Source organism: Amphiura filiformis, chromosome 2 (assembly GCF_039555335.1).
Source record: "Amphiura filiformis chromosome 2, Afil_fr2py, whole genome shotgun sequence".
In the NCBI taxonomy this organism is placed as follows: Eukaryota; Metazoa; Echinodermata; class Ophiuroidea; order Amphilepidida; family Amphiuridae; genus Amphiura; species Amphiura filiformis.
Window position 1 is genome coordinate 14,748,276 of NC_092629.1, and position 144,179 is coordinate 14,892,454.

Below are 144,179 nucleotides of genomic sequence, written 5' to 3' on the forward strand. Positions count from 1 at the left end.
GGAACATGATTGAATTCCTTTCAACAACAACTAAAGCTAAAGATCGTCTAATTCACATGATTATTTCATGAGGAATGTCAGTTAGTCATTGTCACTCAACCTTGCATATTAAATCTCTCTTTATTATTGTTATTAAGAAGAGCTGCGATTTCTCTGTTTATATCAGCAATAAAACTACAGAATATAACGGCAAAGTTTAGCTGCTATCTCCAACTGAATTCAACATGTAAAACACACAAGTTCCAGGCATGGCAAATTTTACGCGTATGCATGCTTCCGTTAACTTGCATTCGCGAATACGCTTCTGGGAAAGGGTGGATTCATCACAGATAAGAAGAATTGTGTCAGTCGGCAGGTGCCATTCACTGGAAGCCAATAACCAGGCGTAGTTGATTTATAACAGCAGTGGTGACAAGTTACACCAAAACAAAAATGCATTTCTTCCATTTCAATTTTCTGTACTGATTGATGTAGTGCAACATGGGTCAATAGTGACAAAAAAGTACATCAATGAACAGAGCATATCCAGATCTTGCAAAATCTTATTTCTTGACTCTCACCCCATGTTAGCCAGTCTGTTCTCCACATGAAAACAAAAGGAACCTGTACAAAGTTATAGGAGTGGCATTTAATTTAATGAGGTGATGCGTCATGTTACAAAGGATTCTGGGATGGGTTAGATATCTTCTCTGATATCACCTGTGGCATCATACACTCATTGAGTATAGGTGTACACCAGAGGATGTTTAAAGACATTCCCACAACCCAATGGGGTTTCTGACCTTGTATGTCTGGCTTTTGTACACTTTTGGTACAGTTGATCATACCTTGCATTGGGATTGTGTGCAAATATCTGGTGTTTTCATCCTATTATTTAACATTCAAAACATCAAGACTTAGGAATAAAATTAATGCAGTAGGACAATATGAATGTTTCCTGTAGGAAAATCAAATATCAGTCATAAGTCTCACCTATTAGCCCGTTGGCTACAGTTTTAGAATTACCATTTTGTGTGTGTGGCAATGGGGACTTTGCCTTTAAAATTAGGTTATATTGATCAGATTTCCCAATCATAGTGCATTGTAGGAATGCCTTTAAGCCTCCTCTGGGTGTACACTATCATAACAATCATTATAGTTAGGGGAAAAAAGTTCACTTTGGTGACCACTCTCTGGCTAGTAAGGTTTGACGATTGATTAGACTTCTATGGACCATTTAGAAAAAAATAGCCACCATGTCCCTCATGAAAATCCGGCATTTTTTAAGCTAGAGCGTAAATCAAAATGGCGGCCACCACCATTTTGAAAATTTAAGTTTTGAACCAGAGCACCCATAATCATGCACAAAGACACTTTTTCGGATATGTAAAGTACAAGGATTCGATTCTGACATTAGTTTGACATTACGGCATCATTTTCACCCAGAAATCCAAGATGGTGGCGGCACCATCTTGAAAAATTTAGTTTTGAACAAGAGGACCTTAAATGGTGTACAAAGACACTTTTTTGGATAAGTCGACCACAAGGATTTCAAATTTGACATTACTTTGACATTACTGAACTCATATTTACCCAGAAATCCAAGATGGTGGCCGCTTGGTATCATCTTGAAAAAAATAAGTTTTGAACAGATTACCTAAAATGGTGTACAAAGACACTTTTTTTTTTTTTTTTACCCCAAGAAATCCGAATCTGACATTAATTTGACGTTACAAAATAATTTTTGCCCAGAAATCCAAGATGGCCCCCATTTGGTAGGCGTAAATGTGATTTTTGAATGAGAGCAGAAGCATAAGTGTGTCATTTCCGCCTTATCTGGGGTTCATGTCTCTTATATGGGGTTTCAACTGCCTTATCTTGGGTTTACATCCCTTATCTAGGGATAAGGCGCCTTATCTGTGGTTTAGACGGCCTTATCCTGGGTTTACGTTCCTTACCTGTGGCTAAGATGCCTTAACCTTAGCATATCGCAGTCTAAACCCAGATAAGGCATATAAACCCCGCTAATGCGACGTAACCCCAGATAAGCGTCGTAGCCCCAGATAAAGCAGTCTAAACCCCAAATAAGGCGCCTTAACCCTAAATAAGGAACATAAACCCCAGAAAAGGCATCTAAACCCCACATAAGGTGCCTTAACTCTAGATAAGGGTTGTTAACCCCAGATAAAGGTCGTAAACCTCAGATAAGGCATCTAAACCCACGATAAGGCGCCTTAACCCCAGATAAGAGACGTAAACTCAGATATGGCAGTCTAAACCCCAGATAAGGTGCCGTCTGGGGTTTACTTCTCTTATATTAGGTTTATGTTGCTTATTTATGGTTAAGGCGCCTTATTTGGGGTTGGGACTGGTTTATCTGAGGTGTACGTCCCTTATCTGGGGTTACGGCGCCTTATCGGGGTTTAAACTGTCATATCTGAGTTTACGTCTCTTATCTGGGGTTAAGGCGCCTTTATCTTGGGCTTAGATGTCTTATCTGAGGTTTATGACCCTTATCTGGGGTTAACGACCCGTATCTAGAGTTTGGGCACCTTATGTGGGGTTTAGATGCCTTATCTTAGGTTTATGTTCCTCATTTAGGGTTAAAGCGCCTTATTTGGGGGTTGGACTGCTTTATCGACGGTCTACGTCTCTTATCTGGGGTACGGCGCATTATCTGGGGTTTAGATGCCTTATCTGGGTTTAGACTGCGATATGCTAAGGTTAAGGCATCTTAGCCACAGGTAAGGAACGTAAACCCAGGATAAGGCCGTCTAAACCACAGGTAAGCGCCTTATCCCTAGATAAGGGATGTAAACCCAAGATAAGGCAGTTTAAACCCCATATAAGGGACATGAACCCCAGATAAGGTGGAAATGACACATTTATGCTTCTGCTTTCATTCAAAAATCACATTTACGCTCTACCAAATGGGGGCCATCTTGGATTTCTGGGCAAAAATTATTTTGTAACGTCAAATTAATGTCAGATTCGGATTTCTTGGGGTCGACTTATCGGAAAAAGTGTCTTTGTACACGATTTTAGGTAATCTGGTTCAAAACTTATTTTTTCAAGATGGCCAAGCGCCACCATCTTGGATTTCTGGGTAAATATGAGTTCAAGTAATGTCAAAGTAATGTCAAATTTGAAATCCTTGTGGTCGACTTATCCAAAAAAAATTCTTTGTACACGATTTAAGGTCCTCTTGTTCAAAACTAAATTTTTCAAGATGGTGCCGGCCACCATCTTGGATTTCTGGGTGAAAATGATGTCGTAATGTCAAACTAATGTCAGAATCGGATTTCTTGTACTCGACATATCCGAAAAAGTGTCTTTGTGCATGATTATAGGTGCTCTGGTTCAAAACTTAAATTTTCAAAATGGTGGTGGCGCCATTTTGGATTTTAACCTCTAGCGAAAAATGCCGGATTTTCATGCGAGGGACATGGTGGCTATTTTTTCTAAATGGTCCATAGAAGTCGAATCAATCGTCAAACCTTACTAGCCAGAGAGTGGTCACCAAAGTGAACTTTTTCCCCTAACTATTATATTTATTCCATAAGCTTACATGTCACGGTTGGCATATAATAAAAGATTACTCAAATTGTAGCCAAAGCATATTAAATGTAAGGCCATGTGTCTTATATTGGGACCCTAACAGGGTGGCAGCATGAGATTTTTTTTGAAAAATGAAATGATGATGACATCAAAATGAAGATGAATACTTACACCCTTAATATTGGTCTTGTTTTAAAGCTTAGTTCTTTTAGGATTTTTCATTGATGCTAATTAATGCAAAACAGTCAATTTTCAGAATTAGTCTAAAAGTGGCAAACAAAGAGATTTTATATTCTTTCTGGTTTGGAATGATTATTTATGACTGAAAGCAGTTATTTTAAAGTATTTAATCAGCTAATTAGCACTAATTAAACCTTTTGAATAATTAATTAGTAGATAAAATTTTTATCACCCAGTATACATAGAAGCAAGCATCGCTTGACGCTACCTATATAAAGTATATATTTTCTGATCGGCCTTTTCAAGCGCTGTTTGAATTTGTACAATCAGAGATTGAGAAAATACTCCTGAAAAGAAATAGGCACTCCAAAACTATACCATATGTTCATTAAAAAGTTCTTTGTTATACCTTGCACCATCTTCTGAATATCGCCCTGAGGTTTGGATCATTATAATCGTATGTTCTTTAAATGCTTTCCAGCAATGCATACTTTTACATACCTAATTGGGACATAAAAAGGCATAACCATTGATCTCAAAATTTATGTTTTCAGCTATGAAAACAGTATGTCACAAAAGTGGGTCCCAGCATGACTATAAGAGTTAACATATTGCTTTCAAGCCTTGAAATAAGTGGGCGCAGGGAGCAAATTTGCCCTCGTAAAGCCACCAATTGCTCCTGGTCCTTGCATAATTCACAAGAACCAGGAGCAATTTTCTAAAACAAATTGCTCCTGGTTCCAGTTTTGCACTTAATGCAGAATTGCTGGCATGCAGAAAAGGATTTGCTATTTGAAAATTGCTCTTGTTTCTTCAGAAATTGCTACCGGTTCTTGTAAATTCCAGTGAACCGGAGCAATGTTCAAAAATTGCTCCTGGTTCCAGTCCACTTATTTCAAGGCTTGATTGCTTTACAAGTAAGTTATTTGTATTGAAATAAACATATGTGAATTCAACATGTAAAAAATTTATTCTACCATGTTATTTTTTGTGTGTGAAATTTCTAAATTCCAAGGTTATGATTAAGTGTTTTATATTCAAGAAATGAAAAACGTAAATAATGGGCGAGGCGCAGAAATCAAGAAATCATACAAGGTTGGTCTTGAGGTAAACTTTGGAGTCAGTTTATACAATATTTATTGCAAATTTTATACCTTTTCAAGACCTTCAGTGAAAAATTGAGATACTAATTCCAGAACCTGTTTTCTACTTATCCTTTAGAACTTCTGTCCTGTCAGTATTTAGTTAGTTAGTATTTAGTCAAAAACACAAAAATCCAGGATGCCCTCTTCTTCTCCTCAGCTTCTACGTGTTGTTGGTATTCCATAAAAATACAGAATTTTTTGGAGTGAAAAAAATATTACACACATGACAAATGAGGACACACCTCCGACTGTGGAGCGTCCTTGATCTGCTGGATTTAACCAGGACATCGCAAATGATGTTAAACAGGTCCACCTACAGGGGGTTATAGGGTGGGCCACAGCTGGTGTGTGTGTGTGAGGTCCACGGTGTGTCGATTAAGAACGGGTTTGTGAGTCCTCGGTTAGATGGTATTAACACATGTATGCAGAATGAGGTCCTCGTTTGGAGGTATTTACAAGTAGGGGTGGGGGTGTGTGTGTGTGGGGGGGGGGTGCATTCGCAGGAACTCCTTTTATAAACACAAAGAAAAACACAAAAGCAAGTAGTTTTAACATCTCTCTGAATTTATTTAATATCCAAAATCTTGTCATTATTATAGTGAAAGACAACACTATCAAACACTATGAACATGTGACAATGATAATGCTATCACAGATTGAACCCATTGATTCATTTTATTTATAATCGCTTCAAAAGGAAGACTTTGTGAATTGGAAGTTGTTGAAATATGTTTTGGGTCTTTGCTCTCAACCTTTGGAGTGTGTAATCATTAATTCCAGACTCTTTTATTTGATCAAAAACTCTTTTTAAAGTTTAAGATAAGTTAGCTCAAAATAACATCGAAACTGAAAATCAACCTTTACATAAATGAATTTCACTAATTTATGTACAGCATTTCTGTGTCAAACATTTAAAACATACATCAAACACGCTATATGTAGATTCCGATATTGTACACATTACCAGCGTATATAAAATCAATTCCAATAACACCCCATTATTTTATTTTTGCATAGCGTCGTATGTGACTACATAACTATATAAAATGAAACTAGTCTAAAAATAATATTTGCATATCCAAAACATTGACAAAGATACAGATATGAAAGAGTATAGAACTGGTCTCTATTCACTAGGATCCACATGCTCATCTATCAGGGCACAGTTATTTAACCACAATACATTTGTACATTCATTGAATGACCTTTGTAAATACGAGTACAGAAACTCATACTCTGCAACTTTAGGTTAAATTTAGCACTCTGATTGTGTAATTGAGGTTATTGAACTATGCCATTGGTATGAGGCCATTTTGGTCCATAGTGAATTGTATTTCACTACCTGCTAGCTGCTACTCCTGGGAAACTGATCGTTAGAAAAATATATTCAAAAATATGCTTGTTTTTGGTCAAATTTGTAAATACTTCTTGAAATGAAGCAGCAAATGCACATCATAAAATTGTGGTTCACTTACGCAATTGAAGTACAAGTATCAATTCTTTTATTCTTAAGGGATCTAAAATGAGCGTTTATTATGCGTTTTACAGTATTTTTGTGGGACATGAGAGCACCTCAGACCTGTCGAATTGCATTCTGAATCTGAAGCATGTCTTTCTGATATCAAATAATTTTCATTTTTGAAAATCACAATATAATACAAATTTTATGACAAATTATAAAAATTTGATATTTTTCAAATTTTGATATATAACAGTCCTCGAAGTAAATTATATAAATCTAATGATATATTCTTAAAGTGTATGTAGCAGGGAGGAAAAGCCGACGGTCAATTGAAAATTTTGACCTTTCATATTGAAGATATGGATTTTTTCCCAAAAAGACCTAATTTTTTTGGGTGTTTTGGGAAAAAAAATCCATATCTTCAATACTGAAAGGTCAAAATTTTCAATTGATCGTCGACTTTTCATCCCACCTACATACACTTTAAGTATAAATCATCAGATTTATAAATTTTACTTCAAGTACTGTTAAATATCAAAAATATCAATTTTTAATGATTTGCCATAAAATGTGCATTAAATTGCGAATTTCAAAAATCAAAATTATTTGATATCAGAATGACATTCTTCAGATTCAGAATGCAATTCGATATGTCTGATGTGCTCTAATGTCCCAAAATAAATACTGTCCAAACGTTCATACCCCAGCCCTTAAACAAATCGAGCATCGAATTAAGTAAATTTTCTCACAATAATTCTCAGAATTTCATGATTTTACAGCGAAAGAACTTAAAAAAAGGGAAATAAAAAATGAATTTGCCGTTTCCGCTGAAAGGGCAGCGCTAAGAAAAACGAACACATACTGGTGCTTTGAGACATAGCCTTTTTTTTTGCCTGATATGGAGCAACACTATGTGGGTGTGTGAAAATTTGACGAGAATCTGTCTAGCATCCAATCATATCTGTATGGAGTTGTCTGCCCTAAAGGATCACGCTATCTTGCATTGAAGCATATACACGCAAGTCTAACTTAATAGTCTTTTTTTATGAATCCCACCACCAAAATGTAAATATGTTTTTAAAAAAGTACAATATTGTATGTAGTTGAGAACTAAAATTAATATTTATAAAAAATTATATACAAGAGCTTCATGATTTAATTACATTCAATTTCAGTGTGTTATTAATTTTCCATAATATGCTCAATCTGAGGCTATTGACGGATGTGTTGATACTATGCTTTATTCAGCACAGTATGTGTTTTGTTATAGAAGGCCATACTATGGGATGTATGCATTGTAATGTACAAAAATTAGCCTGGGTTCAGAACAGTAACCTCAGATTGTGCACCGTCTATAATTTTCTTTGCTTAATGCTCAACTTCAATGGACTATTCCAGTTGAAATCCATACACCCCATCTGGAAGACACAACCTTAACCTTCCACACAGGGGTGTGAATTTCAAATGGTGTTACCTGAATGGATCTACATGTACACCCCCTGTGTGGAAGATTAAGGTCATGTCTTCCATAGGGGGTTGATGGATTTCAACTGGAATAGCCAGATCTCAGCTTATTAATAAAACAGTTTTGCACAAGTGTTGGGCTTATCATACAATATCAATGCTTAGCTTTTGACAAATTTAATACCTCTATAGAGCTCAAACCTTGATTGGTATTGGATACTGTTAACATTTTTAGAATTGTCAATTCCAGCATTAATTTGCTTAAAAAGCATGAGACTTCAAAAATATGACAAGTAACAAAAAATCCTGAAATCGTAAGTTAGTTTCAGTATTCATTTGTATTTTGTTTGCCAATTTTTGAAATTTTGACTGATTGCAGAGGGTACATGTAACACATTTCTTTGTCTTATTTTTCTGAGTTCTTCCAAACCAATGTCTTGATCAGCATATAGGATACAAACAACTATTTACACATTTTCATTTTTGTTTAGAGATTGCCTACTCACTGTTGTCATTAATGCCTGACCTGTGTGAAGTGTATACACAACAGTATATGGCACATCAGAAATCATGATCAAAGATGATCACATCAAGGAAATCTCCCTCAATTAACTCCATACTGCTTTCTTACAGTGTTCCCGATTGGTTAATTATATGATATAATCATCTCAGTAACCAATCAAAAGAGCTTTTAGATCTCTTAGCAATTTTAAGCTTAATCCCTTTCAGCCATACTGACTTTTCTTACCATATCTCTGATTGGCTCAATACATGATATAGCCCTTTTTGTAACCAATCAAAATAGTTGTATGAGGACGATGACTATAATACCTCTTTGGCAATTGAAATACTGCTGTGCTATTACTTAAATGGATGATGAAAGTTTTTATTACTTTTATTGCAGAATTCAAGGTACTGGGCTATTCCAGTTGAAATCCATACACCCACTGTGGAAGATATGACCTTAATCTACCACCCTGGGGTGTGAATTTCAAATGGGGTTACCTGAATAGGTGGCTCCATTGGAAATCTACATCTCCTGTGTGGGAGATTTAGGTCATGTCCTCCAGAGGGGTGTGTGGGTTTTAATTCGAATAGCTCATCCTACAGTATGGTTCAGATATACTATAATTTATCTTAAATAAGGTACAAACATGTTGATGGTATTTATATTTTTAAAATATTAAGCTTAAATATGATTAGGCTAAAAAATATAATGCTATGTCTCAAAGCGCTTGGCAATTTCAAAAACTGATGCAAAATGCAGGGATTTTTCAAGTGTTCAAAAGTATTCAGTTCATATATACACAATTGAAGTGCAATTGTAACCTAAACAATGCAAGTATCGAATCAAGTAAATTTTCTTCAAAATATTTCTCGGAATTTCATGATTTTACTGCAAAAAAAATGAATTAGCCATTTCAACTGAAATGGATGTGCTAAAAAACTGAATATGCACAAGCACTTTGAGACATAGCTTAAAAATATGATTATGAATGAAAAAGGATTTTAACACAAGTCTCCACATTCATAAATGACAGCCAGTGCTATATTCACTGACCATGCATGATATCTTGTTTGGTTCTATAAATATAAGGTTAGCAAGGAAGACAATGTCATCATGAATACCAAGCCTGCATTTTGTTGCTAGGTTACCAAGTTATGTGGTCTGTAATCATTTGCTGCACCCACTTCTGTAAGGAAAAAAGAGACAAAACAGCAGGCATTATTTAATACTTTTATCTGTTAACCCCATGAAAACTACCTGCCGATTGGGCAAAAAGATGTTTTCATTATCAATTGGACCAATCAGCAACATTAGTAGAATAATTTCACCATGCAAAAAAATTGGGGTTTATTATTTGCAAAGCTCCATTCTGATTGGTGATATCATGTAATTGACCAATCAGAGGCAATGTTAGATCGGCAGGTAGTGCTCAGGGGGTTAATACTTTTATCTGTTAATTTTCTGATTTGTCTGATATTGGTAGGATGAGATCCTGAAAAGATGCCACAGCATGTTGGATCTTGGTGACTCAAACAGCATGATTATAATGAGCACCTCACAATACCACGCTTTGATTTTCACCTGCATTTTAATCCTCTCGCTGTCATTTTATACTGCGCTGTACCTTTTACTACTCATGTACTAAGTGGTGAAGGTGGAAGTTTAGGAAATATTTTCTGTGACCTTCAAGGTCCGATTTTGAATGCTCGCACTGTATTGAAGTTTGCGTCCTGTGCCACCCATCAAATCTTCACCCGAACTGTTTCCACTGAGAACGTTACCGCATATTCATCACTATTGACGGTGAGGTTCACTTGCATCACCCCACATTCACCCTCACCCAATCTGTTTCTACTGGGCTGTGACCGCATATTCCTCTCCGAATTTACTCAAATTCACCGGAAATCGTTTGCTCAGTAGAAATGCACTCAAAGTTCCCTAGGCCAGCAGCTAACTTACTTGGGGCAACTTGTCAGACTCATCATTTTCAACTATATAAAAAGTTAGTATTAGCAATTAAAGTAGCCCAATCTTGTAGGCATGATTTTTTTGGGTGCGACAAGTGATCGTCAAGTAGCCCAATTTGGTGTCTATTCCACTTATTACACTGGGATCCACAACATGATCATCTATCAAGGCACAGTTCTTTAACCCCAATACAATTGCACATTCATACATTCATTGAATGACCTTAGAAAATTTGGGTACAAAAACTCATACTCTGCAACTTGATGTCAAATTTTGCACTATGAGTGTTTAATTGAGGTTATTGAACTATGCCATTGGGAGATGCCATTGTGGTCCAGAGTTGTATACTTACCTCATGGTACACATGGGATTTCATTACCAGCCTCTGTGGTAGGACAGGCACATACACGGCGGTTTCCTGGTGTTGGCAGACATAGACTACTACAACCACCATTGCTGAATTGACATGCATTGGAGCCTGAAAACATCAAGAACATAAGAAGGTAACTTATATATTAATATTCCTTCTTTTGTTCAATATGGTTCTTCTTTTGTTCAATATGGTTTTGTTTAATATAGGCATATGTGACGGACGTGGTATATATCGAAAGGAGATACTTTTGGGTAAGATTGTAAATGGAGAAATAGCAAAAAATCTGGGGGTGATTTTTTCTCAATTTGGGTTTGTTACAGAATTTGTCAAATTTGTGATGTTAATTATAATGTTTTTAGACATTTAAAAAAATATTGTCTGATAGTTTTAGACTGGAATAAACTGACTTCTTGTATTTTTTCAGACATTTTTCAAGGTCATTCCTACTCTCAACATTGTCAATAATATTTTTAAAGGGCGATATCTCAATATCCAATTTTATAATACCATAACTTATTTACTCAATATCTTCGCTTAGGAATGTCTGAATTTCATTGGGGAAAACAGCATTGTGGAGCAAAATATCTTTATATCTAAGATATTAAAACACTCAAAATTGATATCCTGCCCAAAAGTGTCTATTTTTGATATACCCAGAGCTGCCAACTCTCCCTCTTTTTGCAGGAGACTCCCTACTTTTAAACCTTCAGAACCCTTAATTTTTGGTCATCTCCCTGAAAAGGAAATGGTTTCATCCAGTAAGATGTACACATTTTGACAAATTTCCCTGATTGCAACAGGAAATCTCCCTTTTTTCAAGATTCAAATGTTGGCAGCTCTGTATACCACATCACGATTATGTTGATTGTATCAATTTGTATGAAAACAGTTTTTACAAGAGAAGAACTTAAGGCCGCTCCATTTGAATTTCATACACCCTGTAAGAAAGTTAAACCTGAATCTTTCACAGGTGGAGGGTGAGTTTCAAATGGAGCTGCCTAAAGTTTGTTCGGCTTATATAAGGTGGACAAAAATAAGACAGTATATTGATATAGAATGATATATAAATGTCATGCACGCAGTTGGGCGCAATGCTCACGCTAGTTGTGCGTTGCGTAATGCGTGACTGGTGTATGCTTATGTGAATTTACGCGAGTGTGAGTTGGGACTTTATTGACACGCGCAGTAACAAAAGCCGAATAATATCTGCCTTATATAACCCAAACAAACTTTAATGCATTTGAAATTCATTGTCCCCCTGCGGAAGATATTTTCCGAATCTTCCACAGGGGTAGTGTGGATTTTAAGTAGAACAGCCCAAATAGATTATTTTAGGGTCAGTACGTACCTCCAGGGCAGGATGTGACAGCAGTGACTCCATAGACCTTCCCATTGCCTCCTTTAGGTAATTGCAGCGACTCACTCGTTAAACCACCATTCTTGTTAATAGCCTGGATATTGCGACTGGAAAATCAAAATTGTTGAAGGCTTAGTATAAAGTGCACCCATTTCAACAGGAGTAAGTAGTCCTGATGTAATTTCTTTATTATTTCCATGGTCTGTGCTGTGCACCGAGCGTACCCAAGCGTAAATACAGAAGTTATTAAAAATCACACTGATTGGCCCGCTGATCAACTGTCTTGAGAACAAGATGATTAAAGATGATTAGCCCATTGGTCATCTGCGCGTGAAAAGGGAGGAGACCTCACCAATCACCATTTCTATACATACATACATACATACATAAAGGTATTTATATAGCGCCTTTAAAATTTATCAAGGCGCTGAACAAGGAGAGAAAGGATGGGGAAAAAAGAAACACAGTGGAACAAGAAAGAAGCTAACTGAAAAGGTGAGTTTTCAGTTTCTTCCTGAAAACTGGAATTGATGGAGACTCCCTGATGGCTTTAGGGAGTTTGTTCCATTCCCTCGTGCCAGAGACAGAGAAGGTATTTAAACCAGATCCTCTATGTGCCCTAGGCTGACTAAGCAGGGTCTTATCGGAAGAAGATCTCAATTCTCTTCCGGGAGCATAGGCTGAAAGAAGCTCACAAAGATAATAGGGGGCACGGCCCTGAGAGCACTTGAAAACATAAAGCAGGAGTTTAAAAAGAATTCGGTCCTGGATTGGAAGCCAATGCAATTGAATGAGAAGGTCGGAGGTACCAGGTTCTATGCAATTGATTACCAGCGCGTACTCAGATCACGGAAGTGCTAAAAACTACACTGCAAGATTCTCATCTGTGTGACGCCGATGTCACATCAATGTCACTCCATCGGAAACCACACCTCGGTTTTCCATATCGCCGGTCCGAAATAGCCGGGTAGCCAGCCTCCTAGGTTTCTACAGAGTGACTTGGCGCGCGGTGACTTCAGAGGAGAGTCACACCGGTGTGACTACGCGACTGGGCCTGGGTGCTCAGTACCGGGGTTTTGGGTTGCCGGTTTTGCTTTTATTGCCATATTTTTTATATTCTCTTGATTTATTGAATTAATTTTTTTTATTTCTTGCATTTTTTAAGGGATTAGGAAGGGGGAAATTGCAAACTGAACTTCAAAAATAAGGAAAATATTAGATGAATAAAATAAATTTGTTAGTAAAAGAAATAAACATGATAAGTAAACAAAGTATACCGTAATTCAATAAACTAATATGATGAATAAGATACATTTTTCTTAATTGATGGTTATTTGAATAACTAAATAAATAATAAAAAAAAGAAATAAATAAACATGAAGAAACCAATAAACATGCAAAGAATGGAAGAAACAAAGAAACACTTGAAAAAAAACAACTTGAGAAAAATTGCAAATAAAGAAGTTAAAAGTAGGAATATTATAAGAATCATGTAGGCCTATTGATGAATTAAAATGTTAAATGTGTAAAATAAATTAATAATTATAACAATAATATTAATATTTGCGTGATAAAAAATTTCAAACCAACACTGCAATATGCCTATAGGCCTATTGATTAGAATAAATAAAAACAAAATTTAGTGAAATATAATTAAGTGAATATCAAACTCAAGCAACATAAACAAGTTAGCTATTTTTAAAAAGTGCATGCATCAAGTTTACAAAAATACACAGCAAACAAAAGTTTACCTCTGAGTCTCCAGTCGGCGACAATGGCAACAAAATACAAATAAAAAATTCCCGATTTATAGGCATAATTTGATAACGTAAAAAAATCAACGTGAAAAAGGAATCAAACTAATAGGCCTATAAAAACACCATTTTGAAAAACGGAAAAGGAAAATAACACAAGCCAAAGTTTTGCATAATCTTACAGCCGGCAGTAAAAGTATAAATTTGTAGTAGGCCTATATTTAGGAAAGTGGCAAGAAGTAAAACAAAATGCATGCTAGGCCTATAAATCAATTTTAAATATAACAGAAACATTCTTGCTTCAAAATGAGTAAAGTTTTGGCAAATCAAAATGTATAAATTGAAAATGCTAGGCCTATAGGCGAACTTCGGCTGAAAATAAAATAAATATCTCTTTTAAAACATTTAAAAACACAGTTTAATTCAATAAAAAAAAGTGTCAATAGGCCTATATAACGTTATCATGCAAAATATGAAAAAATAGGCCTAATTTGATTGCAAAACATGCCATCTAACCACTGAAGTAAACAAAGCAATGATTATGATATAAGTTTTGTAGGAAAACAAGCAAACAAATGAACAAAATAAAAACGTTTGAAATGAAACAAACAAATAAAGAACAAGAACTGCAAATTAAACACACACTGTTGATGAGATTATTAAACAGACAGCACTAAAAGAATTAAAATTATATAAAAGAGAACATCAAATAAATGAAACAAAATGAATCGGAAGTATATATCACAGTTGAAACATAAATGATTATAAAGAATGCAAAAGCACGATAAAAAAACAAAGACGGCATCGCGGCAGTACGGCCACACACCCATGCACTGCAGTAAAGCATGCATCAATCAATTAATTCTAAAACCAACATCATTCCATTCATACAAGCAGTAAACAAGCATGATACGCGTATTTATCATCACCAGCGCGTATTTTGTAGATATACGCGCGCGTCTCCAGAGTGTTCGAACTCATAACAGGGTTCGGTCAACGACCTTTTGGCAGCGTAGTCACCTTGAAGACTACAAGATGTGGACCACTGTCGGAATCTAGTCAGTGGTGTACATCATATGAGTCGCCGATGCGGCATCGAGCAGGTAACACATCGGAGGCTAGCAGTTGTAGTCACTGCGTGATGACACTGCTGCATAGTACCCTACTGCCTTGTTTCCGATGTAGTCACTCTCCTGTAGTGACTCTGTCGGCCACCATAAGGTAGGTTATTATGGCGTGATGGCGGTGGTGACTGCAGAGATCCAGTGCGATGTAGTCACTCTGCCGCCAGGAATTTTGCAGTGTACTTTAAATAGGTCTAATTGTGTGCTTGTTTTGCAGCTGTGTTAAACAAAACAGGATGGTTTTGTCTGGTTTTGCTGCAAAAACAAGAAACAGCAGGCTAAAAACACATAAAAAAAACATAGTTTGCTGTAGCTTTGAAAGTTTTTTTGCCTTGACCGAATAGAAGTAGGCGCAATTAGAAATTGTTTACATGCAATTAAGCCTGCAAATTGGAAACAAGTATGTTTATATCACCATAATACCAGTAACTAGCTTCAACAGACTGTTCGTTGTTGTTTAAAGTCAGACCAAACCCCTACCCTATGTGGCCACCCACCCCACCCTTGGGAGTTCTCTTACCTATCCCAGTCAGTCCAATAGAGATTGTAGTTATTTGCAGTCAAACCGAATGGATATTCAGATGACTGGAACACTGTGTAGCAAGAAGTCCCTACTTCAGACAACCTACCCCACCCTATTTGGCTACCCACCCCCACCCCGGGGAGTTTCTCTTTATCTATCCCAGTTGATCCAATAGAGATTGTAATTATTGGCAGTCAGATCGACTGGATAATCAGATGATGTGAGATCTGTGACAAGCCTACCTCAAACAACCTACCCCTACTCTATTTGGCTACCCATCCCCACCCTGGGGGTGTTTCTATCCCAGTTGATCCAATAGAGATTGTAGTTATTTGCAGTCAGACCGAATGGATAATTAGAAGATGTGAAAATAGTGTAGCAAGAAGTCCCTATCTCAAACAACCCACCCCTACCCTATTTGGTTACCCATCCACCCCCATCCTGGGGAGTTCTCTTACCTATCCCAATCAGTCCAATAGATATTATTGTTATTTGCAGTCAGACCAAATGGATATTCAGATGATGGGAAGACCGTGTAGCGAGTTGCTGTGTTGCCATTCAGATTCATGCATTCTATCTTCTTTGTACCTGCAATGTAAAAGAGATTGTATGCATTAAGATGTTACTCTTTAATTTTAATAGCAATTAATGGCCCAGGGGAGGCACTTAACACAAATGACCATACAGGTATATTGCTCCCTCAAAAAGATCCCTATTTTGGACATTTCAGCTCCCAAAAGCTCTAAAAGACATCTAGATTGCTCATTTTCCACATTTGGTAATGAATCGGCCCCTTGCCTTGACTTTACTTATTATAAAAGGGTAAGTTCAAGAAATACAAGTCTGTGACAGATAAACAAATGCATATTTAAAACACAAGCATGTTTGTTACAAAAACAAACTTTTGAGAACTTGGTACTTATTTAATACATAAAGGATGTATTGCAGCAAAAAAGTTTGTGCTTATGCTTTTTTTTTGTGTGTAAAATGTATGCAAGTGAAATTATACAAACGTGTTTTGAATATTTCAGATTACTCATATATCAATATTCCTATACACCAATCCGAGAAGTGTTTACGGTATTTGGCCTTCTATTAACGGAACCGCAGATGTACCAGTGCAGGAGATTTAATTTGTTCAATCAATTCATGATTGTGTATTGAAAGTTACTGTTGTGTACAATTCTGTATAGCACACTAACAAGTAAATGATGGAACCCTCGACTTTGGGACACTGCAGTTTTACGTCCGGGACACCGCAGTAATGGTGTTTTCGGATTGGTGTTTATATTTACCTGCATCGGCCCAGCATATCTGCTGTGAGGTATAATCAATTGTTAGTCCATTAGGTAGGCCCAAGTTGTTGTCAATCAAAACTTCACGATTCGTACCATCTAACCAGGACTTCTCAATCTTAGGATTGTTACGATCCCAGTCACTCCAATAGAGCAACCTGTGTACAAATAATACATTCATAAACATTAATATTCATACTAATTAATATTAAACTCATTAGCATTCTTAAACTCAATAATATTCATAATGTGAAAGAAGACTAAAAATGAGCGAGTTATATCTTACCCTCCGATAGGATCTACTGCTATACCACGTGGATTCACCAGATCTGTATCAAACAGTAGCTTCCTGTTACTGCCATCTATTTTAGATACCTCAATTTGGTCAAACCCAGAATCCGTCCAGTACATGTTGCGACTCAGATGATCCACTGCAATACCTTCTGGGCTGCTGAGGCCTAGACAAAAATAATAATAACAATAACAATAACATTAACAATAATAATAATAAATTTATCCATGCAATGCATTCTGGATGGTAACATCCCTCAAAGTGTGCCACGGGTCGATATGCTGCCAAACCACTAGGGGCAGCGCAAGTTGGCCTCAATGCTGAGTGTGACAGACAACATGCCAGGGCTGATCTCCTGCTCTTTACAAAAAGGCCTGTAACTTTTACATGTCCAGATATTGCTCTTCTGGTACATGGGATGGGACTATCATTTTACGTTACTCTCTGAACCACTGCACATCGTGCACCGGCCCGCTGTGGTGTCTGCACATTTCGGGACACAATGAGTGGGATAGAGGAGAAATGAGAAAAATCATTATCTTTACAACCTTCAGACCTATTATAGCTTAGCACACCAATCTACACGACCACCCTCTACCTCTATGAGTATCACTGGTTGTACTGGCTACGGCACTTATAGACAAGAGATGCATGAAAATGGAAATTTGTCAAAACTAAGCAAAAACAGGCTTGTTTATGCTGAAAGTTTAATTAGTGAAATACTGACTGTCTCAAAGCTGTAGTTGCCATCCTTCTACAGAATATTCTCTGTACCCAACAACAAACAATTTCCCAAACCACGCGGATGTCGCCTAGAATGCAGACGACAAGTTTCAATTTTTTAATTCTAAAATTTCTGAATTGTTTTATTGTCCAGATTTGTCCAAATGTTTTTAGCCAAATTTACTCAGGGTTTTTCAAATATTTACCAGTTTTGTCATAAGAGTTCATTCTCATGTCTGTTACACTATGATCAACTCATAATAGGTGAGAATTGTTTGTTTTTTTACTGCACAAGTTCCAACTTACGCCAGCGTGAATTCGCAAAATCCACAGTTGAAATTAACATTCCTAATGAACTTGCTCAAAGAAAACAAAATATTTCTAAATTGAATCTTACCATTGTACACAAGTTGTTGATAGTCGGAACCGTCATACTTGGCACGATTGATAGACCTTGTCGATACATCCGTCCAATAAGCGTATTCATCTTGACAGTCATAGCTTACTCCAACAATCGTCTGTCCGTTGCGCATGATGATCTTGCCACCCTTCACATTAGGATCAAGAGGCATGCGCATAAGATTCATGCCTTGGGCGAACATAAGAAAAGCATCACTTGGTCTTGGTCGAGGAATTTCTGAAAACATAATAATACAAGGGGTGTATGAAGTTCAACTGGAATAGCCCAATTTCATTGTACCAGGGACTGTCTTGGAATTTGCAGGAGAGCATTAAATAGCTCTTCTGGAGCCTTCAAGGAGAGCTGTTTAGTGCATTTACAATAGAATGTAAGGAGAGAATGGTCAACTAAGGAGAGCTAAAATCACTCTCCTATATCAGTTTAAGGAGAGCTGTAGCTCAGTCCCTGTTGCACAGGAGCATTAAAAAAGTGGTGCATAGACAGTTGTCACTCTGTAGGGGTGCTTACTAGGGGAAGGGTGTTAATTAGCATGAAAACATGATCCCCAGGGTAGGGTGTGCTGACAGCCAGGTGTTACCCTGATTGGAACTGGCGGTGAGATCTTTGTCATTCAATGCATCTTCCCCACAGTTCAAATGCAGTAATGGAGAGAGCAGAAAATACATTTTTGATATTTGTCTCCACCGGGGAATTGGACCAGGGACCTCTTGCTCCAGAGTCAAAGACCTTTATTGCTGGACTTATGCATAGGTTTGCTGAAAATTAGTCAAGTTAATGTATTGCTTGCTGTAGTAGTGACCTTGATTGATTCAAGGTTAAAGTAACTTGTTGTAAACCTTTGACTAGAGCGTACTTCCGCAATGTTGACAAGGCGCAACTCACAACGCATACGACACATTTGGCGGCAGAATTAAGCGTAAAGCACACATACTATAATGGTTCAGAGATGCCTTCTTAACATTGTGGAAGTACACTCTCGTCAAAGGTTTGCAGCAAAATACTCAAACAATTGTATTATTGTAAATAACCTGACCAATCAAAGGATTATACATGTAATTAACCATTTCCTTTTAAAGGGAATTTTTATTTGTTTTCTTTTACCTGTGCATGTCCTTCCATCACCAACAAATCCTTGTCCACAATAACAGTTGTAACTTCCTTCTGTGTTGTAACATTCCGCATTTGGGTGACAGGCTACAGCACCACCTTGTTGACACTCATCAATATCTACACACAGACAAACCATGAAAACAGACCGTCATTTGGTGGGGCTAAAATAAAATATTTGCCTGTAGGGCAACAGAAAAAACGGGCCCGACTGACCCAGATTTTGTGTTTTGGGAGAATATTTTTACTTACACAGGTTTCTCATGGGGTGTCCTTAATTGCCAATGGTTACAAATGCACACACAGTGGGTACAGTCCTGCCAAGCTGGGACATCCCCAGTTGGCAGATGTCCCCGGTTGTGCAATTGAAAACACACAAATGTCTTTGATAGTGAGCGAGTTCGAGTGCATGATTGTGACCCCCACACATACACCCCCACACACCCAATTACATATTTTCACCAACAAACATGGACCCTATGAGCATCCTATGTAGTTAACAGCATAACCATGGACCTCTACACATTGACATTTCCCTATTGACAGCATGGACTTTTGTAGTAAGATATGATATTTAACCTCTAAATCGTGGACCTGGTATATTGCACCTACTAAGGGCGTACCCCATATGTATTATGGCATATAGTCCCCTCTTACCACCATGGACGTCCACCGTTGCACTTTATGGGTGAAATATCATAGGTGGGTCCACGATTGTCGGTGAAAACAAACGCACCCCACATATTTATACATTGTACCCATACATACCTCGACATGATCTTCCATCTCCTTCATACCCAGCGTTGCAAACACATCTGAATCCATTAGCCAATGGTATACACTGAGCGTTGCCATCGCAATTATCACATCTGTTTACTGTCTCTCCTGAGAATTAATTAAATAATGATGATGTGTTACAAATGTACCATAGTTTGGCTGGTCTCAAGTTGAGAGTAACGCCATGTGAGATTTTGCAGTGGGAAATTTGAATCAGTGAGTTTACGTTATAATTTTGGTATAAATATTGGTATTTCTTGGTAAATTCTGAGGACATACTGGAAAATACTGTGAATTTCATGTTGAAAGCCACTTTGAAAATGTGAGCTAAATACCCGGGGGCACATCATAAAATTTTGATGGGTATGTTCCCCCGGAATTTTGAGGTGGTAGGTCTTTATGAGGAATGAGCAATTTTTGGGTCTTTTAGAGCTGAAATTATCAAATTCAATCAAGGGTCTTTCGGAGCTCTATTTTGGTCAAATATAGAGGGTCTTTCCGGGGGAACATACCCGTATGGTCATTTGTGTTAAGTGCCCCCCCCCCATTTAAATAATAATAACAAGCGGAAAATACAAGAAAATTGGCATCTTGCAACCAAGTAGGTAAGAATCACTTTAGAAATAGCAGTACGCAATTGTCAAAATTGCCTCCTTGCATGTTAGATTGATTTGATTATTTTATAGTTTATGTATTAATTATTCTTTATAGCTTTATGTGTTATTCTGATGTATTATTCTATATGTAATGAGTGAAAAGATAATAATATTTATATCTATCTATCTAACCAGAGGTGCAAAAGAGAAGATATCTTACACTTCCCACAATGCATTTCTTCATTTCAATTTTCTGTACTGATTTGATATACAGTGCAACATGGGTCGATAGTGACCAGTGGTACCTCAATGAACAGAAAGCATACAGAGCTTGCAAATTATGTTTATTTCATGACTATCGACCCATGTTTAGCCTATCTATTCTCAACATGAAAACAAACAGAACATTTACAAAGTAATAGCAGTGTCATTTGATGAAAGTAGGTGATGCATCATGTTACAAAGGATTCTGGGAAGTGTAAAATATCTTCTCTGGGGTACAATATTACTTACTGGTACATGTATAACCATCTCCTTGGTAAAACTGATTACAGGTGCAGATATAGCCAGCTCTGACAGGGGTACACTGGGCATTAACATCGCATTCATTAGCAGTGCACGGGTCTACTTCTTCTGTATTGGTGCAAGAATGGGGTTAGAATTAAGAATATCATGCAGGAATTGGCTGGATGTTACTATATACAATGGGTGTAGTGTTAGGGTGTCAATTCAGGGGGAAGTGTTCTCCCCACCTTTCGCAAAAAATGGCCCATTTCTTTTCTCTTCAGCCACTTTTTGACAATTCAGGCCGATTGTTCCCCCACATTTCAAGCCGTATTGGCGCTAATGAGTGTTAGCATACATTGGTATACAAATACCACATGCCCCGGACCACATGCAGAAGTCCCGGCGAAGTAGTCAGTCAAAACTACGGGTCCCAAGGTGTTTGATGATTCCGAATTGTATTTATTTTACTATACCTCATAAATTACTTTCACTATCACAGTAAAAGTAAACAAAATTCAAAACACACCCATAGCGGTCAGCGTGCAGGCTGCGGGATGGTTAGCTTGTAAGGGACCGATCGTTATTTACGGCAGGGGGGGTAATGGGCGTTTTGGAAAAATATCGACAAAAAATTTTATGTTCCCCCCTTGCGTCCGCTCAAAATTTTCGGATTCCCCCTTGTTTTCCCGAATTTCTCCATTTAAAACTTAACATTCCCCCCTCTTGGTTCAACGAAAAATTTCGCGTTCCCCGTCAAGACCCAAAACATTTTTCGGATTCCCCCCTCAAAACGCCCATTCCCCCCCCTGTCGTAAATAACGATCACTCCCTAACTGCAGCAGATAACATTTTCATGAGAAGCACATAGACCCAGAATCACCATTGTCTAGCACAATGCTACGTCTGAAGGAATGGTGACGTGCAGGTCAAGACACTGTGTGGTAGTAGGGGTGCAAAAGTTTCTACTACTTCCTCGTGTGCACATAATTGCACAGGCACAGGGAAGTAAGTCAAAATACCATACACAGTGTCGGTTTGCTGGCGTTATCAACCAATAAGATGTCTTGATTACCTAATAAATATTTATGAGGTATAGGAATAGAATCTATGAAATATTCTGAAACATTTGTTTTTGCTGGGGATGATTTACATATCGATTGCTCAGTGCCAGAAGTGGGTAAGTGCAATAGCTGCCATGTGTAGCTGCCATGAGTACATTATATTATGTGTATATTGCCAAATGTTCACAGGGCAGCTATTTAACATGCTTGCTTGATTATTTTCATGCTTGCCAAGACAAAGAGGGGTTGCTAATGGGGAGGGAGCAATTGGGCCTTTTTAGATTACTATTTGTGTAAAATGTCACTTTTGTCCAAACTGATATCTTTATGAACCTGAATTCAGGCCCATATGCAGGAGGCACCGCAAGTCCATTTTTGCCAATAAAAAGGCCGAAAAGAAGGAGGGCAATTGACAAAACATCCACTTTTTGGTGACATGACTTTCAAAAAGTTCTAAAATAGGCTTTGAGTTTTGAGAAGTGTGAGTGTGATCGCACTCTTCCGCACTCCTTAAATGATCACAAGGAGTGCGGTTTGTCGCACTCCTTAATCTGTACGCTTACACCCCCACTTGTATATCATTGTATATCATTTTGTATATCATTTTGACAATCACCCCCACAAAATAGCACTCCTCACAAGTTTGAGGTGTGCTATTTATCACACACCTCAATCTTTTAAAACTCAAAGCCTGCTAAAAGGGCAATTTTTAGGGAGTTTAAAGTCCACTTTCTACAACAACAACAAAAATAGTGTGTGATTTTCAAATGGGGTTACCAGCATGGGTGACTCCATTTGAAATTTACACTTCCTGTGTGGGAGATTAGGGTTATGTCTTTATGGATTTCAAATGGAATAGCCCTATATGCATAACATGAAATATACAGGGTAAAACTTGCAAACTTAGACCCAGATATTGTTGAACTTACGTCTGCAGTCGTAGCCATTTCCTTCATAGCCAGGTTTACACAGACATGTGAATGTGCCACCTTGGAGAGCACGGCAGATAGCATCCTGGTGGCAGTTATTGTTAAGGCATGGATCTGTCACAGATACTATGGAGGAAAACAAAGTGGAAAACAAAATCAGTTTTGAAATTTTTCTGAAACTGGATTTTAAGCCATAAAAGGTGATTTGCTCCAGACCGATGCCCTTAATTTTTCTCAAATTTCTACTTTTTGCATGATTGTAATGCCCAATGGTGCCATCTAAAATACCATGTGAAAGCCTGAAATGCTTTAATTATAGTAAAATTTATGTTTTTATATTAAATCCGGAGACCTCTGGTTTTATTCTGAGTTCACTGATCGAACGATGGCTAGCACACCTCGTGCATTTGAGCTCATGTGAACATATATCATTTAATCAGTGACGTATATTAACTGTGTGCATATCGCTATTCGTCCACTGACTAATACATGACATGTAATATGATTGGCAAGCTAATACACACATTATAGGGACTGGAATGAAGTTAGCAATTTTCTTTGTTTTACCTCATTTGTTTGGCTCTAAATTAAACAGGGACATTGTGATCATTTAAAACTAATTTAAATAAGAATATGCAGATTGGGTGATCCTATAACTTACCTGTTATAACAAACTAATTTTAGAGAAAAGTTATCGAAAGCATTTAAAAAGTTATCGAGCGCCATTTATTTTATGAATGGTGATTATTCGATAAACACCAAATTTTGAGCGACAAACTCTCTAGACAAACTGACACCCAGCCATAAATATGGCAACCTCCAGTTCTCTCTGTCAAGAATTTATAGATATGAATTTATAAATACAAAATATAAGACTGATGAGGTATAAACATTTTGAGTGGATGACTTACGTATACAGGTGAAGCCATTTCCTTCATATCCAGGATTACATGTACATCTGTAACTTGTGTCAGTAGGGTCACAGTAAGCATTAGTATCGCACAGATTCTGTGCACAATTGTCCGCTGGTGGCCGAACTATTTTGACAAAGAAATATCACAGGAGTCAGTATTATGTTATTATTACATGGTGCTAGATAGGTTGAATACGGTATTGTGAAGGGAAGTTGGTAAGGCAAATTGTTGGTCATACACAGGGACAAATGATTTGCTCGAGAAAAAAAGCCAATTGCGTGGAGATTACACAGAAAACACTGTGACATACAAACACAGGAAGAGAAAAAACATGTTAAGATATGAAATTATACACCGTGTCATGTATGGGATATATTTTTTAGCATTTAATGATATCTAAATCACAGAATTTGTGGCAAATTTTGACCATATTTAAGCATTTTGGGGGCCATTTTGAAAAGTGACCTCTATCTGGAGTGTCCCAAAATTTTACAAGGTTGCATACTATACGCTGATGTAATAATTGGATCAACTACCATAGCAATAGGTGAACTTAAATTTTACTGTAGTTCGATACACAGGCGGTGCATAGGAAGTTTAAGGAAGTGTCACCATTATATGGACCATTTTGTCACAGTGCAAGATGTGGGGGGGGATGCAGTCACAAAATTCAAAGACTTGGCATAAGTCTAAGCATTCCAAATTTGGAATATAGGCTATGAGTTTGCTCATATTTTTTTATGTTAATTATTATTATTGGTTATAAAAGATATTAGAAAATGTCATTTCCAAAAATTATCAAGTCTTTAATAGTACAAGAAGTCTTGGGGCTTGATTGCATTGTGTAAAGCACCCTACAATGCATGTTTTGGCCACAAACTGGCCAAATATTACAATTTTACTCATAAAGGAGGATAAGGATTTAGCTATGTTTCATTGGCAAAACAGAATAATATTTTTAATCCCCAAAAATTTGTGCTGTATTTTTCTGGAATCAGGAGTAGGCCTCATACTGTGTTTTTCTTTTAACCTTTTGAGTATTGGCATATCACTCTAAATTCCTGTTTTGATCTTGATTTCTGTATTGGGTAAGATAATATTAAGTAAACAAAATATTATTTTTCATTAAAAAAAAAAGTAGGGCTGTACTTTCTGACATTGGGCATTTAACATGTATCAAATTTATAGTATCTGATAATCCGTCATTTTCAATCAATGTATTATGGATGAATCACTTGGCAAATTCCGGTAAGGCTTAGTATCAAAATATTAAACTAATTTGATACAGAAGTTGAAAATAGGATGTTGGCAGTGTCCTCATGCCCCATGGAGAAACGGTTTGTTTTGAGCTATGGTTTCTTGTAGTTGTTGACTTGTGGTTAATGTTATCCCGGTCAAACCAGGCCGTAAACAGGATTCATTTTGGAGTGTGCGATATTCAAAATATTGGACCATTTTTGGAGGAAAAGTGCACTTGCACAAATGTATGCAAAAAGTTGCCTATAGTTTGATCACCACGCAATAGGCGGGAATTGTTAGACTTTTACCACTACGCCGAAAAGTAGACCCATGTTAAGAGTGATATTATTGACCTGTCTGGTCTATATTGTGCATATTAAATAAAATATAGCCAGAGTATAGGACTTAAATAATAATTTGTGATACTTCTGGCGAGTTGTCATAAGACATTTCTCGAAATAAAATATACTGATAGTAATCCACAATGTTATAAGGCCCGTCGATTACGAGCTGATCAAAATATAAACCCCCTAAAAATTGCCCTTTTTTAAATGTCTCATCACCAATTGTTGTACCTTTTTATTGAACAAAAATAGTAAAAAGTGAACCCTTGTGGATGGGAAGGGATGAATGGATGACTCCATTTGAAATCTATACCCCCGATCCCCTGTGTGGGAAATTAATCACATTTTGTTGACATTTTAGTAAAACCACTCATATTTGTACTAAAAAAATTAAGGCAAAAAAATACACCCACAAAAACAGATGGATGTGCCAAGTACAGGGTTGCTCAATAGGGCTTTTTTATTTTGTTTTAATATTTGTTCCTAACTGATCCTAAAAATCACTGAAAGCATTTTTTTTCTTCAAAAATCGCCATATTTTTTACATACACATTTTGAAAATTTTACATTTTTTTTCATCAAAACATTTCAGTCAAAATCAATAAAGGCCTACTTAGATTATAAAACTGGCAAAGTGGAAATACTCACACAATTATATTTTTACATTTTGCCAATTTTCAACTGTTACTTTCCTTGTTTTTAAATTCACGATTCTAAGTTTCCTTACATTGACTTATACACAAAAGTAGCCCTTCGCATGTTGTTATTTTCATGGTAGCAGCTTGGAAGACGAAAAGCGCAAACATAAAAATAACACACATGAAGCCCACTTTACAGAAAATGAAAGCAATTGCAACCTGTATATTCATACGTAGCATTAAATGTGAATAGAAAGCAGAAGCAAATACTTACTACTATGCTACTCAAATTGGTACACTCACCAGAGCCAGTGGCATAGCTGGGAAGCTGGGGGCTCCCATAGAAATTGTTCAGGGATAAAATTGGATGGGAACTAGTCAAATGTCATTAAAATGACTGAAAACAAACGAGGACATAAATTTGGTTATATACATTATTGCTCTCGATCTAATGGCTGGAATTTGGGCAGGTAGAGAATTCCATAATTGGGCTGTAGATGGTAAAAATGATCTGTCATGGCTGACAAGGTTTGATCCTGGGACTAATCCACTGCTAAGCCATGGGATCTCACAGACCGTTGCAACCTGGGGTTATGGACATGGATGTCTGGCATAATAACTCGGGGGGGGGCTCCTTGTAAAACATACGATGGAAGAGGGTGGCTGCTCCAACTGCCCTGCTGCGGCTCAATGGCTGAATACAATGATCTTCATACTCATTCTTTGTAGATTCATTGTTGCTAGTGATGTTGAGACACCTTCGATGACGTCAAGGGTGTAGATGACACCAAACAAAATATCATAAGGGCACCACGATATCATGTTTGACATCATGTACACCGTTGACGTCATCGAAAGAGTCTCCTCATCACAAGCAACAATAAATCTTCAGAGCAACAACATCTGCTGAAGATGCCGGCTGAGCCAGTGAAAGTGCTCCAAATGAGTATACCAATTTGAGTAGTTTAGAAGCTAGTGACTTGTTATTTATTTGAGTGATTTACCTTGACAGTAGTATCCATTGCCCTCAAAGCCAGAGTTACATTGACACAAATAGCCAATATCTTGGGGAACAACTAGCATTAGCATCACACTGGTTATCAATACAAGCATCCTCAACTGCAAATGGGTTCCAAGCAAGCACAATACACATGCATATGATATAAGCAAAGCAAAAGAAACTGGGAAGCAGCCATGTTAGTTAAGAGTGCAAGGGATATAGAGTGTTTTGTTATTATATTGTTGATACAACCATTCAGTATCATGTGCCCGTTTTCAATAAGAGGGGGTGTGGGTGTAGTCTCCTGACTGCTCAAAAAAACCCTGTGATTTTTAATGACTGGGTGATTTTCCCCCAACTGAACGATAAAAGGGGGAACATGCCCCTGCCCCTCCATCTTTTGCGCCCACCACTGCAATCATTATTGTCCAGTGTCCACTGCAAAAATTTTGGGCAAAAATAACAAGCGAAAGTGTAGTGTACAAAAATCAACATTGGGCAAAACAAGAAACCAACACTTTACACTTGGCTTAAGTTTACCCAATTTTCGGCACATTATAAAAAAATCATTAAATTTTGCCCAGTAAAATAGATTGTGTGACCCAACATAATATGAGAAAAATAATGACGCAAATTTTAAGTGCTACTTATGTACAATGAATTTAACAGGAAAATTGTTATAAAAAATGGTCATCAACATCAATGCCTTTAGCTTGATGGTGACACCAACAAAGTAACTGGCCTGCTGGTATAAATTAACAGACTTCGATGTCTAAATCGTCCATGTACCTTGCACAATACTTTGTTTGTTAATTCATAGCTTGAATCAAGGAAAAAAAAGAGAAAAAACCTCTTCATTGTCACTGTGTCAGTTCAGTGAGATTTTATATATATATAACTCTATGGGATGGAGAAAAAAGTGCAGTGGTTTAGTGCACTGCATACACATGCATAAAACCCCAAAAGCCTCGGCAAGTACAAATGTCCCCATTCTCATTCCCGTCCCCTGCAATGTTGAGGAGACTGAAGTGCCCAATATCAAAAGTGCTTTAATCAATATTGAATTGGCTACAGGGCTGTGATTCTGCCAGTGGCGGTGCCAGAAATTTTTTCCGGGGGCATTGAGGGACAAAGTGAATTTCAGCCGGGGGTGCAAAATCAACAAATCAGTCATTTTAATTACCGCAAAAAAAAGGTGAATTTTGGTAATTTTGGGTTTTCACTGGGGTGGGCAAGAGTTCTGACTGGGGGGACGGCAATGCCTGAGTTAAGATTACATAAGGGAGGACTTTCTTTTTGTGTTGTGTTACTATGATTGGTTTTGATCTGCAAGGGAGATTTGTAAATTTATCTTGTTCTAGCCAGTTCACCTGTATACCGTTGTTGGGCAGGAAAAACCTCCTATGTGTCATTGACCCCTGAACATGTTTAAAGCAAAACCGCCTATGTAACCTGTTGGCAGTATTGTTTGAAACATTGTTCGGTGGCCACAAGCACATAAGAGGTTTTATCTGCCCAACGACGTTACATTTTTGCTTGTTTTTCCTTTTATATACAGTTCATAAATAAAGCTTTAAGCAGGCAACCCAGAGATTTGTTATATACAGCTTACAGAATCCCCAAGCCGATAGCCACAAGTTTTTTATTGGGTGTCTAACTTCTCAGAAAGCGGACATTTTGTGGAGAAAATAATGGACTTCTGCCCTGGGGGCACTCATGTATAAAAGTTGTAAGCATCCGTGTGAATTGACTTTCAAAAATGACCCTAAGCTAGGATGTCAAAAATTTGTCAAACTAACCCTAAACAAGGATTTTACTCAAATAAAAACACCCTTAAGCAAGGAATTTGTTTGAAATTTACCCCTAAACAAGGACAGACAATATAAAAACACCATAAGTGAGGAATTGGTTTGAAATTTGCCCCTATTCATTGGAAGTGTCGGTCGAGTGCCATTCAGTGATAGTGATGATATCGGTAAGCTTAAAATTGGCGCTGTTGAAGTCGGCTCCGATTTTTTTAAAATCTGGTTAGTAAAATTGCTCAGAAACCACTCTTTTGTGCCGAATAACTTGATAAATTATGTCACCACTAATGTCCGTTTATTTGAAAAAACTACCCTAAGCAAGGATCGTCCTTAAAAAAACACCCCTTCTTTTAGTAAAATGAGTGTTTTGAGACCCTATTCATGGATCCGCGGATGCTTTTCAAAACCTCCCTAAATCTGTGTTTTCTTTCACGCGGATGCTTACAACTTTCATATATGAGTGATCCCCCCCGGGCTTCTGCCCTTTAAAACAATGTTAAAAAAAAAGTGGACCATGTGACTTTTCATCATCATCATCATCATCCTAAACGCTTCTCATCAGCAGTTTGACATAGCGCCATCAATAAAGTTTCTCCAAGTAGGTCTCTCTCTCAAAAGTTCAGTCGCTTTCTTTATGGTTAAGTCTTCTTCGATTTCAGCTCTTTTTGAATGCTGATATCCACATAGTTTTTGGCTTAGACGAATATACTAGTACCTACATTCGTCTTAGGTTTTTGGTTTCTTTCTTGTGACTTTTATGGGTACAAAATTGGGTCTTTTTTGGGATATTTTAGCATAAATTATGTCCCACAAAAAGTTGATTGACCTTTTGGTGGATTGCACCCCCTGACTACAGGCTTGAGTATTCCTAATTATTCTTTTGAAAATTGGGCTATTCCAGCTGAAATCCATGCATCCCCAATAAAAGACATGACCTTAATCCCCCACCCGGGGGGTAGAATGTGTAGATTTCAAATGAAGTCACTCATTCAAATATCCCCATTTGAAATTTACACTCCCTGTGTGGAAGATTAAGATCATGTCTTCCATAGGGGGTGTATGGATTTCAACTGGAATAGCCCATTGCTGCCATGACCTGATTGCAAAGAAACATCAAGGCATTACAATTTCCCAAGCATACATTAATGCACAAGTCAATGGTATCACAACACCCCCTTACCTCTACATGTGTATCCATCACCAGCATAGCCATCATTACATACACACTCAAAGGTAGTCTCCAGCGGATAACAGTAGGCATTGATGTCACAGTTGTTGTTGCCACATGGGTCGGAGGCTACATAACAATGAAATAATAAAAAGTGGTTTTAACACAAAACTAAGCATTTTAATTCTGATATCTGATGTGCTGAAGCGATATTGTCCGATTTCTTTCTAAAAAAGAAATTTCCATTAAATTTTACATTTCATTATCAGGTACTGGTATGTTCCTTTGAAATTTTGAGCCAAACTGATGAGGTGAAATGAATGCACATTTTGCTATTTAATTCCAGCGCCTAGATCCTGAATATTTGTATTTAGCCAGTTCTGCTTTAAAATTGCACATTTGTGTGCGTATTTGACTATTGTATGTGATCTCATGTAGTACCCAGCAAACACAAAAATGTTTGTAAAACATTTATTCAAAACGTTTTAATAACATTTAAATGTCAGGTTACATAAAGATCATGAATATGTTTTTAACATGTTATTGTAAAATATTTTGGGCAAACATTTTTGCAAAATATTTTGTCAACAGTTAAATGACATTCGTTAGAATGTTTTGCATCACATTTTCAAAAATGAATGTTATTATAACCCCCGGCATTTAAACCTTTTCTGTAAAATGTCTGCAAGAAGATCATTTAGTCATGTGACCCAAAATTAACCTCCCAGTTTCTGATGTAATTCATGGAAACTAGTCTGCTGGCAAAAAGCCACCATTGCTGAAAAATGATGAGCAAACATGAATCCCACTCAATTTGCTTGATAGAAAAATTAAAATTTCTTGAAATATTATGAATCCTTAACCCTAACATTACCCATTTTTTTGCTATTGGCATATCATAATCAAGCAGAAGCTCACCGACCAGTAGACATGGGGTTTTGCTGGCTCAGTCAGTGATTTCATGGGTATATGTGACCTGCTACCACGAAACCAGCGTAAAGTCGATGAGACTTGATACTCATTTTGTTGAGTTGGTAGTTTCGAGATATTTGGTCTGACGAAGTTGATTTTCTTTGTTTGCCTCCACCTGTACAAACCAGTAGTATTATCCTTCGTGAATGGCCCATTGTGCCCCATTCACAAAGGACATACAGACATACTTAGTGGCTTTAACAGGTGATTGAACACCAACGCAGTAGCCAGGGCGTTTTAAGTGACTAACTCCTTGCGACTTTACGCTGATTTTGTGGTAGCAGGTCACATATATGACTCGGGTGAGTGCGTCATGACTACATGTGGGATACATGCATGCACAGTGGTTTTCTTTGTAAGATTTTTAGCAGTTAGGGGGTACTACACCCCCTGATCAATTTTGTGACTAATTTTGCAATTTTCTCAAAAAATAACTGCACACTAGTAACAAAAGTTATGTATATTATAGGGGCAATGAATCCAATTACTTCACTGAAATTTCAGTGATTCAAGACAAGTGGTTCATTATATATGTTAAGAAATAAGACCTGTATGTTCTAGCTGTACCTCTTTTCTTATCATAAATTACATACCGCTTGTCTTGAGTCACTGAAATTCCAGTGTAGTAACTGGATTCCTTGCCCCTATAATATACATAACTTTTGTTACCAGTGTGTTATTATTTTTGAGAAAAATGCAAAAATAGTGACAAATTTATCAAGGGGTGTATTACCACCTTAAGTACCCTAAATTAAATTTAAACTGTGTTTCTAGTTCTGCCAATGACAAACAATATTGAACAATTGCCAAGTACTGTTTCTCTGAAATTCCAAAAGAGGATATTGGCTTGACAGCTACATGGCTGTCACAATGCATTAATCTGAAAAAAAATTATTAGCAGTGTTACAAAAACAAAACATGATAGACATTCATTTTTTTAAGCCGCATGAAATTAATTTTTTGGTTCACATCCAGATACTTTTAATGGATTAATGAGGGCAGGATTTTTTCAATGCAAAATTGGCATTTCTAGCAGTTGTAATCTTTTTTGATGCTTTCTTTATAACAAATGATGAAGGTTTTTTTATTTTTAAATTTCTGTGAGGTAGAATATTACAGGAAGCTCTGCATGCTAGCCAACATAAAAAGTTCCAAGCTTTGAGATATTTCTCAAAATATCAAAAGCTATCTTAAGAACTACAGAACCAATAATAGGCTTGTTTGTACTCATTGTAATGCGTTTTACATACTGATTCCAAATATGGTCATGCAAATTTACAATTTGAAATTTTTTTTATTAAAAAAAATTGAAACTTGTCATTTGCATTCAACACCCGGTGCATTTAATGTTAAAAGTTGAATCGTTTCCTGTGTAATTTCAGGAGATAAAAGTATCAAACCACATGAATTGTTTTAAAGTGACACGATGTCTGTCATTAGTACTTAGGATTTGAAACAAAAGGAAGGCTCAGGCTATAAAGCATTGTGAAAAGAAATGTAATTCTAATATCTATTTTTTAGTACACTACGCAGTGATCGATTTTCGTATATTTTTTTGTGTAGCAAAGAATGCTACTCACTTTCAGATTTGAGTAGCAATTCCAAAATTGTGAGTAGCATTTTGCAACATGCTAATCCTGAATGTTCCATTTTCAGTTCAAGTCAGTGGCCAGTGATCGATTTTCAGTATATTTTTATGTGTAGCAAAAATGCTACTCACTTTCAGATTTGAGTAGCAATTACAAAATTGTGAGTAGCATTTTGCTACGCTAATCCAGGTAAATCGACAGTCTTGATTGCTCTTTTCGCTGTTTTTTTTCTCTCTATTTGATTCTCTCCACATGGGTGTTGACTGCAGACGACGTTTCAAATTTTAAAAAAAATTAAGAATTGCAAATCAGTATGAAAAATGCATTAAAATGAGTGCAAAAAAGCTTAGTTCGTTCAGTGGTTTTTTTAAATAGCTCTAGATATTTTTGGAAAATATCCTAAAACTTTAAATCCAATGGCTGGCATGCAGAGCATCAACAACAAGAACCACAGTCTCCAAGTGAAAAATTAAGTATCTTGCCTGTATTAAAAGTAATGAAAAAGAAAAGCTCAGAAACTGCAAACAGCTCATTTCAAATTCCGCTGAACAAACCGCATGTCAAACAAGACTGGTTTATGTATTCAAGTAACATATTATGCTGTTTCCTTGGAACTTCAAGGCAAGCTTGTTTTTGAGTGATTGTGATAGACATTGTAGTCAATAACAATTGTTATCATCTGAGGTTAGCAAACATTTCATTTCCTGATACCATTTGTGGGATTGCGGTACTTACTGTCAAAGTCGAAATTTTCGCGATACATTTTTTTTTTTCGCGCTTTTCGCATTCTAAGATGCTACCACAAAAATATCAACTGGTGAATATATTCCTTTTGTGTATTGGTCAATGTAAGGAAAACTTAGAAACACAAATTTAAAAACAAGGGAAACAGTTCATAATTGGCAAAACGTGAACAATTAATTATGCGAAAATTTCCACTTTTAAAGTATTATTTGAGTCACATGAATAGGATCTTATTCAGACTAGTTTTGATGTAAGCCTAAAAAACAAACCCATGTTTGTTTCCTCTAGGGCTAGACTGCACACATTTATCTTAATTAAAAAAAATTTTTTTGGAGCAATTCATGTTTCATGTGTCCCAGTATTATACCCCTGATTTGGACTATTGTATGAGGTCACAACCCAGTGGTGTAACCAGCACTTTTTCAGAGGTTGGACAAAGGGGGAGGGAGGCAAACTTTGATGAAAATGGTCAAAAAAGTACAAATTTAAATATCAGGGCAGTGTCCCACAGGAGAGGAGGTGCAAGACTTCTCAAAGGGGGAAACTGCCCCCTCTCTTCAGCGGTGTAGCCAGGACTTTTTCAGAGGGTGGGCAAAGAGGGGGCAAGCCAACTTTTAAGGGGAACAAACTTTGACCAAAATGTCAAAAATGGGTTAATTCAGGGTGGCCAGCATCCCACAGGGGGGGGCAAGACTTCTCACAGGGTCAGCTTTCTCCTTTGCCCCCTGGCTATGCCACTGCCCCCTTTGAATCCCTCCCCCGGCTTTACCACTGCCGCAACCCAATTTCTTACCTCTGCATTGATAACCATTGCCATCAAATCCATTGTTGCATTTACATCTGAATGTATCTCCCTGTGGTAAACACTGGGCATTACGATCACAGTTGTTGTTTATACATGGGTCAGGTTGACGCTCTGAAATATCAACAAATTATAATCAATGAATCATATCAATTATTGATTACAATATTAACAAGTGCATTTCACTGTCAGTGGCGGTGCTACAGAAGGCAAGGGGACATTTACCCACCCCCCCAATAATTTTCTTGCCCCCCTCAGTTTGCACCCTACTTTTGAGGCAAAAACTCCCAAATTACATAGATGTCCACATTTTGCAGCAATTTTGCTCACAATTTTGCCCCCCCCCCCAAAAAAAAAATTCTCTTTGCACCTCCATGCCCCCCAGCCAAAAAATATTCCTGGTGCTGCCACTGTTCACTGTGGTTACCTTCTTGGCCAGAATTGCTTTTTGGGATGCAAGACTTTCAGTAAAAGTCAGATGCTTGGGCACATTTGTGATGCGATCAAGCAAAATCAGTCGGAAGACGGAAATAATAAATTTTCAGTTTCTTATAGGATAGTAAAAAGCATTTACAAAGCTGTTTTATGCAGAAAACCCTTTTGAAATTGAACAACCAGTTCCAAAGATATGAGAAATTTAAGAGTTTTCAAAACAAGACGAAACAAAAGAAAATATTTCCTTTGTTTGGCTATATCTCAAAATCAATATTTCTGAGTTCCGACTGATTTTGCTTGATTTAACAGTCTTTTTTGTAGATGTGGGAAAAGATATAAACTCTCTGCACAAGTCTCACTTTTTATTATCTCTTTAATAATATTAACATCTTATTTGAATGAAATTGTTCTAGAATGATAATAAAGGTGTTCTTATATCGTATTCAGTGGCGCAGTGTGGGTCATTATATTGGGGGGGGGGCACTATGGGCCCCTATGAGGCTATATGCCACTGTCTTATATCATATTTGGTGTAGAATATGACCGAATGATGTCACTTGTGTTGTAAGAGATATGATAAAATGATTATATTTATGAACAAATTTTAATCTATATAAATCTATAGGTATTAGATAAATACGCAGTTCTGATGCCTTCCGCTAGGAATGCAACAAACATCATTCGAACGTAATACCTTTAGATTTATATCTTCCGCTCTTCTCCAACGTGGCTCTATAGCTCAGTTGGTTAGAGCGTTGTGCTAGTAATACGAAGGTCGCCGGTTCGAATCTGGCCGGATGCACTGGTTTTTTTGTCAACATTTATGTGCACTGGCCTACTCTGGGGAAAGATTGAAATTTGTTCATCCTATTTTTAACCCAGAGAACTAAGTATAATAATTTTCATGATTATATTTATGTTGGTAAGAATTCAGTATCGAAGTTATGTAATGTTACTATGTTAACAGGATCACGTGCTTGAGTAATGAACCATGATCAAAACAATCACCACACAAAGTATATGGCACTCGTAGGCATACTAGAATAGCGTGATCCGCTAACCAAGAGAATTACGTAAACACTTTGATGCTGAATAGTCAGTGTAGGGCTGAAGGGTATCCCGGGGCCACTCATATATAGGAAAGTTGTAAGCATCCGTATGAAAGAAAACATGGATTTAGGGTGGTTTTGAAAAGCAAAACGAGGATCTGCGCGGATCCGCGATTAGGGTATGTTTACCTTCTTCCTGCACTACTTTAGACTGTTGTCTAAACCTCAAGATAGCCTCATTGGATTCAAAGGTGATGAATATGCTAGCGAAGCTGACACGCATAGAGTTGAGTCTTGGATCCTGGTCTGCGTCATCCCCGGTGCATTCTTCAAACTCAATGGTATGGTCTACATTGTAGTTGATCTCTCGGCTACCGTCTGGGAATGTCATCGTCTGTGAACCATAACTATGAACTAAGCCTATATGGAAGATAAATATCGTATATGCAAATAATTTAATATTGTAGCATGGTATTAATATGATGATTACAAACAAGAAAAAATAGCAAAGATTTCTGTGATTTGAAAAATGTAACATGTTATTTGTGTTGAATAACAATGACAAGGACCCAGGATAATCACAAGATATCCCAGATATTAGCATGACAATCACAAGATATCCCAGATATTAGCGTGACAATCATGAAATATCCTGGATATTAGCGTGACAATCATAAGATATCCCAGATATTATTATGACAATCACAAAAACAGTCAGTTTTCAACACACGATATTCAAAATCCCCACGCCGAAATTGTCTAGTGCAATGACGTCATGGTTACTTGTGCTCAATTGTTGCCAGCTTTTCTATTACTTGGACGTCATTGCACTGGACAATTTCGGCGCCCGGGAATTGTTTATATCGCGTGTTAAGAGACGGCTGTATTAATTCGGTCAATATGAGCTTGTTTCAAATAAAACCATGTGATTCGTGCTGGATAATTAATTTTCGATCATATAAGGCATAATGTTGTGATTGCCGAAGACATCCTTTAAAACCCCATGAGAACTACCTGTCGATTGGCCAAAAAGAAGTTTTCATTATCAATTGGACCAATGGGGGACCAATCAGCTACATTGTTAGAATAATTTCATCACACAAAAAAATTTGGGTGAATTATTTGCAAAGCTCCATTCTGATTGGTGATTAAAATAAAGATATCATGTAATTGACCAATCCGAGGCAATGTTAGATCGGCAGATAGGGCTCAGAGGGTTAAGTGCCTTCTCCCCAGATCCCTACTTACCATTTCGTCTCCTTAGGAACACATCTTTATGGTCATCTATCGCTGCTTGGTCCAGCTTGACGCCTCTGGGTATATCAGGGACATTACCATTCAGAGTCATACGTGTGCGAATGTAGCCATCAGAATCTATTCCAAGGAATTCCTGTTCTACAGTCAACTGCTCACCAGTGTCAAAGTTGATATTCATGGTGCTTGTGAAGAGTCCACCTGTTATATGATTTTAAAAAGGCCAAAAAAGCATCTAAGCAGACCACACTATTGCCCCCACACTAGATAGCTTTCCACTTTACCCCACTTGGGGTGTTGGAGAGTATCCAAGCAGAATTAGCAGAAGTTATCAATTAGGCAAAAAAAACCTTTTGGGTCAGATTTTTTTTTCAATCACTTTTTATGAGAAACTTTAAATTTTGACAGTATCAAGGGCATTTTATACTTATCATTCATTCATTTTAATTATTAAATACATATTTGATTAAAAACAAGACGTATTTCCATTGAAATTCAGTCCAAAACCAAAAACACACAATACTTTTACTGTAAAATGATCAAGCATTTGTCAATATTAGTCTTTTCAAAATCGGAAAAATGGAGGAAGATCCCAAGAAAAAAAATATTGACCTCAGTGGCGTAACTAGGGTTGGTAGCGCCCGGGGCAAGAAACAAAATTGGCGCCCCTACCTCCCCCACCTGAGAATATCTTAGATGCGGGCAGTGGCGTAGCTAGGGGTGTTGGCGCCCAGGGCTAAGGATACATAATGGCCTCCTTCCACAAATTCTTGAAACAGGGTGCGAAATTTGGACAAATAAGACCTATCACTAATTAATTTTGGTTACCAGAAGTTGAATATCGGTCTTAAAATGTTCTTTCAATTGATTTTGTGCTGAAATATGTGTGAAGCATACAAAAATTTTGACTTTCATCGCTTGGAGGGGTGCAGAATTGATGCTTATATAGGCTTTTTAGCCTGGCTTGAGCATTTTGTTTGAGCCTGGTCCCATCAGGAGCAAAGCATGTCTCCACACGGAGCGGCCGTTTAAACAAACAGACAAACAAACCAATCAGCCCACCAGGGACAGATTTAAGCGGTGGCCCGGTGGCCCGGGGCCAGTGGATTTTGCGTCGGGCCAGTAAACTTCCAACAATACTGGCCCGGCGGGCCACTAGATTTTTGAGCCTGAACACATTTGAGAGATATAATCAGTGATGGCCATATTAGCAGTTTCTGCTCCATCTGTCATCTGTAATTTATATCTTTATTTTTAAATGATTTTCGATACCGTATTCTTAATTTTGTGTTGCTAGCAAGTTGGAAATATACAGCTGCTTTTTACGTCGATAGTACTAGGCCTACATACTACTTCCAATCTCTTGCCTGCTCTATCTTATGATGATAGCGATACCGCAAAAAACACATATTTCGAGGGTACTCACAAAGGATTCCTTTGTGAGTTAAGGCTTTCTGATTGTCAACCCTCGATTTGAACCTTTGTGAACTTTTTGAACTAAAAAAGGCAGGACTACTGACTGAATTTGTGTTAGTGACTACACTCTCTACATTGAGTACATTCAGTACAAAACAAATTAAAATGTTAAGGTTTGCTTCACTATAAAGGGCTCGGATAGCAAAGTTTCCACATATTTTTTTGAGCACATCAGACATATCGAATTGCATTTTGAAAACGAGGATGTCCTTCTGATATCCTAAAATTTTGATTTTTTGAAATTCGCGATATACACATTTCATGACAAATGATCGAAAATTCATATAGATTTTTTCCCAAAAACACCAAAAAAAAAGGGGGTTTTTGTTTGGGTTTTTTTTGCAGTAGAACATATTGAAAAAGCTGGGCCAGTAAATTTATTGCAGGGCCACTAGATTTGCCATTTCACTGGCCCGGAGGGCCAGTAGAAAACTGAAACCTAAGTCTGTCCCTGCAGCCCACTGATAGGTAACAGACTCTGCAGCGACCTGCCTGACTCACCTGTTTGTGTGAATCCATTAATGCCTTTGCCACTAGGCACAGCAAACATCCAACCAATCAGCTCACTGATAGGTAATAGACTCTGCAGCGACCAACCGATTCTCTCTGGTAGGGGGCTAATAGCTGTATAAGCCAGACCTTCGTTAGTGTTGATGTATGCGTGGAGATTAGCGCTGCTAATCAGGACGTTGTTCACGTTACCGCTGACTTCACCATTCAAGCGCTGAGCTATATCTGGAATGTTAAAACAAATAGTAATGATGATGATGTTTTTACTATTTTCAATTTGATCACCAGTGTTCTCAATTAACATGGACTATTTTGTATACATGATGATCATTCTAAATTACATGAATAAATTTAATTTTTGGGTCAAATGATTGCGATATTGAAAAAATAGGGTTAACCTTTTTATGAAAGTGTACTACAAAATTCAAACATAGGTGAAAGGGCATTCTCCGTCGTCGCGCCAACTTTGTGGAACAAGCTGCCTGCACGCAACCAGAAAGCAGGCAGTCTCACCATCTTCAAGAGACTTTTAAAGACTTATTTGTTTGACAATCCGTTGTAAATATTTTTGCTGCTTTTGTGTATAATTTTCTGTTTTTTAATTGGTAGTTTTTAAGATGTACTTTTAAGGTTGTAATTTTAAGTTTTATCTTTTGTAAAGCGCCCAGAGGCCTTTTGGTGTTGGGCGCTATATAAGTGCGTTGTTGTTGTTGTTGTTGTTGAATATTTGCTAAAAAATATTCTTGAAATAATTGATCGAAATACATTTGTACATATATTGAATGACCTTTGAAAATTTGGGTACAGCTACTCATACTCTGCAACTTGAGGTCAAATTTTGCACTATGATTGTTTAATTGAGGTTATTGAACTATGCCATTAGGATTAGGCCATTGTGGCCCATAGTGATTATCACTTACCAGTCCTGATACAGGTGCGTCCATTGCCATAGTTGCCGTCATGACATACACAGCAATATCCCTCACTGAATTCGCGACAGGTAGAGTTGAAGGCACAGCTTTGACATTCATCAAGATCATACGGATTACCTGGTGGTACTTCAATACCTGCACAAGCAAAAATATTTTCAACTGTAAAACACCAGGCTGAGGCAAAAACAAAAAGGTTGTTTTATTGCCCTCAGTCATCCAACCGACCTGAAAGTGGAAAATCTGGAAAGAAGTTTTTTGGGGGGGGGCTTTACTGTGTAAAAGAATACCGACCCTAATTTTGTAAATTCCAAAAAAAGGTTTTGTGTTGGTTTTTTCCCCAAAAACTTTTGACATCCTAAGATCATAAAGATTACCTGCACTTCAATACCTGCACAAGCAAACACCAGTGGGTTAGGATTTTTTTTTGGGTGGGGGGGCAAAGTGAATTTCAGGTGGTGGGGGCGAAATCAACTAATTTTATGCAAAAATTGCAGAAAAAGTGGAAATCTTAAGTAATTTAGTGTTTTTACTTTGGGAAAGAGTTCTGATTGGAGCAATTCCCCCCCTCCCATTCCCCCCTGGCACTGCCACTGGCAAAAACATTTTGAACTAATAAGCAAATTTTCTAGGTTTACTAAGAATATGTGTAATTCTTAGCAAGCCTGGGCTATTCCATTTGAAATCCAACATCTGTGAAGCCATTCATCCCCTATATGGAAGATCACATCGCTATAATCTTCCACACAGTTAGTATGAATTCAAATGGGGTCACCCATACAGGTAGACCTGTTTGAAATTCACACTGCCTGTGTAGAAGATTAAGGCCATGTCTTCCATGATTTGAACCGGGGATTTGAACTGCAAAAATCCCAATACCAGTTCAGTAGTTCCAATTTTACTTGGACATTTGTGCATGATGAACACAAAAAAATTTCAATTTCAAACTATTTTAGTACAAAATTTTACTATATAAAAAGGGCCAGTGAGTGCGAGCACAAAAATTTTACCCTATTGGCCCAAAACATGATGTATTTCAGGCTAAGAATGAAGATGCATAAGGCAATTTGGGGCCCCTAAATTTTGGGGGCCCATCTGGCCCAATGGTAAATCCAGCCCTCAAAATTATGAAAATGTCTATGATTTTGCCCCCCCCCCCCAAAAAAAGTCACTTCTCCCCCCAAATTCCTGGCACCACTACTGGTAGTAGTTGGAAACTCGCACACACTCATTTACAAAAGCGCACACGAATCACCTTTAGTATAAGGGATGCTTTATTTATAGGAGCAATAGCTATAGGGGACAACTTTATTAAAAATTTAATTAAATTAGTTCACGCAAATGTAAATACAGGAATAAAAAGAAAGGTTTTATACAACTGTGATATAACATGCATGTTAAGGGGAAGAACATAAACTGTGTGTATGTCCCACCATGCTTTGATTGTAGCTCTAATGTGAGACATATACATTATTTTTGTAGCTTTCTCTAATGAGAGATTTAAGATGTTTGCGAGGGTCACAAATAAGCCAATCTTATGACAAAACCTATGTCTGCTTAGAGAAGACATATCTTTTGGTCATTATTAGTTATAAGTTCTAAGATCTCTCGAGGAGCAAAACATTAATATTATTTTTAATATAAAATACAAATAATCAATAATAATAATAGGGGGGAAATTGCATTATTCATGCATACTTTTTTTTTTCATTACATTTCACGTGGAGAGAATTGATCAAAAATTGAATTCCCTCCTGAGGATCGTATCTGTCTATGAGTTGACCAGATCACAAGGATGTCATTATAGCTAGAGGCAGCATATAACACAAATGGGTCAACGTGGTCATTGAGTTATATATAATGACCTTGTGTGGTATTTGGTTCCCAGGAAGTGAGTTTTGCTTGAGGCAATTTGTGGTTAAATGTTGATCCCTCACTACAAAAGTTATTACCGGTGATTTGATTGAAAAAGGAGGTGAGACATGATCAAATCTCTTCAGGTAACAAAACGTAATGTCATATCTTGGGCTTCTGGATTTTTTTTCAAATCTTGGGCTTAATTAATTTACATGTTATTCTTCTATGGAATAAAGTGCAATATTAACATAGTAATAGCATAATGTTAAGGTAAAAAAGAAAAAGAAATTGCTTCAAGGGAAACATTCCAAATAAAGAAGAACAAAATATATGGGCCTAATGTTTGTTCAGCTTATAATTGACGAAAATTATTTTTTTTGTTACTGCTTGTGTCAATATAGTCCCAACTTATGCCGGCGTGAATTCACAAAAGTGGGCAATGGTCACAGATTACATAATGGGCAACTACCGTAAAAATGTATGCATTTGAAAACCTTCCGCGCTTGGTGCGGGAGGGGGTATTCGCACACACCCCTTCAGCGTTTTGCGCCTTGGAGCATGGCCTCATTTTTATGCCCCCATATTAAAAATCTTTCGGAGCCTCTGCATATTTTACACCCGATCGACCTGTTTGGAGTATAATTTTCACGATCATCAAATTTTCTAATTTTTATGCCAATTTAAAGCCGAACAAACTATAGAGACTTACCTTGATATTGAGAGTAGATATCTATATATATATATATATAAATAGAGTAGATATATATAAATAAAACAATACTTGAACAAGTGCATGTATTTGTTTAAAGGAGGATTTCATGATCCTAGCATCCTCTTTTTTTGACATTTCTCAGTAGATATCCACGAAAAAGCTTATTTCCAAAATTTCAGTTGATTCCGATTTTATGCTTATGCGAGTTATGCATGATTATGTGTATTACACTGCTCCATAGACAATGTGTTGTAATTTCGTTCTGGTGCACCAGAACGAAATTCAAATTTAGCGATATTTTTGCTAAACGAATCTGCAAGAAATATTTGGTACATAAACATGTAGCCAGAGGTATCCAGTGGTGTAAAAATCTCAACTTTTTTTGGGAAAAGTGGGGGGATGAGGCTGTGGATCACGAAATGCCCCTTTAATACTTGAACTTGATATTCAAAAGAAAAAGTCAGGAAAGGAAGAAAATAAGAAAGACATAAAAAAAAGGCAAAAAGAAAGAACACAACAAAAAAATGGTAAAGCATGAAAGGAAATAGTCCCAAACAAAAATGTTTGGTAGACTCATAACCGTGCGATCTTACCTTTCCGATGTTGATTAAGATACTTCTTGCATCGATCCCGAGATGCGGAAAAACCAATAGTCATTTTGTCCCACATAAATGAATAAATAACAAAACCCCGATCCCCGGTGGACTCACCCAAAAGGTGACGCCACACCATATGATCGCCCCTTATCCGACTTGGGATCCCCTACTCGGACCAAACTTGTAGGGGGTGGCCGGGGTCCGGGATAATCAACATCGGAAAGGTAAGATCGCACCGGTTATGAGTCTACCAAACATTTTTGTTTGGGACTAGACTCAGTACACCGGTCGATCTTACCGCTTCCGATGTTGATTAAGATACTTCTTGCATCAACATCTGAAAGATCGATCTAGCAAGTAACCGACGGATGGAGGTACAAGATTGGTCAGCATCCGATCAGGGATCGGGAGCGGGTAACGATGGTTTTCGCGAGGTCAGAAAATATTTTCCCCCAACGGTCGGGAAACAAAAAAGACCACGCGATCACAGACATAAACCTCCTTACTTAATAAGTTTGGTGGTTAAGAATAGCGACACTGGTTCTTACCATGCTGAGTATTCTGTATAGTCTGAAAACCTGGTACCCGTACACCACCGTATTATGATCGCCAACAATGTCCCGGTAAACCTCCCGCCCGTCTCTGATTACTAACGTAAACGGAAGTATCGTAGAGAAGGGCGAAGGTGGCTTCCGGGACACCGCCTGCTAGATCTCCTCAAGGGACAACCGAACGGTATACCCAAGATGATGAGATAGCTCGTGTCGAGTGGGTCGTGGGACGCGAAACCTTCGCGATCCCCCGGACCCCACCAACACCTGGACCAGCCATCGCGACAGCGGCTGGACCGAAAGGCTCTGTAAGGGTGATGAATGCGGTCGTGAGTCCCTCGCAAGGCTTGTGTTCGGAAGAAATAGTGCTGCAGCGCCTTATCGGACACCCCAGCCTATCTTTGGCTTCAGCCGAACCTTGCCCAACCCTGGGGATTGGAGAGGGACGAATGTCGGTATGCACCGCGCCCGTTCAGAGTCACGAGAACAGAGCGCCCGAAACAGTGTCGCTCCAGTGTTTGTGAACACGGAAGCTAACCTCGAGACCGTGTGCAACTCAGCACCGCCGTCCGAAGCCAACGCCAAACCGGAAAGCCATCTTGAGAGTTACGTATTTAAGCGGCGCTTTTGACGGAAGGTCAAAAGGGTGACCCTTAAAGTAATCTAAGACTGTGTTGGGATCCCTTAGGAGGATCACTTTCCTTTTTGGTAGACACTCGTTGAACATACCGTCCGAGGCGTGAGACTAATAAGGTAACCATCGGCTATGATAGTCGACCGCCTCGAAACCTCGGTGAATGGAGAGGACAGCTGACTTATAGTTGGCCCCAGTGGCCCGCTGAAGTCTTGCTTGGAACTTTTCTGTCAGAAACTCCGGAACTAGCAGCACAGAGGTTCTAGCGGGAGAGCTATTTGTCTCATTGCCCCAAGCGTAGTATGGAGCCAGACTCTGGCTATACGTCACGGAGGGTAGACTTCCGCTCAGCCCGGCGATGAGAAAAACAGCTTCTGATGAAAAGTATCCCTCCGCTGCGTGTTCCCTGGTAAGGGCCATGCAGCTAACTGCAGGTGCTCTAGTGATAGACTGGGTACCTCCGCTCCGGGCATCCGGAGTAGATCTGGTACTGGGAGTGCCAGCGCCTTGCCGCTAGCAGAATGACAATGCAGTCTTCCCACCCGATCTTGGCCACCACCCTCATGAGTAGTGAGATCGGAGGGACTGCATAAGCTGTCATCCCTCCCCAGTCTATGGACAGAGCGTCCACGGTGAATGCTTGGGGTCCGCGACCCTTGAGCAGTACACCGGCAGTGGATGATTGCGATGAGATGCGAACAGATCTTTCGAGGGTGGTACATCCCCTTGAAGATCGCCTGAGCGACCTGCGGAGCAAGGGACCATTCTGCTGGTCCCGACACCCTTCCTCGTGACAGATTGTGCGCGAGGATGCTGGTGACGCCCGCGATGTGTATCGCTCTCATCGTAATCTGCCTGAACTTGCACCACCCTATCAGGTGTCGTGCATGCAGGCTCAATCGTGGTGGCCCGGAGTCCCCTTGTCTGTTGGGGTAGGCTACCACGGTTGTGTTATCCGTCAGGACAACGGTATGTGATTCCACGATCACCTCCTCGTAAGCGAGGGAGGTTGATGTGAAACTCTGTCTCTATGGCCCCCATAGGCCCGAGACGGAGTCTCCGTGGATGTGGACCCCCAGCCCCGCTTTTGACGCTATGGTCGCTCACTACGTGACATACCGGGGTGCAGGAAACCTGACACCCTGGGTCAAATTGGGCTGATGGGTCCACCACCAGAGTTCCTCTCGCGCGATCTCCGACAACGGAACCGCGAGGGAGATTGGGTGACGACTGGGCCTGCAAGCAGGCTAGAAGGTGGAGTTGGGGAAGCCCTAACGGAGACACGGCAGTACAGTACGAGGTCTACCATACTGGCCATTAGGCCTACCACCTTCATCCATGCCACAGCGGGTTTTGCCCGAGACTCGCCAAGAGTCAGGCACACCGCACCATGTTCGCCACCCGCCGGGTGAGAGCACCGCGAACCCCTCCGTGAGGGTGATCTGGGCCCCTACAAGTGGGGGTGGCTGCGTCGGGACCACGCTGGACTTTTTAAAGCTGATCAAAAAATCCAGGGTCCCGCACCCTACGGACTATCAACCCCATGAGACCCGTAGTCTTCAGTGGAGTGCGACCGTATATGAGCCAAACGTCCAGGTAGCAACTGATGTTGACACCCCTGTGCTTAAGGTACGATGCCACCGCTCTGACCAAGAGTGTTAAACACCCTGGGAGAGATGGACAGGCCGGATGGCTGGTATCAAAACTGGTAATTTTGATCCTGTACCTAGAAGCGCAGATGCCTCCGATCTTGAGAGGCGATTGGCATATGCAGATAGGCGTCCGAGAGATCTAGCGATGCTGTTCCCATGCCCCTGATGGAGCAGGCTAGCACCGAGGCGAGAGTCCCCATTCTGAACCTCTTGGGCCTGAAGAACGTGTTCAACAGCCTGCGGTTCCGGATGGGGCTCCTGTCGCCAGTCTTCCTTGGAGCCAATGGCTCCAAGATCACCCGTAGAACGGGGTAGACCGGGACAATCGCCCGCCTGTGAGAAGCTGTGTGATCCCTGTCAGTAGTGCCCGACGCTGGGGGCCGCCTGACGGCACTACTGTGGACCTCTGAAATGTGCAGACGAATGTGGGAGACTGGGTTGCCAGTCTGTAACCCCCACTCACCACTGACCATACCCATGCGCTCAACAGAGATGGTTTCCCACCTCTGGGTGAAAGCCATAAGCGGTCGTCCACTGGGAGATCCCCCTGTGGAAAAACTGCTGAGCCCCCAGGAATGCTCTGCCTAGCTTCCCTTGTAAGAGCGCTTGCCCTTCTTCGGGGCTTGCCAGCTGTTCCTGTGCTGCCCTTGCGCCTCCCAGAAATGGGTGCTGCAGAGGTAGTGGGCTCGGGTACTGTTGGTGGTGCACGGCCTGCTGAAGTCGGAGCTCCTACCCATGGTAAGGGCAGTTTCCGACCTCTTCAGAGTGCTCCGTTGGTAGCTTCTTTGCACGGTCCTCCACCGTGGCGCAGAAGCATCCAAAGAGAAAAGGACCCTGCCTTTCCATCGCTGAGCGATTGGAGTGGCAGGCCCCTCCCCGGGCGCTGAGTGGACACCCTATGGGCTAGGCCCATGGAGCTCTCAAGTTGAGGCTAGCTGTTAGCACCGCTAATAGGCTCACCTCGCATGAAGAGCTCAGATGTTGTCTGAGCGTGATACGCTTGACGACATCTGGGTCCCTCTCGGATCCCCTCAGGTAGGTCCCGTGGTCCTCCCGCGTTACACGCAGAGGAAGCGTGCAAGCACGCGGCGTCATAGCTCTACTGAGCTCGACAGCCCTACGATATCTACCCGTGAGGTTTGCCGAATGAGAGTGCAGGCGTCCCCAGTGAGGAAGCAGCAGCTGAGCATCCTACTGAAAGGATCCCTGGTCCTCCTCCATGGACTCCCCCTTAGGGGGTGTCCGGAGGAAGATCAGTGCTGTTGCTCCCCTCGCTGGGCAGCGGGGAAGGAGACTGTAGTGATGTCACTACCGTACTCAGCTTCCGACTCCTTTCCCTCGCCCACAGTATCCGTGATCATGCTCCGATGATGACGGTAACTGAGGACGGGCATCTGAAAGCGGGTAAGAAGGCATAACCACTGTGTGGCTCGCCGACTACCTGCCAGCAGAAGAGGGAGTACTCCCGCAAGACCCTGAGGTATCCGCCATGGCACCACTGGGTCCGCGATGCTCTCGCAGCCGTCGTCCTAGCGCTTAGCAGCACGGGCCTACCCTGATCAAGATCTGGGTTAGCCCCATGCCGGCTGGCCTGGTCAACAGCTGATGTTGGTACTGCGTGGCCATCGCTAGGCGACACTTGCCACGGTGCTAGGCCGTGGAAGAAACACCCTGCGGCGGGTACCACGGGCATACCCCGCCGCAGCTGACCCTGAAAGGATCCGCCACCAGGGTAACCCCATGGTACTGCAGTACCAGCACCGCCTCCCCCCCCCTGTTGCCACAGAGACTGTGGCGACTAAGGCGGGTGCTGCGGTACCGGTGCGGTATCAGCGTGGGTGCCCGTGAGGGATCCCAACTGTGGACCGCTGTACCCTCGCCACACTGCGCTCCCTGTTTGGGGATCAAGCTGTGTGCTGGCGTGGTACCGGCGCGGCACTAGCGTAGGTGCCCGTGAGGGCTCCCGGCTGTGTACCACTGTACCCATGCCTCACTGCGTTCCCCCAAGGGGATCAAGCCATACGTATGGGTACCCGCTATACCGGCTGTCCCTTGGCTAGAGGGAGCTTGCCTAGTACCACGGGTAGCTGAGCGTGCATACCCCGATCAATCACCTCGCCACCTGAATAGGCAGCGCCAATCAATGGAGCTATGCCCTGTTGATTTGACAGTGATCGATCAAGAGAGGGTAATTGACCCATTGACGGTAATGGATCACCCACGCTCCGCTGGCTCTCGAGGACATAAGTGGGTTGTTGATCAGCTAGGCTGTTCAAGCTACTCACTGTACCCTCTAGAGCTTCGCCCAAGGTCGCTGTGTGTGGCGGACCACTCACGGCAGCTATGGGCGGGTGCATAGCGGCTACCACTGAAGTCAAGCCGTAGCTCGCCTTTGTAGCTGCCACCGAATGCACCTGGGTCGCTGTCCCGTGAGAGACTGCGAGCCCAACCCCTGAATAATCGCCAGCCAGTCCCTGTGGACAGCCAGCAGCTATTCTAGGGCCCAGGGTATCACTCGGCGGTCCCGCCATGGAACGCTGCCGTGTGACAACCCCAGTTGGTTCTGCTAAGACTACACCCACAGCGTTAGCCGCGGTATCGTCTCTGCTGAACCCATGCATGCTAGGGTTCAACCCAGGCAAGCCCGGGTACCCTTGCATGCTGCCCGTCGCTGGCTACTACTGTGGCTGTTTGAGCCCGTGAGACATGCCTGCAACAGACGGGTGTCCTCCTGCTAAAACCCCGTGAGGATTTTCGCTAGAGGGCTGGTATCCTCCTGCTACAAAACCCGCTTAGGGTTTTCGCTGGTGGTTACCGCTCTGCTGCCTGCTACTTTGCTCCGACGTATAGTCAGTGCTTTCGCTGGCTGCTGAGCCTTTGGACGCGCTAGCAGTCCCGAAGGAACCGCCTGCTTGTCCGGGACCGGAGCCCCTTAAGCAGACCTGCCATGACCCATAGGGGCTGTCACAGCAGAATCTACCGTGATCGACTGGTATCCTCCTGCTGCAAAACCCGCTAGGGTTTTCGCTGGTGGTTACCGCTCTGCTGCCTGCTACTTTGCTCCGACGTATAGTCAGTGCTTTCGCTGGCTGCTGAGCCTTTGGACGCCTTCTTAGCAGTCCCGAAGGAACCGCCTGCTTGTCCGGGGACCGGAGCCCCTAAGCAGACCTGCCATGACCCATAGGGGCTGTCACAGCAGAATCCACCGTGTCGACCTTACCAGTGCCCTTGGTAGATTTCTTCTTCGTCTTATGGCGATGACGGAGCCTATCCCAATCGTCAAGCTGGAACTCGGAGAGTCCTAAGCAAAAGAAAGACATCTAGAAGATCGTGAGCACTCCCTGTGGGTGAAACAGAGCGGGTGTGGGTCCCGCTCCGTCACCAGGGAAGGGCAAGCCCGACAGGGCCGAGGCGAGCGAGGAGAAAAGGGAGGGGGCACTACCCCCCCAACACGCGACTCAAGCCCAGTAAGCAAACCTGAGCACGGAGGCTGGTCGCTAACGTTAGTGGTAAAGTAAGGACTGGCTAACTTTATTACTAAAATGTCAGACGGGTCCCTACCAATCCCCACCGTATGAATATCTGATTAACTCGGCTTTATTGGACGGTAATGAAGACATAACGATAGAGTAATCACCCTAACATAGCAACAATAACCTACCGTACATGAAATACAATGTGTATGTACAAACATCTATTGTAACTTACAGGCTGCAATGGTTGTTTTACGTGGGAAACAAAATGAATGGCGCCAACGAGCGGCCATTTTGAATTGCTCGTGTGTCCCGTATACAAACGGAGGCACGATATGTAGCTAAGTTTTGGATCGTTTTTGTCACTTTTTTCGCCAGAAAATGCCGTCAAAACTATCCTCAGCCGAACAATACCGGTTTGGTTTTACCTAAGGTGTGAAACTACAACCGTATATCTCGCCTCGGTCGAGAAATTGATACACAGTGCTATGAACAATCGATAGGCACGTCTGTGTCAGTCGGAGACCAAGGAGAATAAGGGACGATCATATGGTGTGACGTCACCTTTTGGGTGAGTCCACCGGGGATCGGGGGTTTTGTTATTTATTCATTTATGTGGGACAAAATGACTATTGGTTTTTCCGCATCTCGGGATCGATGCAAGAAGTATCTTAATCAACATCGGAAACGGTAAGATCGACCGGTGTACTGAGTCAGTATATTGCACCAAACATTTTGATTTCTTTGCACCAAAAATATTTTGATTTCTTTGAGTTTATCATGAACTATTGTAGAAACAGTAAAGATATAAGAGTAATTTTTTGTAAAAGTAAGATTCAACTGAACTGACGCATAAAAATGAAGTGTTCCATTCACACCACAGAATGATTGCACAATAGCCATTGTGGACTTGCTATCATATTTGAATGCATAATGTTAAAATTATATCTTTCCAAACTCGATTCAATTATTTACACCTGGTACAACAAACTTTCCCAAGATGGGAATGTCAATTCTAAATGCCAAGCCTAAATTTGGAGTCAGAAATTGCCAACAATTTTGCATGTTTCTATAAAAGCATGACTAGAGTTGTGTGCAGGCCTGTAACCGAAATGTTTTGTGGGGGTGTGTATCATCCAAATACAGGCATTTTCAAGACCAATTCATTCCTAAAGTATACCTTAATCCTCTCTGCAATTGATTTTTTAAACAAATTTCACATAAAGTTCATATTTGGGGTATATTTATCAAAAATGTTGATATTTTCGGTATAATTTTTTCTATTTTTTACAGATCGTCCATTTGCAAATTTATGGGGGGGGGGGTGTTTCCCTCACTGCACAGGCCTGATATGGGCCTGGTTGTGTGCAATAACACAGAAAGCTGTGTGATACATTAACATTTATAGTACCACATTGAAGAGGCATTAGCATCAAAGTAATGAGTAAGAGATGAAGTAAGGAAACTTGCACATATCCACATACGTTTATATCACAATAAACAGGCCCCACTTGGGCCTCTTTGACTATGCCACTGGAAATTCATGTGTTCTTACCAATGTTTCCATCTGGGCCAGTATTGGGGCCAGTATTGCCACCAGTATTGCCGCCTGTATTGCCGCCAGTATTGCCACCTGTATTGCCACCTGTGTTGCCACCAGTATTGCCACCAGTATTGCCACCTGTATTGCCACCAGTATTGCCACCAGTATTACCACCGTTATTGCCACCGGTACCACCTCCATTATCTCCTGGTCCAGGGTTAACGCCACCCCCTGATCCTTCACCTTCCTGGTAGTCTGGCCCTGTTGGGTCGGCGCCATCGATTTGGAAAGCCATCACTCCATTTTGATTAACATTACTGGCTCTGAAAAAAATGTTGGAGAAGATGAATGAAGGTGAGTTCTCAGGAGGGCGGGGGAGGGGTACTCAAATTAAATTTGGACAGGGATGTGCAGCTGGCACTCTGAAGCCCCTACCCATGTTTAGGGATTTTTTTTTACAAAAAACAGCTGATTTAACAGGGTTTTTTTTTTCAAATCAGGACCCATGTTGAGAAATTTTTTTATGCCTAAAAAGGCTGATTTGATAGTGTTTGACCATTTGTTTCAAATTGAGATCCATGTTTAGGGATTTTAACTCAAATCGGGACCCATGTTTAGCGTTTTCTTGCAAAAAAAAAAAAAGACCCTTTAGAGCGGCACATCCCTGTATACTTTATATATGTGAGTCCCCTGCGGGGTGAGTTAACTGGCTGCACTAACGTATGATGAATATGCTGTTGCAGCACCTTGGGAGGATGGGGGAAAATGCTCCCCCAGTCAGAACTCTTGCACCCTCAGTTGCCATCCCAGTAAAAACCCATACTTTTCATTTTGTGTATGCAGCAATTTTGTGCAAAATGTGTTGATTATTTTTTGCCCCCTCCCATATATTTGTATGTGACATGTACCAATTTTTGATACAAACTCTACACACAATGACCCCCTTTTTCATCAGCTTACACCCAATGACCCTCTTTTTTATTAGAAATTTACACCGCATCTCCAAATTTTTGCGCGCTTTGTGCACATTTTTAACAAATTTAAAAGTTCTGTAACCATTTCAGCTTCAAAATTGCACACGGCATTTTTGCCAAGAGAGTTACTTTTGACGATCAGTGACACCCAATTTTAGCGTTCCCACACTGAAGGACCCCATTTTCTTGGAACCTACACTCAACAAAACTCTTACACTGACAAATCCCTAGTGTTGTAGATATTTGAGTGCCCCCCCCCCCCCCACATGAACTTTGTCCACCCCCAGCTTGATCCTTCTTCATTCAGAACAAAAAATCATACACTATTTGGAGCTAAAAATGCACAATTCTTATCCCCCTCACTCTCCTGGTGGTACCACTGGGTGTAGGTATTGGGCTATTCCAGTTGAAATCCTTACACCCCCTATGGAAGACATGACCTTAATCTCCCACACATGGAGTGTAGATTTCAAATGGAGTCACCCATTCAGGTAAGCCCATTTGAAATTCGCACTCCCTGTGTGAGATATTAAGGACATGTATTCAATACGGGGGTGTATGGATTTCAACTGGAATAGCGTGATTGCTACTTACTTTGTTGCATCGTAAACATCTGTGTCTGTTTGTCCTCCTATGATAGACCATTGATAGCCGCCATTCTGATCCAGCCCTGAATTGAACCCAATGATTGGTGCATAAGGGACAGCTCTAGGAGCAGGAAATTTATTGGTATCATCATAAAGGAAGATGACATAGGACTTGGTACCATCGCTAGGGATGATGGCTTGGAAAGTGACAGTCTGTTCGAAAAAAGAAAGGTAAAGAAATTAAATGATGAAAAAATTTGGCATTTCAGACCCTGTCTGGTCCACGTAAAGTGTTTTTCCTGTCAATTATGATCGTGTCATAATTGTGTTATGAAATTAGTATTGCATGTCTGCTCAACAGGGCTTCTGGGAAGCAAGCTAAATTTCCCACAATTTATAGCATATACAAAAAAGACACAATTTCCCTCAAATACCAGAATTTCCCTCCAAACACCAACATTTCCTGGGAATGAGCTTCCCAAATTCCCCACTTTTTCGAGCCATGCTGCTCAATGTCGTTGGAATACTACAATCATGTCATAATTTGTGAATTATGAAAATTTCTACCATTGTGCCGATTCGTAGCATGATTGTGTTGTAAAATTTTGCCGATTGTCACTAGACTGTCACTGGCGTATTGCCTGTGTGGGGAAGATTAAGGTCATGTCTTCCCAAATTCAGAAGCAGATTATTTTGTGATAACTTATTCATCAATATTTCTGAAGATAATGAGGAATATAACAACTGGAATACAATTTAAAATAAATAAGAGCTTGTCTTTTGGACATAGCCGGGGGGTACTCAAGTTTGGTTTTGGTAGGGGTGTGCCACTGAGAATTTGAAAGTGGACCCATCAATATAGGCCCCTACTAATTTTTCAAGAAATTTGTGGACACATTGATATTCCAAAAGTCCGCCGAATTTAACCCAAATTGCTTTAGTTTTACAAATTTTCCCCAAACTTTTAGCGAAATTTCCCAAATTTTGGCTAGATTGAGGCAAAATAGGGCTATTTTTCGAAAAAATTGAGAAAATTTTGAAAGAAGGACCCATCCATATACAAAAATTAGCCTAGAAAAAGGGGTAATTGATATACCAAAAGGCCGAAAATGGTACCCATATTTGTGGCACGTCCCCGTATGGTCATTTGTACCGAGTACCCCCCTTCCCCCTCTGAGTGACATCAAATGAATTATTATGTTCTCTATTTTCGGAGAAAATGGGAAAACCTCAGAGAATTGAATTTGAAAAACATTACCAGTGACTTAATGCTTGTATTCTGGCGTGACTCATGCATATCATGTTTGTTTTGGGTTCTAAATAGAATTTCAATTAAACAGTGTGCTTAATTAATTGTAAGTGCTAAGCATTTAGCCTGGTGACTGAGAGATCGTGTATATTAGCAGTACCACACTTTAGGGAACAACCAGAAGTCTGATAATGTTGTATAAAAGAAAGTCTTTTCATTGGAGAGGGGGAGGGAGTAAAAAAATCTAAAATATCGGTCAAAAGTGCTTTCACGTACATAATGTCATAAAAATTTTGGTTTGTTCCCTTAACAACAGCTAACAACACTTGTTTACATTGCTCAAACAATAATTATTCTCCAAATCAAATTAGTACAATCCTTTCTGCTGGATTATCAAATGTTCTTTTAAGAAAATATCTGAAAGTATTTTCCCTATTTCACTAGGATCCACAACATGCTCATCTATCAGGGCACATTTCTTTAACCCCAATACATTTGTACATTCATTGATTGACCTTTGAAAATTTGGGTACAAAAACTCATACTCTGCAATTTGAGGTCAAATTTTGCACTCTGATTGTTTAATTGAGGCATAGACTCTATGATTGAGGTTATTGAACTATGGTATTGGGATGAGACCATTGTGGTCCATAGTGTTTGGCTTCACAAAGTATGTAAAAACATACAAATAGCCCCAAATGTCTGTTTGAGGGGTTAAAAGGTTTGCCTCACAAGAGCCTGGCTAGAAGCTGTAGCCTGGCTGAATCTTATCCTATCATGCTAAATAACAAAATAGATTAAACTATTGCAAAATGTGCCATTCCAATTGAAATCCATACACCCCCTATGGAAGATTTGGCTTAAGTCTTCCACAGTGTGAGTATGGGTTTCAAATAGCATAGACAATTGGATAACTTCCATTTGAAATACTTGCTCCTGTCGTGGAAAATAGAGTTAAAGACATACAAGGGACAGGCCCGTAACTGGGGGGCAAGACGGCGGACGCCCCCCTAATCGACAAAGTTGAAAAAAAAAGTCCCATTTGCGAGCATGGCGAGCGAAAATAGAGGATTTTATGCCTTTTAGATATTTTTGAATTTTGATAAAAAATACCACTCCTTCAAAATTAGCTCCCTCAAATAAATCCTGGTTTACGGGCCTGCAAGTGGAGTATACTGAGTTTAAAAATAATTAACCCTAGCCAATTCCATTTAAAAACATACTCCCTCTGTAGAAGACTTCTCAAATCTTTTATAGGGGGAATATGGATTTCACATGGAATAGCCCATTTTCTTTTCCATCCCACTGAAACTTGTATCAGGGAAGATCTTACCCTTCCCAGAATCCTTTGCAAACAAGATGCATCACCTCATTGCATCAAATGACACTATTACTTTGAACAGGGATATGAGCAGGTTCCCTTTGTTTTCATCTTGAGAATAGACTGGCTAAACATTGGTCAATAGTCAAGAAATACACATATTTTGCAAGATTTGGATGTGTTGTGTTCATCAAGGTATTTTTTGTCACTATTGACACCCCGGGGATTGACACATTTTGCACTACTTGATAGCCAATCAGTAAAGAAAATTGAAATGGAAGAAATGCATTGTGGGAAGAGCAAGATATCTTCTCTGGGCTTGACTCACCTCTTGGAAACCATCATTTCTGAACATCTGAACATCCTCCCAAGTGACGATTGACACCCCTGTGGCACGAAAATCTCTGCTAGTAGGGTTTGTGATGAAAAATGTTGTGATTAAACGTGTTGCCATGTCTAAATCTTGCACAGATTTGGAATGCCTTGCATAAATTGTGCCAGAATCACTGTGAACAAAGATTTGAGTATGTGTGTTAAATAAAGGGTAACCATTTGAGAATGAATGAATGAAACAAAGAAAATGTGAAAGAAGAAAAGGGGAAATGAAATAATAACATGCCCAAAAGGAAGAAGGACTGCATTAGAAACCTGAAAGTGAAGTACAAAGTAATGAAAGACAAAAATAGGAAAGAAGGGATATAGAGAAAGAAAGAAAGACTGTCAGATGGACAGACGGACAGAAAGAAAGAAGGAAGGAAAGGAGGAAGGGCAGAAGGATGGAAGGAAGGAAAGAAAGAAAGGTTGAAAGAAAGAAAGAATGGTTGAAAGAAAGTAAGAAAGAAAGAAAAATGAGAAGATTAGAAAAATAAAATTAAAAAACTTGAAAAATACTCACAAAAAAGAAGAGGGAAATTAAAAAAGAGGATTGAAGAAAGAGAAGGAAAGAAAATTTGCATATTAATTTTAAACATTTTCGTGCTGTTTCTTAATAATTACCACCGTGCCAAAACAATGTGTCCTATAAAATGATTGTCCTCCCCCCGTTTAATTTGCCAAAACTGCTTGCACCCCCAGTATTTACCACATGAAGTACAGATTGTTTGCATGTCCCCTTGACATTAATGCTCATGCGTGCTTCAACATGAAAAGTCCAAGTTTTGAGATATTTTCTCAAAATATTAAGAGCTATTTTAAGAACCACTGAACCAATACTAGGCCAATTTCAAGTAGTTTGTACTAATTTTAATGAATTGTTCATGCTGATTCCAATTATGGTCATGAAAATTTATAATTCTGAAATTTTTGATTTAGAAAAAAAATCGAAACTTGTCATCTGGAGTCAACACCCTCATGGAGAGAGTTAGCAAACTTACGTTGTATCTAAATCTGCAAGAAACGGAGCAATGAGTTTGGTTTGACTCTGATCCAATGGTGTTCTTAGTTCATATGGTAATGACCCAGGAGCAACAGGGTTAAAGGTCAACACACCATCAGTATTTACCTGAAATGAAATGAAACAAAACAAAACAACATTATTATTGAGTTCACATACATACAGTGATGGTAGGAGGGACATTCCCACATCTTGCAGGGGCGGATCCAGGAATTTTCAATAGTCAGAACATGAAAAGTCACAGAAAATCACACTCTTTGGGTAAAAAATTTCACAATTAAGGTAAACTATAAGTTTTTTTGCCACCCCATGCAGCTGTATCAACTGCCAATCAGGCCTGTACACAGGGGGTGCAACCACCAACCCCAACCCCAAATTAACAAAAGTATAAAAAAATGCCCAATCGGGTTTTATATATTTAAAAAAGGTCCACATTTTGAAATCAGAATGGCTATATCCATTGCATTTGCATACTAGGGAACAAATCAAAACATCAACCAGAGGTCATATAAATGCAACTAGTTCCATTTCATTGCTGACCCCTCCCTCCATGTGGGTCAAAATAACATTGATATTTTTTTCAACCCTCTCCCTTCTAATAAGGAAATCATTTATATCATGACTACTGCTACATCAATGTTTTGAGTTGTCCCCTTAAAGCCATAATTATAGCATTTCTATAAAAAATAGATTAGTATTTATTTTCCATAAAATGTTAGCAGTTACTGTCAGATATGTCCCCCTTTAATTTTGAGCCGAACATCTGAGATAAGGCAAAGAAAATTGGAATTTATACTACATGTACCAGTGCCAATGTGCCTGCTTGGGCAGGTACATGTAGATAAAATAATTAGCAATAAGTTACTCTATGAATGGCCCTAAAGCTCAACATTTAACTTTGCAACACTCTTCTCAATACAGTGCCTTAAGCATATAATTTGTCAAAGTACAAACTAAGTAATAAAGTTTTTGAAGTCCATCCAATCATATGAACTTGAACCTGAACCTTAGCGGTGGATTAACAATAGAGTCTATTCAATAGCCTTTATTGGCTCATTTCCTCAATTTTACTGAAACGACTTAAAGCTTAATTTTTCATGTCAAATCTTGTCTAATGCGTGGAAAAACAGATTGATTTTATTAGGTTAGTTTTGGTGGGTATACTTTTGTACAAAATTTAATTCCCAAGACTGCAACAGACAAACTTAATGTGTGTACTTTTCTGTTGAAAAAGTGAGAAAGTAGGATTTGCCGATCTTGTCTGGAGGATTTTCATAAATTGATAAGGGAGGTTTTTTTTTTCAATGTAAAATTAGCATTGTTAGTAGTTTTCAGTCTTTTCCAACAGTGCTAGGGGGAAACAAGGGAGGCCCTTTTTCTTTTTCTTTTTAAAGTGATCCTTGTTCTCAATTAAACTTATCTGTATGAAGTTAAAGCATTCTTAAGTCTTAAATTGTTTGAAAAATCTGACTGATCCCAGAAATTGAAACGGTAGTTACAATAACAAATTGATTGAACATTTATTGAAGTTCCTTGCATATTTTCAAACATAAAAAATAAAGTTGATCACTTCACTGGCAAACACCTACTCTAATTTCTCTGTTCTTCTTAGTAAAGCATGCTATTGAGTCACTGGAAACTAAGAATTATAATAATGTTGTCTCAATGTTCATCTTAAACATATTCCCACCCCTTTCCCCACCAAACTATGGTGGGAGAAGATATGGTGAAGATGAGCATATTAGGCATGCCAACATTGTACTGGGGTACGGTAGAAAGGACCATTTTTAAAGAAGCCCTTTAACCGGGGCCTTCAAATTTGTTCAAACAAATATTTCCATGATTATAGCTCTGCCCATTGACCAACAGCGTGTTCTAACAATATGTGATTGCATTATTTTTGTCTTATTTAACTTTAGTAGCCCTAAAGCAAATAATACAATGCATACTATTCACCTTTTTGCAGGCAGGTTGCAAGGACATGATCATGCTGATACTGACCATATTTACAAAAGTACTTTATTCAAATAATGTTCCCTTAAGGTATGAGTTAAGTTAAAACTCATATTCTTGTTCCAACACAGTTCAGTCAAGTGTTTTACAAGGTGGTGCCCTTAAAAGTGCTATTTGAAATATCTCCCCTGCAGGTAAAATTATGCGGTAACACACAGAAGGTTGTCAGAAAACAGAAAAAATAAGTATTTTCCAATTCTAGCATCCTCTTTTTATGGTATGTTTGCAGGATATCCACGGAAAAAGCGTATTCCCAAAACTTCAGTTGATTCTGACTTTGCACTTGCAAGTTATGCATGATTTATGTTTGATGAAATGTTTAGAGGGACGAGGGTCGATCCTAATCACATGATTGTACTTTGGGAACAAAGTGGGTAATTCGCCAAATGTATAGCATAGATCGATCGGGGGAGAATAAATCCCTCAATATTTTGCCAGGGGTGTTCCATACAACCACCCCCAATGTTGGCACCTGTATTTGGGGTTCTCGCCAAATTAACCTCATATTTCGCCATTTTAGCCCCCAAAGTGCCCATTTTTGTGCACTTGTGAGGATTTATTCCACATTTGCACCATATTTCACCAATTTCATAGCTTCAACATGGCATAATTTTCATGCGCTTTAAATTGTTCCATAGTTTTGGATATTTATTTACTCTAAATTGTTCCATAGTTTTGGATATTTCTATGTTTTTCGTATTATATTTTCATCGCCCAATGAGATAGCTTCTGACTGGATTCAGGTTCTGTCCGGGACCTGCCGCAGTTATAATTTAGCCTAGACGTTGATCCACAAGCCTCAGGACACTTCACACTTTATAAACCTATCCCAATCTATATTTTGTCAACTGAAAACTGTAACAAAAATAGCTCTCTGTCGTATTATAACATCAGTGGTGATGATTAAAAACAGTAATGTTTTTTTCTTTTACAAAATTGCTGGATAGGCTATTAGACCCGAAGGGCAGACACATTCCTGCACATGAGGTACATGTGCAATGAAGGAAATACTATACTTCACCAAGTTTAAACTTTAAACACTTTATGTATATAAATACATGTAAATATGCTGATGTAATCTTTGAAGGAAATCCTTGTAAATATGCACTTGAAGTCTGCATATTAGCATAGATTTTGTGTTACAAAATCTGTGATATTTAAGCAGGGAGAACTTTGTCTCATATCACTGGTTTAAGACAACATCAATTGCTTTGAGAAAGCCAGAAGGTTTATGGCGATACTGTCAGCAGAAAAACGTAAGTTTTTTGGTCTTGGCAAAGAACTTTGAATAGCTGCTTAATCAACAGACCTGATGAAACCTCTTCAGTCAAGACCAAAAATTGTTCGCTGAAAGTCTTACACAACGGCCTGTGCCTGCAAACGAGCTAGAATTATTCTATGATTAACTAAACATCTCAAAAAAAGTAACTAACCCCCCTTGAATAATGACCATTATTCAAAAACGGGTGAATGTATTACAAATCTGTAAATTGCGTTGGAAGCAGAATTTATATCTGCACATTTTGACACCTCATTTGCAGCAATTGACTAAATATTGACGTCACAGCCTACATTTAAATCTATGTAACCCAAGATTTGAAAGTTGCAGTAAATTGTATTGATTTTGTATTCAGTGTAATGGAAGGAAATCTGTGTAATGATATCTGAGTGTTTTTGTATTGTAAAGAATTGTGTTACCTTGCCACCCTGGACAAGTATACCTTCTCAGGTCCTGTTCCAGTATCAGCGTAGATGTAGATGTAGATGTAAGTGCAACTTTCAAATCTGGACCTCACTACATTAAATTGGCCGGCGTTTTATTGTTTTCTGAGCTATCGTATCCAATGAGGTGTCAAAATGCGCAGAAATAAATTCTGCTTCCAACACATTTTACAGATTTGTAATACAATAGCTCGTTTTTGAATAATGGCCATTATTTAAGGGGGGTTAGTTACTTCTTTTGAGATGTTTATAAGTGTTTCTCATTGACCAAATGGTCCATGGCAAGCTGTAGATACCACAGAATACTTTGAGATCTAAAACAAAATTCACCTACCGACTTTCGAGCTGAAAGGGGAAACAGACCTTTTTTTTTTTTTTTTTTGGCCTCATCATCTATAAGTTCCAGCTACATTTCTCAATCATTCAAAGCAGTGCAATTTATAGACAATCACACATCTTAAAATTTCTGATTCCACTATTTTGCTATTCTTGGAATGAAATAATTGCTGCTAGCAAATTGACCATTTGACCTAGTTTTCATATTAGGTAGAGTAAGTTGATGTTATCAGACATTCCAGGATCTTCAGTAGATCCCATCCTGCAAACATTATACCAAGTTCAAAGCAAGTTCAAAATCATGTTCTTGTTGTTTCAAATTCTTGTAGTTAATGTTGTGATGTGCTTTTAGATAGGGAGGCTAACAAACTGGAGAAGTCAAGATAATATCACTGTTTATAATCATGTTAATCCTCTCGGATGCGGTGTCGGCTGCAGATGACAAGTTTCAATTTTTTTTAATTCAAAAATTTCAGAATTGTAAATTTTCCTGAGCATATTTGGAATCAACATGAAAAATGCATTAAAATGAGTACAAACAAGCCTAGTATTGGGTCAGTGGTTCTTAAGATAGCTCTTGATATTTTGACAACATATCTCAAAACTTGGGACTTTTTATGTTGAAGCCTATGGCTAGCATGCAGAGCATTAATATACAAGGAGAATCCAAGAATCACACATCAGACACCCACAAGATCAATTTTACAATGTAAACATAACATGCATACCACTAGATTAGGCTATTGAAACTTGATGTTGAGTTTAGCGTCCCATTTTTTTCAGCTCATAATGAGGCAACTATTTCATTATTCATTTATTCATTATTCATTATTTTCAAGGTTTCATTATCAGCGGCCTTTTACCAATGCTTATGCGCTTTTGTTCATTCTAATTGGGTATCGCCAGTCGCAATATAATGTCACAAACACACATAAACATTTATAAAAGTATAATTATTTTGCTTTTTGTTTTTCAAGTTTTAAAGCAAACTAAATGTATTCCGAAGTATACCATGCCAGTCTTCTTCACTCCAATTTGTACTAACCTCTCCGTATACATTTGAGGATAGTGGGAAATGGGGGGTGGGATTGACTCATTTATACAAAAATTACAATCATGCAGAACATTATGAAATACATTTTTGGCACCAATTTGTCAAAACTAGGTCTTTCCTAGTTAAATTATTTACAACATAACAATGTCCATCTGGTAAAAAGATTTCTCTTCTAGTCTACCCTGGTATCCCTAAGGTATAATTGAAATAATTGGATAGGGCAAGGGTCAAAAACCTGTATATTTTTAATGCTAAAATATTTAGATGGATTCATCTAAAATAGTTCTCCAGGCTTTCTATAGTTTTTGAAGGGTTCAAAAAAAAAAAAAAGGGTTTAAAAATTTTGCAGAACAAATTTTCTTTCTGGTTTAATAGTAATTTGCAAAATAATGAATTATTTTCAGATTTTACATCTCAAATGCGGCACAAAATTCATAACGCGGGCGGTGGACACTAAACTCAGAATCAAGTTTCAAGTGCCTTACGAGCCAGAGGCTGCCAGATATGCTCCAAACCTGCATGTTCTGGGACTTGAACCCCAGACCCCTCCCCTGACTTGAGGCATATAGGAATCTATACCCCTCCTGATTAGTCTGGTGCTAAATCTTGTTAAAGTAATATTTCTCCAATTATGAGTTTCTTCAAAATGAAAAATATAACATACAGGCTATCCCGAAAGTTCCTATATCATTTTAAATGTTCTAAACTCAGTGACATTTTGCATGAGGTTTTTTTTTTATTGGTGTAATATTGAAATATAATGCATCATGTTTGGTATCCAAATATTATTGCACGAGTTTACTCTCTCCAAATATGTAGCTTGATTTCCCTTCAGGCAATCCTTATGCAATAATGAACTTGTGTTGTTTAATATGGTTACTACATGACAGGTTTACTAGTATGCTAAAACTTGGTTGTTCCATTCATTGAATTTGTGTAATTTACGTTGTCAACCAGTGGTACGTGCATAGATCTCCTACAATTAACTTGTTGGTTGTTTTCATGTAATATTTGACCTTGGAACAAAATGAAACAATTACTATTTGTGGTTGACAAGGATCATTTCACAATATTGTCATCCAAAGATTCCCTGGCCAAGATTCTTACGCTCAATCTGGCAGTTTGTACTATTACACAGAACAATTATTGAAATTATACTGAAGTGTGAACTTGTTGCTGATTTGAGTGGGTTTTTGTTTGTTTTTGTTTTCAGAACACTTTATTGTTGCACTCTGGAAACAATCTGGTGGAGCCCTAGTCAAATGGTAAGATATCACACAACCAAAAGGTTTAAATGGCGGTTATATATGGTATAAAAATGTTTTGATAACATTCATAAAACAGTTTTGAAAATGTGATGCACCTGGGTGATGCAAAACATTCTAACAGAATGTTATTTAACTGTTAACAAAATATTTTGCAAAAATGTTTGCCCAAGATATTTTACAATAACATTTTAAAAACTTAACAGATATTTAAAAAAATGTTTTTGAAACATTTTGAATAATAGACCATGGGACAAGGCTTGCTAAGTGCTTCAGAAAGTAGTTTTCGTTCTCCCTTTCTGGGTAGAGGATGGTTTATACATGAAAATATAGCTATTATATCACTGATCAATAATATAACATTTCCCACTTTCAAAGGTTGCACGTTACTGTGTAATTTAGGAGTTATTTGGGGTTAAAAATGTGTTTTTCGTGATTTTTTCCATTTTTGCCCAAAAATGTCAAATATTAAAATAGCTGTAACTTTAAAAATAAATTGAGTAGAAATTTCATTTCTAAAATAGTATGTTTTTGTTCAATATTTCCAATATTACGCCAAAAATGGTCCTTTATGGCCATTTTAACCAACTTGTTAGTTTTTGGAAAGTGGAACTTCACTTAATAATATGAACATGTAATTGTACTTTAATGTTAAGCTATTTCAAGATCCACTAGTATGCCCACTACCGTGGTAGCAGCAATTTTATCTACTTTCAATGCAGTAAAATGATGACTAAAATGATTTTGCTGCATTGAAAGTAGTAAAATTGACGATATAATTGCTTCTGCCATGGAAACCGAGCTACCAGTGGATCTACAACTAGCTTAAAATGAAAGTACTATAATATATCCATAATATATGTGAAGTTCCCACTTTCCAAACACTGAAAATTTTGTTAAAATTACAAAAAAGTACCATTTTCAGCCTAATATTGAAAAAATTGACAAAAACATGCTATTTTAGTCCATATGTGAATTTGAAAGGGCCATAGATCAAAAACTATAGGTCACAGACATTCACCATCATTAACTTTTTTGTTCAGAATAACATATAATGACATATTTTTTAAATCAAGAAAATATATATTTTTTTTTTTTTCCCATGCAAAATTACATTTTAGGTCAAAATGGCCAAAATAGCACAAAAATATGATTTTTGCCATTTTTGTATATTTTAGAGTTGTGCTATGACATTTTTATTCACCAGTGTTGGAAATCCATATGACATGTAACATCTACAATAGAAATGAAATTTCTACTCAATTTATTTTTAAAGTTACAGCTATTTTAATATTTGACATTTTTGGGCAAAAATTGAAAAAAATCACGAAAAACACATTTTTAACCCCAAATAACTCTTTAATGAGTAAAGTAAAACGTGGGAACTTTTTGGATATTAATTCAGACATATATTTACTCTTGATTTGTTATGTTTTTATGTTCTGCCCAAGAGTGGACTACGGAAGTGAAAGATAAATGCCCATGTCCCATAGTCTATAAACGGTTAAGATCATTTTTGTGTTTGCTGGGTATATGTGCCCAAGAAACTTCGATTAATTTTGTGATCCATAGCCTCATCCCCACTCATTTAAAAATAAAAAGTGAGATTTTTATACCACCCCAAACTTCTGGCTACATAATGTTTTTGTGCAAAGTTTTTTTCATTAATGAAGCAAAAATACCATCAAATTATGTATTTATTTCTATTTTAACAGAACAAAGTTGTACAGCAATGTATATGCAAATGTAAATTTGTGGAATAAAGTCTTTTGGTGAATATGATAATATCTACTCCAACATACCATAAAATAGAGGATGCTAGAATTACTCCTTTAATTTGACAGAAATATTAACAACTATCCGGAGCTCATATTGTCAGGTGTATTTTATCATGTCAACAAACAGGCATTAGAAATATGGAAATAGAACCTGTTCAGTAATGTCATTTCACATAAATTACTCATAACATATACAGCACATGAAAATTTCACTTTTGTACATAAAATGAAGCCCGAAATAGTATAAAATGGAGCAAATAAATTAATAAAGTATTCTGAAAACAAAACAAACAAAAACCCACTCAGAACAGCAACAAGTTCATTTTAAGTTCATATCATTGTCTATAGGTAATCACACCATGACATTTTAGCCACAAATGTAACCACTCAAAATTAACAGTTCCTTAAACTTCCTTCAAAATGACAAAATCAACCCCTCAAAACCACTGAACCAATACTACTATGCATATATCCATGCATTGAATAATATTTAAATATTAAATTTTACTTAAATTTTTTTTTAAAAGTTAATTATTTTTTTTCATTCACATGCAATGATTGATATGGGTTAACATTGGCACCTCTATACTTTAGTGTTCAAAGCAAATACTAGTATGATTGTTATCAAATTGCAATTAGTGTCAAATGTTGAGTAACAAATTTGGTGCTAAAATGTCACTTTCATATCAGTAATTGACATTTTGTCATATTATGAACAAAATAATGATGTGATACAGAGACAAGTTTACAGTGTTCAGATGAGTCACTGAGTACTAATTTCTTGTTTTCTAGAGTTTATACAACTTGCTGTGTTTGAATTTGAAACCAAACTAGTTTGTGGGTTTGTAATAGTTGTAGTTACCATAGTTGTCATACAAACATGCATACATGTATTAAGTTATTTAAAGTTTTTTTAAACAGAATATGATAAAATAATACTATATTTCTTGTATGCTGCATGATTTGAGGTGACTCTTTGTGATTGACCTATTTTGGTTAGTTTAGAATACCGTATGTTAGTAGGGGTTACATCTTAAAAGTTTGTTTTGTTTTTAGCTTCGTTTTGTAGGAGTATATTAACCATATAAAGAATCAGGCTTATGAGACTGTTATTATTACCGGTACTTTTCGGATGCCCATGTTAAAAACAATTTTGTGTCCTCATATCCCAAAGTCTACCCATAAAACTCCAGTAATGTGCGAAATGTTCACAAAATTGCACATAATTTTACTTATTTTAATTTTATGATACAAACAGCTTTAAAGTGAATACTTTATAATTATCAGCATTTCTGCATGTTTATAGTCTATGCACTGGTAGTGGTTGGCTTTTAAGCTGTGGTCTCTGGTTGACTTCAAACCTTTTGACCAGGCAGGCATTCCCCATATTGACCAGGCAGGCTAGCCCTACCATAGGGCCTTTTTGACAGTGGCGGTTCTCGTTTTGAACTTGTAATCATGTGAGATGAGTTGATATGAATTTCCAAAAGGGTCTATGAAGTAGACTACCCCATATTGAATTACATATTCTTGAAACGGAAACCAAATTGAATATTATAGCCATAATCCATTGTTGTGAATGACAAAAGGCCTTTCCATTAAATCAACAAAATCAATTGTCCTGTGTTTAAGTGGAACAAAATTCTTTGTCCAACTTTTTATTTAGTCTGAGTGCAAAAAGTTACATGATCTGTAAGGTAAACATACAAGGTACTCTACCACTATGGTGAACTGACCAATACTGACTTAATGGAGGTGGCCCAATAAAATGGCAAATTATATTACTGTATTGGAAAATGGAAATCTTTAAAACTTATGTATAAACATAAATGTTGTCCCTTTCAAGCATTCATGAAAAAAAGAATATGTAAATGTTCCTTGTACATGTGACTAATTCCTTTTGGAATTACTAACATTTATACAGAGTGATATTGGTATTCTTAATTTAAAAATCATGTAATAAATTGATACCAAATGAAAGATCCTATTTTTCTCATTTAACATATTGAAATTAGGTTCTTTTTTCAACAAAATAATCTTATAACAACACTTGCATGTTCATCATATTCTTTATTGAATAGAATTGCTTTTTTATGGAGGAAAGAGAGCAATGGAGTTGATGATTACTCTTTTTCATTCTCATCATCCCCATCATTATCATCATTTATTCATCACCATTCACCATCATTATCATCATCGTTGTCATTGTAGCCACTACCGATGTTGTCAACATTTTATATCATCATTAGCTAATCATCATCATCATCATCATCATCATGACCATCATCATCGTCATCACCACCACCAGGGACTGTCTTTTGGAATTTGCATGAGAGCATTAATATACATGTAAGTAGCTCTTCTGGAGCCTTCAAGGAGAGCTGTTTAGAATATTTACAATAGAATGTAAGCAGAGAATGGCCAACCATGGAAGTAGTAGTACTCCATGGGTCAACTAAGTAGCACTAAAAATCACTCTCCTAATGTATATCAGATTTAAGGAGAGCAGTAGAGAGTGATATCTCTCTCGGGATCGCTCTTTATCATACCACTAAGGGAAATATCAAAGAACACCGCTAACCTGATATATTTTCGTATCTAGTCAGTGAGTGCGTATTTTACGCTTTATATCTAGTCAGTAAGAGCGTGCCATAAGCCCGATCACGGCGTGTATGGCGAGGTACGCGTATAAAGGCGACTCACGTAAACCGGGCGCGTAAAATGCACGCAATCTGTAATACGCGGAACAGTCATCTATTTTTGAAAAGTTTTCCTATTTAGCAGCAATTAAAATGTTTAAAAACGTACTATTTCCAAATTTAGAATGACTTAGTGGTATGATAAATTCGTTATTAGGTTCAGCGTCGGTATGGTGCAGGGAAATTATCGTGCGCTCAGTGTCATACTGGGTTCAGCCTTCGCTTCACCCAGTATGACACTTCAGCATTTATAATTTCCCTGCACTATACCTCCGCTTCACCTAATAACTAATACTCTCTCTCCACAAAAGACAGTCCAAATTTGGAATGTGGATGTTTTTCATCATGTTCTACTGAAATATGGTCATGAAAATGCTGAAATGCAAAAAAGAAAATTTTATGACGTCACACTTCGGTACTCTATTGACCAGTGTTCATAAATTTCCAATAAATACTTGGTAATAAACTTGGTAGATATTAATGAATGAGTTTATAGTTGTGTTGGTATAGTGTCTATGCTTTGTTGCAATGTGATTCAATTGACACAAGTTTTATCAGGGATATGAGACAATCCCTGGTCGACCTGCACAGTGCTTGCCATACCAGATTACCTTATTAAATTTATATCACTTTATGTCCTCTCTAATTATGAAATTTGATTTCTGTAACTTCTCAAAACAGTTGCTAATTAAAGAGGTGTTGTTCATACTCTCCCCAGGCATCCAGCCACAAGGTTCACCAATGTTATCACAGCCTTTAAAAGAACTGAAACTAAACCAATACTACATTGTATTATTAAGGATATCACATATGCCAATTCTTCGGACACACAGTTCCTGAATCTTAATACAATGTATAAATGTAGACATATGGTAATAAAATCTCATGATCTTTTATGAAGGTCAATTTTAAGATTTCTATGTGGAATGTGCAATGTCATGGAACTATGTAACAAGAAATGAGGCTGAACAAAGGATATTATGCTCTATACTAGCATTTTAAGATTTCAAACAGACTCATCTGCAGGGACACAGTTGCTTAACCCCAATATGTCTGTTCATTCATTGAATGACCCTTCAATGTTTCGGGTACAAAAACTCATACCCAACAACATGAGGTCAAATTTTGAGATCTGATAGGTGGTGTGTATCATTAAACTGTGCCATTGTACATGAGACCATTTTGTCCCATACGGTAGTCTATTGCTGTTATTGAGGTTTTCTCTGATTCAGTGCATTTAAAGGCCAAATCCCTCAGGGAGTTGACACCTTCACAATGTTCAAAGTGTATTTGAAGTTCATATTTTGTGTAATGAGTCCCCAATTTCCTATTTCAATTTATATATCCATTTTTCAATTTTCATGTCAAATCCGAAAGTTTTACTACTTCCCTTAAAGGTAAATGCTATTTAAGTACCGGTACTGCACTTCTAAGTTACATTTACATTTTGAAACATTTTTGTGAATTTTCAAGACCCCTCAACACACACGCATACAGGTAATTGGTAATTTTAGTGCACTGTAGTAATTGTTTTATTTTGTTGTTTCTGTGTGCTCATCATGCTCTCTGTCACCCTGTTGACATCCTTTCTCACACAACAGGGATGCCAAAATTGACTAACCATCAAAATATCGCGCAACAAAAGTTGAACTCATACACTTTGTTTTTACATTTTTCCTTTATACTTTTTATTTTATCTTTCTCTTATTTAAGTTATTTTTTCATGGTTGAATCAATTGCACATTAGGAAACACTGACAAATTAAATATTGCACATTGGAATTTCTGCAGTAAAAATAAAACTCATCAAGTTTTATTTGCTGGTTATCAGACTAAAATACTGTGTCTGCCATGCTATGGTTGAGCCTACTCAAATGCCCCACAAACATGACAAAATGAGGTGGTTATGAACCTATGTTGCATTATGTCACATAAACAGATTGTTTAAAAATATTTAATGCTGGCTAAGCACATTGTGAACTTGAGAGGTATTACATCAGCCCTGGGGTACACCGGTACTGGTACAAGGTACATAGATTATGTCATGAAATTTGTTAACATTATACAATATTATAAAATGACATGTCACCTTTTTTGAGACACCCTGTATCTAAAGTACTATGACATGCCTGCTCCTATTATATAATGTATTATACCTCGTTCTAAAGGAAACGAACAAGGAGTCTTGCAATGCCCATTCTAAAAGGGTTTGCTGATGCTGATTATGATCAGAAGGAACTTGAAAAGGCAGCAACTCTATAGTAAACACTTTAAAAAGCTCTGCATGCTGACCATAGACTTCAACATAAAAAGTCCAAGTTTTAAGATATTTTCTCAAAATATCGAGAGCTATCTCAAGAACCACTGAACCAATACTAGGCTTGATTGTGCTCATTTTAATGCATTTTTCATGCTGATTCCAAATATGGTCATGAAAATGTACAATTCTGACATTTTTGAATTTTGATTTTTTTTTTAAACTTGTGCAGTTGAGACCTGGGTGGAGAGGGATATATCTGACCCTGCAAATGTAAACACTTGGTTTACCATCCTTAAAGTATTTTTTTATTCTTATTTTTATAAACGAAAACCATTGACCATCGAACCGTGAAAAGTATGCATTTTCGTTAAAATTCAAATCCACAAAACTACAATAAAACCTGATATGCCCAGGGAATTAAAACTGAAATGTCTGCAAAAAAAGTTCAACTTTGAGAAAATATTGCTAGAAATGGCAAAAAAAGTTTATAGTTGAATTGAAATGCCTGAAATGACAAAAGACAGGAAATAGCTATGTGTTTGCTTGGATGATCTAAATAAGCACAGGTATCCAGGGCTGGCTCCAATGTGTATGGCAGACCTCTTGTTATCAACGTATGCATCAAAAATACCTGCCTCACTGCCTGTAACCTGTGGAAAAAAACCTGGAATTTGGTAAAAATGTCACCTTATAGGCAAATGTATTATGGTATAGTCCTCGACCTTTCTTATCCAAAGCAAGTTTTATGATCATGAATTTGGTCAAAATGTTTTTATGATCATGAAAACATTTGATATAAAACCAATATTTCAAAATACTTAGAAATTTTGTTTGTAATATTTTTTTTTGCAAACAGTTTTGCAGCAAGTTTTCAAAAAATGTTTTTGAATGTTATACTTTTATAGTCAAACAGCCAATCTACTTCAAAAATGTTGCCAACTTTGACTTTTACCTTAAACCTATAATGACACCCTAATTAATTAAGTTTCAAATTGGTGTCAAATACTCAGGGTAAGTTTTCAGTGCTTTTTTATACGCCATATCTACCAATTTCAAATGTATGCCTCCGCAGCCTAGTTGCGATTTGGTAGTTCACAGCATCTTGCGAATGGTAGTGAGCTTTGGCAAAAATTGCATTGATCATTTCATAGTGAGTGTGTAGAAGAATTCAAATATCACAGATATACTTTTGTAGGTCATGTGGTTCTAGAGTTATGTTGTAAAGAGGGCTGAATCAACAACAGTTTTGTAAAACGTACATAACTCATTAACAACAATAAATCAAGCAAGTTTTCCAAGTATATGATTTGCAGAATAAACCTTTGGAAAACATCAAAGTGTTATTTTTCCATAATATATTGATTTATATAATGAAAATTGATTTTTCTTTCAGGCTGCTTCGACCAACAATACATCGTATACCCTTAAATGGAAACTGATCGCCATGTTGATGGTCAAGTAAAACTTTAAAATACCATGGCAACTATGTTTGCGTATTCAGACCATCTTATGTCTTAACCATGGAATTATGGAAACTTTGGGCGGCATAGATGCTAAAGTGTTGATATTTAGTATAAAGTATACATATACAAGGTGTATCAAATTGATTGGTACCCAGTGAGTATGGACATGACCGCCACATCCAAATGCAGTATAATATGCACCTTATTTGTACATTTATGTTATAAAAGGTCATACAACTATATAAATTGTAATCATTTCAAGAGAAACATATATTGAATTTGGAAGCAGTCGTTAAACAACAAAGCTGATGGGCACCAATCATTTTGATACACCCTGTAGAATGCCAAACAATTGACGAATCCATGGTAAAAAAAATACTTACTTTTGGTGAAAATCCCCCCAATTTTTATTTTACTCAACAGGCAACCAAAAAAACAAAAGAAAGAAAGAAAGAAACAAACCTTCAGTAATTTTATTTTGTGAATTTTTTTCAAACTTAAATATAATTATCTAAACGAACAGGTTTTTTTTTTTTCAATTTTGTGGAGTTGAAATTTGGGTGGAAATTATGCTTTTATGATTTTTTAACAAAATTCAGCATTTTTCAACCATTTTTGGTGAATATTTCCCAAAGTTAAGCAAAATTTAATTCAAAAAAGTTCCTTAGATATATTTATAGTGTTTGCAAATTAATTTAAAAAAATCACTGAAGGATTTTTTTGTTATCTTGTCCAAAAATTGGGTCAAAAATGTTTGGGTATTTTCTCCGAAAACCGATCATTTTAATTTTTTATCTAAATCATAGATTGATTTGTCAAGTAGTGTTTGCCATTCTAAATTAATCACATGTATACTTCTATACATTAGACCAACCTGGCAACGATTTACATGTAGCAGATGAGATCAACCTTAAATGATTTCTATGAGAAACGAAGTCCTACTTAATTTTAAGCCGAAATCATCTTTGTGTCAATTTCAATATTAGCTGGAAACTTGGCATTCAATCATCATAATGTCGTGTAGCGATGTCGTGCAGTGATTGCGTGAGCCTTTCATGGGATATGTTCCAACGAATATGATTCAGAATTTCTAATATAAATTGGATGATATCGAAACAAAATATGTCTTTTCGAAAAACATAGCCACTGTTAAATAACCAAAATCATAACAGTTCTGTGTCAACTGTTAGAAAGGTTCTTTGACTTAAAAAAGGGAAATTCTACGGCTTTTCGCCCTAGCACTTGTTCAGTGCCGAGTCTCTGACATTTCAAACGGTTGCTTTGCCCCCCCACCCGCCCCCTCTAGGAACTGTGCTAGTTGAGTGGGGCAGACTTCCAGGAGGGAGGCGAGGAGGGAGGGGCTAATTTATTGAAATGCATTTATACTTAAAAGGGCATTTCGTGATAATAGTGTAATACACATAATCATGCATAACTCACGAACGCAAAATCGGAATCAACTGAAATTTTGGGAATAGGTTTTTTTCGTGGATATCTAATGAAAATGACATAAAAAGGGGATGCTAGGATCACGAAATACTCCTTTAAGTTATAGAGTTATGATAATATTGTAATTTATGTAATTCAATTAACTCATATTGTAATTTATATAATTCAATTAACTCACCAAATGACGTAAGGCCCCATATTGTAATTTATATTTTATAAACTCCTATACTATGTTAATATTCTTGCTTCATGTATTTCGTATTTCCTTGTTTTATCATTACTTGCAATTTGATGATTGATGAAAATAAAATATGAATGAATGAATGAATTGATTATTTTGACTGACACTTTGCATACTGGTTTACTTATTGGATTTTGATATAGTACAATGTTGTAAAAATAATCTACCTGGAATAACAATGAATGTATACAAATTGAATTAAATATCGATTATCGAAATTTAAGTTATTGATATCGTGACATATTGATCATATAAAATTTAATCCATGCATACATAATATTGTTTCTGCAGCCAACAAACCCCACGTTGTCTCGTCGATCAAGTGGTATATTAAAATATCCCACTTATAAAAAAGAGGTATGCGAATTAATTTTTTGGGTAAAAGGGCATATAGCCTACAAAGGATTTTGATTGCATACATTTTGTAAATCTACCTCTTGAATCTTACATTCTTTCAGGCCCTTGATGCTGAGTGATAGGCATCTCAGTCTGGATTAAGACACTTTTAAATGAAAATAAACAGAAAAGGCTGAACACGATCAATTTTTTCCTATTCATTGAAGCGTTTGTTATAATAATTTTATACGCCACTCCCTTTGCCATTCAGTAAATATTTGTTCGATATAAATTGAATTCATCTGTAAGAACGAATATGACCATCCAGTCAAAATGTATGCATTATAAAGAAAATCATGAGCGATTTGTCTCAAAAAGCTACACGATTAACTGATTTTACTACATTTTTCCGATGCAAAGTTCCAAGTTTATATCGTTGGGGGTATTTATTGTCTAAATTATAATATAAAATAACTCTTATTATAATTCTGAAGTATTGGATATAGTCGATTGTGAAAAATGAAAATTATAATGTGTATTGCACGAGGCCCTATCTATGCACGTTTACTGAATTGAAATAGAAATAAGAAAGTAAATAAGAAAGGGAATAAATAAATCAATAAATAAGTGCATAAGTAACGAAGGAAGGGAAGAAAGAAAATGTCTGTCAAAAATCAAAATCAAATTGATTTCGTCATTATTTTGTTATTCAAACAGGCTGATCCCGGGAGACTGATGCCCAGATTTTAATGGTATATTTATCCATGCAAGGTCTAAAGGTCCGACATGTCAATAACTAATTGATACATTCAATTAAAACCCTCTGACGTAGTAATTATCTTTTCTGACAAGACAAGAGGATTCCCAAAATGTCACACGCGCTCTCTCTAAGCATAAGTTAACTACATTGTAACACAATAATTATACAGGGTAAATTGAACTTTGATCGCAAATCAGAGTTGAATAAACTCAAAATCTGATAAACAAAGATTTTAAAAGCTTTGAAGACCGTGACACAATTATTGTGACAATGTATTGTGATGCAAGCTCCGAGGCTATATACGATTGAAAGAATGGTATTGCTCGAAGTAGGGATCAAATATAAATGGAAATGAAATAGCGCAAACTGACAACTTATTCCCAAAATAATCAAATCAAAATAAATGACAAATTCAGCAAACAACCCGACAATAACAAAAATTATGGCTAAACACACTGCTAGTGCTAAGTAAAACTAGAAATATCCCGGCACACAGCACTACCATACCTTTGCAATTAAAACATATGTTAATTAAACTAAAACCACTATTTTTTTTCTAATGAAATGTATCCGTCTCTTCCGTGCTTTCACGACATACTAGGCTATTATTTCATTTTGTTTATTATCATTAATAATTCAGGAGGAATGCAATTTTGAACTTGAAACGAATAAAAGCAGATAAATATAAGTATTTAACAATTAACAATAAACCAATTAGCCTAGTAATAGTATACAACATAATTAATTGTTACTCACATAGAGGTAATAGTGCTTGTCATTGTAGAATATCAGCGGTGTTTCCAAGCCCAAAGATGTCTGTTTGTAATCCCCGGTATTCAAAATCTTATCATTAAAATCAGAACCATAATCGAAGAATTTATTCCTTGGATAGCATTGCACGACGACCACACAGGCAAGAAGTAAAAGCCAGTTGGAAAATGCCATTTTTTCAGGCAAATATCTGTTTTCCAACTTCGCTATTAGACTTATTGAAAGACGAATGACTGCGTTTTTGCTCGTACGGAATGCCCCTCCGTTCACAAAGTTCAGCGCAGTTAAGTTGTTTCTCGATTATAGACTATACCATTTATCCGCGGGTAACAAAATACCACAACCAAGTCTGTAAGTACTTAACCTTTTTTCTATAAATACCCCATACAGTATTACGCACTCAAAACATTACTGACAGTTGACATTTACTAGGAATATAATATTTGATAATGATATTTTAATAATAATATATACCACATGGTGATGATGTCACCCCTATTTTGACGAGTAAGTCAATCCAACCTTTGTTCCTATTGTTGATCAGCTGTTCGATTTGGAACAAATAAACGCAATTGTGACTTTAAGGATTATCCGTAAGGCAAGGAAAACACACTAAAGACTCAACTACCCTTAACTCCCTCCACGCGGGTGTCGACTGCAGAAAACAAGTTTCAATTTTTTTTAAATAAAAATATATTTTCAGAAATGTAAATTTCCATGACCATATTTGGAATCAGCATGAAAAATGCATTAAATTGAGTACAAACAAGCCCGGTATTGGTTCAGTGGTTCTTTAAGATAGCTTTTGATATTTTGAGGTAGTATCCGCAAAACTCATGCCTATGGCTAACACGCAGAACCAAATAACATTGCTACCACACGGTTACAATGTACAGCGACTAGACCTTACACCACCCTTAAGAAAATAAAATAAATAAAATCCTATCTTAAAATATGTTGAGCCAATACCAGTCATATTTGTACATTTTGTTTGATATATTTTTCAGGGAGAAAGTGAGAGTTAAAATCAGAGTTGATGAAGATCTAAAATAGTGATCCCAGGAATGATGAAACGTCTCAACTTCGGGCTAAATTTCAACTTCACTGTAATGTTCAGAAAGAAATCGATAGAACGTTACAATACTTCCAAAATTTTAAATATCTGTCGACTTTAATTCAGTTTCAAAATAGTTGTTGGGCTAATCCAATACCAGAATTCCAAGGCCTTAGTTTATACAAGGGACAAAATTGTAAATTTTTTTATCATAAATCATAATATTCTGCTGGTCAATATCTCTACTTTAGTGAAAAGGTCGAAGGTCATCGTTCGGGATCCGAAACGTCCTCCGATTTTGATGAAGTTGATGTTCTTAATTTTTTGTCTTGTAATAGCAATAAAAAAGAATAGTATGCACTATCTATGATATTTTGTTACGTAGCATAGTAAAATATGTAATAACCAATAATAGGACCGAATGGGTATGGTCAATGGTGAATCCGAATGGTGAAGTTAAACTGGTTCTTACCGCCAGTCTAAAAAGTATGAATTACAAGCTACATAAAAACCTAAAAATACATTAGTTCGCCCTCCAGTGGTGTAACATTGAAGGGTTGGGCGCCCGAGACCAAGGATCCACGCCCCAGTTGAATTTCGGTCTTAAAGCTGTCTTTCAAACTCACTTCAAATTTATGTTGAAAAGCGTGCGAAAAAGTTCACCGCTCGGATGGAGGAGACACCGTATGGTCGATTCAGTGTTAGCATGGCGCCGCCCATGTCATCCCCCACATCGCCCGCACTAGTACGCCACTGTCGTCCTTTAATTAGTAAATAAATAAATAAATATACGAATAATAAATATGATTAGGCCTCATAATCATCTTCGTCATCACCATCATCGTCACGGTCATCCCCGGGCGGTCATCCCGTGGTGCGGGACATGATTCGCTGCACCACCATACTAAACCAGCACCAACCTCCTTCAGGGATGCAAGTTTTTCTGCTTTTGCAGGAATTCCTGCTTTCACGAAGTCAAAATTCCCGCAATTTCCTTTATTTTCAGCCCGTTTTGGAGGCTTTTGGCCCAGATTCACGCTTTTCAGGCTTTTTCCTTCACTGGTCAGCTTGCATCCCTGTTTCTGGCCTCCTCCTACTCCGTCTACCTGCCAAGTGGTTGGAATGGGGGCTGGCCACGCTACCCCCATCCGAGCCCCCACCCCCACTTTTAACGACATGTGTGGGGATAATTAATTTGCGACAACATTGCCGCTCACCTTAGAAAATCATGACTTGAACCTGCTGGGTACCTGTAAGTCCCAGTCCAATATAGCACACAGCGACCTCGCTAGTCAAAATGTATGAAACTAATTACTAATGTGCATTGAGGGCGTTTGCTCGTACTGACGTACATGTATGCTGTATGCAGACCAGACCATCCATTCACCCCGGGCCATTCACAGGAAGAATATTTGAAATGGGATTGAAAGTCCATGGAAATATACACAATTTCCATGGAAGGTCTTGACAGCCTTACAAACGTATCGATCTTATTTTCAATCCCATTTCAAATTCTTCCTGTGAATGGCCCGGGGTGAATGGATGGGGCAGAAAGTATTATTTTATTTTATTTCAAATTATTTTTTTATGACCCTTTGCAGGAAAGTCAAGTTAGGCCAACCCTCACCTTTATAACAGTCGGAAAACATGCATTGTCTTTAAGTAGGCCTACACGGCTTTAGCACATCTATGACAATGATAAAGGTTCCAAAATCTTAATTTTGATGATTTTTATGATCGCCATGATGAGCAATGAATGGAGTTAACATCTTAAGGGGGTACTACACCCATGGCCAATTTTGTGCCTATTTTTGCATTTTTCTCAAAAATTATAGCGCATTGGTGACAAGTAAGATATGTATATTATAGGGCAAGGACTACAACTACTGCACTGAAAATTCAGCAACTCAAGGCAAGTAGTTATTGATTTATTGATCAAATATTGTTTTTCCCTCATTTTTGACTGTAACTCCACAACTGTTGTCTGTGTTGAAATAAAATTTCCAGTGCAGTAGTTGTAGTCCTTGCCCCTATAATATACATATCTTACTTGTCACCATTGAGCTATAATTTTGAGAAAAATGCAAAAATAGGCACAAAATTGGGCAGGGGTGTAAACCCCTTAAAGAGAGTTTTATTTCATGTTGTTCAGGTGGGTTTGTGGAGTGGAGATAGGCCTACTCGCAACCAAAATTCTTTCTATTATAGTTTTTCCCAGATCAAACTATTACTTTTCCAAGATTGACTTGAGTATTTCTTTCAATTCCCAGCCCGACAATCACCCTTTCTTGCCCTAAACTCCCGATATGTGTTCGTATAGTTTTATCACTCATCTTAATGGCCCTAGAGCCAATGCCACTTGTCCAATACCAATACCAATCCCACTTGATAAGCCTACATATTTCCCAGTAGCTCATTTCCCAGTCAAAGTTAGTCCAGTTCCCACTTAGTCCGACTAAGTGGGAACTGGACTAACTGTGACTGGGAAGAGTTAGTCCAACTTTCACTTGGGCAGTTTCCACTTAGTCCAATTCCACTTGGTCTACGGTCCCACTTGTTCCACATCCCACTTGGGAGCTCTTGGGTCATGTCGTACGTCCCACTAATTTTGGGGCATATCCCGTTTGGACCACATCCCACTTGGTCCAACACATATACTTTTTTACGGGGTGAAAATCCGATCACAAAAAGGTTATTTTTGACCCCGTTGGTTACCTGAGTCAACTACATGCACATACTATAAAGGGTCGAATTTAACCCCTCAAACAAGGTCAACTTTTTGACCCCAAATTGTGGTTGCAATTAACCCCACCGCGGGTTGAAATGACTATATTATAGGTCAAATATATTTGTTTTGGGCCCATTCTCCGTTAAAGCGTCCAAGTTTGGTCTCAGGAATGACAAAATGCCAACCACAAAGAATTCATAAAATTCATTCAGAATCGTAAACTTTAATAGTTTAAGAACACAAAACAATGCATGGGTGATTTTTCAACAATATTTCATTTTTGAGCAATATTACTTGTACGTATTGGGGGTAACGTATCAGTGGTAACGTATCTGTGAAACCCTTTTCCATCTTTGTCTTAATCGTGCAAGTGTAAAAACTGACCGACTTAATACCCATACTTGATCAGTCATTACCCAATGTACTAAAGTCTGGTATGGTATTTGGCTTCATTTATCACAGCCTTTTTTCCGAGGAGAGTAGAATTTAGGTAACGTATCTGTGAAGGCATGAACGTAACGTCAGGACTTTTTGCCATTAATAGACCTGATTTTTTTTACTTTGAAACCATTGTGTTTTGTTCCATATATATAATATAACTATGGAGCCTGCTTGATCCATCACATATGAGAACATTCATCTAGCCAATTATTTTCACAGATTGTTATCCATTAGAAATATGGTAACGTATCTGTGAACAATATTGGCGACATAGTCTGAAAGACCTGGTGGAAAAATTTAATAATCTGTGTTGTGATGATTTATATTAGGGCATGATACCAGCTAATGAAAAGTACTTATAATCCAATATGCGCGCATGTTTAGAGAGCAGGGACACGTTATACTGAACACACCTTGGCTGGCGACATGGAGGAAAACAATGGACATGCATAATCAGCTTTATTGTTTTATACTTTCTAGGCATGTTACAACCTCTAGCCTCACACATTTTAAAAAGCAACTCCTAAGTATAAGTTATATAAATAAAAGTTCTTTCTTTCTGAAGAAACAAGTCTGAATACGACTTGACACTATGGACGACACATATTTGGCATTTTGAACACTTTATCGGAGAATGTGCCTTTTAACCCTTTTGGGGTCAAAAATTACTATGCTTAAGGTGGGGTATGAACGTTTGGACAGTATTTATTTTGGGACATTAGAGCACATCAGACATATCGAATTTTGAAATTGCAATTTAATACACATTTTATGGCAAATCATTAAAAAATTCGAAAAATATCAAATTTTTATAATTTGTCATAAAATTGGTATTATATTGTGATTTTCAAAAAATGAAAATTATTTGATATCAGAAAGACATGCTTCGTATTCAGAATACAATTCGATAGGTCTGAGGTGCTCTCATGTGCCACAAAAAATACTATCGAAACGCAATAAACGCTCATTTTAGATCCCTTAAGGGTAATGCTAAAATGGGGACGATAAAAGAAAATTACCCCTTTTGGGTTTTAAAAAAAAAAGACTACAAAAGTGGGATATTGTTTGGTGATTTGATGTGCAGTTCAGACTGTAAATTTGCAGTAACCATGGTAACCCTGTACTGTTATTGTCAGGGGAAAGGCGATCCAATGAATCGAGTTGCCAAAAAGTCGATCGGTAGTATTGGAACTCATGGGGACATGCATGGACTAACAGGGAATTGGCATATGGACCAAGTGAGTTTGGACTACAAAATGGGATTGGACTAAATGGGCAGGTGGGATTGGACCGAGTGGCATTGTCCGTCATAATTTAGGCCTATGACCAGATGACAAAAGACATGACGCATGCCAATCCGTCAATCACGGCATCGTATTTGGTACCACCTGGGGGTACCACGCGACGACCTGGTGCATGGTGACAGAATCCCCGGTGTGTCCGCTGCAATAAGCTTTTGATTGACAAGCACATGTCATTCATGAATGTTTTAAAAGTGGAATGTTGCAGGCGACACTGAGCACTAGAGTCTATGGTTCAGCCATGCACTTTAAAACTCTCGAGAAAGATTATCGGATTGTATTAAACATGTTAAAATGAACTATTGTATAACTCGATGGACACAATTTGTTTTGTTTATATTGAAAGAAAGGGGGAAAACGCCATGCCTATTTTGCGCGGATCAGTATAACTAATTTCAAAACATTCAGACAAGTAAATACACACACAAATAAGATTTTTTTTCTATAAACATGATAAATGCATATCAATATAATTATTATTATCTGATCATGGTTGCGACATGTTTACACATGACAAATGCAGTTACATAGATGTGGTAAAGATTAAGTTCATGATACATAGGCAAAAAATGCCAGCAAACACAAAGCGTTTTACAGATAACGTTTAAATAGGGTTAGAGAAGAGGATAATGGTTTATAAAGGGTATAAAAACGTTTTAATAACATTTAAAAATAATTTTGCAAACTTGTTACAAAATATTATAATATAGTGTTATTTTAAATGTTGACAATAATATTGTAAGCCCACAAATATTTTAGAATAACATTTTGACAACATTTGTGGGTTTTCATATAAATTTGACAAAACGTTTTGATGACTTTTATATAACCATTTAAAGGTTGGTTCCTTTTATCCTAATTAGTTATGTTTTTGATGTACTGATTGGTAAATCCCTTCTATTACATCTTCTCTAGTAAATCACAAGCAAAAACCTGTTTTCATGACATTGGTGTACAAATGTAGCCCTTTTTACACTAAACAAGAACTGTTTAAAAAAAAGACAACTCCACAGATGAAGATCATGCATGTTTCATAACAATACTCTAACATAATATTAATAACTCTAACGGGTAAAAGACTTTGGCATGTCAGGGGTAACTTAAACAGTTTTTGGAGGACAATTTTTACCAAGTTCAATTCTATACATCTATCAAAAATTGATTTTCTGTCAAGTAAACTGTCTTTTCCAAGAAAATCAATTTCTGATAGATTTATAATTAATTGTAGCGAGTTGAACTTATACAGAGTTGAACTATGACTGAATGAGCAAAAAAGCAAACTAAAACAGTACCAACTGACCAGCAGGGAAACTTTGAATGGATCTCAAAAAGATTCAAGTAGTGTACATAACCAAGGAAAAAAAAAATTAAAAACTGTTTAATATGTACATCAACATCCAAAATTTAGGGTTAAAAGGGTGTCTTTTAACCCTAAATTTTGATGTTGATGTACATATTAAACAGTTTTTAACATTTATGACTGAATGGCCTGCATGCAAAAAACGTGCCAAAATTACCCCTACATGCCAAAGTTTCTCTTATTTGTTATTAAGACAGTTTCCTGTCGAATTAACACCTTATTTACCATTTCACATTGTCTTCGTTCATATGAGGCGTATATCATGAAACGGATATTATATCGTTCATCAGTAATTGACCCACAGTTGCACACAATATCATCTTTGATACAAACTCGACACCTATCATAATTCAATGTCAAACCCATTTTACAAAACATAACCTCGTTTTTTCGAACTTAATCTTATTCGACTGTATTTGTCAAATCACGAATGCACATTTAAAGAAAATACAATAACATTTTGACAATATTTTTTTTAGAAATGTTGTTGTAGTTTTAAAACTAAAAAATGGTTTTAAAAATGTTTTCATGACCTATTATAACCCGACATTTAAATGTTTTAAAACGTCTTAAAAAATCAAAATGTGTTTATAACGTCCATAACGTTTTAAAAACATTTTTGTGTTTGCTGGGTAACCATGGTAACTTCAGCTAGCTGACAACTTGAACAATAATATTTCTATATATTTGTTGTAGATGTATACATATTATGAAGATCATGCAACGACTGCATGGATTCAATACAAACACCCTAAATTATAAATGTAATGATCGATTACACAATAAATTCCCTGAAAGACTGCCTTGTCAAAATAGAAAGATTTCATTCTCTAAAAACCTGTTTTAGAGTAAAGGCCGACATTGTTAGAACACTGGGTAAAAAAAAGGTTTGGTAAGGTTTTATACCCAACAAAATTGTGTCATTAGTTTTTGTCTCATGGGTTGGGTAATATTTTTGACCAAATATTGGGTAAATTTTTACCCAGTATTGGGTAAACTACTGAAAATAACCTGTTGTTGGGAAAAATTTACCCAGTGTCTAACCATGCTAACAGTGTACATGCGTGTAAATAGAGGAGGAATTCAGCTGCATTGCACACACTGTGTATACAGTAACCTGCAGCACACACGTCACGCCATACGAACTGAGTATAATACAGGGTGTATCAAAATAAGTGTTCTCCATCCGAATGAATGACCCTTCCAAACGAACCATTGGATCCAGTTGAAATAACCAGACTTTTAGATATGTTGCATCACAAAGTTTGGTAATTTAAAATAGATCCAATGTTGCGTTTGGAAACAACAGGCATCACAAAAACATTGGACAGTCAATTTGATACAACCTGTATGTAATACAGAGAATCATGCGTAAACTGGTCTTTAATTCAATAATAATAAGTCTTCAAATAAAGGTTTTGGTTGTTTTTCTCCAAAAGTGTGTCTGTACAAAACATGAAAACCCGTTCAACTACTTCACATATTTTATTCAATTATTATTATAATAAATTGCAATCATTATAATAATAAATTTCGATTATTAATATTATAATAATAAATACACACTCATTCTCAAAGACTCTTAACATGATTAAACATAAAGTCTTTTGATGTCATGTCAATTTGCCCTTTGTAGCATAGCATGATAGAACAGCTAGCATGGCTATATAGGGTTGGTTGAATTTACGTTTTGCACATCATCATTGATCATCAGTTCATAAAATATGATTCTCGAAAGACTTGCCCCTTGTATAAAAAATTGATTTCTAACGGCTAGTATACTATGAGAAGAAAATGGAAGACATATATATTAACATTGCCAAATTCTGGCAGAAAATTTGATATCTAAAAATAGCTTACACTATGTAACCATGGTAACACGATCTGATCCAATCAGGCCAAAGAAGACGATTTTGAAAAGTTCATTATCAACTTGCTTTACTAAACAAACGAACAGTTGCTGAAACATTTACAACCCCTATGCGTTGCAAAGTTATGAGTTTAGTGTTTTTTTGCTCTCTAAAGTTTTACCCAAATCTCAGTTACCTTGCCGTCTTTTTATTGTATCAATGGTATCAGATCCTATTTTACTCTTATCAAGACGTAATCAGAAGTCCAACACTATTTTCTTCGTCTTTGGTGGACGGTAAAAAGATAATATAAATAATTTCTATCATACAGTGTATTTACAAATTGAGTTCATCATATAAAAAATGTCCTGCAAAATTTGATCATTGAGAATCCACCTGATGTTGTTGGTTACTTCTCCAAAAGTCTGTAGAAGCACTGAAGTAGGACACAGATGGCACCCTGGATGGTATATTGTCTGTTGTCGTTTCGCATTCTTCTGTTGCACCCACAAACTGGGCTGCCATCGCAGCTGCCATCTCTTGCTGATGATGGTGGTACCTTTCTTGCTCATCAATGAGTTCATCCCAACCTGTTGTGGAAGACACCTGGTTGCTGGTATCATTGGTTCTGCTTCTCAAATGGTTATTCATGATCATGTTATTAGCATTGACAAAGTCCTGATGAGTTGTTGCGGAGTACGCTGGAAATGGCTGGAATGGGAAAGCACCTGGCAACGGCGGGAACGCCGCTGGGAAAGACCCAGTAGGATACATTGCATTATATGGAAAGTACATAGGGTGGTATGGTTGCGGTGGTAGGAGTCCATGACCGGGAGGCATTGCAGTCTGTGTGCCTTCTGGCTGGTTATAAAACATATCTGCTACCTGCATCCATCTTTCCATCTCTCTGTTGACAACAGCAGCTTCGTTAGATATCTCCTCAATGATGTCAACATCGGAATCCCAAACTTCACCGTCAGAGAAACTGGTGTCGGACGGAGAGTCATCAATCTCTTCAGGTTCGAACACGTCGTCGTCTTCCCAGTCGACGCCGGGTAGACCAGCACCGTCACACGCAGCTGGGTTGTGGATCTTACACGGTTTGTAGCACTTCTCCGAAGGACGGGACGCGCAGAGCCATATGTCGTCACAGACTCGCTTTCGCTGGATCAGGTCGTATTTGGTGGCTTTTGATGTGTCTGCCATTTTGGATGGAATCTGGAATGAGACAAAAGAAAGAAATGGAAATTATTATAATGACACAAAGCTAAGAGTGACTTTGTTATTATGTGAAAGACCGAATAAAAAGACTACGTGTAGTTATGGCTCAGCTACACCCCCCTCTGCAAGACATAACCTTAATCTCCCACACAGGAGGTGTATAGCTTTCAAATAGAGTCACCCATTCAGGTAACCCCATTTGAAATTCATACTCACTGTGTGGGAGATTCAGGTCATGTTATCCATAGCATAGGGGTGTATGGGTTCCAACTTGCATAGCCCAAAGTTTCTTTGTTCCCTGTTATTTCCTGCCAAATAATTTGCACGACACAAACTAACTCCAGAAGGCTTCACATTGGTATACTATTGTTTAAGTCGGAATTTCACTTGCTACAGTTCAATCATGAAGACAATGCTAAAAGACTCTGACCTCAAAGTGACTCGATTTGAACTTTTTTCCTTCCTTCTTGAATGTCTATTTACAGTTGACTAAAACATGACTAAGATTTAAAATATTAAATGATATGAGTTTCAAACTATTCAGCATGAATGTCGGATAGAAACTCATCTGAAACGAGTTTCATCGTGGAATGTGGCAATGTGTATTGGCTGGTCGGCCGAAATTAGAAAAAAACTTGCAAAAGGCGTCAACATTTTCATTCATGTGCTTTAGATACATCTTTTGTTCTGAACTCTAAATTTTCAAATTTTGGATTTGTAATCATGGATATGATCGATTAGCAGAGTGCAACAGATATAGGCCCTACTTTTCAACTTGGTAAAAATAACAACTTGGTAAAAGGCTAGTAACAAACGTTTCAAAAACAAATACCATTTAAATTAACCATGTTAATAATACAATACAATACGATAGAATTAAACATGCTTATTCGTTCAATGGTTCTTAGTGCTATAAATCTACAATAGCTGCCCTGTAGACATTTGCCCATTTCTATATTGTACATAAAGGCAGCTATATTACATGTATACGTCCTCTCTGCACTGACCCTTGGATTTCCTTTTGCTATTAGAGTCAGAGGTCGGATCGCCTTTGTCAACCAAAATGACACAGGAAGTTCACTTTTCCAGGTATTATTTTGCATTTATGTTTTTATAAAAGTGAGTGAGAAATAGACAATTGGATTTAACCATATGAGAGGAAGTCTCCGAGTCCTGCAAAGATCAAACCGTGTCCTGGTATAATGTCAAAATCACGTTAACTCTGTTTCTTATGTTTATGAAGGCGGAAAATACAGCAGCAAGTCGGTCAAAAATTATCTAAAAATAGAATATAGGTGTTCAATTGGACCTAAAAACAAAACACAAAATGGGGATCAAGATGGGATATGAAACTGCACGCTACCGCACCCCGCAGTTGCCAGGATTTTAGGGGGAAAACCAAACTTTCGTCTATGTGTCAATTTTTTGTCCCATTTTTAGTCATTTCAAGGATACTTTACTCTTCGCCGTCCCCATTTTCTCTGAAAAATTTCCGGGGGGGGTGGAGCTTGACCCCGACACCGCTACCCCGTGCAATATTCTGTAGTAAAATAGTCGCCCAAGTATAAGGACCGGACGGATTGAGTGTAAGAAATGGAGGCAAAGAAAATTTGCGAACAAGAAAGTAGGATATACGTGACCGTACAGCACGAATGAGCCGTAAATGTCCTCAATTGTATTCCGAGTTACAGTGTAAAATGGGCATGAAGGTCGTATTCATTGGTACCTCAATTTGGTGCTACATGTACCTCATTTAATGAGATACACGTAGCACCAAATTGAAATACCTATGAATATGACCTTCATGCCCATTTTACACTGTAACTCGGAATACAATTGAGGACATTTACGGCTCATTCGTGCTGTACGGTCACATACAGTAAAGCAAATGGATAATAAACAAACAATTTCCCATATTTCTCCCACCCTAAACGTCATATCAATTAGGTAGACGGAATAATGCTCAAACGTGCGAAATCTATTACCGGCAAAGAGTATCAAAGTCGCGTCCGCAACATCCCTATTGTTTAACCTGATAAGATTATAATCGGTCCCATTCACCTGAGTTTACTCACTAAAAGAGACCGCAAATAATCTCAGATCATAAAACACACCTTGTAATTTGCTTATCTAATGCTAATCCCAAATAAGAATAAGTTTTTGGAGGATTCTGCGATGGGAAACTAAACATAAGAGCTTTCTCGTGATTTTGTATAAATTTGTACAAAAATTATGACTTAATGTTTTGTAGGTCATTAGTTTCAAATGGATGGGAATTGAGTACGGTAATTGGCAGTAATTTGGGTGGGAAACAAAAAGCCGACGGACTTCCAAGGGAATTTTGATGGGATAAACTAACAGAAGAATCTTCTCATGGGATGATTGGGAAAAGAAGTGACGTATATTAGCCTGAATCGTTTGGTTTCTTAATTTTGTCGATGAAAACACTTCAAATTATGTTTCTATATTTTTTTTCGTTTAAAATCTCTATACCTGAAAGTTTATTTATTCATTTTAAAATCACGAATTCTTACTAAACATCTAAACTATGAAACAAACATATTATTCACTCCAACAGAGTCCAATTCTGGCCGTTTTGGCGCATAGTGAAGTTGGCAAAAACATTTCCATGAAATGTGAGTCTTAAATAATCTTTACACACATGTAACATTTCCACGAGGAAAGTCCCCGAAAATGTTAATTTATATGCTTGTTGTTTCTTCACGACGTCCAGGAAATGAGATTTTGTAACTTTTCAGGGATTAAGGACTCAAAGCAATGTATCCTGTAAACAGCCATTTCTTTTAAATGTTGACGATCGACAACAGGGCTCGTGTTTGTCCAAATCGTATTTTCTATGTATTTTAGTATTAATTTAATTCTCTTGTTATTTCATTGATATGTAAGAAAGATATCCTTGTTACGATCTTGACTAGTCTCCGGCCAGACTGTGTGTGGTATGTGGCTATCACGAACATTATAGGAACGATGAGCGACCGACACAACCTGACTGTGTAGGAGACTAAATAGTGACACGAACACTAATCTCGTCGATTTCCCTTATGAATCTTATCTACAATTCCAAGAAGAAAAGTGTTGTGCTAGATATTTAGAATCGTCCTTGCTGAAATTTAGCCAGGAAATAACAAAACTGACCAGAGCAGTACGTGGCCTATTATATTATAGTTCGACTGAACTGGGAGGGGGGGGTAATCATGCTGATTGAAGGGCATGCAATACCGTTTTTACCATTTTCAATCGGATGAATGAATGAACAGTGGAAATGAGTGAACCTCTATTAAAATCCTTTTTATAACCTCGTGGGAAACCTAAATCATAGGCACATTATAATCCTGACTCTATAAATCCGAATCCTATATAATAATCCGATATAATCATTGGGCCCTATCCATAATCCTAATCCTAGACATACTAAATCTTAATACCTGTGCACCATGGACACTCAGTTCTTCGGGATTAGAGTTTAATGTACATGGTGTATTTTCCCTATTATTTTTTTAATTTTCATATAAGGAAAATTAAACTGTTTCTAGATACGATGCGTATGAGCCTCTAATTCCCTTGTTTGTGGACCCGATCGTGAAAGGGCATGACACTTTATATAATTTTAATAAACTCTAGCGTCAAACATTCAAGGGAAGTCATCTCTCATGCCATACTGTTTTATTTATATATGCAAAACTGCAGCCGAAGGTTTTATCTACACTCTATCCTGTCATTCTGACCCATAATAAAATACATTGTCCTATTGTCGTTATTGCATCTATCCTATATTGATCATGCTGAATACAAAGAATCAAGACGAGTTGACATTGATATGAACTCATACGAAGGCCACTCACATATTGACCATCGATTATGCTGCTATGGCCTCATAACCAGCCACTTAGTTTGATGAACTTTATTCAACAATCATATCTCAGAATATGACCTTAAGCTGGGGCATATGAGATTTTGTATATCCATTCTAACATTTTATAAGTATTGAAGCAGAAGGTAAAATAAAACCATGTCATAGCAAGCCCTTACCTGGGAGGCGTCAGTGTACTTATTTTAGAAGATAAGGCTTTAGACTCTTAAGTTATTTTAATAATACCTTTGAATTCAAATACAGAAAATTCAGTCAAGCGACCGCTGGACGATACTAGTAATACTATTTAATTGAGGAAATTATTGCCCTTTTACATGTTTTATGTGGAAAATGTCATGTGGCTAAAGTAAAAAATACTGCGTCAAAGGGTTTTCTCTGAACGGAATGAATAGTCCAAAATACGGTCACCGAACACATTGTTTAAGTCCGAAAGGTTTTCACGCGGATTTTCTCTGGAAAATACGTTTCTAGTAGTATACTTGTAGTAAATATGTTTCGTAAAAATTACCCATCCGAAATAATTTTTTTGATCAATAATATTAATAAATATGCCTATCAATTATCATTTATCAGAAATTATATACCGCATATACTAAAATATTACATCTGTGTAATAAACTAATAATTGCATATTGTATATGATTACACATTGTCGCAATTTCTTGTGTCGTATATACTCCCGATCGATCTTATTCAAAGATAGGCATGTAAATACCAAAGTTGGCAATCTTGTATAATTATTCATTGTTTGTAATGCAAGATGTTGATGAGATTCATATAATTCTACTAACACGCTATGACAGGTTTACACAACATTATATAAAAATAGCAGACATAAAAAATCGGGGTTCATGATGTTAATAATAGATGATGTAAAATCCTAAAATGATTGACCTCCGATTTAAGGTTAGATATAGATATTAATTGAGGTTATACTTTATAAATATATAATTTACTAGTCAGAGGCCCCAATATTTGGAAAAATAATACATCGTTTGCGCTGGATTTAACATAGTGTCAAATAATAATAATAATAGTAATAATAATAATATTAATACTAATAAATGATAATACAATAATAATAATAACAACAACAACAACAACAACAACAACAACAACAACAACAACAACAACAACAACAACAACAACAACAACAACAACAATAATAAGTGAAAACATAGGCCTATACATTTGGTGGAATTTAAACCTCGAAAGAACGAGTATAAATCTGAAAATAAACGTAACAAAAATATCCCGAGTTTCGGATTTTGGGTGAGTCAAATTATCCATGTTATTGCAGCTGAACAAAATAACAGTACATATTTTTTGGGCTGTAAAAACCTTGACTGTGCCAAAAAAAAAGTGAACAAGGAGTAAAGTAAATTGCTCTTTATTTTATTATATAGCTTATGATTAACAAAGTAGATAAAGTTCAACTAAACAGGTTATATTGTACCAAAATCGACAAAGGTTTTATTTTTTTCTCGTGTACATGGTAAAATAGGGAAACACTTGTTACATTCATAAAATTAAAAAAACCCGGAATGCTTCAATTCTGATTCACGAGTCTTTGTTAGCAAGCCCCGTTGGTTAAGAGTTGCACGAGTGCACACAATGTAGCTGTATCGCAAATATTGGAAAAGGTGACTTGAAGCATCGACCACAAACAAAAACTGTGACAAGGTCATATTTGTTACCTATTGGAACAAAGACGTAGACCACGTACAACATTATGCAATGAATCCGCAGGTGTAGGCTTGTTGTTGTGTCGAATGTTTCTGATGAAAATATTTTTTTTTTTTTTTAAAGATTTTCGATTTATTATATTAATATTTAATAATTGATATTTAGCCTATATTTTACGCAAAAGTTAAATTTTGGTCACTTTCTTCAGATGTATCTATCATCAGTATTATAATGTAGGCGGTGGCCCTAGTAAGTAGTATTATTATAAAGTTTATTTGAATTTACAGTTTTGGTGCTAAAATAAATGAATAAAATAAAAAATAAGCATAATTTTGAACTTGTCATAACGGTATAAACTGCTAAATTGAAATGATATTGCCGGATCAACACATTCTCCAATATTATAAAATTCTGAAACGGAAAACTTCAATAAAACTTTAAATCTGAGCACCCAAGTATTTAATACAAAGCAAACAAAATACAAATATACTTACGATTTAGATTCAGAGTGAAGCAAAATTTAACACAGCTTTTCCAGTTGGGTGATGATTGTTGAGCAAGATTTAAAACAACAAACGAGTTCAATTTTGCAAGAACTTGGTAAAAAATATTGTATCCATAGACAGCAGCTCGACAAAGATATGTTGTTTGCGACAGGATCAGTAAGATTATGATTGCAGGAAGTTACAGCCAGCTGGTCTTAAAGGTCGTGTACAGGTCACTGCAAACAGGTTATCGAGCGCCCTCACCTAATTTGCATGCGTATTATTGACACTTGTAGTCGCGTGGCAGGTGGATCCGTCCATCAATGACACTGACTCGGATTTGTATGGATTCAAACTGGTTGAAGTGAAAGTACAAAGAAAATAAACAAGGTGCTTGAAAGGTGTTGTTTCAAGAAAACAATAAAATATATGTCAGAGAATATGAACTGATACGCTGGACAAAGTGTTTCATTACAAGTAAACTGAACAAAGAAGATCATGAGATATGTCAGAGGCGAAATAGCCTATAATGCTAAGTTTAAGAGCCAGGCTACAAAAAGAAATATCTCAAAACAAGAGTTGATTTATTTCTGTATTTCTATGTATAAGGAGAAAACTAGTCCGTTGAGACTTTATTTCTAAGGGGTATGTTTTTATCCCGGGTTTTTTTTTATAGAAATCTGGTCCCGCTATTGGGTGTGTCTTTTTGATAAATTGGGTTCCGCTAGGGGTATATTTTTACTCACAAAGTTGTTACAACATCGTTATATCAGTGTAATAACATCATATGTTAACGTTGTCATAACGTTGTTACAACGTCGTTAAGATATAACATCGTCATAAGTTAACGTTGTCGCAACGTTATGGTGGAATAACAAGAACGGAGTTGTGATCCGGGCAGCCTGTGATGCACTTTTATGCAACATGTATATTAAATAACACCAATTCCCGGTTTTATCTGAAAATTTGGGTGGGAGATTGAGAGTCCATATCCAATGAAAACAACATGTGCTCTTTTAATTTGTGGGGATTTTTTCTTGTTTTTGATTACTTGTTTGTATGTTTAAAAAGTCCGGGAGGAAACAATCACACAGATTGCAAACAGGGAGTGCTATAATTCTAATGTCCCTGGTACAAACTATTACTAGTTCCGTGAATCACAAATTATTTACAATCATGATCATAGCAAAACTACAATGCTTTTCATAAAAAATATTTAAAAAAACCGACTTGTTGTTTAGGCCTACAGATTTTAAATAAAATTGAAATAAGAATATATGTAATATTGATAAAGAGTGATTCATAGGTTGACATATTTGCGTGTGTATTATTATGCATACATGTCATGTGGTCAATACATTTTTTGATACTTTAAAAAAAAGTATCAATACGAAACGACTAGGCAATTTGGGTATTTTGCTTTGTTTGTGTATGTCAGTTTTGTTAGAGTTTTTTTTTTCGTTTTCACTTTTTCTTAATCACCCGTAGGCCTACTTGGGGCTGGGGGGGCATAAAAAGACATTCAGTCAAAAATACAACTCGAGCCAAAGATGAAGATTCCAATTCAAAATCTTAATTTTTAAAACCAGGCACTGAGCAGGTTGAGTTTAAAGACCCACTGAAATAAGACATTGAGAGTCTTGACCCGATCCGAATAATATCTTGGCCTTTACCATGTTTACATAACCACCAGCCCCCTGCAGATACAATGTTTCATATAAAAATTCAAAGCGATGATTTTTAATAATATAACAAACCCATCCACACACCCCATCCCACCCAAAAGACACGCCCACAACAACAAAGACAAGACAAGGACAGGACAAGACAAAACATCCACCCAAAAGATAAGTTATGCAAAACAATGATGTCAACAAAAGTTTTGTTATAAAGTTTCTCGACGGCTTGCAAGTAATGCTCTGTGCTATTCATGTGCTTGAACGTAAAAATTCCAAAAAGTTTTGAGATATTGAAGATTAAGATCCAGGGAAACGATGCTAGGCTTGTTTGTACTCTTTATAATTCATTTTTCATGGTGATTCCAAATATGGTCATGAAAATTTACAATTCTGAAATTTGTGAATGAAAAAAATGAAACTTGTCGTCTGCAGTCGACAAGGGTTACGAACCAACACCATTTGCCTATATAGGCATATGTGACCCATCACATGACTAAAGGACTGCTTTTAAGCTTTAAAATGACACCTCTTTCATTGACGTCGCATGTAGAATGGTGATTTTATATGACAAATAGAATTCAAATTCCTTATTATTTTCTTTACTTTTCGGGGTACATTTTCTTCATTATCTTTAAATGTGGGTTTCCGACAACTGCCGTGTTTCGATGTGATGGGTCACATATTTCTTTGAAGCAATTTGATTATTTTGCTTTGTTTGGTTAGTGCTTTTCGATGGTTTGCAATACATGTCATGGTTCAGGTTTATACCTTTCCAAGGATGTCATAGGTCTTCAAAGGCAAATTTGCATTTCTTATTCATATCTTACAACCTTGAGTGTTTTTTTTTCTGCATCTGTATACAGATGTTTTTTTCTACTTTGTAATTTGTATTATTATTAAATATTTTATGTATTCTGTGAAGTGAGATGAAACCAAATAAATTTGAATTGAATTGAATTGGGTAAAATCACGATCTCGGATAAAATTTACCGACATCCCGGTGATCAAAGATGGTAATTAACTTAATGATGACAATTTTCGGCGGCTTTGTCGTTATATGATACAAGGATGTGTACAACTTCCAGGGCGGAAATGATGAAGGTGATGTACAAATTACAATAATTGTTTTCGTCAATTAGTTTGTTTTCTTTAGAATCTTAAATGGATTAGTTTTGATTTTAAATGATGAAAATAATGATGTCACAAATCGCTGTTTCGGTTGACTATAGACAAGAATTGTATCAAATCTACCATATCTGCTTTGTTCAATTATTATTATAGTTTCTGTATTGCTTCTGTAAATATTATGATACGAGCATTTCAAGATAATGATACATGGCATTCTCTAAACATGAAAAGCATCAGCTTCTTTGAAAAGGTAAAAGTAAATTAATAAAAATTCCCTTTAAAAGGGAAGGCCAGCGTCAATGCAGAAGAGGTCTTGTAAATAGTTTGGGTCACCGTGAAAGGCATTTTTAGGATCACGCTTACATCCATGTTACATGACAGTTCACCAAACCATCAATGGTGAGAACATGCACACTGAAACAGCAAAACACATTAACTCCTATAACTCCTGTCAACTCTTTAATTCATTACTCCAAATTGTTCTGTATTTTTGTCTTTACTGCTTTTTACCCATGCTTATTATAAAAATCAAGAAATACACTGCAGTTGTTAGTTAATTCGCTATGTTAACTCCACTTACATGCACATTTTATTTTAAAATAATTTTATATTATTTCGCAATGTATAGTTTACTATAAAGTAGATAGTGGCAAGCACATGATAAAGGACTGATCATTCACTACAATCTTCACTTTTAAACTGTATTTTTTGAATGTGTTGATTGTTAGTCCGAAACTCCTGCAAAGCTATGGACATGGCATCTTACCTACTCCATTCTGTAGTCTGCATTGTGTGTTTTCTCAGTCTTCAATCATTTTGTTGAATGTAATTTTATGAATCAAATAAAAAAGATAGAAATTGGCCTCACTTTAGTTATGTGTCATTTTACAGTATTTATCATTTATAAAGTAAGACAATAATTTATTTATTTTCTATAAGTGCATGTCAAAATATGGGATATATTGTTCAATATTATAGCTAGCCCTAAAAACTTAATTTTCAATCGGATTTTTCCCGTTGAAAAGACAAAACTGATGTTAAAGATAGCAATAATATCATCAATAACATTTTGAGTCAATTTTATCCATAAAACGATACAGGATAGGATAGATAATTACTTTGACTTCAATGTGGTCCATATAATGAAGAATTTGATTCCACAACATTATTAGATCTGTTATCAACATATCAATTATGCACTCACAGGCAACCAAACATCATGCTATGCTCAGTATAGTCCACTGATATGACCTCGTGATCATTCCCCCGCTTTGACCATGTCATTTTTTTGATATGCTGATTGCTGAACAAGTTTATGTTTATATGTGTAGGCCTAACCTATGATAACTTTTTAAGTCATAATTAATTCAAACATAACTTTGGCAATACTCAATCGTTTTCGTTCGTTGAAACGGCAAAACATACTTTCTTTTCCTTGCGAATCGAATTAGCAGACATCAAAAACATTTCCACCACGAGAAGTAAAAAAAATAATTCATACCAATAGAAGAAGGCTATAATCTTAGCTAATCTTTAGTGTACACAAACCCCATCATATGAAGATGTAATAAAAATTCCCTTTAAAAGGGAAAGCCAGCCTCAATGTAGAAGAGGTCTTGTAATTAGTTTTGGTCAATGTGAAAGGCATTTTTAGGATCACGCTTACATCTACATGACAGTCCACCAAACCATCAACGATGAGAACATGCATACTGAAACAGCAGAAAACATTAATTCCTAATCTCATGTCAACTCTTTTAATTCATTACATGTACTCCAAATTGTTCTGGTCTGTTTGTTTTGTTGTTGTTGTTGTTGTTGTTGTCGTTGGTTTTTTTTGTCTTTTCAGCTTTTTACCCACGATATCTCAATTTCCAATTTTGTAATACCAGAACTTACGAACTCAATATCTTCGCTTAGGAATGTCCGATTTCACTGCTTTCGATATATACACTGCCGGTTTGAGTTAACTTACATGTACATTTTATTTTAAAATAACTTAATTAATTCGCAATGTATAGTTTAAGCCTACTATATTATAATAGATAGTGGCCAGCACATTTATAAAGGACTGGTTACTCACTACAATCTTCACTCTTAAACTGTGTTTTTCTGAATGTGCTGATCATGTTGATTGCTAGTCGGAAACTCCTGCGAAGCTATGGACATGGCATCTTACATACTCCATTCTATAACAGTCTGCCTAGTGCCTTGTGTGTTTTCTCTTCAATCATTTTGTTGAATGTAATTTTATGAATCAAATAGTTATGTGTCATTTTATTTATAATAAAGAAGTTATTAAATTAATAAAGTAAGACAATTTATTTATCTATAAGTGCATGTCAAATGGGGTACATTGTTCAATACTATATGCATAAATTATGCCCATATTATAGCTAGGCCCTAAAAACTTTATTTTGCATCGGATTTTTCCCGTTGAAAAGACAAAACTGATGTTTATGATAGCAACCATTTCATCAATAACATTTTGAGTCATTTTTATCCATAAAACGACACAGGATATGATAGATAACTACTTTCACATCAATATGGTCCATATGATCACAGATTGTTGAGAATCTGTGATATGATCCGGGGATATGATGAAGATTTTGATTCTATAGATCTGTTATCAACATGATATCACGCTGTTCAGTGGTCAAGGAGTAAGGACCCCCGGTCAAGGACACTGATATGAAATAAGAGGTGATGTAAGCTGTTCTTCTGCTGACCAGCTGATGCTATATATATTAACTATTATTGTTACATTTAGGCCTTTAAACTTTTAAAGTCATAATTAATTAGTTCAAACATAACTTTGGTAATACTCACTCGTTTTCGTTCGTTGAAACGGCAAAACATACTTACTTTTCCTAACAAATCGAATTAAAATATTTAAAAAAAAATTTAACCACAAAAAGTAAAAAAAAAAACATCATTCCAATACCACTAAAATATAATCTCTTGAGTAAACTGACCCCAAACCTGAAACAGGTACCAGCCCCGAATGGGCTGGCGAAAAGGGGAAAAGTTGTTCCAACAGCAGTGTCTCTTATGTCACATATACAGGCCTATATCAAAAATGATTGACATGGTACATGAGTTTCCAGTGCAGCCGTTTCCAATAAGCTTCCAGTGTAGACTGTCCCACAGTCTCGGTTCGGTCCGGCCTGGATAATGGACCGATACATAATTACATAATAGCCTATCAAAATATGCCATAGTCCTTCACCCCCCCACCCACCCCGATTCTAAATACACAGCGACCAAAACCACTTCCCAGCGCCCAAAACCAATTCCTCTTTCTACAAAATTGATGCCACTACACTAATTACACCTCCTACATTGAACGCTAAAATTCAGTGACCGCTCCCCACGCCGTATTGGGTTGATTTTTAATGCTATGTAATCTACATTACCAGTCGTTCTCCACGGACCCGAGGGAGGGTCTACTTCCAGTGATGATCATGGTGTTAATGGACATCACCAAATTTAATATGTGACTGTCACATTAAAATGCAATATTGTTGTTTCATGTCACAAACAGTCATGTGGTCATTTCAAGAGGACCATGTGTTGCATTGTGGAAGAAATAGGCTGCAATAGGCCTAACCATTAAAACTGCTGCAGTGGCGTAGCGTCATAGAGCCACGGGGGCAATCGATTGCAAAATATAGAAAATCCTATCAGACCCGGTTCCCCCATATGGTCAGTTCCCCCATCCCCGCAAATATGATGACCCACGCTACGCCACTGAAACTGATTGAATCATTTTGATAAATAAAATTACTGTTTCTTTGAGTTTCTTTCTTTCTGGACATGCCGCCGGAAACCAACATCTCGGAGATGAAATTATCATAAATTAGATTAATGATCACACTTTTGTCCGAAAATTAACGGCAGCTTTTTATCTATTTGTACTAATTAGTTTATATGTGTATGCCAAACAACTATTGCGTTTCAACTCCGTGTCATCCACATGGTCAACAATGATGAAGCATTTCAGGAAACAGACACTTCCGGGATCTCGCGAATTGGGCGCATTGCATTAAACTAGAGCGGTTACCGCACCATAGCTGAACCATGGGGCTTCGTCAGCATATTGCGTTCATAACCATCAATTGGATCATTTTGAAAACTTGACCTTTGACCCCTTTATGACCCCTTAATGACCATTTTAAACATGTTTAGAATGTCATAAGGATCATTGCATTTAAATTTCAGCTCAATTGGAGCATTTGGTAAACTTGACCTTTGACCCCTTTATGACCCCTTAATGACCTTAAATGAACATTCAAATATTTTAAATATGTTTAGAATGTCATAAGGATCTTTGCTTTTAAATTTCAGCTCAATTGGAGCATTTTCGATTAAAATGACCTTTTTTGACCCCTGTGACCCCTCTCACGTCGTGAAATATTTTGATTATATTCTTTACTCCTTCCTCTTTCATTTGACACCACTTGGGGGTTACACCTTCGTGGCATTTCAAGATATGTCCATTTCAGACCAAATGGTTAGTCAGTTAGTAAGCTAGTAAGTAACATACACTAATATATTGGTTGATACCATTCCATGGTTCAGCAAAAATCATAATTAAAAAGTAAATTACAAAATAAAATAAGTAAATAAAATTATAACTAAAACATAAATACAAAAAAAAAAAAAAAAAATAATAATAATTAAAAAAAAAAAAACAGTAAATCCATAGGCTACATATAAAATGTTTTGGTTCATACCCAGCAAACACAAAAAATGTTCTTAAAACGTTTATTCAAAACGATTTAATAACGTTTAAATGTCGGATTACATAAAGGTGATTTTACATGATTTTTAACAAAGTGCGGGGGGGGGGGGGTCTTTAGCAGCCAAAGCCCCCCCACCTGGACACGACACTGGGTTGAAATTCTTTTAGGGGATGGTTTTGAGGGGATACTACACCCCTTGCCAGTTTGGTGTCTATTTTTGCATTTTTCTCAAAAAATATAGCGCATTTGATACAAGTAAGATATGTATATTATAGGGGCAAGGACTACAACTACTGCACTGAAAATTCAGCAACTCAAGACAAGTAGTTATTGATTTATTGATCAAATACTGGTTTTCCTTCATTTTTGACTGTAACCCCACAACTGTTGTTTTTGCTGAAATAAGATTTCCAGTGCAGTAGTTGTAGCCCTTGCCCCTATAATATACATATCTTACTTGGCACCAATGCGCTATAAAGTATAATTTTTGAGAAAAATGCAAAAATAGGCACAAAATTGGGCAGGGGTATAGTACCCCCTTAAGGGACCTTGAAATTGTCTTTGGGGGTTGAATTAGCAAATCAATTTCATTTGGGGTCAACCCCTAAACCCCCACAAGACACTGATAAAGGATAAGAACATTCAAAAACATTTCAGAAAATTTGCTGCAAAACGTTCTATACCATGCATATAATATAATTGCATATTTTTCAAAAATGTTTGCAACAACGAACTTTAACATTTTGGCAACATTTGCGTGTTTTTCACACAGGCCAAAAACATTAAAAAAAAACATTTTCAGAATCTTGATTAAACTAGACAGTTGAAAAGGTTTTAATCTAAATCAAATAACGTGTAGCCAATAACGTTTTAAAAACATGTTTGTGTGTGCTGGGTAGGGTGGCCTGCATACCGTAAACGTTCGCCTAATATAATGGCGCTGCTGCCTTGACATAACTGGAATTTTAGGCACAATTTAAAAGTTCCCTTCCGTAAAAATTCCACCAGCAAATATGGGCACGTACGCTTAATTCTTGTTGGGATTTTCAGAGAAGGGAGCTCTCTATTTGTACATGAAATTTACCCCAAGGCAAAGGAGCCCATGTGCGCCATTAGGCGAACGTTTACGGTATGTCGTTTATTTTAGGCCAACATTTTGAAAACTCTCTCCACGTGGGTGTCGGCAGCAGAAGACAAGTTTTTCATTAAAAATATTTAAAAAAAACCCCAAAAACAACAAAAAAACCCCTAAAAAAACCCAGATTAGTACATTTTCGTGAGCGTGTTTGGAATCAGTTCCAAACATGCATTAAATGAGTACAAACAAGCCTACACACCATGTATAGGGGGCCTATTAGTTCAGTGGTTCTTGAGATAGCGAACATTTTGAGAAAATAATATCAAAACTTTATAAAAATTATGTTGAATCCAATGTCTAGCACGCAGGTCAAAGTGATTGTTGTTACCGGAAATATTTCAGTTTCCTGATGCTTACACGCGACTGGTAATTGCACTGATTAATCAGCTCGTAATTAACGGCACCTTTAACTATCATATCAGAAACATCGGAAATCACGTAGGGCGTATTGATCAACATTTGTGATGCGATCAAGCAAAATCAGTCGGAACTCGGAAATATTAACTTTTCAGTTTCTTATAGGATAGTTAAAAACATTTACAAAGCTTCATTTTGTAGAAAACCTCATTGAAATTTAACAACCAGTTCCAAAGATATGAGCAATTAAAGAGTTTCCAAAACAACAGGAAACAAAAGAAAATAATTTCTTTGTTTGGCTATATCTCAAAATCAATATTTCCGAGTTCCGACTGATTTTGCTTGATCGCATCACATTATTTTGCACATGCGTGACACAAATCCATAGCTTGACTTGTATACCAGTAAGACCAGAAAAAAGACCCTCTCACCTAAATTGAAATGCTTCCATCGCTGGTCGCAAGTTAACATGTTGGGGTCCTTCAAAATGCAAACAGGACGAAGTCAGATTTTTTGAAAAATAAACTGGAACCAAAACAAGGAAGAATAAACTTAAAAACAAAAAATAAGAAGACAACTGAAAATGCTGAAATGAAAACAAAATATTCAGTGAAATATTGTATTCAAAAGCTTTCAAATCCAAGTGGTCCTGTATTAACGACCTCACAATAACCGTGTAAAAAGTATTTAATACACGCAGTGGAGGCGAATACATTAAACGTTTGTGCCAGTTTTCGCACAAAAAAAAATTAAATTTCATACCTTTTGTCCAAAATGAAGGTAAGTTTGGGTATTTTATGGGCCAGTGCACACGAAGCGCCGAAAATTGTACAATTTACCCTATTTTGCCTCAAACACGGTGCCTCGCGCTAAAAAGGAATATGCGCAGAGCAATTATTACTTTATTTTTTAAATTATATTGCTTTTTATGGATCGGATTTGTGTCAAATGACTACGTCAATGATGAGGACGACAAATGATGACCAGCCATGATCTTGAGATGAACTTCATCCAGCCATGCACCAGCCGGCCAGGGCGCAATTTCATGGTGTTCATCGATCTTTAAATATCATCCTCATAATCTTAAGCCGATTTTCTTAAGTGCATTTTTCTTTTTCTGAATGCAGATATGGTTATAAATTATTCTCTATTCATCTTCGTAAAGTGCCCTTGAATAGTTTTAATAAAATTATGTGGACTTACAAGTGGATCAATAGTTGTATTATGATTTAATATAAGGCATTCTCAAAACGTAATCTTGACTTACGAGTGTCTGGATCCAGATTGTCCAGACATAATAACATATCATTACATTATTCGTAACATCTTCAATATCTACTTCAAGATTTTTAAGAGGTCATACTCGATCATTGGTGATGTGTAACAAAATCCCTCTTAATACATTCTTGGTTAAGAAAAGGGTTATTTTGTTAAGTTATAAATTCGAGAGATTCAAGTTGCAAAGTTTTTTTTAACAAGGAGTTACAGATCTTTGAAATGCCGAAAGCAATGGAAACGCATGAAGGGTGTATTTATTAAAGAACAGGTTATAATATTCAAATTGCATTAACAAATAATTGGTTTACAATCCACTTATATGTAAAAGGTGGATTTATTTTATGGCCCGATGTATTTTGATCTTGTCATGGAAGAAAGAGAAAAGATATCTCTTTATGATATCTCTTTATTCCATGATCTTGTTAAGGTTTTCTACGTTTGAAAGAAATTATAAAGAATCTTATTTATAATCTTCATTAACAGATTAAACATGTGACAGTAGCACGACCTTTGATTAGCTTGATCAAATTTATAAAAAGAAACAAGAAAGATAATTTGATCACTTTAAGTATTACTGTATGCCTATTGTATATGAATCATGTTGTACAAAAATTGGATAATCGAGATAAAAATATTTCAATCGCTGAGTTAAATCATCGAGATAAAAATTATCTCGATGGTTAAATATTCGAGGAGATTGGTGTTCAATATACACGCTTTGTTGGGTTGCAATTTAGTACAGCTTGCAACATTTTATCAGCTATCTTCAGTAGATACGGTAGCATGTTAATGTTACAGCTATACATGTAGGCTATCTAGGGTAGATAGCACGTTTTTAAAACGTTTTAAATAAGTTATAGGGCCTATTTTGGGTTTTGGTTTAGGTAAAAACGTTGTAATAACATTATGTCGGGTTATACAATGGTCATGAAATCGTTTTAAAACGTTTTGTATGAAAACACACTGCAACAATATTTTTAAAATGGTTTCGAAATGGCATTGTAAACTATTTTCGCAAACATTTTTGGCCAAATATTTTGTCAATACTATGTTAACATTATGTTAAAATATTTGCACCCATCAGTAAACACAAAAATGTTCTTAAAATGTTTTTTTTTTACAAAATGTTTTAATAACATTTAAATGTCGGGTTATATAAAGGTCGTGAAAACATTTTAAAAACGTTATTGTAAATATTTTGGGCAAACATTTTTTGCAAAATATTTGTTCAACCCCAAAATAACATTCTGTTTAGAATGATTTGTACCAAGTTTTTAAAAAATGTTTTTGGAATGTTATTAAAACGTTTTTATATCCTTTATATAACCCGACATTTAAATGTTTTCTGTAAAATATTTGTGTTTGCTGTGCAGTAAATTACCAACAAATGTTATTTAATGTTATGAAAACGTTTTATATCATTAATGAACCCTTTATATATAACCCGACATTTAAACGTTTTCTGACAACCTTTTATAACCTTTGGCGAATGATGTCGAAAACGTTTTGTGTTTTCTGGGTTAATGTTATAGCTATCTTCAGTAGATAGCAGGTATTAATGTTATAACCCTTATAATTTATGATTATTAATAACAGAATTGTCATTGTTCCATAATATAATAGCCCATACAAATTTGCAGTTTTAATCGCCATTGTTATTATAATGTCAAATGATAAAGTTGATATTCTAATTGTTGTACAATATTAATAATCAAATACATCAACTAATCAGTGACAATAACATGATGATTGACACATGTCAATCAATATTTGAGAACAAACAACTTGGCCTAGAATTTGCAACCTTTCGTTTTGTGGTAGTTTTTATTTTTTTTCACGCCTTTTGTCGCAATAGTGAGAATTTGCAGTTTCAGAGCCGGGCAGTCCGGCTGCCAAACCTAATTTTTCCATAGAAGCTTGTTTTAATTTGGTGGCAATAGTTTTGTGTTTGATGGATTTTGCTTCTCAAAACCACCAACTTCAAAAATGAGTTTATGGAACTGAGCATTTTGAGAAATGGAGGGTCAAAGTTCACGAGAAAGAATAATTCAAAACCATGAAAACGGTCCAGAAAAAGTATACTTTTACCCAGATACCTATGTGTGACATACCCTTCTGGAGTTATAAGCAAAAAAGTCGAAGGTCACGATTTGACCTCCACAGGGGTCAAAATCTGAAAAATGCTCCGATCTTCACCAAAATTGTTTAAACATTGTTCAGCATAGACAGTCACTGATGCGGAAAAATCATAGTTTGTATTGTGATGTTTCCTTACATGTGTAACCATGGTAACATAGCAAAATGCCATGTCTATAATTATATGATTCAATTTATGGTGGACATTGACCTTTGTCACCCTGTTACCATGGTAACGAAACATCCTAGCTATAGCAAACTATTCTTTATTAAATTGGTTATAGAAGACGAACAATTTGAAACTGTATATTTTCATAGAAAATCGGAGTATAGTCAAATGGTTCACTTTGACTTTTCTGCTTACAACTCAAGAGCAAAATAAAAAATTAATAAGAACAAAATATGAAAACAAGGATGTACTTGTATCAACTTTCGCTGTACGTTATTTTGATGGTTAGTCGACACTCTTGATATTTTTAAATATCTTAAAAGATACGGAGTTGAAACTTAACAGGCAATTACAAAAAAGGATGAATAAATAATATCTGCAAAAATGGCAGTGTTTTGTCGTACAACTGCAAAATGCGGTTATTTTATATACTGTAACATTTTTATGGGAACTTGTATAGCCTAATGTTTTATTGTTACAACAGAAAAAAAACCATGTTATACTTCTATGCACTCACATTATTATTATACACAGCATGCTTACCATGCTAATGAAAAATCGTGATAGGCTATACGCTGATGCTATCTACTGAAGATAGCATATCGTGCTTATCATGCTTATTACATTTGCTTGTCTGTATCGTGTAGGCCTATATTGCTTTCTTTTGTTGTAAGCGCAGTCTGATGAAGAGCTACATGTGAAGGGGCGTGAACTGCAACAAAGGGTACGTAGGCTACACCATGGAAGAGGGCCGGCTACACGGTAATCCATGTATTCCAGCCGTTCAAGGTACCTATGAATAATTAAGCAGGTGACGTATTTACCAACTCTAAGGACGTAGTGTTTCGTCTGTTTCGACGAATACAACTATGTTTGAATGTCAATTCTAATGAATATTACTACTACTATCATTCAATCGCTGTTAATTATTAAACAAAAGAATCATTTTATTATTATCATTATCATTATCATTATCATTATCATTATTATTATTATTATATTATTATTATATTATTATTATTATTATTTTTATTTTTATTTTTATTATTATTACTTTTATCATTATTATTATTTACATCATTATTATTATGAAAAGGCATACATATCTTCTACCAGGGCGGCGTGGGGGTTTTGTCAATGAACTCAATGATACCTAATCAGTTTATTAATCTAATCAAGTAGGCCTAATCAATCAATATCTACGATATCCATGAATCAATTAAATAATAACCAATTCCATAATAATTATTCATGATGATTCTGATGATGGGTTGGATGATTCTGATGGTGGGTTGGATGATTCTGATGGTCATGATGACTCTGATGATAATGATGATGCGAATTATGACTCGTGTGATAGGCCCTATAGGGATGCTGGTGCTGATAGATGATGCTGATGATGATGATGATGATAATGTTGATCATCGGATGCTGCCGATCAAGCTGCTGCTGATGATGATGCTGATGATGCTAATGATGTTGCTGAGGATGATGATGCTGCTGACGTTGCTGATGATGATGATGCTGCTGACGATGCTGATGCTTATGATGATGCTGATGATGATGTTGACGATGTTGATGCTGCTGATAATGATGCTGCTGATAATGCTGCTGCTGATGATGCTGCTGCTGACAATGATGATGCTGCGGATGATGTTGATGCTGCTGCTGATAATGATGCTGATACTGATGATGCTGCATGCTGATGATAATGCTGATGACGATGCTGCTGCTAATGATGTTGCTGAGGATGATGATGCTGCTGACGTTGCTGATGATGATGATGCTGCTGACGATGCTGATGCTTATGATGATGCTGATGATGATGTTGACGATGTTGATGCTGCTGATAATGATGCTGCTGATAATGCTGCTGCTGATGATGCTGCTGCTGACAATGATGATGCTGCGGATGATGTTGATGCTGCTGCTGATAATGATGCTGATACTGATGATGCTGCATGCTGATGATAATGCTGATGACGATGCTGCTGCTGATGATGATGCTGATGATGATGTTGATGATGCGACTGATAATGATGCTGATGACGACGCTGCTGCTGATGATGCTGCTGCTGACAATGCTGCTGCTGATGATGATGTTGATGCTGCTGATGCTGATGCTGCTGCTGATGCTGACGATGCAGATGCTGATGATGCTGCTGCTGTTGTTACTGATGATGTTGATGATGTTGATGATGCTGATGATGATGCTGCTGATGCTGCTGCTGACGATGCTGCTGCTGATGATGATACTGATGATGTTGATGATGATATTGATGGTGCTGGTGATGTTGACGATGATGATGCTGCTGCTGATGATGATGTTGCTGCTTATGATGATGCTGCTGCTGTTGATGATGATGGTGATCTTGACGATGATGATGATGCTGCTGATGATGCTGATGCTGCTGCTGCTGATGATGCTGCTGCTGTTGATGATGCTGCTGATTATGATACTGATGATGCTGCTGCTGATGATCCTGCTGATGCTGATGATGGTGATAATACTGCTGCTGATCATGCATGTCATCATCATGCTCCGGTCATCATGCATCATCATCATCATGCAAGTCATCATCCGAGGCATCATTGTCATCATCAGTCATCATCAGCAGCATCATCAACATCATCATCATCATCATCATCATCATCATCAGCAGCAGCACCATCGTCAGCAGCAGCATCATCAGCGTCATCAGTATCAGCATCATCATCAGCAGCAACATCAGCAGCAGCATCGTTAGCAGCAGCATCATCAGTATCAGCATCAGCAGCATCATCAGCATAGTCAACAGCAGCATCATCATTATCAGTATCATCAGCAGCATCATCAGCAGTAGCATCTTCAGCAGCAGCATCCGCAGCAGCATCAGCATCGCCAGTAGCATCAACAGCATCATCATCAGTCGCATCATCGACATCATCATCAACAACATCATCAGCAGCAGCAACATCAGCATCTGCATCGTCAGCAGCATCATCAGCAGCATTATCAGCAGCAGCGTCAGCATCGTCAGCAGCATCGTCAGTCGCATCATCAACATCATCATCAGCATCTGCATCAACACCCAGCAAACATTATACAATCGGCCCGATACTGGCTCTATAAAAGCTGCTATAATGGACCAAGAATGGCAGCCTGTATTGGTCCGGTACGGTCGTGCACACGGGCATTCGACTGGCCCAATAGATATTGCCAGCACTGGGCCAAAATGGGTTGAAATTGGCCCAGTACAGGTCCAATTTATTCAATACTGTACTGGGCCAATATAATATTGTAAACGGTAATGGTCCAATGTTGGTCCTTTTATTTATTTATTTTTGGTCCACGTCTAGCGGTGAAGTGTTCTATTCTTCTTTTACCCGGTTCAGGCATTATTGGTCAGTTTCACCTGTTCAACCAGATATTTCCTTTGAAAAGGAAACTTACTTGCACTCAGCATAATTGAATTGGTATTACCTGATGTGCAAAGTATTAAAGTTCGATAACAAACTAAGCTTACAAAACTGAGCCATTGATAAATGAAATATATATTCTATGGTGTCATCAGAAAACAATTATGCCTTGCTCACGTAGATTCTTTACAAGGCAGTAAATGAATTATTCGGAACAAGCGTAAACTCGCTGCCTTTTCTTTATAATAATAATAACATGTGACCCTTCAAAATGAAGATGATAATGATCAAATATTGTATTTTGATAGTAAAAAATGTCAGGGTTTCAAAACCACGCCCACATTAATGCAACATTGGGCCAATACAGGGCCGGTACTCGGGGCCTACAAGCCAAGTTTCTGCCGCAACTGGGCCAGTATGTACATGCCGGCTCGATGCCATATTCAGGTAGTCTTCAATTGGCCCAATAATGGACCAAGTACGGCACAGCTTATCCTGATAAGAAAACGGCGGCCAAACATTAACCAGTATCGGATTTGTACTGGCGTTATACCGTCAGCCGTGTCCGGTATTGCCAGAAGTAGACCGGTTTAAGCCATTACTGGGCCAATATTACAATGTTTGCTGGGCAGCATCATCATCAGCATCAACATCAGCAGCATCAGCATCGTCAGCAGCTAGCATCATGAGCAGCAGCATCAGTATCAGCATCATCAGCAGCAGCATCATCATCAGCAGCAGCATCATCAGCATCTGCATCGTCAGCAGCATCAGCAGCATCACCAGCAGCATCAAAATCAGCAGCAGCAGCGTCATCATCATCAGCAACGTCAGCAGCATCATCAGCAACATCATCAGCATCATCATCAGCAGCAGCAGCATCAACATCATCAGTATCAGCAGCAGCATCATCAGCATCGTCAGCAGCATCATCAACATCATCATCTGCATCAACAGCATCATCATCAGCATCAACATCAGCAGCATCAGCATCGTCAGCAGTAGTATCATGAGCAGCATCATCAGTATCAGCATCATCAGCAGCAGCATCAGCAGCAGCATCATCATCAGCATCGTCAGCAGCAGCATCATCAGCATCTGCATCGTCAGCAGCAGCATCACCAGCAGCATCAAAATCAGCAGCAGCAGCGTCATCATCATCAGCAACGTCAGCAGCATCATCAGCAGCAGCATCAGCATCATCATCAGCAGCAGCAGCATCATCATCATAACCAGCATCAATATCATCATCAACATCATCAGTATCAGCAGCAGCATCATCAGCATCGTCAGCAGCATCATCATCAGTCGCATCAGCAACATCGTCAGCAACATCATCAGCATCATTAGTAGCAGCATCGTCAACATCTGCATCGTCAGCAGCATCATCAGCATCATCAGCATCATCATCAGCAGCAGCATCGGTAGCAGCATCGTCATCATCATCAGCAGCAGCATCATCAGCATCAGCAGTTTCATCATCACCAGCAGCAGCATCAGCATCGCCAGTAGCATCAGCATCATCATCAACATCATCAGCATCAGCATCATCATCAGCATCTGCTTATTATTATATGGAATTGGTTATTATTTAATTGATTCATGGATATCGTAGATATTGATTGATTACTTGATTAGATTAATAAACTGATTAGGTTAATTAACTGATTGAGTTCAGTGACAAAACCCCCGCCCCCCATGTGGGATGCTGGCTGCCCTGATAGAAGATATTTATGCCTTTTATAATAATAATGATGTAAATAGGCCTAATAATAATGATAAATAATAATAATAATAATAATAATAATAATAATAAAACTAATAATAATAATAATAATGAATGATAAGAGCAGTACGGTAGTAATAATAAATAATAAATTGAATATTATCTTTGGATTGACATTTAAACATAGTTGTATTCGTCAAAACAGACGAAACACTACGTCCCCAGAGTTGGTAAATACGTCATCTGCTTAATTATTCATAGGTACCTTGAACGGCTGGAATACATGGATTACCCGGCTACACGATGACTTGCTTACAAAAGGAGCCTGATTTGAAGATTATTTTATGGCTTTCATCAAGTCACGTTGAGAAGTACAATTACTGTATTTGTACATGTAGCATCAATTATTACATGAAGAAGTAGGCAACAGCTGACCTTAATGACCTTGTTGGACACCACCAATCAACGAGTAGGAAAATGAATACAAAAGGATCAATTATCTATCTCCAACGTGAGCAGACGACATTAATCAAAAACAGCTATGTTCATGGCGTGATTGAGAAATAGTGATCTGTTTTATGGACATTTCAAAACTACAAATATTATATGCAATTTTGGCGCCAGACAGGCCCGTAACCAGGGGGAGGGGAGCTGGGCGGACGCCAAAGGCTCCCCCCCAAGAAAGTTCCCTTTTTTGACCCCAAAATAGGGTTTTTAATGCCTTTTTGGTCAAAAGGTTCAAATTTTGAGGCTTTTTCAAAATCGGCACCCTACTATAGTTTTTGGGAAAAAGGTCCACTCTTTCAAAATCAGACCCCCAATAAATCTTGGTTACGGGCTTGGCGCCATAAGTCATAATTTGGGACATACGATAGACCTACGGTAGGACCAAATACACGCTATTGCTATATAGCCTATGCAGGGGGGAATTATGTACAAAGCAATAAATTTTTTACAGGGCAATGCGACATACACGAACAGAAACTCGCAAGTGTCGGCTAATTAAGCAAAATTGCGTGTTTTGAACGCCAGAATGGAGTATAGCAAACGGAGGCTACTGTAAACATCAACAAACGAGCCTCGTTTTAGAGTCCCGTTTATACACACGTATAGAAACCCAAAACGGCTTACCTCGATAAGGTCTATTATTATTAAGCATGTTCAGGGGCCCAAGTCTCGTTTTCGAGCCCCGTTTTCCAAGCTCTGTTTTCTATACACCCCATGTTGAATATTCCTTTTGAAGGAAAAGGAAACGAGGAACACGTAAAAAAAAGAGGGGAAAAAAAAGATGAACATTAAACAGAAAAGAAAAGAAAGCTGGAGCAAGCAGATGGTTTTACAGATGGTCCAAATAAAGTTCATTTTTTGATAGAATCGAATTGATTGACTGTATGTCTATTGATTTGTTCTTTTCATTATCAATACCAGGTGTATTGATGGACTAATAATAATAATTGACACAAGACACTTAGGGCGAATTTCTCGACGGGTGGCTTAGCAATTGGCTTGTCTAGCCTCAAGGCTTAAGAGGTCGTAAGACCAGGCTTAACTGAAAACGTATTTCCCGAAGCACGGCTACCATAGCCTCGAGGCTTCGTTAGCCCGTGGGCCAGGCTTGTAGGATTAGCCCCAGGCTTCAGTAAAATGTGCATTTCTCGAAATCAGTCTTCTGTAGCCGTAGTCTACGCAAGCCTGTTAGACCAGGCTTACAGCGGCTTTTCTTGGCCCTGCCTCAGAGCAGGTCATGATCGTAAGCCTTGGTCTATTTCAATTTACAAATTATTTAAATTGTAACGCAAAGTTTATCTTTCATATTTTTGACGGTCTTTCAATTAACATGAGTAAGCAGTCGCGTCTAGGGGGGGCAGGGGAGCTCTCCCCCATGAAAAAAGGTAAATTAGGCCTACTACTGAGAGTTATTAATTAACCTCATTATTTGGTCATTTTAACCTTAAAAACTCAATTTTAAGGTTAAATAAATTGCATTTATCCCACTTTTGTACCATTGGCCTATATGTCACCAGCTGTAATACCTTAAATATGGCATTTGTACCATAATTTTTTTTCAATCCCACCTCCCCCCATGTCAAAAAGAAATCTACGCCAATGTTCCGGGGACACATTCCAAGCAGATCCCATAACTCCTCAGACCCACTCCACCCCTTACAAACCCAAACAGCATGAACGATGCCTGCCCCTCATTTATTATGTTTGCCCCGCTTTCCCCACCCCAGCCCAAATGAAAATGTCTAGTTACGCCACTGTGGGTAGGTAATTGTTCGATTTAGTTGAACATTTCAGCATTTTATTTTAGTGTTCATTTGAGTTAGTTGAATTTTTTTAAGTAGCTGTTCCTATCATAAGACCTAATCATGTTGAATGATGGTTTTTTTAACAACGATATAATTTAAAAAAAATTCTTTCATCATGATCATGATCATGATCATGATCATGATCATCATCATCATCATCATCATCATCATCATCATCATCATCATCATCATCATCAATATGAAGACCTATATGATACCACCTGTCCCTATCCAAGCCTTAATAGTTTGATACTCGTACTTTTCATAAGTAGGCCTATTACAATATTATTTTGGAGTGCCTATTATACCAATAGAAGAAGGACAAAATTGGTAAAGATATAGTAAATATTTGACACGAAACAATAATGCATGCAGTATTAAAACTGAATTTACGGATAAGATGCATATAATATTGCTATCTTCTACTTAAATATTTATAAATATTGTACCAAGAGATAACTTCATGTGAGATCTGAGAAGACTACTGTTATCAGCAGTAGATAGCACGTTGGTTGCTTTCCTTTTTAGGGGAATCACAGATTCCTTTCCATTAGGCTTACAGTTTTACCCTTTTGGGGATGCAAAGAAAAAATCACGAGTATAAAGCATAGGCGTATCATTCATACAAGTTGGACTCATAAAAAGTCAAGTGGAAATAAAATAATACATAAAAGACACAAAAACAGACACAATATTCTTGCATCAAGTTGTGTACGGTATAAGCCCAAGCACAAGACCGCGGGTCCAGGCTAGTCTTTGCGCCGGGAACATTGCGATAATGAGACGGCAACCTTGTTAGTACGGTAAACCGTGAGGACCACAGCTTATGTACATCTACCTCCAACAGCCTATACAATTAAGTCGCTGGTTGAAAGGGACGAGGTTGTCAAGCGTTAAGCCTGCAAGGCCACTAAGACTAGGTTGAATTTGCGTTGAAGAAATACGGCTAGAGTTAAGACTCGGGCTTCGAGAGCGGGCTAGGCTTAGTAGCCTCAAGGCCACCTTAAGACTACGGCTTAATAAGACTCCTGTCGGGAAACTCGCCCTAAGCATTTTATTCTGCTCTTGCAAAAGAATTCAATTATAAATCAGCTTTGTCTGGTTCATTTTAGGCCTACATTTAGGTTAATATCAATCAATGGCACGCGACTATTGCTGACGCCATCAAGGGCTTCGTGTCGTCTCCACGTGCCTTTAAACGCCCATGAACAAAACTTATCAATATATTAAAGATATCAAACTGTTCTAAAGGGGATAATTTTGTATGAAAGGGAAATCCACATTGAGTGTGCACTATAGTTTTGATCATGTTGATATGCACCAATTAAAGTATTATAGGCCTGTTCAGTGATTTGCTCATCGGGAGGATCGGGAAAAACCATCACAATTCAAATTGTTGTGCCTTTGTTAGTGACAGATGTGCTAACATAGCCATGTTAAAAGGGCATTTCGTGATCCACAGTTTCATCCCCCCCCCCACTTTTCTCCAAAAAAAGTTGAGATTTTTATACCACTGGAAACCTTTTACTACATAATGTTTATGTATCAAAAATTCCTTGCAGAATAATTCTTTTAGCAACATTATCGTCAAATTTTAATTTCGAAATTACAACAGTGGCCTACGGAGCAATGTAATACACATAATCATGCATAACTCGTATAAAGTAAACGCAAAATCGAGATCAACTGAAATTTTGAGAATAAGCTTTTTTTGTGGATATCTACTGAAAAATGTCATAAAAAGAGGATGCTAGGATCACGAAATCCTCCTTTAAGCTGAAAGCCGTGTATCAAAGACCGACAAAATGAAATTCAAAGTGATTCAAGACAAGTGGTTCATTATATAATAATGTTAAGAAATGAGGTACATTCTAGCAGTACCTCTTTTCTTATCATAACGTACCGCTTGCCTTGAGTCACTGATATTCCAGTGTAGTAACTGGAATCCTTGCCCCTACATAACTTTTGTTACCACTGTGTTATTATTTTTTGAGAAAAATGCAAAAATAGTCGCAAATTTATCAAGGGATGTAGTACCACCTTAAGCATAAATGCAATCGCCAGAGTATGCACAATGTACAAGTGGACTACGAAGAAGTTTACCCAAGCAGGAGGGTTGAGAACCAGACAATATTAGGCTAATTCACATTTTGGTGGTTTTGAGATTTTGGCACCAAAATAATCCTTACCGTTCTCTTACCATATGCTTATAAGTTATACTGCCACTAATTCCATGGCCACAATTCATATAGAGGCAATTTGTAGGGCTACGAACCGCTATCTTTAAGGTTCGCTATCTCTATAAGGTTCGCTATTACTAACATGTAAATCCAATGGGGATAAAATGTATATTTTAATACAGAAAAAGGTTCGCTAAACCTAAAAAACGGTCCGTTTCTTCTAAGATTCGACATCACTAATTTTCTCCAATTTTATTGAGGTTTGCTATCATAATTTTATCTACTAGTGCTCAGTCCCAGAAGTGGGTAACTGCACTAGCATTATGTAATTGCCATGTGTATGAGTAATGTTCCTAATGTTCCTAAATTTCCCAATGTTCACAGGGTATAGCTATTGCACTTACCCACTTCTGGCACTGAGCATTCGCAATTTTAAATAAGGTAGCCTACGCTACCTCTTAAGTTTAGAAATAGCGAAACTTATTTGAAATTAGAGATAGCGAACTCTTTTGAAATAAATAGTGACATCGAACCTTAAAAGTACATAACCTTATTTGTAATTAGTAGGCCTAAATACCGAACCTTAGGAATAAATGACTTTTTTGTGACTGATGATGACAATTAGGAACTGTTCCAGTACTTGGATTTTTGGGGACTTTTGATATGTTTTTGTGTGAGTTTTTGGGAGATTGATCTGTTGCAATTATACACCAATCCGAGAAGCGTTTACTGTATTTGGCCCTCTATTGACGGCAACACAGATGTACCAGAGCGGAGATTTAATTCATAATTCAATACTCATGATTGTGTATTGAATATCACTGTTGTGTACAATTCCCGGGTACAATTCTGTATAGCACACAATAGATAATGGATAGAACCCCCGACCTCGGGACACCGCAGTTTTACATCGGGGACACCGCAGTAATGGCGAAGTCGGATAGGTGTATAGACGAATCTAAATTCACGCATTCCTACACCTGACTAGCAGCCTTTAGTTGGGTAGCCGTCGGCTACAATGCACTCAAAATGTGAAATTATTCGGCCTTGGCGGAAATTTTAAACTGCATTCCATCACCCGTTTTACACCTTTCGCGAAAACACAGGTAGACAAAAGAATAACACAATACAGTTCCCTTCGACAAAACACACAGCATGGTCTATTCGTTGTTGAAGTGACATATTAATAATCGGATTAACTATACGCGGTATCTATGCATTGACGTACTTGCGAACAAAAGGACTATATGTATGAATAGATGCGACGGGATTACCTGCGGAATTATCTCCATATATATAAATAGCTATTATTCTATTAACCCTTCTCGTCCTTGCATCTTCTCTAGGTGTTAGGCGGATTTTATTTGCACAATTGGGCGCTCAAAACATCAGGTTGGTGCTAGCGGCTACCCAAAGATGTCCGACCAAATCCTGACCATGACTTGGCTACTTGGATTCGTCTATAGGTGGGTGCTTTTTTAATTTGACTAGCCTATTAGTATAGTGCCGTGGAGGGCAGTAGATAACGAGATAAATCTTATTACACTTTTCAATAGAGGGCGACATTTCAATGGGTTGGCTGGCTTTCCAGACTTCTTTTATGTAGACTTTCCTTGCTCCGGACCTCCTGGCCTTAAAATATACTTGTAGAATTTGTAAATAAATACATTTATTATTACCATTCAATTTTGTACAAACTGTGACCGCTGTCCGGCACTCCAAACACACGCACCCCACCCACACCACGCACGACACCTTCACACACCCGAACCCATCCCCCACACATGATAGGCCTACCCCAATATACCCCAGGACGCACACCCCTACACACGTACACTTTAGTTAAAGTCAAACACGAGATGATTATGCTCATAATGAAAGTTTTTATTGCCATACAACCCAGAGAAGAAGAAACGATGTCTAATAATTGGCCTACTTCACTTGAATGCTTTAAAGCCACATTATGATGATAAAATAAATGATTAATAATAATGAACAATACCTGTTAGGAATAATATAATAGTGGATCACTATGAAATGTTGGAAATAAGCTGAATAGACCTATTACTCAGTACTATCTCTCTCCTGTATCTGTATCATATTTAATCGGGTCCGACCTAAACGGACAAAAAGTTAGAAATGAAAGGTGATGTGCCCCGTTTGCTGGCTGGGCTTTATGGGGTGCTTTTCTCAACATCTACACAAAAACATTAAAATTGTTACAATTCTGAAATTAAAATGGCCATATGAAGTTAATTTAGTCAGAAACCCGGGATGATATTATGGAGTCAAGTAAACTACAATCAAGGAAATTAATGTTGGCACACTCTGCAGGCATGATGTAAACGCCACCCTCCCCAGTTCAATGTTGATGAAAGCACTTTTTCCATTGGGCTCTCCAGTTTCCCCAACATCGATTGAGGTGGAATGGGGGAAGGAAGGAGAAAGGAGAAGGTAGCCTATATGTATTTCTCATCAAACATATAGTTATACTAACTTCACTGAACTATCAGAGCGGCAATGAAGAGTTCCAACATAGTGTCAAGGTGTTATGCCGACTATTAATTTCGTTGATTGTAGAGAGAAGCAGCAGTGTTACATGTGTACATATCATCAGGCTATATAGCAAATTTGAGAGACTCAAGTTGTAACAAGAAGTGTCGTTAAAAAAGACAAAGTTCACAGTCGGGAATATACTACCACAAAGACACGAAGGGAAACCAATAGGCTGTAATTGAATATATGAATACAAAACCCACCCAAGTCCATACTTGGGCCAAATTGAGTTAAACATGGGAAATTGTTGCTACACATAGGCCTGTCATATATGTATGAAAGAACAACTCAAATTCATCCTCTGTGTCTATTGAGCGTGTGAAAAATAACATGTATGAAAGAACCACCCAATTCCATGATTTGAGTCTTGTAACACATTGATTGAAATCCAGTATGTATAAAAGTCCACTTGTAGCACATTCATTGCTGGAGAGCCACTTTTGAAACAAAAAATGGGTTTAATAAAGGAAAGTGAGTGGTTTATATTACATGGCAAAATGCTTATCAACATTATACATACACGTGTGCTATATTTTGTATTATCTTACTAGTGGTAATCTCATTCCAATATTGTTGTCTTTGTATATGATTCAAAAAACCACCCAAGTCCAGAATTTAAAATGAACCCCACAAAGTCCATGAATTATGAAATGCTAATCGTCATACCTAATACAGGTTAATCCACTCATTTGCACGTAAAACTTACCATATTGACCAGGTAAATCTAACTGAAGGAATTAAAATGATACACAGGTTTTTCTCTCAAAATCACTTCCCACGGACTTTGGTGGGTTTTGTATTCATGTTTATTCAATTATTTATTTAATTATCATGATTATGTCTGAATCCTTGGTCGGCTGTCCAGGCCGCTTGGTAACAGATCACTCTTCCTCAGCGATAGATACAGATTCCTCATGGCGATGGAGTTCGAAATCTGATCTGTTGATTAGGAGAGGGGATAGAGAAGAGGTGGGGGAGCAGACGAGAAAAAGAAAGAAAGATCGAGTGTATGTGAATCCTAAGATAGTCCGTCTTATGAACTTTACCATGATAAAAGATTCGACTGAATATTCAACAGGAAAAGAATTTTTTGGTAACATATTGAGAATCGTTCCTTTTGATTGATTGATGATTCAAATCATTTGACTGAATATGATTTGTCCATATTTTTGAATATTCAATCAGTAAATTTAAGAAAGTATCTCAAGTATGGTGTATTCACTGTATCCGGGGGGGGGTGACCCACAGGTAATGGTGGTATGGGTATGTGCGGCGGTCAAGGGTCCCCTTTCAGGCTCTCCGGCATTTGCATCATGTTCCATCCAGTTCATTGAGCCTCAAACTCTGAAAAATGTAGCTCTTTAGCTCAAATTTGGAATTTTTTTTGAATTTTTTTAGCTCCCATATCAATTTGTAAGCGCTCTTTAGCAAAGTCATAGTTCATTGAATTTACAACCTTATGCCAAAACAAGCGAAAATAACTTTTTGCACAAGATTTACAAGATTTGGCTCACACTTTCTTTGTTATGAACCACTGATCGAAAAGATCACAATACAAACTATGGTATATCATAATTCGGAACAAGTGTATAAGCTTAGGCTTAAACCAGTAACCAGTGGATACTAACGCACAACGACATCACCCCGATATTTTCATGGTAGAACTCGCCATAATAGTATAGGGCGAATCCACTAGTTCTTCAAAAGTCACGCATGCCCACTTTTGGGGCTAAAATGGGCAAATATGGGTTTATTTGGTCAGAAACCTATTACCAGGCGTCAACATTGGGGGGGTGATTGTATGGACCATCCCCTGGCAAAATATGGGGGGGTAAGTCCCCCCCACCCCCGGGATCTATGCCTATGGTGACACTTACTCGATTTCAAATACCGGTACTTCAACACCCTCCTGTATTCCTTTCAACGTCAAGGAAACGGTGCCGATATTATGTTCGTCTGTTCCTCCATGGCATTCATCAATAAGGATCTCGAACTTCTGCACATTGCGGTCCTCATTTAGCCAATCGACGATTAAGTTGTAGATTGCTGCATGAAAACATAATAGGAAAATCTTGGTAAAGGGATCGGCCCAGCGGATCGGATAGCAACGTTTGTACGTTTGACCTTTCACGGACGGCTTTTCCTCCTAACTACATACAATTTAAGTAAATATCATTAGATTTTTTAAGTTTTCTTCGAGGACTGTTAAATATAAAAAATATAAAAAATACCCATTTTTAATGATTTGCCATACAATTTCGCGAATTACAAAAAAAAAAATCGAAATTGTTTGGTATCAGAAGGACATTAGTATGCAAATTGGTGTGTCTGATGTGCTTTCAGGTCCCAAAAAATACTGTGCAAACGTTGCTATCCAAAAAAAAAGCCGTCACTTAGTGCCCTATAATATACAGTGTGGTCCAAATCAACTTTGCCCAAGTAAAGAATATCTTTCTAAGAATAATTTGGTGAAAACAAGACTGAAAAGAACATGAATTACGTGTGGAATCTTAATTTTGACATTTGACTTAAAGGAGTATTTCGTGATCCTAGCATCCTCTATTTATGTCATTTTCATTAGATATCCACGAAAAAACCTATTCCCAAAATTTCAGTTGATTCCGATTTTGCGTTCGCGAGTTATGCATGATTATGTGTATTACACTGCTCCATAGACAATGCGTTGTAATTTCGTTCTGGTGCACCAGAACGAAATTCAAATTTCACGATATCTTTGCTAAACGAATTAATCTGCAAGAAATATTTTGTACATAAACATTAAGTAGCCAGAGGTTTCCAGTGATATAAAAATCTCAACTTTTTTTGAGAAAAGTGGGGGGATGAGGCTGTGGATCACGAAATGCCCTTTTAAAACGGGCGCCTTAATAATAAATTATTGTTCATTAATTTTTTCACCAAACACTTTTAGAAAGATCCGCGTTGTTAAAATTTTTCAACAAAATTTTGAAACGGACCTTTCAATTTTGAGATATTAACCTTCGAAATTGGGTAAAGCTGTTTTTGTACCACCCCGTATTTCACATGCATCCATCTCACAATAACTCGCAAAAACATTTCAAAATCCAAGTAGTTGAACAATGACTAAAGGATTCCGCATTTTATGATTCTTTTTAACATGCTTAAAGGGCAGGTTTATTGCAAAAATAACATCATATCATTGGCAAGCTAATATTATGAGGACAATGAAAATGACTCCTTTTTTGAGAAAATAAGACGTTTAAAATTGATATTCCGCAAAAACCAACTTAAGCGATGAGTTCCTTCGAACGAGACAGATTTGGCCTAGAAAACGGTGACGTCATGAAATGAGATGTGCCCGCTGTGAGTAAAGGGAATATAAACGTATACTGCTGTTGTTCACAGAAAAAATTTCCAAATTAAGTATTACAAATTTAATGGTTTTTAAACATGTGGATAAAATCAGCCGCTTCTTATTTTAAAATAAAATGTGCATGTAAGTTGAGTTAACATAGCGAATTAACTAACAACTGCAGTGTATTTCTTGATTTTTATAATAAGCATGGGTAAAAAGCAGTAAAGACAAAAATACAGAACAATTTGGAGTAATGAATTAAAGAGTTGACAGGAGTTATAGGAGTTAATGTGTTTTGCTGTTTCAGTGTGCATGTTCTCACCATTGATGGTTTGGTGAACTGTCATGTAACATGGATGTAAACGTGATCCTAAAAAATGCCTTTCACGGTGACCCAAACTATTTACAAGACCTCTTCTGCATTGACGCTGGCCTTCCCTTTTAAAGGGAATTTTTATTATGCGTAGTTTATTGTGATATTACAATTCATATGTATATCAATATCATGATAAATATTTAATAGGCCTAAAAAATAAATACATAATTTGAGCTTAGAATTTCATCTGAGACTAGCAATGCTATAGTTTCAGTTGGATGAAATATTACAAAGCAAACACATAGTAACAATACTGTGTGAGGTTTGTTCCCGAAATGAGAACAATAGTGTGCATATTGTTATGCAGCATTGTTATGGTAAGTGATAGTACAACTCATTGTTGCTAATGTCAAACTTGTCAAAGTGATTGTGATTGTATGATGAGAGCATGATCAAGTGCCCGCTTCATTTACCTATGTCATCAGTCAAACGGGGGGAGAACACGTACGCTTCAACGGGGGAAGATCACGTACGAGGCTGAACCTTTTCAGGAGAAATACGCACAAAAAATTGCAACAAGTGTAAACTTGTAATGTAATAATTATTCTCTTCGAATAGAGATAAAATTGTTTTTTGCAATAGACCTGACCTTTAATGCTCTGCCTGCTGGCCATATAGACTTTAACAGTAAGTAGACCCTATATATTTTCTCAAAATATCACAAGCTATTATTACAACAACCACCGAACCAAGGCTTGTGCCATGCTGTCATCCAAATATGGTAGGCCTAATGGAAAGGTACAATTCTGAATTTTTAATAAAAAAAATGCAGTCGGCACCAGTGTGGGGAGGCTGTTAAGGAGACGATACATGATTTACCGACGAGTGACTCATTTCGGAATGCGATCATGAATTCGAAACAAAAAAAGTTTCCACAGGCTTCGTTGGGACTCGAACCAGTGATTCTAAACTTCCTTCGATTACGCGTCTAGCGCTTTACCGCTCGGCCACCGTGGAAGTTGAGCGGATGAGTGTAATGATAAAATATAAATCTCATAATGCCATCTTTAGCCTTTTGTTTACTAAAAAAACGCGTTTTGAAAAGATAGATTAGCCGTTTTATGCATAAATAGCACGAACGTTTGGGAAATGTTTCATACAAATAATAAAGACACTGATGTGATCATGAAATTGCGTAAGTCGGGAATTATCGGCGTCGCAATGTTTTGTTTTGGTTTTAGGAATTTGACCTTAAAATTTACGACTTCATGACATTATCATTCGAAATCAACAAAAGATATTTCAACACTATATGCTCTCATTCTTTCTCTAGAATGTTTTGTACATGTATGTGAAATAGCTTCAACAATGGTTCGCTGCATAATGGTAAAAATAGCCTTGACCTAAAAAAGGGCGAGAGGTACCATATTTACGGATTCAAGCTAAATTTAAAATTGATATAAAACGTTTGTTTTTTGTTCGATTACAAAAATTAATTTTTGTCGTATAAAGAAATTGTATCTGGTGTGAATTACACTACAGCTTTTATTCCTAGGGCTCTTTGACTTCTTCAAATATTTTTTTTAATGATAGAGTGAATCCCCTGGCCCTCTATAATTACGCACAAAAGATCGAGTCCCCTTAAAGAGGAACCAACACATCTGGAAATGTAGCATGTTTAAGTCCATTTAATCCAGTAACATTATTTTTATGAGGAGAGATTAGTGACATTCACCCACAAGACACAGATTTTATTGCACCATATCCCACAATGCAAATTGATTCTGAGGTGACCTTCAAGAGCAGGTGGTGTAAACTTATATTTATGCAGAATATGTGTAAAGTCCTAGTGCATGCATGATGGGATATTATCTGAGTTTGAGATTTCTTGCTAAGTGGTAGGTATATTGCTACAACTTTACCACAGACATTCCTGATTTTCTTAAAGTTGACCTGGTCAACGTTTATTCCTCTTTAAGAACCATTACGAGATTTTCCTAAAGGGCGCACACCACTAAATAAACGTCCCAATGAAATACACGTGGAAATACAAGAAAGTAAGTTTGTTTTTCCACCTCATGTAACAATATTCTTAATATTTTGATGACACCAATGTCTTTAATAAAGATCAAATTTTTATTTAAATGTTCATAAATTAACACTTGGTGTTATATTACAAACACTAATGTTTGTTATATAACACCAAGTGTTAATCTATGAACATTAGTGTTAGAAAAATTAACATTAGTGTTAGACCATTAACATGAATTATGTGTTTATTAAGTGTTGCTCTGATAAACACAATATGGTGTTTAAATATAAACACTTGTTTTTGCAGTGTATTGTTCCGAGAGCCTATCACCCATTTGGATTCGGAACATTTTCTGAACAGATTTCTAATGTTGAGCTAGCTCCTATTCTTTCGTTTTTATCAACACAACCAAGAGTCACTCAAATTCGGTTCCCTCGGGACGCCGATATATTTCGCATATGCGCTATTTTCTACCGGAGCTATGAAGGGTTACACCAAATGCGGATGCATTTAGTGATGTGCAGTTATTTTGCACCCTAAACAACCCATTGGCAGCTTTTATGAACTGACCTCTCTTTTGATTGAAACTTCCTCTGCTGCACATAATGGACACTCAGCAGCAAGCTCGGCTGCATTGGCACAGAACTCCTGAATTCCAGTTTTAAGAGCGGCGTCGATTGCAGCTATCCCGGTTGCTGGAATAAACAATATTAATAATTACAAGGATTATATGCGTGTATTACTTTATATTCTGTACATAGTATTTTGTTTAAAGCCATATTATAACATTAACATTCCTCTTTTACACGATTAAATTGTACTTTATTAAACCAATATACCCTGCAAAAATCAAGACTCTAAGTGCTGTAGGTTTGTCAAAATCCGAGATTTTGAATAAAAGGCCGGATTCTGCGCTTTATTATTACGATGGAATTATTAGTCGAACGCATGCACGATGTTCATAACAGACAGTACGTACACGGCGTGCGGGACGGTGATATGATATACACAACAAAGGGTCGTACCACAACACGACCGAAGGACTGGTACGTATGTGCGCTGGTAATAAATTCCAATTTTCTTTGCTTTGCCGTAGTTGTTCGGCTCAAAAAAAAAGGGGATATATCTGACAGTAAAAGCTAACATTTTATGACAAAGAAATGCTAATTAATTTTGTTTAAAAATGTTATAATATGGCTTTAACTAAACGAAACAGTTAACAGTAGGCCTACTGTTGTAATTATTGTATCATAACTGAATAATCTCATGTTCGTTTCAGTAATTCGTTTTCCATGTCAATACCGTGTGATGTGCCCTGAGTAATTTAATTTGATGATTTATCATTGTTTACAAAGTTACATGAGTGATGACATTTTGGGGTGAATTCCCCTCTCAAATTGAGCAAAACAAGTTGAATCATATCTAATTTGGAATATTTGGAACCCCCCCCCCCTTGAGGTTGTAAAATGAAGATGACATCACGGGATTCCCCTCAGGAAATGATGTCACGTGAAAGGTTAATGTTATAATTAAGGCTTGGGAATTTCCAAGATCACATTTGGCTGTTAAAATATGTGGGATTTCCCACTGCAGGGTATAAGAAAAGGTAAACATATTCTTCACAGTTGATAGTGTTGATCTAGGCTAGCTAGCTAATATGCTTACAGTCCAATTCCTTCGAAGAAAGGAAATTGCTAACCAGAATTAATTTTATGTAGTCAATGCACTACTACCTGCCAGTGTTGTCGGAGAAGATCTAGAATACGTCAAAGAACGTACTTCTTCCAAGAAAGGAATATATATTCTTCTGTCGACTCGCTGAAGTCTGGTTTATGCATAGATTATCCAAATATGATGATCTATGGTTTTTTATACAACACAGCTGTCAAAATAAGTGGGGACAACTGCATCGCAGTCCTGCTTCCTGAAGATCATGATGCAGTCATGTCTACAGTAGAATTCACCACGACCTTTGCAGGACATAAACCCATTAAAAGCTATTAAACCAAGATAGCACTCATTGAAAACAGCTCAACTATGTTACATCAGATCTTCTCTGGTTAAATCCACACATACATGTGTCTGTTTTACCTGTGCAATGAGTAATGAGCTGGTATTATAGTTTCAGTTGGGTGAACGATTATAAAGCAAACGCAAGGTAACAATTACTGTGTGGCCTTTGTTCACGAAATGAGACAATACTGTGCATATTGTTAACCACATTCTTGAAAATGAGAAACATAATGCCTGTGGGCCGTAACACGGTTTGGAAATAATTTCGTCATATTTTTGGTGTTATATGTCGTTTACATATCCTTCCTAAAACACCAAAGTGCGAATATTTCCAAACACCTAAATTAGCTTAAAATTTAGGACATGTTACAAAACTATATTTTCTAGAATTTTAGAAGAGTACTTTTAATATTGGCCGGTTATTTTTCACACAGCGACGTTAACAATTACCCATACTTCTAACATACGCTATTTGTAGAGGTTACGCGTCAATGGCAAGAGCACTGTGCATTGGGACAGTAACTGCAGTATATATTGTGTGAAAGGTGGAAATAGCACCAAGTTTGGAGAAAGCAGCGCAAGGAGTTAAGTTTGGAGAAAGCAGCGCAAGGAGACAACGGTTTGGAGAAAGCAACGCCATTTTTGTGTGATAATTTCATACGCAAGGATATTTATAAACGCAAGTGTTCACAGGACAAGTGAATGAGGATATATTACATCAGTCGTCCAGAACATTGCAAGAAGTTTATGATCACCAAGAAGAAGAATGCTGGCTAAGTACTAAATAGATAAAGAGTGTTTATATTTGATTATTGTGTATGAGCATTTGTTGTCATATATTGTACCAATAATAACGTGCTTTCAATTAAAGACTTAGATTTTGTTAGCTTAATCAAACAGTGTATTTGTGTTGTGCATTCGTGTGAGTTCGGGTAAAAGGTGATTTTGGCCTTGAGTCAAGTACGACTCGTAACAACCGTAATAGTCGATTTTTGAAAAATAAAAATATATTTTATTAATCATGATGACGCATTGGCTGACGTAGAGCATGCACGTTAGAATACATGTATATAGGACCGTCAACTGGCTCAAACTTTTTTGTTACGAACTACTGGTCGAAATGATCACAATACTAAGCCTATGGTATATCATAATTCGGAACAACTTGTATAAGCTTAGGCTTGAACCAGTAACCAGTGGATACTAACGCACACCGACATCACCCCGATATCTTCATGGCAGAAATCGCCATAATAGTTGGACGAATCCACTAGTTCTTCAAAAGCCACGTATGACCATTTTGTTCCGTCATGTTTAATACGTTAAGAGAATGGCCGAGGGACTCAGGCTAAGTATAAGAAAATACGAGCAAAGTTAACGATTTCAGAAAAACCGTGGTCAGTTTTTGATTTCAATACGCAGGTTTGGTTTTCAATACGCAGACTGAAGCTTACCATGTTCTTTCAATACATAATTATATTCAAGTGCAAGCCTTACATTACAATATGTTTTATAGAAATCAAAATAACGGGAGCTATTCATCAGTTTCTACCCAGATATTCTGAATTTCAATATCAGCTTGACCAGGTCGGTCATGTGCAATAATATTGTGCATCTTGTTTTAGGGCTCTGGTATGAGCGTTTGGACAGTATTTTTTGTGGGACATGAGAGCACATCAGACATATCGAATTGCATTCTGAATACGAATAATGTCCTTCTGATATCAAATAATTTTGATTTTTTCTAAACTTCGCGATATAATACAAATTTTATGACAAATTATTAAAATTTGATATTTTTCAAATATTTGATATTTAACAGTCCTCGAAGTAAACTATATATATAAACCTAATGATATGTACTTATGTGTATGTAGTTGGGATGAAAAGCCGACGATCAATTTAAAATTTTGACCTTTCATATTTAATATTGAAGATATATATCTTTCCCCAAAAGACCTAATTTTTTATGTTTTGGGGAAAAAATCCATATCTTCAATATGTAAGGTCAAAATGTTCAATTGATCGTCGGCTTTTCACCCCAGCTACATACACGATAAGCCCCCCCCAAAAAAATGCCCAAACGCTCATACCAAAGCCCTTAAGCTCTAATCAAATTAAGCTAAACAAGAATGTTGCGCACAACCGTGCCGATCAAATTGTCATACCATGAGCAGGTTTAGATTGATGACGGCTTACACAAGTGAGGAGTTTCTTTTTTTTTGTCGTGTTTAAATTATTGAATGCAAAAGTGTTATAGGAAATGAATAATAGGATCGAGATAGGAATATTGAGTTTTGAGTATATTCACATACCTAGCGCACATTCAAATTCGAGCCCACTCTTCTTTATATGAGCACAAATCTGAATGCATTGTCCATGACTGCGGAAAACGGGTCCAGCACACCCCTCAGTGTCACAAATCTGCTTGCAGTCCTTTGACAGCTTTGGTGCTTCCTGCTTACCTCCATGCTTACGCCCATGAACACCAACGAGTGCTATGAACATAAAGGCTATGATGATGCGTGGAGGATTTGCCATGACTACAGTAGAGCTCTTGTTGAGGTCAGGATCCGAAACTTGAAAAACAAACAAACAAAATAATTAACCAAACAAGTAGACAAAAAAAAAAATCAAACAATTATAACAATAAAATCATAATAAATAAATAAAGAAATAAATAAATAAATAAATAAATAAACAAACAAACAAACAAACAAACAAACAAACAAACAAACAAACAACAACAAAACAATCCTTCTCGCTGATGATAGAGATGTAGATTAGATCGAAAGTTATATGAAAATTCGAGGTAGGTATAATTTCAAAAGTTTAACTTTAATAATTTCTCACTTTGGTAAAGGTCCTGGGTTCAAATCCCGGATAGTCAGTGACATTTTTTCACTGGCTGTCATTTATGTATGTGTTGACTTGTGTTAAAAACCTTTCTCATATTTTTGTAGAACGCTAATGAAGCATTATCGTTCTTTTGTCTTGGAAATCGTACTACAAGTATAATAATATTAGGCCCCTATATGTATAGGCTATTATTCTGCGTGTACGTCTTTAAGGGTCCATATCGGAGGGGGGGGGCGGTCACTCAGAAGACCCATTACTCAGAAGGCCCACTATTCAGAAAACCCGTCAAATTCTGAATAGCGGGCTTTCATTTAAAATGACCCGCTAACCAGAAGACCCGGTAATCAGAAAACCAGTTAATCAGAAGGCCCGCTACTCAGAAAATATTTTCTGAGTAGCGGACCTTCTGATTAATGGGCTAGGTTAGGTTGGATACAACCCGCTAGTCAGAAAAAAATCTGAGTAACGGGACTTTTACATAAAATTCAACAAAAAGCACACTATTCATAAAGTCCGTTATTCAGAAGGCCCGCTGCTTAGAAAATTCTGACTAGCGGGCCTTCTGAATAATGGGGTTTCTGAATAGCGGGTCTTCTAACTACCGGGTCTTCTTAGTGACGGGCTGCACCCGCCTATATCGTACCAGCGTATAGGGCCAACCGTGTGGTTGTATTGAACTATACACTACATTAATTGTAATAAAAAATCGAAACATTTGGAGTGGAGGAATGGGTCATTGATTAAGAAAAGTAAAATACCATTCCATCAACATCAAACAGTTTACTTCAAAAGTAAGGAGAGAACAGGGAGGTTGCAATTTCCAAACGTATACGCCCGTAGGCTACATCTATTCAAAATCAATCTCATGTGACGAGATTTTGAATAGATCTATGGGCGTACGATACGCACGTTTGGAAATCGCAACTTCTCTATGTACTTACGTCAGCTTGTGGCCCGGTGTTGCGATTATTGGTTGGTGTCTGTCCAGAAGTCGAATGAGACCAACCTTACCAACTGACAGTAATTTATACTTTCCACGCGACTAAATTAATATATGGCGGATTAATAATAGATAATTAAATTCCGGGGATGGCACTCACTTTCGAAGCGGCGGTATTATTCTGAAAGAGGTAGTCACCGCCCCTACCGGGGGTCTCCATGGCTGAAGGTATACGCTTTTGGGTTGTCTCGGTCCCAGCCGGTTTGTGTTCCTCCGTCACCGGTTTGTTTAGTGACGAAGGAGCACAAACCGGCTGGGACCGAGACTACGTTTTGGGGTGCCTTTTCAGCGATTTTGGTATATCGATGGGTGGATTTTCAATGGATAGGCTACCAATTGGGCGCATTTGGGTAAAAGTGTCCCAAAAGCGTCCAATTAGGGCAAATTTTGGTGGAAAAATTGCATGATATACATGTGTGTGGGTAGCAAAATCAGCCAAAAATAGGTACAGAGAGAGTCCGAAAGTCTACGTGGCACATCCCTGTACAAATTTTCGAAGCACCCCGGTCACCGCACATTAGCAAAGTATAAATTCAATGTATGTAGCAAAGACCATTTTGCGGTTCTTACCCCCGGGTTTAAGTATGACGGTAAAGTGGCCGACTATACGAACTATGCATGTAATAAGGACTACGGCCAATCTTGTATACGAGTTAGGCTTAAGGGTGTACTACGCCCCTCGATAAATGTGTGTTTTTTTTTGCATATTTCTCAAAAACTAATAACACAGTGGTAACAAAATTTATGTATATTATTGGGGCAAGGAATCCAATTACTACACTGGAATTTCAGTGACCCAAGTCAAGCGGTTCGTTATTTATGATAAGAAATAAGGTACCGATAGGATGTACCTCAAAGAAAGAAAAAAAACCTCTAAAAATATTACAAATTTAATGGTTTTTAAACATAGGGTAGGTGCAGGTAATATGGGACAGCAGGTAATATGGGACACCTGTTTTCATTTTAACAAAAAGTAGCTTAGAGAAGGTAAACACTTTAAGTTGATTTGTTAAGTGTTTAGAGACATCAATTGTGCTTCTAGAAATGCAGTTTTGGAGTCTGTGTATCAAACTCTTGGAAATCAATGCCAAAAGAGTGAAATTGCCCAAAAATTATGTCGTTTTTTTGGCCTGATCTAAAATCAATGACGTCACGTTTTATGATTGTGTATGTAGAAAGTCTGGTACTGAGGGGGCATTTGTCATTTTTATGATCTTTAGGTGATGGGTTAAGCTTATCAGCAGGTAAAATTCCACTGACAAGTGGCACTTTCCTTTATAAATGATTATTTTCTCTGATTTTCAACTGAATGGGTGCAGGTAATATGGGACACATAGGAAATTGTGTGCATTGTCAATGCGAAAAGCAAAACTATTTAGAAAATTGAATTTTCTTGTAGAAATTTGCATTTAACATTCAAAATCATGTAACAAAAATGTTTTTAGAACAAAAGAGTGATTTTCTGAACTTTTTGATTTTCACCATAGAGATAACACAGTGTCCCATATTACCTGCACATGCAGGTAATATGGGACACTTGACGATGACGTCATTTTGACGTCATAGCGTCCAAACAAACATAAAAACAAGGTAACATTGCCTGTTTTATTAATCTTAAAGGACAGGTTGTTCATCATAACAATCTCTTGTGGGCATATCTTCTTTAGTTTTTATGCAAATAAGCTAAACGTCCTTAATGGTCCCATATTACCTGCAGGTACCCTATGGATAAAATCAGCCGCTAGCGCTATATTAGGGTTTATATATTAGTAAATTGTGATATTACAATTCATATGTATATCAATATATGAGAAATATTAGGCCTAATAAATAAATAATTTGAGCTTAGAATTTCATCTGAGACTAGCATATAAACCACAAATTCATGTAGTTCTTATAGTTTCAGTTGGATGAAATATTACAAAGCAAACGCATAGTAACAATACTGTGGGCTTTGTTTGCGAAATGAGAACAATTATAGTCTGCATATTGTTATGCAGCATTGTTATGGTACAACTCATTGTTGCTAATGTCAAACTTGTCTTTTATATCACTGGAATACTCTGGCTACATAATGTTTATGTACAAAATATTTCTTGCAGATTAATTCGTTTAGCAAAGATATCGCGAAATTTGCACCAGAACGAAATTACAACGTATTGTCTATGGAGCAGTGTAATACACATAATCATGCATAACTCGCAAACGCAAAATTGGAATCAACTGAAAATTTTGGGAATATGCTTTTTTCGTGGATATAGGCCTATACTGAAAAATGTCATAAAAAGAGGATGCTAGGATCACGAAATACTCCTTTAAATGAAGCTGCAGCAATTGCTCACATTTTAATAGTTTCATTTTAAATTTCGTGAAATAAGAGTGAGAATTCGTTAGCTATTATAGACGTGTAAATGAGTAAAACAAGTTTTCTTCAACAACCGTGTATAATAAAAAGTTGAAGCGAAATCACTTTGATGCATTTTTTTGACATGTTGGGAGAATGTAATAAAATGAAGACACGTTTTATAATTACCGCCTGTTAATCAAATAGCCGTATTAATGAGAGAGCACTATTCATGTAAATAGTCCTTTCTCTAATGCATTTTTTAGGAGAAAAATGTAATAAAATGATGATACGTTCTAATTTCCGCCTGCTAATCAAATAGCCATATTAACGAGAGAACACTAGTCATGTAAATAGCCCTTTCTCTAACCTGTCTAATAACTTAATACCCTTGTTCATTAAAGGGCATTTCGTAATTTTCTCATCCTCTTATTAGGCGAATGTAAATATATCTTTATTCAGATCCGATGCAAACGTGGTAATGGGATGTTCCGTTTGAAATCCGCACCCCACTGAGGAAGATTTTCCTGCCATATTCAACAGTTTTATTAATTCCAGGTCAAATCATCCGCAAAAAGTGAGAAAAATTACAGAAGATTTTGGGAAATTCCAAACAGACTTTGTCATTTGAGGCCACACATTGTGTAAAATCACATTAAATTTTAAATCTCAACATGCAGTTTTCAACCATCTCCCCGTACAGCGGGTGTTGACTGCAAACAACACGTTTCATTTGTTTTGTTTAATTTTGTTTTATCTTGTTTTAAATTCAGAAATATCAGAATTGTACATTATCATGACCATATTTGGAATCAGCATGAAAAATGCATTGAAATGAGTACAAACAAGCCTAGTATTGGTTCAGTGGTTCTTAAGATAGCTCTTCAAATTTTCAGAAAATATCTCAAAACTTTGACTTTTTATGTTCAGATTTTGAAGGATATGACAAGCACACAGAGCGTTAAGGGTAGAAAAACAATTTTCATTATAATCAATGTATTATTTAGAATTGCAGATTCATACGTAGTGGTAATAACAATGAAAATATTAATTTAAACTTCAACACTACTTGTTTATTTCGCTTACTTATAATTGAAAAATAATACTTTCATGTTTTTGCAAAAGTTTATACAAATCATGTACTTTAAAAACTTGCTTTATATTGTTGTTAATGAGTTATGTACGTTTTACGAAAAAGTTCTTGTTTCAGCCCTCTTTACAGCATAACTCAAGAACCACATGACATACCAAAGTAGGCCTATATCTGTGATATTTGAATTCTTCTACACACTACACACATGCAATTTTTGCCAAAGCTCACTACCATTCGCAAGATGTTGTGAACTACCAAATCATTTACATCTGGTCTTAAAAACAAAAGTATTGATTAAGTAGTGCAGTTCTTTTGTAAGTTTAAGTAGCTTTAAGTGTAATTTATCATTTGTCAGTTTTTGATCCGTGTCTGATGACCGGCGTCAGTATTGTTTTCTCAGTCAGATATTGCCTTGGCAACTTTACTGAGTATCCTAGTAGATGTAGATCACAACAGTTTAAAATAGTTGCTAACTTAAAATACGAAACTGTCAACAATTTCAAGCCTGGTTGAACGTAAGGTGCAAAACTCTCTTCCACAGGGTGTGTGGATTTGAAATAGAATAGCGCAATATCTCAATATAGCGGGAATCTGTTTTCAACTCTGAACGTAATAAAAATGTGTGATATTTGTTAAACAGATAACTCTATCTACACGTCAATATCATCACTTACAATAGAATTCTTTCATGTAAATATGGAATAATTAAAAGCTTTGTTACGGCAGTTTCGAACCAATTAGAAAGCGATTATATTTCTCATTAATATGATCCAACTAATGAAATTTTGGAAACATGAAAACTTATTTGGAATTAAAACCAATTAGAATTTGAGCAAAACTTCATCAGCATGATCAGGTTGCACTTTACCAAATGCCATCAATCTCATAGAGATGTGTGAGTTTACAGAATTCGCTTAAAGACGTCGGCCACCCTACACCTTTGCTCAGTATTTTTTGTGGAATCTGAAAGCACATCAGAATCATTCTGAATACGAAGAATGTCCCTCTGATATTAAATAATTTAGATTTTTTTAACTTTGCGATATGGCAAATTATTAAAAATTGATATTTTGATATTTAGCAGGCCGCAAAGTAAATCTATTTACTTAAATATTTACTTAATATTTACTTAAAGTATTAAAGATGTACATTTTCCCCAAAAAGACGTACGCCACTAATTCGGTACCCCTCGCCCAAGGGCTGAGTGCAAATTTGCTATACTGATTGTTGGGAGTGGCCTTATCTTGCTTCTTATTACTTGCTAGTTATCTATCTTTTAGCTATCTTCAGGTAACACAACTCCTTAGTTTGCCTCTGACATATGCTTGAACAAATCAATATGTTTCAACCGATTTTAAAAAGGTCGAAAATTAGTTGTAGAATGACATTAAAATGTTAAAATGTGACTTGTATGGGTAAAAAATTATAAGAATCCTTAGCGTGACCGTTGCCATTGAAACGGAATAGAACGCGCAGGTTACAAATTTGACAACATGGCAGAAAAGATTCTCCAGACTCTTCTGAACATTTTGATATAATTATGATTTGGCCATTTGAAACATCTCTCCTACGAAATTGTTAAATAGAGCACTTTTGGCTGCATGACCTCTATACTAATATACATTACACGGGTGAAATTTCTAAGCCGGTTAAAGCCAATGTGTGATTTGCATAAAGAATATAATTCCTATTAGTCCCTTTTTAATTTCGAACCAAACAAATAGGGTAAAACGAAGAAAATTGCTATTTCATTTCAACTCCTACAATACGTGATTAGCAGTGGCGTAGCCAGGGGGGTGGGGGGAGAGGGGGCAGCTGCTCCTGTGAAAAGTCTTGCCCCCTCTTGCCCCCCCTGTGGGATGGTGACCGCCCCGACATTGAAGACTTTGTTGTGTTTTTGACCAAATTTACAATATATTTTGCCATTTTAACCTAAAAAGTGCCAATTTATTCACTTTCTGTACCATATTTCACCAGTTTAGCTTCAATATCGATATGGCACAATTTTTCGCTCGCTTCGCACGCATTTGTAACATTAACTGATTTTGTCCCCAAAAGGTGGCCCCTTAAAATTTGCCTTGCCCCCCTTTGCCCCCCTCTGAAAAAGTGCTGGCTACGCCACTGGTGATTAGCTCACCGATCGCATTGTTATCATGATTATTGGCGTAGCTTCACGCAGCTGGGTCGTTTAAACAAGACGTAAGACAAATAGCGATATGCACACAGTTTATACGTCAATGATACACATACCTGCGATGTGTTTAGCCATCACTCGATCAGTGAATTTGGAATAAAGCCGGAGATCTCCGGATTTATTATAAAACCTTACATTTTCCTGTAATTAGAGCAATTCAGATATCATCAACATAAACGCTTCTCGTCAGCAGTTTGACATAGCGCCATCGATAAAGTTACTCCAGGTAGGTCTCTCTCTCTCTCTCTCTCGAAAGTTCAGTTGATTTCTTTATGGTTAAGTCTTCTTTGATTTCTTTCAGCTCTTTTTGAATTGCTGATATCCACGTATTTTTTGGTTTCCCTCTTGGTCGTTTTACGTGTCAGTGGCGTACCGTGGCCGCCCTAACCCCGGGGGGCTGAAGAAAATTCAATTTTGCCGCCCCTTCCTCAACAGCCCGAAAAGGTTGACCCAATTTTTTCTCGGTCGTTTGAAAAGTGAAGAGCAAAAAAAAAGTGAAGAGCAAAAAAAAAAAAAAAAAAAAAAGGGTTTTCAGGCGCTAGCGCCCTAAAAGCAGTAGTACCATTTTTCACAATTTTTGATGCTTTATTAAATTTCCCCCCTTTTTTATTTACTAATTCATTTTGCCGCCCCTGTTTTTGCCGCCCCTTCTTCTTCCGCCGCCCCTATATTTTTGCCGCCCCCTGCTTTTATCCGGGGGGGGGGGGGGCTGCCGCCCCAAAGCCCCCCTCAAAATACGCGCATGCGTGTCGTTCGTATTCTTGAAGAGTTTGCTTTGCTGGGGGTATCATCAGGTAGTCTCAGCCGGGGTCTCAGCAGGTGTCCTAACCAAAGAAGCCACATTTTCTTGATTTTATTACTCCATATGGTTTTCTCGTAGAGTTCTTGATTTGTGATTTTCTTTGGCCATTTGATGTCTAATAGCCTTTTCAATCATGCAAAAAGTAGGAATTCGGGAAAAATCGAGGGCGTTGCATCCTGTGAAGCATATCACCCAAGGCTTTAATAGATTCTTGTTCATTCATTGATCAAATGTGTCACATGATAAAAAAAAATCCCAAAAAAAATAAAATAACTATTTTCCTGGATACCCCAGATAGACTATCTTCAATTTATTGCAGGTTAATGTTACAGCTATCTGCCGTAGATAGCCCCGTAGATAGGAGGTTAATATCTTCCGTAGATAGGAGGTTAAGGTTACAGCTATCTTCCGTAGATAGCAGGTTAATCTTACAGATATCTTCCGTAGATAGCAGGTTAATGTAACAGTTATCTTCCGTAGATAACAGGTTAATGTTACAGCTATCTTCCGTATATAGCAGGTTAATGTTACAGCTATCTGCCGTAGATAGCAGGTTAATGTTACAGCTATCTTCCGTAGATAGCAGTTTAATGTTACACTATCTTCCGTAGATAGCAGGTTAATGTTACAGCTATCTGCCGTAGATAGCAGGTTAATGTTACAGTCATCTTCCGTAGATAGCAGGTTAATGTTACAGCTATCTTCCGTAGATAGCAGGTTAGTCTTACAGATATCTTCCGTAGATAGCAGGTTAATGTAACAGTTATCTTCCGTAGATAACAGGTTAATGTTACAGCTATCTGCCGTAGATAGCAGGTTAATGTTACAGCTATCTTCCGTAGATAGCAGTTTAATGTTACAGCTATCTTCCGTAGATAGCAGGTTAATGTTACAGCTATCTGCCGTAGATAGCAGTTTAATGTTACAGTTATCTTCCGTAGATAGCAGGTTAATGTTACAGCTATCTTCCGTAGATAGCAGGTTAATGTTACAGCTATCTGCCGTAGATAGCAGGTTAATGTTACAGCTATCTTCCGTAGATAGCAGTTTAATGTTACAGCTATCTTCCGTAGATAGCAGGTTAATGTTACAGCTATCTGCCGTAGATAGCAGGTTAATGTTACAGCTATCTTCCGTAGACAGCAGGTTAATGTTACAGCTATCTGCCGTAGATAGCAGGTTAAGGTTACAGCTATCTTCCGTAGATAGCAGGTTAATGTTACAGCTATCTTCCGTAGATAGCAGGTTAATGTTACAGCTATCTTCCGTATATAGCAGGTTAATGTTACAGCTATCTGCCGTAGATAGCAGGTTAATGTTACAGCTATCTTCTGTAGATAGCAGTTTAATGTTACAGCTATCTTCCGTAGATAGCAGGTTAATGTTACATCTATCTGCCGTAGATAGCAGGTTAATGTTACAGTCATCTTCCGTAGATAGCAGTTTAATGTTACAGCTATCTTCCGTAGATAGCAGGTTAATGTTACAGCTATCTTCCGTAGATAGCAGGTTAATGTTACAGCTATCTTCCGTAGATAGCAGGTTAATATTGCAGCTATCTTCCGTAGATAGCAGGTTAATGTTACAGTTATCTTCCGTATATAGCAGGTTAATGTTACAGCTATCTTCCGTAGATAGCAGGTTAATGTTACAGCTATCTTCCGTAGATAGCAGGTTAATGCTACAGCTATCTTCCGTAGATAGCAAGTTAATATTACAGCTAGATCATTAGATAGCAGGTTAATGTTACAGCTATCTTCCGTAGATAGCAGGTTAATGTTACAGTTATCTTCCGTATATAGCAGGTTAATGTTACAGCTATCTTCCGAAGATAGCAGGTTAATGTTACAGCTATCTTCCGTAGATAGCAGGTTAATGCTACAGCCATCTTCCGTAGATAGCAAGTTAATATTACAGCTAGATCATTAGATAGCAGGTTAATGTTACAGCTATCTTCCGTAGATAGCAGGTTAATGTTACAGCTATCTTCAGTTGGTAGCAGGTTAATGTTACGCACGGCTATGCTTAGATATGATGTTACGGCTATCTTAAGTAGATATCATGTTAATCTTCAGTTAATTGGTTACAGTTTAATATTACAGCTATCTCCAGTTGATAGCAGGTTATTGTAACAGCTTTCTTCAGTAGATAGCCGGTTAATGGTACAGTATCTTCTGTTGATAGTATGTTAATGTCACAGTATCTTCAGTTGATAGCAGGTTAATGTTACAGCTATCTTGAGTAGATAGCAGGTTAATGTTACAGATATCTTCAGTTGATAGCAGGTTAATGTTACAGCTATCTTGAGTAGATAGCAGGTTAATGTCACAGTATCTTCAGTTGAGAGCAGGTTAATGTTGCAGCTATCTTGAGTAGATAGCAGGTTAATGTTACAGATATCTTCAGTTGGTAGCAGGTTAATGTTACAGCTATCTTGAGTAGATAGCAGGTTAATGTCACAGTATCTTCAGTTGATAGCAGGCTAATATTGCAGCTATCTTCCGTAGATAGCAGGTTAATGTTAAAGTATCTTCAGTTGATAACAGGTTAATGTTGCAGCTATCTTCCGTAGATAGCAGGTTAATGTTACAGATATCTTCCGTAGATAGCAGGTTAATGTTACAGCTATCTTCCGTAGATAGCAGGTTAATGTTACAGCTATCTTCCGTAGATAGCAGGTTAATGTTAAAGTATCTTCAGTTGATAACAGGTTAATGTTGCAGCTATCTTCCGTAGATAGCAGGTTAATGTTACAGATATTTTCCGTAGATAGCAGGTTAATGTTACAGCTATCTTCCGTAGATAGCAGGTTAATGTTACAGCTATCTTCCGTAGATTGCAGGTTAATGTTACAGCTATCTTCAGTAGATAGCAGGTTAATGTTACAGCTATCTTCCGTAGATAGCAGGTTAATGTTACAGTATCTTCAGTTGATAGCAGGTTAATGTTACAGCTATCTTGAGCAGATAGCAGGTTAATGTTACAGATATCTTCAGTTGATAGCAGGTTAATGTTACAGCTATCTTGAGTAGATATCAGGTTGATGTCACAGTATCTTCAGTTGATAGCAGGCTAATATTGCAGCTATCTTCCGTAGATAGCAGGTTAATGTTACAATATCTTCAGTTGATAGCAGGTTAATGTTACAACTATCTTCAGTTGATAGCAGGTTAATGTTACAGCTATCTTGAGTAGATAGCAGGCTAATGTCACAGTATCTTCAGTTGATAGCAGGCTAATATTGCAGCTATCTTCCGTAGATAGCAAGTTAATGTTAAAGTATCTTCAGTTGATAACAGGTTAATGTTGCAGGTATCTTCCGTAGATAGCAGGTTAATGTTACAGATATCTTCCGTAGATAGCAGGTTAATGTTACAGCTATCTTCCGTAGATAGCAGGTTAATGTTACAGCTATCTTCCGTAGATAGCAGGTTAATGTTAAAGTATCTTCAGTTGATAACAGGTTAATGTTGCAGCTATCTTCCGTAGATAGCAGGTTAATGTTACAGATATTTTCCGTAGATAGCAGGTTAATGTTACAGCTATCTTCCGTAGATAGCAGGTTAATGTTACAGCTATCTTCCGTAGATTGCAGGTTAATGTTACAGCTATCTTCAGTAGATAGCAGGTTAATGTTACAGCTATCTTCCGTAGATAGCAGGTTAATGTTACAGTATCTTCAGTTGATAGCAGGTTAATGTTACAGCTATCTTGAGCAGATAGCAGGTTAATGTTACAGATATCTTCAGTTGATAGCAGGTTAATGTTACAGCTATCTTGAGTAGATATCAGGTTGATGTCACAGTATCTTCAGTTGATAGCAGGCTAATATTGCAGCTATCTTCCGTAGATAGCAGGTTAATGTTACAATATCTTCAGTTGATAGCAGGTTAATGTTACAACTATCTTCAGTTGATAGCAGGTTAATGTTACAGCTATCTTGAGTAGATAGCAGGCTAATGTCACAGTATCTTCAGTTGATAGCAGGCTAATATTGCAGCTATCTTCCGTAGATAGCAAGTTAATGTTAAAGTATCTTCAGTTGATAACAGGTTAATGTTGCAGGTATCTTCCGTTGATAGCAGGTTAATGTTACAGATATCTTCCATAGATAGCAGGTTAATGTTACAGCTATCTTCCGTAGATAGCAGGTTAATGTTACAGCTATCTTCCGTAGATAGCAGGTTAATGTTAAAGTATCTTCAGTTGATAACAGGTTAATGTTGCAGCTATCTTCCGTAGATAGCAGGTTAATGTTACAGATATCTTCCGTAGATAGCAGGTTAATGTTACAGCTATCTTCCGTAGATAGCAGGTTAATGTTACAGCTATCTTCCGTAGATTGCAGGTTAATGTTACAGCTATCTTCAGTAGATAGCAGGTTAATGTTACAGCTATCTTCCGTAGATAGCAGGTTAATGTTACAGTATCTTCAGTTGATAGCAGGTTAATGTTACAGCTATCTTGAGCAGATAGCAGGTTAATGTTACAGATATCTTCAGTTGATAGCAGGTTAATGTTACAGCTATCTTGAGTAGATAGCAGGTTGATGTCACAGTATCTTCAGTTGATAGCAGGCTAATATTGCAGCTATCTTCCGTAGATAGCAGGTTAATGTTACAATATCTTCAGTTGATAGCAGGTTAATGTTACAACTATCTTCAGTAGATAGCAGGTTAATGTTACAGATATCTTCCGTAGATAGCAGGTTAATATTACAGATATCTTCAGTTGATAGCAGGTCAATGTTACAGATATCTTCCGTAGATAGCAGGTTAATATTACAGATATCTTCAGTAGATAGCAGGTTAATGTTACAGCTATCTTCAGTAGATAGCAGGTTAATGTTACCGCTATATTCCGTAGATAGCAGGTTAATGTTACGCACGGCTATATGCTAAGAAGATATGATGTTACGGCTATCTTAAGTAGATAGCAGGTTAATCTTCAGTTAATTGATTGCAGTTTAATATTACAGCTATATTCAGTTGATAGCAGGTTATTGTAACAGCTTTCTTCAGTAGATAGCCGGTTAATGGTGCAGTATCATCAGTAGATAGGTCGATGTTACAGTTATCTTCAGTAGATAGCAAATTAGTATTACAACTATCTTCAGTAGATAGCAGGATAATGTCACAGTTATCTTCAGTAGATAGCAGGTTACTGTTTCAATATCTTCAGTTGATAGCAGGTTAATGTTACAGTTACATATTTACATAGATTCAGTGTTATTTGCTTTATAAAACTGTCTTTATAAAACTCCTATTCGTTTTATTACATTTTATCCAAAATATGCCTCGGAGCAACTTGGTCTCAACTTTTTAAATTACACACTTTTTAGACAGAATTTTGTTACTCGTTTTACAGGTCTGTTGCAAATGATTATACTCTTAAAAGCAAGAAATATTCTTTGAGTTCTTTAGGGAGCGATCGTTATTTATGACAGAGGGGGAATGGGAAAATTTAGGCGGAGCATGAATTTTTTTTGGGGGGTCTTTAGGGGAACCTGAAATATTTAGTTGAACCAGGAGGGGGGATTGATAAATTTTAAATGGAGAACATTGGGAAAACAGGGGGGAACGCGAAAATTTTGAGCGAACGCAAGGGGGGAACGCGAAATTTTTTGTCGATATTTTTTCCAAAACGTCCATTCCCCCTGCCGTAAATAACGATCGGTCCCTTATACTCTCTAAAATTGACCTATTGAAACATTTTCAATCTTTTAACGATTAAAGATAGGATTCAATTTAATGGATTTTTGGAATGACTCTTACTCTTTTTGTAGATTGATTTCACTATCCAATCATGTGTTACACCAATGTATCCGCCAAAATGGCATATGTAACCATGGTAACAGTCACCTTGACAAGCATTTCAAAATTCTATATTTGAAAATAATAATAATAATAATAAAACCGCATTCCGCATTAGGTTTTTAGAAGCTGAAGAGCTTTGAGACAAAGGATTTTTTAATATAACCTTATGTCTAAATGGTTCTTTCTGGTCTTGCAGAACCTATTAGGGACGCACCATTTGATACTCAGGGGGGTAGGAAGTTGGGGTCGGGGGAAGATATTTACGCATTAGGAGGCTTTTTTTTTTTTCGCCGCCGATGGCGGCAAGTTTTTTTAAAAATATTATGCATTATACACAGTTAGGTGGGGAATTTTTTTTTTTTTTTTAGTGTTGGTGGGGAAAGTTTTTTTTTTTGCTCATGTAGTGGGTGAAGTTTTTTTGTTGAAAAACTTCCTACCCCCACCCTGAGAATCTAATGGTGCGTCCCTAAAGAGCTTGTAACACTTTTTTCTATGAGTGTAAGCACCGAATCCTTATACTGTTAAACTGTTAATCCTAATGATAAAAGATTAATCAACTTTTTATCTAAAGTCTGTTACATAGGGCCTACGATAAAGCGGTTTTTCGGGCCTTATCTATAATGCTTATTTATTTTGAAATCCATGCAAAAATGTTTATAAAAGTATTGTTTCATTATACCAACAGGGAAGGCATGATTTTGTCGGAATCGGAAAGTGGACAATGGGGGTTTCATGAAGCGGAAATTCGGAGAAGAAAATGAGCAAAAGAGTCTAAAAATCTAATATCACGGCAGTTAGCGGGGGTGTCAAAGACGGGGTAGCAGCTTCCCCTCCTCATCCCCTCTTGGCTACGCCACTGATTGCAGAAATGATTCTCGAAGTTGGAAGCTAGGGGCTATTGCGCCCGGGGAAATGATTCAGAATGGCTCCCCGCTTCTTGAATCGATGCGCGCGTAAACATTTGAAAATACTACTAATTCTGTTATAGGCCCCTAATCAGGTTAAATTTTGGATTCAAAAGACTATTTATGTTGCAAATTTTGACTTTCATTGCTCGGAGGAGCGCAAAATCGATATAGGAGTGTTAAAAAATGCCGCAAAAGGCACATGCTTAACATGCCATGCTCTCCATTACCCCTTTAGCTGCGCCACTGCACCGCTTCAAGAAACATGAAAATCACCGGGGAAATCATACCGTGTAAGGGAATGAAGGCCTATGCGAATTTGGTCCAAATTAATCACCACCGAAAAGACGGGAACTATGTAAAATTGAACAATACAGACTGATGCACTCCCACTGTCACGGACTGAATACGAAAAACGCGTTATGCGCATGACAACCTTAACGCACGCGCATACTCCGTATTAAAAGCAGCAAAACATTAGAAACCCGGGGAACACTGTCACATGGAATGAGCGAAAAATAGCCAAATGACCCACTTAAAAAGAACCCTAATGTGCCATATCACAAAATGACCACCCTTTTCTCGGCTGGGCAGCAAGGTGAGAGGTCTGCCCCCCCCCGTTGGATGCTGGTCGCCCTGATGTATAAGATTTTCATACCTTTTGTGTACCTTTTAGCTCATTTTGCCCATTTTCCTGTGATTGAAATAATGATTTGAAATACATTGCACGATTTGGAAGTGATTCCCATCCTAATATAGGAAACATTATATCAGAAGACGTAAGGTAGTTGGCACGCAATATTATTCTAGCACATCGCTTTTGTAAAACACATAATTTACGTACATCTTCATTGAAGCGACCAAACCAAACTACACTGCAATAGTCGAACTGCGGTTTGATAAGAGCCTTATATAATACATTAAGAGTGCGAACGTCAAGAAATGATTTTAGACGTCTCAAGTGTCCTATTTTACAAAATAATTTCTGTATGACTGAATTAAGGGAGGTGTAATGAGCGTGAACCTGGTTTGGATGCAGAGGGAGTGTGCCTGTAACAGACACAGCCACCAGAAAAGGACCAGCTCAGATCGCGCGCCAAATAAGTTTGCAGTCCAGAAATTTCATTTTTTTCTCAGCCTTGCAAAAATAGGCAGAGGTGGAATCGAACCCGGGACCTCGGTGTTGTAAAACCTACTGCGTTACCACTGAGCCAACTGACAATCAGCTATGAGAAGTTTGATAGTAATCCTTGATATTGCTGAATAGAATAAATCAATACTGATAGGTCTATGTATCTAATGTACGATGTTATTCAAATTGGCCTATAAACTAGGAATATAATGTGAAATGACTATCAATCGATCAATCAATCAAGTTGTCAAGTTATCAACAATCAATAATAAACCGACGTAGGCCTATCATGGAATATTACTAACTAGGCCTACTAACTAATATACCAAATAAATAAAATAAATAAATAAGTCAGTAAATAAATAAATAAATAGGCATAGGCCTAAATAAATAAATAAATACATAATGCAGAATGCAGTTAGTATTTTAGTTGCAAAATTCCAAACATTCTATTCACACATTCTATTATAATTTCTGCTATACACGCAAAGGACCTGTGCCTTTAATATGTCCGCGCCTAATCAATAATGAGTCTTTCACCATGCTCACACACCATGTTAAACTCCCGGGTTAAACTATTGTATCCCTGCAAGTATTATCTACTGACCAAGTCCTAACACCTCAATGAAATGGATGCTATAACGTACCCAATCAAGCGAACATATCAAGGTCATATCAGGGCGTTATACAAAGAATGGTCAAAGGTCAACGTTTCCAAAGAAGTATAGTAATAGATGTAGACACAAGCTTTCGTGCGGGAAACATAAACACATAGTCGTCAGTCGTGTGGTTTTTATGAGATTTGATACGGCGCTGAAGTCTATTGGCTGTCCCAAAATCAGTACCAGACCCGGTTTCCAGACGGCAATGTGTGTGTTGTTACAAGGAATGCAAACTCATTTTATCAATGAGTGAACCATATAGAGGAATACGACATCTATCGTGAGCCAATCTGCATTCTGTTGCCTGCAAAAGCCGACGATCAGGTAAAAATTCTAAAAGCAGCGTGACTAGATATTTGCGTTAATTTCATGATACGTGTAAAACGCATTGAAAACGCCAAATTGCAGTCATAAAATATATAATATTAGTAAATCACCCAATCGAATGTTAACGTAGGTATGTGGAAAAGAACTGCAATAACAATAACAAACTATGTGCCCAAAGAGTTGTCTTTGGCATGTCGCTTTTTTGAAATATGACCAAAATATCAAATTTTGGAAAAACGCCCCAAAATTTAAAACAAACACGAACCTTCCAAAATAAATATATATTAGCACTCGGCGGCCCAGTCACTACCTGCCGCTGTGATTTGGGGTAACTCATTGCTTCCCCTCTCCAGATACCGGAACTTCAAGGTCGCTCATACCCCAGCCCTTAACATGATCGTGCCAAAGTAATTTAGAATCTATCTTTACACCAAGACATTTGGCACTATGAACTCTTACAAGTTGACAATCATCAATGGAAACTGAAAAAGCAGAGCATTTATCATTACGTAACTTAGGCTCGCTACCAATGAGCATAACATTTGTCTTATCAGTATTAAGAAACAATTTGTTTACATTTAACCATGCCTTAATTGCAGAAAGATCGTCAGTGAGCTTTTTAGAAATAATATCAGTATCAGTACCACTGACAGACAGAGTGGTATCGTCTGCGTACATAGATATTTTCCCATGTGATATTACATTTGGCATATCATTGATAAAAATCAAAAATAATAATGGGCCCAATATACTGCCCTGGGGAACACCAACTTTTATTTCAAGAGAATCAGAGATTCAGAGAATACCCTTAAAAGTAACTCTTTGCTTTCTACAAGATAAATACGATGCAAACCATTTAACTGTATCTTCAGATGCCCCAATATAATGGAGCTTTCTAAGCAAAATATCATGATTTACGGTGTCGAACGCTTTTCTAAGGTCGATAAAGGCAACACCAGTCAATTCACCGCTGTTGATGCTCGTCAGCCAATCGTCAACCATGTCAACAAGATCAGTCTTGGTAGAATGACCAGGACGAAAACCTGATTGATGAACATTTAAGATACCATTTCATTTAAAAAAAGAGTAAACATGATTATGCATGGCCCTTTCAATGATATTACTTATTACAGGTAGGATGGAAATTGGCCTGTAATTATTGGTGTTATCAAGATCACCTCCTTTATGCAAAGGGATCACTATTTCTTACCTTTTGCGAATGAATCTTACTTATGGGATAGGTCTACATTATACCCGTCACTTCAAAAGTGAGTGCCCCCCCGGAATTTAATTGCAACAATTCATTATCAGTCCACACTGAGCTATTCCAGTTGTGATCCATGCACCCCCTATGGAAGACATGACTTAATCTCAAATGGAGTTACTTTAATGGGTGACTCCTTTTATTTTGAATTCTACACCCAATGTGTGGGTCATATGTCTTCCATAGGGGGTGTATGGATTTCAACTGGAATAGCCCAATATTTCATCCGGGTATAAAGTGTGAGCCGTGTTGACAATATACATGAATAAATACACCCAGTTAGTAAGGTTTGCCTCAATTGACTTCTGCACATGCATCATTAGACCAACCAATAACTGCAAGCTGACGTAAGTACACGACTTTTAATTATTCTCTTCTTACTCTGAAAGTGAACTGTTTGATGTTGATGGAATGTTATTTTACTTTTCATACTTGACCCGTTCCTCCAAAGTGTTTCGACTTTTGAACCATGTAAACTTTTACTTAAAGGAGTATTTCGTGATCCTAGCATCATCTTTTTATGACATTTTTCAGTAGATATCCACAAAAAAACTTATTCCTAAAAAATATTAATATAATACGATGGTGTTATGTTATTCATGC

General features: G+C 37.3%; 2 protein-coding genes and 2 long non-coding RNA genes across 6 annotated transcripts in view; 1 reads left to right on the forward strand and 3 right to left on the reverse strand.

Moving 5' to 3' along the window:
* Nucleotides 1-7,696: 7,696 nt before the first annotated feature.
* Nucleotides 7,697-74,967, reverse strand: LOC140145929 (nidogen-1-like). 3 transcript variants are annotated; one of them, XM_072167663.1, is made up of 24 exons: nucleotides 74,645-74,962; nucleotides 56,494-56,621; nucleotides 55,449-55,626; nucleotides 52,558-52,763; nucleotides 51,002-51,312; nucleotides 42,538-42,558; nucleotides 39,963-40,109; nucleotides 39,034-39,267; nucleotides 37,051-37,257; nucleotides 35,992-36,222; nucleotides 34,310-34,432; nucleotides 30,224-30,340; nucleotides 24,015-24,140; nucleotides 23,104-23,229; nucleotides 21,120-21,239; nucleotides 20,002-20,118; nucleotides 19,228-19,353; nucleotides 18,103-18,342; nucleotides 16,977-17,148; nucleotides 16,691-16,848; nucleotides 15,854-15,983; nucleotides 11,986-12,101; nucleotides 10,617-10,742; nucleotides 7,697-9,482 (listed from the first exon to the last, which is right to left on the reverse strand). In XM_072167663.1, exons 1-23 carry the CDS (start codon nucleotides 74,831-74,833, stop codon nucleotides 10,618-10,620), a joined length of 3,648 nt encoding a protein of 1,215 aa, XP_072023764.1. In that variant the 5' UTR covers nucleotides 74,834-74,962; the 3' UTR covers nucleotides 7,697-9,482; nucleotide 10,617. The 3 variants fall into 3 exon arrangements, with proteins under 3 accessions (XP_072023764.1, XP_072023766.1, XP_072023765.1); XM_072167665.1 differs by lacking the exon at nucleotides 21,120-21,239 and having other exon boundaries at nucleotides 74,645-74,967; XM_072167664.1 differs by lacking the exon at nucleotides 42,538-42,558 and having other exon boundaries at nucleotides 74,645-74,960.
* A 6,690-nt stretch (nucleotides 74,968-81,657) lies between these two features.
* Nucleotides 81,658-90,912, reverse strand: LOC140145930 (uncharacterized). The gene is made up of 2 exons (XM_072167666.1): nucleotides 90,687-90,912; nucleotides 81,658-84,611 (listed from the first exon to the last, which is right to left on the reverse strand). Exon 2 carries the CDS (start codon nucleotides 84,597-84,599, stop codon nucleotides 83,775-83,777), a length of 825 nt encoding a protein of 274 aa, XP_072023767.1. The 5' UTR covers nucleotides 84,600-84,611; nucleotides 90,687-90,912; the 3' UTR covers nucleotides 81,658-83,774.
* Nucleotides 90,913-121,746: 30,834 nt separating this feature from the next.
* On the reverse strand, nucleotides 121,747-127,058 carry LOC140135463 (uncharacterized). Its single transcript, XR_011856519.1, has 3 exons — nucleotides 126,979-127,058; nucleotides 125,494-125,757; nucleotides 121,747-121,860 (listed from the first exon to the last, which is right to left on the reverse strand). It is a non-coding gene; the product is annotated as an uncharacterized lncRNA (long non-coding RNA).
* Nucleotides 127,059-143,841: 16,783 nt separating this feature from the next.
* LOC140135471 (uncharacterized) overlaps nucleotides 143,842-144,179 on the forward strand; it is a 9,133-nt gene continuing 8,795 nt past the window's right edge. Inside the window, exon 1 of the long non-coding RNA XR_011856520.1 lies at nucleotides 143,842-143,923. This is a non-coding gene — a long non-coding RNA (uncharacterized lncRNA). The remainder of the gene's footprint in view (nucleotides 143,924-144,179) is intronic.

What these genes read in the sequence shown, in the direction of transcription:
- LOC140145929 (XM_072167663.1), bottom strand. Translation starts at nt 74,833, where the DNA reads ATGGCATTTTCCAACTGGCTTTTACTTCTTGCCTGTGTGGTCGTCGTG. An exon ending in TATCTACTCTCAATATCAAG is followed by an intron (nt 40,110 to 42,537) that starts GTAAGTCTCTAT and finishes TTGCTTGTGCAG; the next exon opens with GTATTGAAGTACCACCAGGT. An exon ending in ACGCACCTGTATCAGGACTG is followed by an intron (nt 39,268 to 39,962) that starts GTAAGTGATAAT and finishes TTAACATTCCAG; the next exon opens with ATATAGCTCAGCGCTTGAAT.
- LOC140145930 (XM_072167666.1), bottom strand. Translation starts at nt 84,599, where the DNA reads ATGGCAGACACATCAAAAGCCACCAAATACGACCTGATCCAGCGAAAG.